Below are 136894 nucleotides of genomic sequence, written 5' to 3'. Positions count from 1 at the left end.
ATATACTCTACTCTGCAGCCGGGAACCATGGCCTGTCCTGGAGCCTTTGGCAGAAGGTGCCTGGGGAGACTCGGGGTCGACCACTGGGATTCTGGAGCCAGAGCTATAAAGGCTCTGAAGGAAATTACACTCCCACAGAAATGGAAATCTTGGCTGCCTATGAAGGAGTTCAAGCTGCTTCAGAAGTAATTGGCACTGAAACGCAGTTGCTTCTGGCACCCCGGCTACCAGTACTGGGGTGGATGTTTAAAGGAAAGATTCCATCTACACATCATGCCACCGATACCACATGGAGTAAATGGACTGCCCTCATCACCCAGCGCACCCGTATTGGAAATCCAAATCGCCCTGGGATTCTGGAAACTATAACAAACTGGCCTGAAGGGGAGACTTTTGGATTATCTTCTGAAGAAGAGGAGCAAGTGGCACGTGCCGAGGAAGCCCCACCATATAATGAGCTACTGGAGGCTGAAAGACAATATGCCCTTTTCACTGATGGTTCCTGCTGAATTGTAGGCACTAACCGGAAATGGAAAGCGGCAGTGTAGAGCCCCACATGACGAGTTGCACAAGCTACCGAGGGACAAGGTGGATCAAGTCAGGTTGCAGGGCTTAAAGCCATCCAGCTGGCTTTGGATATTGCCAAACAAGAGAAGTGGCCGAGGCTCTATCTCTACACCGACTCATGGATGGTAGCTAATGCTCTGTGGGGATGGCTGGATCGCTAGAAAAAGGCCAACTGGCAGCACAGAGGGAAACCCATCTGGGCCGCCGAGATTTGGCAGGACATTGCCACCGGAGTAGAGAGGCTGACCATTAAGATTTGATACGTGGATGCGCACATACACAAAAGTCGGGCAAATGAAGAGCATCACAACAACGAACAAGTGGACCGAGCTGCCAAGGTGAAAGTATCACAAGTGGATCTCAACTGGCAGCATAAGGGAGAACTATTCCTAGCTCACTGGGCCCATGATGCCCCTGGTCACCAGGGTAGAGATGCAACATACCGATGGGCCCATGACCAAGGGGTGGACCTTACTATGGACAGCATCTCACAGGTCATCCACAACTGTGAGACCTGCGCTGCAATCAAGCAGGCCAAGCGGGTGAAGCCTCTGTGGTACGGTGGGCGATAGTCGAAGTACAGGTACGGGGAAGCCTGGCAAATTGACTACATCGTGCTTCCCCAAAACCGCCAAGGCGAACACTACGTGCTGACCATGGTGGAAGCAACCACAGGATGGTTAGAAACCTACCCTGTGCCCCATGCTACTGCCCGAAACACTATCTTGGGCCTAGAAAAGCACATCCTGTGGAGACATGACACCCCTGAGAGAATTGAGTCAGACAATGGAACCCATTTCAAGAACAGCCTTATAAATATTTGGGCCAGAGAACATGGCATTGAGTGGATATATCATATCCCCTATCATGCACCAGCTGCCAAGAAAGCTGAACGGTGCAACAGACTACTTAAGTCTACCCTGAAGGCACTTGGCGGGGCAACTTTCAGAAATTGGGAGCTGAACTTGGCAAAAGCCACCTGGATGGTCAACACCAGAGGGTCCATCAATCGAGCTGATCCTGCCCAGCCTGAACCCCTGCACACAGTAGATGGAGACAAAGTTCCTGTAATACACATGAAAGGTATTTTAGGGAAGACTGTCTGGATTAATCCCACCTCAGACAAAGACAAACCCATCCATGGGGTTGTTTTTGCTCAAGGACCTGGTTACACTTAGTAATGCAGAAAGATGGGGAAACCCGTTGTGTACCACAGGGAAACCTAGTCTTAAGTAAGAACTGGGTGTAAGATTTCATTGTGATGCAGATGGAAATAGAATAAGGGGTGGATAATGTCCTGGCTTGTAAGATAAGCATATATTCTATTTGCCATCTGTTGGAGATGGGCAGCTTTCTTATCTCTTCCAAGAACAAGGTCTCCCTCCGGGGACATATCTTTTAATGGGCCATTGAATGACTCACTGCATGACTGATGGGGTTACATCATCCCATTGTGAGATGCTCCACCCAGAGGGAGGAGCCAAGCATCCCTACCTGCATAAAATCAGCATTTTTTGAGACATGATCTCAGCCTCTTCGCTAGATTCCCAAAAGAGCAGCTTCTCCGCTGGATTCCCAGAGGAAGACCAGGCCCAGCTACTCTCTATCACCAGACATTCAGAGAAAACTACACCCTACACGCCGCTTCAGCAGCATTTCATCTGCCACTCTAAGAGTAGCAGCCACCACTTAACTGGACTATCACCAACACTCTGACTCCCAGGGTGTCAGGTTTCTGACTCCCTAAGTAGTTTTGTTTGTACTAATTACATTTTTTTATTATTATTATTATTTAGCTTTTTTCCTAGTAAAGAACTGTTATTCCCATTCCCATATCTTTGCCTGAGAGCCTTTTTATTTTGACATTGTAGTAATTCAGAGGGAGGGGGGTTTACCTTTTCCATTTCATGGGAGACTCTAGCCTTCCTTCACAGACTCCTGTCTTTTCAAACCAAGACAACACACACACACAAAAAAAAAAAAAAATATTCAGAAGTACATATTCATTCTACGGTATTCATAAGCTAATGACCTTTCAAACAGATATGGAATATTAATTAGTTTTGCATTATTGTCCTGCATATTCAGGTCTATGTGACAAGTACTTAGCTACTGAGAGTGTTTATTCAAAGGTACAATATCTATGGAGATGGACATTGCTAACCACTTATTCTCTTTTGCATTTTTACCCAATCTCTTATTTTATGCTTTTTCATGAAAACAGACACTTGAGTGGACATTCATGAAGTGAACTGCTGAGAATTTTATGTAAGTACTGTACAAAAAAATCTTATCAAGGCCTTAAACCATGCTAAATTGTATCACTGGAGGCTTATACAAACCTTTTAAAAGGAAAGAACCAATCCAATACTATAAAAAGTCTAATATCAGCGGTGGTACAACTAAATATTGGTCTCTCAATCCTGCTGTGGGAAAGATGTTTTGAACTAGAGAGGCAGTTTCATAACTGTCAACTTTTTTTGCTCACTGAAGTCAGACACACTCTAGTTACAAATCTCTAGAGTTAAGAGCTCTAGGCTTTCAGTATGTATAAATTACAACACCTTCAAAACCTTGCTTAGTTAAATGAACCAGATATAGTGTACCCGGACATATATCCCACATAAACCATAATGCTTACAATGTGCGACTGGCTCACAGTTAATCCATGAGAATAGGCTTTGCGTTTGTTTGATTTTATTACTTAAAAGCTTTACTTACCTTATCATCTATCAAATTTCCACAGTGTTGAAAGTACAAATCTATCAGTCAGAAGAACTAACATACAGACTGATCAGTGCTGTTAATTCAACCATGAACCCTATTGTTTGAAACTTCCAGGTTCTTCTTAACAGATTAAAGGTGATATATAGGGCAAACAACTGTGTAACTGTAACTTTAGTTACCATTATTTCAGTCTTAGCACATCCACTGCTACCTAGGAAAAATACACACTCAAATAGAAAAAGGAAAAACACACAAAATACAATTTTTGGATTCAGTTGGAAATCTCCATACAAAGAGACTTCATGAGGTGTATGAGCAAAGCACTTGGGAAAACACACTGTGCACTTTGGCCCTTCACCAGAAAGTTCATACGTAAGCTGAACTCAGCATCCACTCTTCCACAACAAGCCTATTTGTGTAATTGCATATAGAGACATAAATGAGGCTTACACCTAAATGTGTGCCAGTTAAAAGGGGTTTTGCCCATGTATTTCGCAGTCTGGCACTGGTTTGGTATAATCTGCAAGTCTCCTAGGATAGCTGTAAGGTGGAATATGGAATAAGAAGCAAGAAGCTCTTCTTCTCTTTCTTTTTTAATGTTTTGAATTTGCTGTCCAGTTTGTCAAGCTTCGACTAAAATGTCTCATATTCTCTCACACTGCTAGACGCAATAGCTCTCTCCACTTCAGTATCGAGAGGAAACACAAGAGTGCTAAAAGCACAGGGCTTGACATAGCTATTTCAGCTTGCAGGATTACACTGTTTCCTTTTTCTTCTGACTTAAGGGGAAGACTGCTGAAATGAGTTGCACTGCTGAAAGAACCATCTCAGGTAAACAGATGTGTTTGTATACACATGGAGTGTCTATATGTATGTATGTAATAAGGGATTACAGTCAAGCCTTCATACGCTCCCTTCACAGCTTTAAAATTGTTGCCCCCAAGACAAATATTGCCATTCCTGCTGCCTATTCAACAGCTCTAGAACTAAAATTACAAATAAACTCCTTGACTAGCTAATTTCTGTGGTACATTTGTTAGAAATGTGGACAATCCAGCTTCAAGTCTCTGACTGAACACAAATGAAGAGGGGCTTTGAAAGTATATTCTAATATCCAAGCTAAACATCTTAACCAAGACTATCAGCCTCACTGAGATTGAAGACTTAAATTTCAAATTCCTAAAGTTTTAGTGAAGGATTGACACTTCCTTTGAAACTTCAACATTATTTACTACACTGGCATGGGGTGACCATTCTAACCACTCTAAGAGATAGCTGTGCCAACTATAAATCTTTCTGGTTTTAAGTCCTAAAGAAAAAATAAAAAGGAAGAGATGACACATAAATCTATGAGACATCCAAGTGAAAAAAGTAAAGGAAAAATGTATTAAAAAAAAAAAAAAAAAAGAACAGCCAAATCAATTTTAAAATCTCTGTAACAAAACTGTGAAAGTCGTCCCTTCCCTCCTTCCCTATTCATCTCATGGCTGCTGTTTCCACTTTCTGAGTTCACTTCCATTTGGAAGACATACTGCCATAGGCAAAAGGTCTGACATCTCACATGGAAAACATCACCAAATATTAAAATATCTCACCACATCATTTTTAGGGTGTTTTTTTCTAATACTACATGTAAAAGGAGGTTTACATGGGGAAACTGTGATGTGTATTAAGAGAATTATTTTCCAGATGCAAAACTAGAAATCAGAGACAACAGAAGATTTGATGCCTATCACATTTCATTAGCCCCATGTGTAGTTATTATATTTAAATTCAATATAAGATACTGAACACCATGATAACAGTATACTCAGTATATTATGGCTAACCTGCATAACACACGTATATGCTTATGACTTTATTGACAACATGGAAACATACTGGGACAACTCCTATGAATGGAGTTTTGGAATGGAAGGGTACAGGCTCTTTAGGAAGGACAGGCAGGGATGATGAAGAGCTGTTGTTGTCCCCTCTGTGAATGAGCATGGAGCTCTTCCTCATGATGGATGAGAAGCTGATTTGAAAGTTTACAGGTTAGGATGAAAGGGGAGGAGGGCAGGAACAGATGACATTAATAGTGCAGGCCTGCTACAGGTCACTTGACCAGGAAGGCCAACTTGATGAGGCCTTCTGCAGTAAAACAGAATGGCCTCAAGGGTCACAACCCCTGGTCCTCATGGGGAACTTCAAACAACCCAGTATCTGTTGGAAGGATGACACAGCAGGACACAGGAACACATTGATCCTGTCCTTCACGTGACAGATAAGCCAACAAGAAGAGCTATGCTGGATTTTGTTTTCACCAACAAGGAGGGGGTGGTGGAGAACATGAAGCTCAAAGCAAGCCTGGGCTGCAGTGACCACAAAGCAGTGAAATTCTAGATCCTTGTGAGTGCACATCAAGCTCACTACCCTGGAATTCAGGAGAGCAGACTTGGCCCTCTTCAGGGATCTCCTTGGTAGAACGCCGTAGGCTTAAAGCCTTGGAGGGAAAATGGGCTCAAGAAAGCTGGATGAAATTCAAGGATCATCTCCTGGCTCAAGAGCAATGCATCCCTACCAAGAGGAAATTGGGCATAAATTTCAAGAGGCCTGGATGGATGAACAAGTTGCATCTGGACAAACTCAAAACACAAAAAGGTACGCTCCAAAAGGTGAAACTAGAGACTAAGAAAAACAGAAAAATTGTCTAAGCAGCCAAGGAACTGACACAATTTGGCCAAGGGCATTAAAAGTAGGTTTCCATAGGTATACTGGTGATAAAAGAAAGACTAGAGAAAATATGGGTTTTCTCAGGAAGGATATGGGAGACCTGGTTACCCAGGACATGGAAAAGGCTTAGGTACTCAATGAAGGTAAAGGCAGGGATTGGAAAAATGAAGAATCCTCTGCTGTAGGAGACCACAAGATCCAAGGCCATTTAAGGAACCTCAAGAAGTACAGGTCCATTGGACATGATGAGAAACATCCATGGGTCCTGAGGGAACTGGAAGTGGCTAAGTTACTATTCCATCACAGTTGAGAAGTTGTAGCATTCCACTGAAGCTTCAGCTGACTGGGAGAAAATGAAACATACCCCCATTTTTATAAAGGGAAATAAGGAAGACCCAGGAAACTACAAAACAGTCAGTCTCACCTCAGCGCCTGACAAGATCATGGAGCAGATCCTCCTGGAAACTAAGTAAAGGCACATGGAAAATAAGGTACTGAAAAACATAGCTTCACTAATGGCAAATCTTACCTGACAAATTTGGTGGCCTTCTATGACAGCATTACAAGAACTGTAAGATGAGGGAAGAGCGACTGACATCATCTACCAGGTCCTGTGCATTGCATTTGACATTGTCCCACACAACACCCTTGTCTTTAAGTTGGAGATACATAGATTTCACAGATGGACCATTTGGACAATGAAGAATTGGCTGGATAGTCACAGTGTTGCAGTCAATGGCTTAATGTCCAAGTGGAGACCAGTGGCATTCCTTAGGTAGCTATTGAGATTGGCACTGTAACATCTTTGTCAGAGACATGGAGAGTGGGATCAAGTGCACCCTCAGCAAGTTTGTCAACACCAAGTTGTGTGATGTGATGGGCATGCTGGAGGGAAAAAATGCCATGCACAGGGACCTTGACAGGCTTGAAAGGTGGGCCTGTGTGAACTTCATGAAGTTCAACAAGGGCAAACCCAAAGTCCTGTTGGGACAATCCCAAGCATAAATACAGTCTGGGCCAAGAATGGATCAAGAGCAACCATGGGAAGAAGGACTTGGGGGTGTTGGTGAACAAGAAGTTTGATACGTCTCAACAAAGCATGCTTTCAGTTGAGAAAGTCAACCATATCCTGGCCTGCACCAAAAACAGCGTGGTCAGCAGGTCAAGGCAGATTGCCCCTGTGCCCTGTGAGAACCCTGGAGTGTTGCATCCAGTTCTGGGGGCCCCAGTACAAGAAAGATGTGGACCCGCTGGAGCAGGATCCAGGGGAGGGCTATGAAGATGATCACCTCTCCTACAAAAACAGGGTGAGAGAGATAGGGTTGTTTAGCCTGCAGAAGAAAAGACTCCAGAGAGACATTAAAGCAGCCTTCCAGTACCTAAAGGTGGCCTACAAGGAAAGTGGAGAGGGACTTTTAACAAGTGTAGGCAGTGATAGGACATGGGGGAATGGCTTTAACTGAAGGAGGGTAGTTTCAGGTAAGATATTAGGAAGAAATTCTTTACTGCGAGGGTAGTGAGGCACTGGAACAGGTTGAGAAGCTGTGGATACCCATCCCTGGAAGAGGTCAATGCCAAGCTGGATCAGGCTCTGAGCAATCTGGTCTAATGCAAGGTGTCCGGGCCCGTGGCAAGGGAGTTGAAACTAGACAATCTTTTAAGGTCCCTTCCAACCAAACCATTCTGTGATTCTATGGTTCTACCTCTGCACCTCACAGATCACAGCATTTCAACATAAAACACAACAAAACATCCTTGTCACCCCCCAATACAGACAGTTCAAAGGAAATTAGATTGACACAGTTAGAAATAAAAACCACTTTTATGTGGAATGAGCTAAAATCATTCCAAAACAATCCCACCTCTCTCTCCTACCATTATTGAAGAAAACTATCACAGATTTTTGACAATGACTCACTAAAAACAGCCTCTCTGACGGAAAAATGAAGTCATTATAGCAAAAGATAAAATGACACTACTTATAGTTTCTTCACCTTTGTTTCACTCATCAGTAGGGCTACCTTACCCTGAGCGCTTCTCATTTGGGTCGCAGTTCAAGGACATCCAAAACCCCATTCCACCCTCAAAATCTACCAGGTGGTGTTATGACATTTCTCCAAGAAACTGGCCTGAGGTTTGACTCCAGGATTTAATGACATTAAATGAGAACAATCAAAAGCAAGCTCATATATAACACTTCTGCCACACCATTTTACTTATGATCAGATACTAAATCTTTGCACCAATGTGAAAAATCTAAATTATATGAAACAGGCATGATTTCTGACATGATAGAGAACTAAAATTAAATGGGACGCCAGAGGCTGAAGTTTAGTTAAGCAATAAACAAAGAGAATCCATTATATAGCAGTCAGACCAAACATCAGAATATTACTTAAGTATCACGCTTGCTTCACAGTTCTATCTGAAGTGAAGGATCCACATAGATACATGATTCATTGTGCTTATTACAATGAATTCTGACCATAAAAAAAATTGATTTTTAAATTAACACTAAAAGATTTGTCTTTTTCTTTTGAAAGACAAGTGGCAGTCCTCAATTACATTGCAATAACTAATGCCACAGTCATTTATTATTTCAATATTTGGCTAGCATTCCCTTATAGTGATGGCATTAGTACTGTCCTATCCTTTCACACATTCCAGTGTTGAAAAAGCATTTTCAAACATTAACCAGAGCCATCTTCACAAGGGACATAAGATCTGTCACTCTCAGGATAAGCTATGAAAGAATAGAAAATTATGCAGATAAGCAGAAAAAAATACACCCTGTAATGGGTATTTCCCTTTTCCAATGTCAGCTGTCAAGCAGAACCTAAGCAAGCCAATTTGCTTTTTAGTGAAGTCAAACATAAAAGAAAAATTTCTGTGCCATCTGAAAACTATCAATACTGAGGAATCTGAAACATGGACAATTTTGCTTTAGAAAAAGAAAGCTGGGAAGGCAGAAAAAAACATGCTGTACCTTGAAAGAACATGATGCTTCTGGATTTATCTACTATAGTAATGAGTGTTACACTTCTGTAAAGCAGATGTTTCTGCCTTGAAAAAGTACTACACTCAGTAGAAAGGTTTGAAGTCAATTTGGAGAAAATAAACAAGCAGACAAACTTGGCTCTGGAAACTACCAAACTTTCCCTCTTGCTGATTCCTTGTTTCTGTCAATTGTTCAAAGAAAGCCTACTTTTCATTTCATTTTGGATGAATGCCTGGAACTGAACATACTGTATTATAACAAAACTTCATATTTGAATTCCTATTAAATCATGTAATCTTCTAATATTCCTAGAAACAATGTGAGCCCTCTCTCCTGACAAATGCAATTACTAGCTTTTGAATTGAGTGTGCCTTGCACAACTCAATTCAGGATCACTGCATTTCATTAATTTGAGGGATTGGGGTAGTCAATTCATGTAGTTTTATTCTCTGTGCTCTCTTATGTCTCTAAGTCAGAGATATTTAAGAACAAGGCACTGACTACACTTAAAACAGCATTTTGGAATCTCAACTCTGCATGTCTCTGAAGAGCATGGCCTTACTCTGGTAAGCACTTGAAATCTAAAACTAAAAGACAAAACTCATAGGAATGCATTATAAAGAGGCCCACATCAGCCCACTTATGGAGAACTGAAATCCAAAAACATTTAAAACACAGTCATGTCAAGTATTTCAAATCAGGCATCAGCTCACAGGTTTTGTCAAGAAAGTGTCTCATTAGTCAGTTCTTCTGCACACCTATGACTACAAATCAAGAAATTGAGAAAACTAGGAAAATCTTTTTAAGAAGCTGAAAGAAAAAAAAAGGAAAGGAAGAGAAAAGCACAGGTCAAAATTTAATAAAGAAAAACTGAACAGCAAGACAAGAGAGCTTTAAGAAAAAGTTTCAAAAAGTTTCAAGGCACCTTTGCTTCCTTGTGAGTTCAGGAAAGCTGTATGAACCATTAGTAAATAAATCCCTCATTAAACATTTCTCCAAAGCCCACAGTTTTCATGAAGACATGAGCACTATGGTTCTGGATGGTGACAGAGCAGGAACTGAACAGACAAATACAAACCTCCACTGGATATTCCCACCCTTTGCAAACAAACCAGAGAACAGAACAAGGCTGTTGTGTTTGCCCTCCCATGATGTGCAGGCACATGCATGAGACAGGCAGCTACAGCCTGCACCACTCCCTTAAGAACTGCTCTGGTGACAGTCTTGGAAGGAGCCAGGAAAGTTCAAATCAATGGAAAAGTCTGATAGATTTAGCACGTCCTTCACCTTCACCAAATCATGCCTGCATATGCATATAATTCTTGTTTTACATGCATCTCACAGGTCCTGTGAGCTAAAGTTTGAATGTAGCATATAGGGAAAAAAAGGAAGTTTCCCTAAATAAAGCTGGGCATGTTCCTAGTTTTCCATAAGCTTTCCACACTATTTTTTGGAAGAAGAAAGGCAGGAAAACATAAGAACTAATTAGCCATTAGTCACAGACACTTATTACAAACCAAACCCACTTGATAAATTTCTCACAAAAGCTTTTATTGATGTAAGCCAGAAACCAAATTCAGAGCTGGCAGAGCAAAATCACTGTATATGTCAGTTTCTAGCTCAGTTTAGTTATGTCATCATACTCCACTGTGTTTGGAGGTAATGCCTGCCTAACCCAAATCAATATATTACATCTTCTAGTAATGAGACCCCACTTAAAATGAAATTGGAGAATGCAATCCTTCATCTACATGCAAAGACCTTCCCAATACTACAATTATTCAACTTCCCAATTCTTAAAAAATCTCTTGTATGCCCACATTAAAAACAGACTGACTGTGTTCCATGGGAACAGTAAATTGTTTCACATTGTTTTTCTCCAAACATGTGTTTAAAAATGGATGCAGTAGGGATAAAAATTCATTTTTTCATATTCACTGATCTTTCTTATACAAAGCTTTTGGAGAGGATTGCATTCAACAGCATGAAAAAAAAGAAGGAGACGGTTCTTTTGCAACAGGGGACAAGCATTCTTTCAAACACTGTTAAGAGTACTGAATTTTCTTAGAGTTTCCTGTTCTCTTCCTCACTGTACCCATACATAGCTGGGAGTTTGGTTTAACTTTTATGTATCAACATGGATTTTCAGATGTTTTAAATTTTTTGAGAAAATACTGACACTAGGTTTAATGTATGTAGGTGTATATATAAACTACCATGGATCTAAAGTAAAAAATTAGATAGGCAATTAAAATGAAGCCTTTGTGACTTCACACTCACTTTTTCAGAATTTTTTTCAAGTTATGCACCTGCTTCTTTTAAAAAAACAAATGAAAAATACACACACCCAAAAAAACTCAAAGCAAAACAATCTCTATTTCTCCCACAATTACTTTTATTCTGTTCTCCTCCTATTTTGAAACAGTACAGAGCACAGTCTGACTCACTGTTCAAAATCAGGTTTTAGTTTATTAGGAGGGGCCTGAATGAAGTCTTTGATTTTTCTTTCTACAGGCAGAAAAGAGGCTTGTATAATTTAGGACAAGGGGGTGGGAATCAGAACCACTGATGCTCTTCTCCAATTTCTATCAAAATTATCAAACTTCCACTCAAGACTTAGCAAAACAACTAAACAAACTTCAGCTTGAAGTGACTGTTATGGTAAAATATACTTTACAGGTATGTGCCCATTTAATCTGTCACATTATAACAGCTAGTTATGAAAAGTGATATTTAGGTGGCAGACTAGATGTATGCAGAATTCTTTAGTAACCATTTGGAAAAAAACATAAGAAAAAAAGTAGGAGGGAGGAAATTCAATCAGAAGTTTCTGTGCTGAGGATCACTTTTTAAACATGTCTTAAAACTGACAAGTCATGCAGTCATAAGGACCGTTCACCAATGAAGTAATTTTAAGATAAGAATTCATGAATGTAAGAGGTTTGGGACTTCACACATTTCTTTACTTCAAGAAATTTGGCAGCATAGGTGATGGCACTCTGAGGAATTAATATTTAGTTTGCTTTTCAAAGATACACTATCATGAAAGACAAAAAAAATTCAGTGAAGAAGACTAGCTTACTATCCTTCTGAAGCATCTTAAAATATCCTAGACTATTTCCTGGAATCTAAAAATTATATCTAAAATAATATCCTTTCATTGGCCTTCCTTTTAATTTTTATATTTTTTAAGTAATAGATAAAACAAGAAGTATTCAGACCTCTACAGTTAGGGCCTAAACCTTTTCTTATTTTGATAGCACTAGAGAAAAAGACTTGAAGTTGTCAGCATTTTTTAAAATTAAAAACATTAATTTAAGAAATACTATCAGCTGAATAACTAACAATTTTCCAAAATAAGATCCAAGAATTCAAGTAAAGGCCATTTAAACATACCTACCATCTTTGATATTTATATAATTTTAGAAGTACTATATAAGCTCACGCATCTCTAAAGTAAAAACAAACACAGTGACCTAGCCACCTTTTCCCCCTGCTTTTTTTTTTCAGTTTTTGGGTTAAGCTATAAATCTCTGTAATGAAAGATCATTCCCACAAATAGTCCATTGTTTCTTCATGAAACAAAGTAAGTGCAACAGAATATGTCATCTTTGCTAAACATTTGAATTGAATGAACAGAGCTAGACTAACATCATCCCACATTCTGAGGAAGGTGTATGACACCATAGTATTGGTGTAGTATTAGTAAGTAGTATTAGAACACAGGAACTGCTTTATATTTTAGCATCTCAAAGTCCAAACATCTGCATTGAGTTGATATATGAGGCTTCTGATGTCACTACAAAGTTTCATGACATATGGTTCACGAGAAATGGGAAGGGTCTATTTGGTAACGGACGAAAGAAAATACTTAATAAAATACGTATTTTGAAGAAAAAGAACATCTGTAAATTTCATCAGGCTTCAAGAGTCTTCCAAGAAATATGCCACTATAAGTCTAACTACTATCTTGCTATAAGCCAGTTTAAGGAGCAAAATATAGGCAACTTTTACATTGACTAAATGGATGCAACACTGATTTAAAGAAGGCATATGTATTGTTTATTCATGTGAAGACTAAAAGGTTGGAATTCCTTGGCTGGAGTGAATGGGGATAAATCCATGATTCAGCACCAAATTATGATGCCACAAAGTTTTGTTTAATTTGAATACATGTTGCCCTCCCTATTATCTAAACCTCTCAACTACCTTATTCTTGATCTTGTCAAAACTTTACACTCAAAACAGTTGTAAAAGAAACTGCTTGCAGCTATTCCTCCTTCAGAACAACAGAACTCTCCACTAAACAGACAAAATTTACTTGTATTGTACAAAGACTACTAATATAAAAATGTCACCACATTTCTCACCAAAAGCAAACCACACTATTCAATCTCACTCTCAGCAATATAACATATTGTATACTATGTAGTGAAAATATTTCACCTACAGATATCCCTGCAAGAAATTTAAATAGAATTCAACCCTTTCCGCCCAAACTAGTAAATGTTTATTTGGCGACTGAATATACCTCTGTCTACATTCCTGCTAGTAAACTAAAACAGGTTAGGCCACTTATTCCAACTACACTCTTTACGTGCCAGCAGGTCACAGAGTCCGTTAGGACTACACTACCAGAATTGCCCCACGTACACATAAACCAAGTTCATATAAACCAAGTTCAATCAGAATTATTCATAGCTAGTAACATATCCCAGGTTGCTATATATTTAAAATTTCTTCTGAACCACAGTAACTGTTTTTCTGTTGCATCCTGGGTTTGGTTTCAAATTATGGGTTTTTTCATTGTTAGTTTTCCAGTTCTCTGTACCCTCGCGCATCGCCTGGGTTTTCCCCTACTCCTGTGGTTTCCACGTCCGTCTCCCCATTCTCGTGGTCCCACTCACCCCAAAGCCCCGTGTCCGCCCCTGCCGTGTTCCCATTGGTTGCTGTAGTACACGTCATCACCACGATGTCTGTACCCATTGGGCGGGAGGGCTCCCCATCCGCCCTGTCCCACCCCTATATCATCCCACTCCTCGGCATGCTCAAGGCCATTTGCGTCCGTGCGAAGCTGGGAGCGGGCTGCAGCTTTTCCACCGCAGCTCTCACAGCCAATAAAGCATCCAGCCACCACGTGGACGGATTTGGACGAATTCCCTGTCTCTTTGTTTCTTCCCTCATGCCGACGGCAAAGCGCGGCCAACAGCCCATCCCGGAGCGCAGCAGCAAAAGCGCCCGGGAACTGCGGCGAGCCCCGGCCCCGACGAAAAGCTGAGACGCCCAAGCCGGGCGTTCGAGAACTGACCGGGGCCGAGAAAAGTAACGCGAAGCCGCAGGTAGCGCCCAACATCAGGGCCACGGCCAGAGCAAGGCTGCGGAGCAGGCAGAGAGTCACCACAGAGCACCTGGGAGCCGCGCAGAGAGAGCGCCGCCGCCGCGAAGCCGCGCTGCTGACCAGCGAGCGCCACTGCCGAGACAAGCGAGCGTGATCCGCGCAGAAAACTGCCGCCACTGCAGGGTCGCGGTCCACGATGGAAAAGTGCTCCGTGCCGGACTGAAAACGGGAGCAAGAGTCCCTCTGAAGTAAGTCAGTGACGTCTCCGCCACCCACAGGAAAACACACTGTGTTTTCCCGCGTGGGACTGGAAGCGCAACCATTCACGGCTATGGAAAGACGAAGAACGGACGCTTCCTGGGAAAGAAGACCCTGGTAGCAGCTTTTATTTGTTAAGATTCCGGTTTGGTGAGTGATTAGCCGCAGGGGGTATCCGGCTAATACTTCACGTGGGTGGGCTCTGCCGCATTTCCGGGGGTACGGAGCACGCAGCGCGCAGCGTGTGCAGTGGGCCGCTGGGGTCTTTCGTGTTTTTTGCTTCTTTCCTTTCGCTTTTTCTGCACCAGGGGTGAGGCTGTGGGTAGAAATAGCATGGGGACCACGCTATCTACCCAACAAAGGGAATTCTATACCCAAATTAAGGGGATTTTATTGGTAAAACATCCCTACCACAAAAATTCAGTCAAGCAGTTTGTGCGATGGCTCTGCTTTTCCTTTCCACGTGTAACTGTGGAGGATGCTCACAGAACAGAGTTCTGGGAGCAAATAGGAGCCAGGTTAGCAGAGGGAATCAACAGGGATCCATCTGTGAAAGACTGCTTCCCAAAGCTCCATTTGCTGATCTCGGAGGTTGCAGAAGTGGGGTCCATGCAAGAAGCGGGCAGGGAAAGGAAAGAGCCATCGGGCAAAACTGTTGTTTCCCCTGAACCCATTTCCCCATCCTCTCCTAACCCTTCTTCCCCTAACCTGGGTAGGCAGAGGGGAGTACTCTGCCACTCTGAGGCGCAGGCCAGCTCCACAGACGCAGACCATGCTCCTGGCTCCCCCGAGCCATCCCGGCACCCCCGCCTTAGCGAAATTAACTGCTTCACTGAGGAACCAACCCCAAACCCCTTTTGCAATCCCTTTTTCCCAGTCAGAAATCCTAATTCAGGCTCTACCCTGCGCTGCTCTGCTCCCCTGAATCCCTTCCTTTGTTCCCCTGAGGAAGCCGCAGCCACATGGCGAGGGCCTCTGTATCCCCAAGATGGAGGGCGGCCATCGTGAAGGGGTTTCTTCACCCCACAATCCCTTTGTTCCCTGTATCCCCACCTTTGACCCCACCCCTTCCTGCTTCCCTGTGGATGTGGGCACTGCCCACTCCAGGCATCAGGTTGACACCCCTCCCCCTGTTCCCCATCGGGTGGGCGTTCCCTTCTTCCATGTCCTGCCTGCCACAACATCAGCTCCACCCTCCCCTGACAGGGCTCTGTCACCTCTGCCCCGCTGTCCCAGGGTGAAGATTCTCCTTGCCCTGTGCGCCCTGTCCCTTGTACCCCGCCCCCCATGTCCTCCCGCTCCTCAGATACCCAGGGTGGGGGGGGGGGGGGGGATGGGAGGGGGGAGGGGACGGGGCCCAATCTATGAAGTCGACCAGTCACTCTGCACTCCAGCCTCCTACACAAGGGGAGGGGAAAACCCTACGCGGACACCCCTTCCCTATGAATCCATAAAAGAAGTTGCAAAACATCATGTGATTTGAGACAAAAAAGCCCCCTTTTTAAAGGGCATTTTAAAAGCGACTTTAACGTCTAGAACCGTAGTGCCAGCAGACCTTAAGCGTTTGTTTAGCTGCCTGCTTCTCCCATCAGAATACAGCCTGTGGGAGAGGAGGTGGAAGAAACTGGCAGCAGACCTGCTTCCCGAAATCCGAGAAGGGCCATACAGCCTGGATTTCGCAGAAGAACCAATCACTTTGGACCATCTCGTAGGTGAAGGAGAATGGAGTGAGGGGCAACTTCAGGCTTGGGGAATTCCAATGGCCGTGCTGGACATGTCCAGGGGTGCAGCAGAGCGTGCGTTCCTGGGCATGCCCACCAAGGACCCGATGGTACCCTATACAGCAATTAAACAAGGTGTTGCATAGCCTTTTGTAGATTTTGTAGACTGGGTCTGGGCAGCAGTCAAGAGACGGGTGGAGAGGCCTGAACACCGAGATGGACTAGTCCTAGAAGTGGTGCACATGAATGCCAACACCATGTGCAAAAGGATCATCCTGTCACTGCCGGCCTCACTAGCGCCGACCCTTGACCAGATCATCGAGGAGTGCACCCTGAATTCGCACCTGATGGAGGAGGAGGCCCCAAGGAGACCTAAAGACAAGCTGGTCGCATCTGCTTCTGCTCCTCCAAGGAACTCAACTCCGAAGCGACTTCCATCCACACGCCGGTGCTTCCACTGCCATCAGGAGGGACATTTTCAGGATCGCTGCCCACTTTTAAAGACTACACTGCCCGGGGCTGCAGGAGGAGGGATGAGGAATGGAAACCCCACAATTCAAAAAAACTAGGAAAAAAATGCGCACTTGCCTCGCGTGCTGATAAAAATGAGGCAAGTCGTGGTGCTGCGAGAGGAGCCGCGATACACCATCTAGTCCCATCTGTAAGCGGCTGCCTCTCAACTACTGACATCAGGGAGCCTTATCGGCTCCAGTTCCCCTATCCCCAAACACCCAGGGAAAAAACAGTTCCAGCATCATCTCCAGGCCCTCTCCATCAACAAAGCAGTCACAGCAGTCACAGCAGCAGAAGAAGCTAGGAGAAGAGGCCACTGCGCGAGAATCCAAATCAAAGCAACTGTCTTTTTTATATTTTTTAAAGAGGGGAGATGTTGCATCCTTGGTTTGTGTAGAGGAATTTCTGAGAGAAATGGGTCATGATCTAGATGTCCATGATTTATATGTTTAGAGTGAAGGTTGAGCTAACCCAGCCTAGGCCTCAGATATGGGCCCTGGTGAGGCCTTGAAGCCTGTGGCGCAGTTAAGAATAAGTTTGTGGCGCAGTCAGAATTTATGTTAAGGTATAACATAAAGTACTGAGCTATCTAGGTGTGAATTAGTATAGGTCTGCAGGTGAAACTTTAGCCACCTTAAGACAGGAACAAACAATGTTTGCTTGCCAATGAGAGTGTGCTTACGATTGTAAACTATCTGGAAGTGTATGAAAACTACTGTCTGTAAACAATAAAGGGAGAACGTCATATTAACCACATTGGTTTGGATCTGCATTTGTTCCTGTCCAGCCACCCTTTTTATTTTTAGTCCCTGTTTCACTCGGCGCCCGAACAGGGACTGGAAGACTCCGATGAGTTCCAAAAAGTCGTTCAATTAATACCGACTGTCGCTTCTGTGATAGCGACGGGGAACAGAGCCCAAAATGCTTGCAGGAGGGAGCGCCGGGGGTGTCTCAGATCCCAAATCGCTTTTAAAAGTGACAGGGGGTTGCCATGCCGGAGCAGTGAACATTCCTGTGAAAGGTCTCCAGGTTGTTTTTGCTTTTTATTTGCAACTGAAGGCTGCTGATAGCCTCTGGAGTTTACACAGTGCCTGCACGGCAGAGGTGCTATACCCTCCGTGGCGGACGTAGACGAACCAGAGCAAGGTGGCTGGAGTGGTGTCGCGGCTGTGTCGTTTGAAGGATACGGAGCGCCCCGCAGTGGTTGGAAGGTAAGCTGTGAGCCGAGATAGAGAAAGGCAGTCAGAATGGATAAAGACTGACATGCGGCTTTGCGACTCCTGATTTATATCCTCTCAAAGAGAGGTGAAAAACTAGAGGACACTGACTTAGAGAAATTAGCCCTATGGGCGAGAGATAAGGGCAAATTACAGAAGCTCTCACTCCTCTTTAGCAAGACAGAATGGCAGGAAATAGGGCAACTATTGTGGAATTCGGTTGTAGAGGGCAGAAAGGACAGAAAATCCGTTCTGGAGTTTGGAGCTGTTATAAAGAAAGTTTTATGAACCTTGCAAAGTATGTCTGCCGGGCGGAGGGCAGCCGAGGCAGCAATTCGGGCGTTTGAGGGACCCGGGGTTGAAAAAACAGAAATTATGAAGCCATCTCGGGTCGAGAAATTTTTTGGTGTTCATAACATGCGGCCAATGCGCGGACAGAAAGCCCCGGTCAGCACCTCCGTGCAGGAAGTTGTAGCTCGCCTGGGGACGCGACTGCAGGCAGCAGAAGTGACTCAGTCAGCTGCCAGGCAGAATGAGGGGCATCAGGAAGTGAGCCAGCCACCCCACTCCTGGGGCGGGGAGAAACCCGAGGAGACAGGTGGAGTTGATGATGGAACCGGGCTGGCTCAGGTGATGGAACACGGGGGCGGCGACCAGGGTGGAGACCAGGGCGACCAGGGCGGCGACAGGAGCGAGGTGGCGCTGCCCCTCCACCCCCTAGGAGGCACGGCCACTGCCGTTGGCGCGCACAGGGGGGACGCCCCGCCGCCAGTGCTGCTGGCAGAGACGCGTGCGGGGGGAACGGCTTTGAATCTAGCCGCAATGGCGGGACAGCAGAAGCCACAATGCAGACAATAGAGATACAGCCCGCAGCAGCCCGGTCACGTCACACAGAGGTGGCTCAATGCTCTCCGCTTCCCTCGAATTCTGACACACATTAATCAGATTCAGACCGTCCCAATTTTAATAAGCGAAACAGGAGGCGATCACAACATAAAGCATCGAAAACAAAGACTTTACAGCAAAAAATAGCCCAGCTTGCCAGTCTCTCAGTTTGACTAACTGCCACAGACTCCGCAGGAAACACAATTGCCACCCTTGTGTTTCCATGTCACACATGGCAACCGCCCGGAGAAAATCTGCCATGGTGACACTCTCCTTTCCATGTCACAGTGCTCTCACCACCGTGCATGGACAGACTGCTCATAGGGCTCCTTTAAGGATGCCTTGCCATGGACCAAAAGAGAAAACAGTTCAGTTTCTCACCTTGGGACTACAGTCCCCCCCATTTTCCCTTGGGGCTGAGGGTCTAAGAACAGAGGTCTTCTTCTTCCTTGAAGATAGAGGGCTTCTCCACACCTTCTCCAACTCTCCTCTGTTCTCTCTACTCCTCTGCTGGTAATCACTGAAACCGGTCTCTTGGCTCACCAACGCAGCCCCCTAAGTGTAGCTTCTGTCAGGAGAATTTGGTTCAGTCTATGGCTAACAAGAAAAGTCCAGCCACAAGCCACTCCATCATCTCCTTCCAACTCAAGAATTTCTTCTTCCATCATCTCGCATCCCAGACTGTCTCTCTTCTACTTCAAATCAAGGAGGAGTAATATTTTACAAAGCCTTCATTTCTCAGGAAAGGGTTAAAAGCTCAGACTCCCTGGACAGCTGATATCTCTGCCCAACAGCCGATTCCCAAGGCCAAGGCTGGGCGCCTTCCCCCCCGCTCCTTCTCCTCCGCGCCGGCAAAGTTACAGGTGCCGTCCGGAGTCTCTGTCTCTTCCCTCTGTAGGGGGGGATGACAAAGGCATCTCTGCTTCTCCCCACCCTTCTGTCCACAGGAGCTGGCTCGGTTCCAGTCCTTCTACCCATCAGCTCACCTCGACCAGGCCATATGTCTTCCCCTCCCCCACCCAGCCCCATGGCTGGGCAGGGGAGGTCTGCACAGCACCCTGACCGGAACCAAAGAGAGCGAGCTCTTGGGAGTTCTTGCTTTTAACCCCCTGTGTTCTCAGAGGCGTATCCCTATCTTCAGTGGTCACTTCAGGTGCCAATATCTAAACTTGACCACTGATTGGTTTGACCCATTTCCTGAAAAAATCACTTCCATGTCAAACCACGACAGGTGTGGAGGCAAGTGTTCCCAGAAATAGAAGTACAGGTAATGAGAGGCAGGAGGCTCAGAGAAAAAAATCCAGGGTCCTAGGGAACCCTGGTTCTCATCTCTTCTTGTCTTCAAACATAAGACTTTCAATATTTAGGTAAGGTATCACTATTCCTCTTTGACCCTTAGCATTTTGGGGGAGATTCTCTTTTTATCTGAGCTAAGTTTAAACTCAGCAGAACTGGCAAATGGTACCTAAGAAAATCACGAAGTAAATTACTCATAATTTCTCACTGGAGACACTGTCTTATCAACATGGTTATATGTTTGGGTAAAAGGAAAAAAAACTAATTTTTAACAGAACTGGACAGGTGAAGTTCTGGAGCTCAGATTAGCACTTAAGTGAACACTCTAGACTTTCAATGAAATGTTCAGTATATCTTATTATATATTCCTAAAAGAGACAAGAAATTAACTTTGAATGAGTAAATCCTTTGAAATTCTGGCCCCTGGCTGCACTTAACTGTTGGCTCCTATCTGACCTATGTAAAATACTATAGTAATTTTCCTTTTGGTAACCAAAAAAAAAAAAGACCAACAAAATCAAAGACAATCAAAATTCCAAATCCCCAAATCACAAATCCAAAGAAAATACACTCCAAACCAATCTTAGTTTATCAAGCACAAACTTGAAAACATCTGTGTGAAATTATATTTGCTCCCTAACATATAGAGGTAACAAAAAGTTCAAGCCACAGCACTGTTAAAATTAATGCTGTATTAATGAAGAAGGCAAAAGAGAATTGCCTATTGCTGCACATAAGAAATGAAACCTTGTAATCCTATGTTTGCATTCAATGTTTCTAACATACTAAAGAAACCATCTTATAATAATTTTTCTCTAACTCTTTGTCAGCTTCATTATTAAGTGGATGAACTAATTTAAATTAGATCTGTTAAAGAAAAGAACATACAAAACTTAAAGAAATAGCAGAATTAAGTTTTCTCCAAGAAAAATCAATTGAAAGCAGACACTCCATAATGTTTCAGACACTGTTTCAAGCTGGCAGCATTTTATAGTGTAAATTTGTCTATCTTCTACAGGCTTCTCTATTTTTACTGTCAAATAGAGGGGAATTGTTAGAGGACACATTTTTATCCCTACCTTCTACCAAATTTCTCTTTGTCTCAGAAAATACTGCATCCAACTGGTGACTAAAACCTGAAATTAACATTTATTCACTAGGAATTTGTTCTTCAGCTTCACTCACCAGAAATGGCATCAAAACTGCCATTTTCTTTGGTAGTCATCTGCATTCCTGTTAAGGTACCAAAACCAAGCAGTTTTGCCTTAACTTTTGAGTTTTGCAATATTGAATGGGGCCTCTGGGAAAAACAAGTGTTTTAACAACATAAGAGGGCACCTCCCTACTCAATAGCTATTTACTTTGGGTTGAAGAGGAGAAAAAAAACTCAGTAAAAGTCAAACATCCTGTCTCATCACATGACATGGGTGCATACCAGAATGTTGGTTATTTATTGCCTCCATGGAAACATTTATTGCATACATGGAGACACTTCTCAAATATTTTCCTTTATGAGAAGAAAAAAGCTGGAGCAAACCAGTTTATAAATGTTTGGCAAATTTTGACTGATTGTTGTTGATTACAGTTACAAAAGACTAGAACATTTAGAAAGCAACACTCCTGAAATATAGGAATTTGGATTCACTCAGCTCTACCCTATTTGGATTAAAAAGATCATTTTTATGCCAAAGCTGTTTCTGTTCTGTCAAGCACCACTGAGCAAGCAGAGGTACTTTGCTGGGAAACAAATAGCAAGGCTTTGTTAAGAAAGAAATTTAAGTATCTGCTTTGTAAAGACTAAATCAAAGTCTTTCATTTGTCATTTTAAGCAATTCTGACATGCACGTGTGCTTCTTTTTCCACAGACTGTAGAGTTGGAAGACAAAACAGTGCAGAGGTATTTAGCAGATGTTGAAGTAAGTGAAATATCTTAAAATGGAACACTGAACAAGAACCATGTGCATTTCTGTTGCCAATCCACTGAATTCAGTTGAACCAAAACAAATACTATTTTGGCCAACAATGAGCTTTGGGATTACCAGTCTTCTTTATTAAAAAAAAAAAAATTAAAATCCTGTATCTCAGGCAACTGAATGCCATACACACAAATGGCATTTTCTCTCTAGAATAATTTTAGCATGCTATCAGGATACTTAGAACAGACTTGAGATAAAGCAGTCACAAAGTGCCGGGGAAGAGTAGCATTCATCTGTTCTTCCAATAATTCAACTTTTCTATTAAAATGTGTTTATGTTCTTTAGCAATATATATTACTTTAATACATTTTTATTTTAATATCTTTTTAAAATCTGATTTCATTTTCAGAACACTTCAGAGCTCAGGCTTTTACCAGGATCCACTGGCAGGTTTCATATAAACTGATGGTTCCTATTCAAAAAAGACCTGTATTTTCAGCAAGAGGGAAGTGTTTAAGAACAGTATCTCTTATGCACTACGCCAAGTAATAATCCTGGAAATTATCACTGAGAACTAAAAATAAACTCGTCAACAAAAGACAAATCAAATCTTTACCATTTACCTCCATCCCTCTGTTTTGGGGAGAGGGTTGGGGGGAGATTTTTTCAATATTATTTGTCATTGCATATTTGAGAGAGATTTCAGAAGATACTACACGTGTGGCCACAGGAATCTTACAATTTTGCAGCAAATGAAAAACCTTTTGTAAATCCATACACATTTATTGTATGGTAAGTGACACTTTAAAGAAAAAATAAGAGTGCTCAGAAAGATCAAAAGACATTTCTGTTCCTTTCTATTACAAAAGTCCTTCCTGACTTCAAAACCACAAGAAAAGCAATGGCAACTATGTCAGACTTCTGCATGGCAGTGGGAAGATATGATTCTTCTGGTTCCAAATACTACACTTAATTGCATACTTTTAAATCAGTGTTACAGAAGTCTCTGTGCTAATGTACGGCTCAAGGAGGAGGAAATTTGATATAAATTGAAAATTACGAACTTAATATAATTTTTCATCTATGTCGTGGTTTGACATGGAAGTGAATTCATTCAGGAAGTTGAGTCAAACCAATCAGTGGTCAAGTTTAGATATTGGCACCTGAAGTGACCACTGAAGATAGGGATACGCCTCTGAGAACACAGGGGGTTAAAAGCAAGAACTCCCAAGAGCTCGCTCTCTTTGGTTCCGGTCAGGGTGCTGTGCAGACCTCCCCTGCCCAGCCATGGGGCTGGGTGGGGGAGGGGAAGACATATGGCCTGGTCGAGGTGAGCTGAGGGGTAGAAGGACTGGAACCGAGCCAGCTCCTGTGGACAGAAGGGTGGGGAGAAGCAGAGATGCCTTTGTCATCCCCCCCTACAGAGGGAAGAGACAGAGACTCCGGACGGCACCTGTAACTTTGCCGGCGCGGAGGAGAAGGAGCGGGGGGGAAGGCGCCCAGCCTTGGCCTTGGGAATCGGCTGTTGGGCAGAGATATCAGCTGTCCAGGGAGTCTGAGCTTTTAACCCTTTCCTGAGAAATGAAGGCTTTGTAAAATATTACTCCTCCTTGATTTGAAGTAGAAGAGAGACAGTCTGGGATGCGAGATGATGGAAGAAGAAATTCTTGAGTTGGAAGGAGATGATGGAGTGGCTTGTGGCTGGACTTTTCTTGTTAGCCATAGACTGAACCAAATTCTCCTGACAGAAGCTACACTTAGGGGGCTGCGTTGGTGAGCCAAGAGACCTGTTTCAGTGATTACCAGCAGAGGAGTGGAGAGAACAGAGGAGAGTTGAAGAAAGTGGGGAGAAGCCCTCTGTCTTCGAGGAAGAAGAAGAGGAGAAGAAGACCTCTGTTCTTAGACCCTCAGCCCCAGGGGAAAATGGGGGGGACTGTAGTCCCAAAATGAGAAACTGAACTGTTGTCTCTTTTAGTCCATGGCAAAGCATCCTTAAAGGAGCCCTATGAGCAGTCTGTTCATGCACGGTGGTGAGAGCACTGTGACATGGAAAGGAGTGTCACCATGGCAGATTTTCTCCGGGCGGTTGCCATGTGTGACATGGAAACACAAGGGTGGCAATTGTGTTTCCTGGGGAGTCTGTGGCACAGGAGAGACTCCTGTCTCCCTTGAAAGATTGAGTATTTGAATTATCTGAAGGGTGGCAACTTGATCAGGATCCCGGGTAGTGTCTCACTGTTGAGTTTGTTTGGAAATTAAGTGGGAAGTAGAGGAGTGTTTTGGAAAGTCTTCATCCAGGATTTAGTGTCTGTAGTTTTTATAGTAGTAGTAGTTTAATAAAGTTCTTTTCTTTGTTATTAAGCTTGGGCCTGCTCTGCTCTGTTCCTGATCACATCTCATGGCAATTATTTAGAAAAGTACATTTTCATGGGGGCGCTGGCATCGCGCCAGTGTCAAACCGTGACAATCTACTATGGAGGACCACTTCCCAAGGGGTCTGAAAAGAAACAGTATTTATAAGAAGAAATGCAAATAATTTATTGTTTTCCAATTGTCAAAATTCCTTAAGAATATTAAGAATAAAGGATAAGGAACTAAATTCAGATAACAAACTGAACATAGCCTGGTACATTCAACACCTACATACACAATCTTATTAACAAGGGATTCAAGATTATTTAAAAGGCAATTGCTTATGTCCATAATACTGCATCATGCCAGTAAATCAAGAGCTTTTGTGTATATTTTTCTTTTATAATGTCTTCCCATCTTTTCTTCTTTTGGTAATAAAGTCAAATAGTTGTACCATTTCAAAAGAGATACTTTTCACTTATTCACTTCTAATTTCTATTTTAACACAGCAATTTGGAAATATACATTCCATGCACATACACCTACAACCTACAAAACAATTCATGTTCATAAGGCTCTGCTGTAGCCTTCCTGACCACCTTAGTAAGGAATTTCATGGGCCCATATTTTTTGAAATTAACAAAAAGGTGTATAACTGTAAGATAAGAATCATCTTTCACACTTACATCTCATACTATTCCTACTGAAATCCCTGTGGGAAAACAGGTACAAGTAAAAACATGAAGACAGCTCCTACGTAAGGCTAGGGATTTAACTTAATGTGAAGTAGAACTGAAAAAGACACTCTATATAGACATCCCTGAACCTTGAATATTTCACCACCGTTATGCACTTTCAAACGTACCATATATTGCACCTTTATATTTTCAGAATTGCAGAAGGGATTCTCTCTCAGACTTCAGGATTACAGCTAAAGGTCTCATATTCTAAGGTTGACTTTGATCACATTCTGGATCAGCATCTTCTCTTAGTGGTCTCTCACCTTAGTGAAAACTAGGATGCAATACATGTTTTTAACACACAAGCATGATACTAAACATCTGCACAAACCCTAAAGAGAAGCTTGTCTTGGTGTTTATAAATCTTACACAGAAGATGACCTAACTGCACTATATTTACCTTAAACAGCAGACTAAGCTCAAACTTGTGTTAAGTAAAGACCCCATCCTTAAGAGAAAAATATAGCTGTCGCCTGTGTATGTGCTCCTTGTGATCTTTTGCCCAGCCTATGCAGACACATTGCTCTGCCTGCAATTCCCTTATTGAATATCATGAGGTAACAGTCTGCCTCATAAATATTTACTTGAGAAAGGAATAACTACATACATCTAATTTTGTGGTATATTTTCTAGCTTAAACGCAAGTGGTTTTTTTTGCAGATGTACAATGAAAGTCTCAATATCTATGCTATCACATCATATTTCTGTTTTAACTCAGGTGTAAGAGGCCGTCTGAAGCCCCCACATTTGCCTACCGATTGCCATGAGGAGAAACTCCTTCCCCCACTACAATTCCAGCTTGCAGAGAGCAGCAGTGCAGGTGCAGTTGCTGTACCATCACATTAGCTGCTCCAAACAAGGCCTGGCAAGAACTTGGCAAGGAGTTGGCAAGGAATTGGCAAGGACCTGGCATAGACCCAGCAAGTAACGGCCTACTGCATATTTGCCCACTCTCCTCCTGAAGCCGAATGCACTTTTGGGGTGACCATCTCTCACTGAAGACCTCTCATCTGCCTTGTTACCTCTGTGACAGACAGATGGAGGTTGAGAACCCTCCTCCCAAGGACTGAGACTGAGATCCTTACCACAGGGAGTAAGGAAACCACTAATGACATGACCTGTTCTTCTTCAGTAATTCCAACGGACTTATTCTTCATTGTGTTCACCTTGCTTTGGTGGTTTCAGTGGACTCACCTGTTCCCCCGCAGCAATTACAATAGACTCTCATTGTCCTGCCTGTTCCCCCCCTTTCCTCTGTGGACTATAACTGGACCCCTGAGTTGACCGGAACTTTGAAGACTTCCCCAACACGACAAGACGGATCCCCATCATCCAGACCACTGAGGATCTCGCCTGTGTTGGTAGCTATTCCCATCCCCCTCTTCTCTCTCTCTTTCTATCCTTTTATCTCCTTTCTGACCCCCACTATCACCTTTACTGTTTTGGCTCTTAATAAAGGTGCATTTGTTGTGATTAACTGATAGTCCCTTGTTGTTTACCTTTTTGCACTTTTGGGATCGGTGAAAAGAACCATCACGATACCCCGCACAAGTGGATCGTGACATTAAATTGGCATCACGGACAGTTATGTCTCTTGGAACCCTTCTAAAACACGGGTGCCAAGAGACATAACTGGTGTCAAGGGAACAGGATTGGGAATTCTAAATACTATTGATTCAGAAGTATTAATGAATAAATTGGCTTCTACTACTACAGATTTAACCAAATTACAACAACCACTGTAATCGTCCTTATCCGCCTTGGGACCACATCAGTGGTTGCTATCAAACATATTATCTAATTGGGAAAAGACAAATGTGAATGACAGCAAATTGATAATTTGATGAACTTAACACTACACAAAGGAATTTTTCCTTAGCCCGTAGCTGTATCCAGGCTCAATTATGGATGCAGTCAGTTGCTGCCTCAATTATAAGGGAAGGTGAAGAAGGCCCTTTCCCTACTGAAATTTGGAAAATGGTTTGGGACAGTGCCACTGATTTTGAAAGAGATTTCCAATCCTGGTGGAATTTAGTGAATTTTACCTATGACCCCATTACAAACATAGCCACAGGTTTTGTGTTGACCATATGTAATGCCTCAGTGCATTTGATATTCGTCATCATTGCACTAGGATTGAATCATGATGGAGCCACTTTCTATCCTTCTGAACATAGAGAATAGGCCTATCAAACTGATGACAAATGGCAAACTGTTAATTTAGAGTCTTGTACTATCCGAGAACAACTAAGGTTCATCTATGAAGGTAATGCAATTGTAGCTCAGGATATTTGTCTAGATACAGAACAAAATATCTGTCACTTTGATATACATCCTAATGAGACTTCTGAAACAGTCCTTGTATATACAGGCAATGGGTGTGCATGCTTTAGAACTGCTTGTGATACTGTGTTTGTAGGAAGTACAGTAGTAGATACTAAAAGTCATTCAAATTTTTGTGCTTGCAACTTTACTAAAATTGCAGGATGTGATTTTTCTTTTATAGCTCCAATTACTTCACATGAACTTTTAGAATCCAATTTCACGTTGATTCATAAGCTATTGCCTACTCCCATTGGGATGAACCTTACTCTGGTATGGCAATTGTTGCTTCACCAGGATTTGATTAAAATCTTAGGAAAAATCAAGGAGAACGGACAGAAAACTCTGGTAAGTGTTCATTATAATGTGCAAGAAATACATCGTGTTGTAGAAAGGGTGAAAAGTGATGCTGAACACAGGTGGTGGGATACCCTTTTGGGTGGTCACCTACTGCTACCGGTGTCCTGAATAAATTGTGTCATCCCATTGTTGTCCTTTTGATTCTAGTTATGATTGGCTTTGTTTTATCAGTAATCTTACTTATTGTGAATTGGAGAATGATTAAACGGTTAACAAAATTGACATCTATAATTAATGCACACAACCTGGCCGACGTCCTTTACACTAGAGACATCCCCAGGACTGTGAACACAAGGCGGTTATAAGATTAGAAGATATATTTTCACATAATTTTCTTTTCTTTCTTATGATTTGTTCTAACCCCTTGAAAAACTGTTTTGAACTATTGTTGTTTATTAATTAGAAAATTTGTTTTGAACTACTATTGTTTATTGATTAGAAAATTGTACTGAGTAATATTGATTATACTAAGTTTATTATTTTATTGTTGGTATTAATTATACTGGTTTATTATTTGATCAATTTATTGTTTAATTAATTAATATTGATTATTATTTAAACAATTTATTGTTTTAACTAATTAATATATTGATTATTGGTTTAACCAATACTGATTGTATTTTAATTATTGTTTAATTATAATTTGCTTACTAATTTGTTGTAATCGTTTTAGTTTTCCCTGTTTTCCCTTTCCCTTCCTTTTTCTCTTCTCATTTCTCTGGGATGTGCTGCCAACACTTGACGAGTCCTGAAGACTTCACGACACCATGAAACCCTGCTGATGAAGACCTCCTGAGAGCAATTGTCAGTCACGGGGTGGTGTAAGAGGCTGTCAGAAGCCCCCACTTTTGCCTACCGATTGCCACAAGGAGAAACCCCTTCCTCCCACTACAGTTCCGGCTTAGAACAGGACACAGTGCAGGTGGATCCACTGAAGCGTCACGCTAGCTGTTCTGAACAAGGCCTGGCAAGAACTTGGCAAGGAGTTGGCAAGGAATCGGCAGGGACCTGGCATGGACCCAGCACGGGACAGCCTGATGCGCGGCCTGCTACAAATCTCCGTTCATAAGCTGAATGAACTTTTGGGGTGACCGAAGTGGTCTCTCACTGAAGACCTCTCATCTGCCTCATTACCACCATGACAGACAAAGATTGAGAACCCTCCTCCCAAGGACTGAGACTGAGATCCTCACCACAGGGAGGGGGGGAAAATGGTGGTCTCACCACTAATGATATGACCTGTTTCCCTTCAGTAATTTCAATGGATTTATTCTTCATTGTGTTCACCTTGCTTTGGTGGTTTCAGTGGACTCACCTGTTCCCCCGCAGCAATTACAATAGACTCTCATTGTCCTGCCTGTTCCCCCCCTTTCCTCTGTGGACTATAACTGGACCCCTGAGTTGACCGGAACTTTGAAGACTTCCCCAACACGACAAGACGGATCCCCATCATCCAGACCACTGAGGATCTCGCCTGTGTTGGTAGCTATTCCCATCCCCCTCTTCTCTCTCTCTTTCTATCCTTTTATCTCCTTTCTGATCCCCACTATCTCATTTACTGTTTTGGCTCTTAATAAAGGTGCTTTTGTTGTGATTAACTGATAGTCCCTTGTTGTTTACCTTTTTGAACTTTTGGGATCGGTGAAAAGAACCATCACGATACCCCGCACAAACAGATCGTGACACTCAGGTAATTAAAAAGTACCCTGCACAAAAATTAGATATAAAAATCTATTAAATAGCACATATGACTTCTGAACAGCAGGCAAACATGCTAGTTGTACTTGCAAATGGTCTCTGACCAACTCTTATTGAGGACACGAGCAGCATACAGTTCTGTATCTTCCAACAGAGTGGTGCCTGCATGTTTATCTCTGCTTTCAGCTTCCTGTACTGTTGTAGTTACCTACAATGCAATGCATGAGGATGGGAAGGTCAAATCCACCTAGTCAATCAATCTCAGCAATTAAAAAATATTTGACATCAATGCATTGCTTGTTGAGGGGTAGGTATATGCAAAGGAAGGGGGAAAGGATGGCAGAGAGAGGAAGGGAAAGGAATCATAAATTATATTGAAACATATATTGAAACATCATGGGTAGGAATTGACATCACCTCCAGTCAAGATTCAGTCTCTCTGACATTAGTCCTAAAATACACTGCACAGTCTCATCCAACTGATGACTCCATATGGAGTGGTCTACCTGCCACATGCAATGACTGTTCTCTTTTCACCCTCTCTATTCCCCCAGTTTTCTGCACATGAGAGTCTACTGTGCATTAGAAAATACTCTTATTACAAGAGTGAGGCAGTGGAAGAAGGTCAAGCTCCCAGTAAGCTTCTGCCCTCATTGATGTGGTCATTAGATGATCAATGCTAAATCCAGGCTATAAAAATCAATTGAAACTGAACCTAGAGAGCAGCTACCTAAGTATCCTAGCTTCACGTGTCTTTCATTTGATAACAGGCAAGTTGTAAAAACAAGAACTTTGGCATCTATTCAATACCTTATCTCATGTTTTTACTTGTAAGAAGTCAGGCTTGCATGTGCACTGACATGTGCAGCCACAGGTGTAACATTCTGAGTCCTTACATGAAAGCTACATCCATTAAAAGCACAGCATTCACTCAAGCCAACCATCAGGAGAGCATTCACACTGGAGTCAGAATCTGAAGGCAGCTACTGGAGGTTTTCATCTTTTGTACATGCCATCTGATTACAGAAAAAAAAATCTAAAAAACCTGAAAACAAGTATATTTACAAAGGAAGATAGGAAAATAGGCATATCCTTTACTGTTTGTTTATTAACAGCCTAGTGCATGTTCTGAAATACTCCAGATAACATAGTAACCAAAAGCTACAAACTCACCATATAATTTTGTTCTTAAAATTCTATATTAGAATCCCAACTAGAAGCTTTTGAACAAAGAGAAGAAGTCTCTAGGCAAATTTACAAGTAATAAAGTAACTTCTATCAATCAGTTGTGTCTCAGTTCATTCTGTGTATTGACAGGGACCTCACTTAACTACTTCAGCTTTCTTTCCTAAATTAGAACCACTAATGCCAAATAGGGAAGGGTAGACAGCTACTTCACACATCAGTAAAGTAGCATTCGCTTCAAGTAAATGAGGTCTCCTTTCTTCTTTTGAATACTCTGGAACTGTTGCAAAAGATTTTGCCCTGGTCTAATGTGACAAAATTACTCACCTTCTCCATCGGGGTTCATATTTTCATAGGAATCCCAGCGTATTAGTGGGTCTGATGTATTGTAATCAACTTTTACTCTATGATCATTCTGAAGGTGTTCACATCCTGAAATGAGACATGTTTGAAAACAAAAATTATCAGTCATATATGTAATTATATACACACACAGATGTATGAATGTAGCCATCTGACAGATGTTTGCTCCCTGAATGGCAATACCCTATTCTGAAATGCAAGAAGCACAAAAAGGGGAAGAAAGGTTAAATAAAACAGTTAAAAAAAAGAAAAAAAAGCTTAATTTATCATTCAGAGAATTTTATCTTGAGCTTTTTGATTATGATGTAGCCTGAATACTTGGATCAGTCCCTAAACACAACTAACAAAGATGATCCACCCAGCCCTAGAGGGTCAGACATGAAAAAGAGCTTCTGAGAATGAATGGTTCTAAAGGAATGATAAAATTAGGCTTTGTTACAAATTTCATTCTGATTCATATAGATTATCATTCTGATACCAGAGCAATTATGAACTAAGGATGAACAGGAAGAGCTGAAAACTGTGATTTCATGTCCCTTCCAGTTCCCCCAAGATGGCAGCACTGCAGAATCTGAGACTAGACACTAGACAGCTTGCTTTCAATGTGTTTTGCTGCATTTAAGTATGTTCTGTTGAACATACCTGGAATTTTCAGCAGTAACCCATGTTTTTGTGCCCTTAACAAGCCACGAAATAATGTTGAGGTTTTAAATAGATACAGTGAGGAATTCAGACATAGTCCAGTGATTCAAAAGCAAAGCACAGGCATCAAGAATTCATGACCTTGAACTTGGCGTTGATACTGTTACAAATCAAACAGACTATCTTTTCTCTTCTGTCTAGTTTAGGGAACAAAGAAATCCTCAGTTGTCAAACCTTTGGCTGCGTCTACAAAGCAAATCCTACTGTAAATTTTTCTAAAGCAACAGTATTATGCACATACTGTGACATTTAAAAAATAGTTACAATTAGGACAAGAATGTCCTGTACCTTTATGTGCAGCCTGGAAAAAAACATCTACAGAGTTTCTGTGATGACATTTGTCACAAAGCAGATTTATAAACTTTATTATTAAATATTCAGGGATCTTATATTCTTGGCAACTGCATTCTTTCTTAAAAATATCACAGTCAGTTATGTTCTAGAACATTGTGTCCAGCTTCAAGCTACAGAATACAAGAATTACATTAATAAATTGAAGCAAATTCAGGGGAGCATGACCAGGGTGCTCAGGACTGAAAGACTTTCCCTGTGAGGAAAGGTTGAGGGGTCAGGGCTTCTTCAACCTGGAGATGAGATGTTCTTGACAAGGAGCTGATAGCAGCCTCCTGAAGGCCATAGAGGAGACACAGTTTGGAAAAAGGCAGAAGGAAAAGAAACAGGCAAAATTTGAATCTAGATAAATTTAGACATAAGAAAAAAGTAATTCCATATGAGGACAGTCAGATGTTTAAATAGTCCACCCACTGAGGCTGTGATGTCTCAGTCCTGGATGTTTTTCATTATTTGACTGGACAAAGCTCTCAAAGACCTCAAAGACTAGGGAAACTGGTCTGATCTCACAAACGAGCCTTGTTTCAGCAGGAGGATGGACTAGAGATACTAGATTCTATAATTCTATAGTATTTTCAGATATGAAAACTCATTTTATAGAAATTTTAAGTAAGTATTTCAAGGTGTCACTGAAAACCAGGAAATAAACTCTCCAACCAAATCATAGGTTAGAAAGCCAACATTACTAGCAGCACTGGCTGCATGGGGATTTCTCCTCAAAGCAGGTACTCCCAGTAACCTAACAGACTGGGTTATATTCCTGAAACAAATACATACTAATCACATTTCCTGAATACATGCATATATGCTAATTATTTCTGCAGACTTATTTGGATATGGTTCCAGATTTTCTGATTAATCTTTTCTCTTTGAGAGTATTTCAAACACGTGGTGATGTCATAATGTACTTCTCTTTTCATTCTTTGTTCTGATAGATGATCCTTGATCTCAAAACTAAGATCTGTACTAGTACATATTAATCGCTAATATAAGTAAATAAGGAAGCATTAGCTGGCACAAAACTTGTTAGCCACAGATGCAGAGAATTAACACAAGGTCACATTTATCTCTGGTATTTGTATTAAGCACTGTATGATGCAAAACTAAGCATTAACCATTATATCAGGATCATATACTATTGTGCTAAAGTTAAAGAATTTTTCAACATCTTCCCAGACCGCTGCATAGACGACTTCTTAAAAAAAATAACTTGTTGAGTAACAAAGTTGAGCTGCTCCTCCTTGCCAGTTAATTCCTCAGACAGCAACTGAATACAAATATCCAATTACTTAGAAACTTACTTTTCAACAGCTTGAAGCCTACTAAAAAATCCATACCTCTCATTTGTCATCTAAGGAAAGGAAACTTGAAAAAAATTTTGGTCCTTTTTTAGATATGTTAACTGGCCTGTCTTCAAGCATTTACTATCCAGAAACATTTAGAACAAGCTAGACAAATTCATTTATAAAACTGGTTTTCTTTTATGGCTTTCAAACAGGCTAAGTGAGATTTTTGTGCTCAGTTGGACAGAATCCAACTTCTTAGTGGTTATGGCCATAATTTTCTAGATTATCAAACTCATGTGGAAAAAAAAAAAGAGGAAAACATGCAATTCATAAGACAGCAAGGACACTGGGAATATGTATAAGACAGTTAAGGGTATTTGGTTTTCAGTCAGTCTTAGGCAGAATCCATACGTTTTGAGACACCATAAAATTATTAAGAACACATTCATTAACAGAATTAAGCTGCAATGATCTGCATAATCTTAAATTCGTACTGCAAGTAAGAATTATCACATATTAAAAAAGAATTTTGAAGGCATGAAGAATATCCTACAAGCCAACTTCAAAGCAGAAGCATTTCCAAGAAAACTACAGCGGTATCTCTTTATGCTAAACTGCAGACAGTCTAAACTTCAATACTACAAACATAATCAATTATGACAACATCCAAAAGAGGTTATGGGATAGGCCACTGCTGTCACTTATGCCAAGCCAAACTACCTACTATCTACTACCTATGTTCTACACAGATACACAAATGTTTTCTACTAGTTGTATCAAGTGTTCTGGTATAACTTTAAAACAAAATCTGGTGACTTCTATGCTGATATAAATGCAGAGTCTTTATTAACTTTTCCAAATTTAAACCAGTAACTAATATATTTCAATGAAAAAGTAAAATTTCAGACTTTTTACAAGAGAAGTGGAAGAAAAGAGGGAAAAAGATTTTTTTAAAAAAATGTTTATTTCAATATGATTTATATTCAAATTAAGCATATTTTTGTTTCTCTATGCTCACCTTGAATTTTCTCTGCAGTTCCTGAAAACACTAATTCCACCTTACTGTAGTCAGGGAAACGGTCATCTGAGAACAAAGGACAGGAATTCAGCAAGATTTTTCCCAGGAGAGCAGTTTCAGAGCACTCAGAAATCAGGATTCTCTACGGCTATCTATATATGTACCCTCATCACTCTTCCCTTCCCACTTGCAGCTTACTGATCTGCTTTTAAAAGCCACATTCTTTGTGCCACACATTCTCCAGAAAAGTCCACATAAATGCCAGCTGGAGTTTTGCTTGCTTTCTAGAACAGTCAAAAGCAGAAGAGATGGACAGTTCCTAACCCCCCTCTCCAGACAGTAGACAGACGCGGCCTATAAAGAAAACACACCCAGAAAAATTAAAATTGTTCCTCATATTGCCTAAAGGACAATACTTGACCACAAAACTTTTGGTATCCTTATGTTGCATGCAGCAGGAAAATACGCTTGATTTTAGTTTGCTAGTAACATAGGCTGAGGAAGTTCCAATCCTGCACATAAACACAATAAAACTGACAATATGATTTGGAAAATATGAGGACTAGCGTGACACATTTTCAAGTGTGTCTGAAAACTTTGTCCATTCTTTGATATTCTAAAGCATATTAAAAGACTCAGACTATGTCATAAACACATTATCAGACTTTTATGACTATTTCACTAGCCAGAAAAGGGAATTATTTAGCTCATCTTATTTCCTTCAATGATGACAAAGAGAGTCACCATTTAAATCAGGGAGAAGGTGATAAGGACTGTGTAGGAGTATCTGAATTATTCTGACAAGTTAACTCGCTTGAAGAGCTTTGAGAGTCATTAGGGTTTTACTGGTATTACACACTACAATTTAACTAACTCAAAGCAGTCTCCTTTCCCCCAAAAGTAAGTAAGGGAAAAAAAAAAGAATCCTTTTGAAAACAGGTGCTGAAGAAGATCATCACATACATATGCTTGCACGCCCGCACATATACACATCCAACCAACCATAGAAGACATATACCTTTGTTGGCATTATCCAAATCTTCTTTGCCAAACACCAAGCCATGTCCTTGAATAGCTCCAGTGTGAAACTGAAGGCGAAAAATCACATCACGAGTAGCTGACCTGTATTTTTTGTGATAACACTTCATCTAGAAAGACAGAGCAATGTTTTATGTCAGAAAGTATTTTCTTACAATTCTGAATAAATGTGTATATATTAGTTGCTAATTAAAGCAGCCAGAACACAATTTATTGTAGGCACAACTGATGTTGGAACAAGCAGGGTATGTGTTATTCAATCCTTTAAGATTACACAGGCCCAAGGCAGGATACTTCTATATCTGTAAAAAATAAGAATCACTATTTTCACCATTATCAGCCACCTATCAGTATGTTATGAGCCAGAATCATAATATCTGGCAGTACAATATTGTAATGCTGACCTGTATACAGACTTCTTCCCTACCAAATTAATGAATTTCAGCACACTCTTTTCAAAATAACTGAAGAATATGAGGACTTTTTCAAAGCAAGCCCACAGGCTGATTATATCTCTTTTAGGACTCGTAAAAAAAATCTGCTCTAATGATAGGATCTTATTTTAAGTTGATAAGGAAGTTGATATTAGTTTTCACACGTTGGCTAGAACACAGAACTTTACAAAAACGTCTAGTATGAATTTCAGTAGCTAAAAGTGAATTCTATACCCATTCTCTAACACCAGCTTCCCTTAGACAAAACCTATGGATATTTTACCTACTAATTCTCTGAGTCTACTGTCATACAAAGGCACTCAGCATTCTTACAGGAATATGTAAAAATTTTAGCAACCTTAGTCACAGGACTGAAAATTTTGCTATACTATCCTGATTATATCAGGATTTTATGATAAAGCAGATATTACTGAAATGCATTAAAAAGAAAACAAATATCACTTTTATTAAAGTCAGAATAAGGAAAGTATCAGATAGAAAATGCCAAACAATTGAAGAGCATGAAGTTATTCAAATGAAATAATGCAAAAAAGATGTAAGTGTTTACGAAGGATGCTTCTGAAAGTTGGGGTTAAAACACAGTTATGAAATTCTTCTCACTACAAAATTTGAAAAATTCTATCTAGCCTTCATTATAATAACCTCATGATATCCTGCATTCCAGAAGTCAATCAGCACTCAATATATACCTGGCACACAGGACAACTTCTGAAATATTGAAATATTCAGCCCATATACCAGAAATGTTTTCTTGTCAAGTATTCTGTATGCAAATCACATATTCCTAAACCATTAAAAGGGCTGGGAGATTCTCTATGCATGTAATCTCTATTTCATCTGAAAGCAAGGAGGTTGTTTCTTTGTTTTAAGAGAATCCTCTACAGCATATTGGCAATACCAATAAAAGAGTAAAATAGTATTTGCTTCTTTTTTGGACAGTTCTTTGCATGCAATAATTGTATACACACCCCTGTTAAAGGGATCTACTTCCTTTTAGTCCAACACAACTACCAGCATGATTTTACTAATTTAATTACCAAAAGGTAAGGTATGAATAACAGTTTGACTGCTTGAGTCAATAAACAAATGCTCAATCTCCAGCAAGCCAAGCAACTCAGTAAAGACAAAACACCATCATAAAGGGTGAAAAAGGCAAGTTTGCCCAGAAATTAAAAATTGACAGAAACAGAATTAAGAGAGCCCTGATGAGAGATATTAGAACTAACCTGCTGGAAATTTTTTTTTTTAATCTAGAGATGGGGCAATTGAGAGGCATTTTAAAGACTTTTATTTTATTTTCAGTCTCCTGAGAAGGTTGAGACAATACAGGTGTTATAATTCACACCATCACAATCAGAAGCCTACTATTTCTTAATTACAATACACTATAAGTGTTTCTTGGCCTATCAGCTTTTTGCCACACTATGATGTGTAGATGCTTTAAAGCTAATCATCTAAAACTACCCCTCATGGGTCTCTACAAATCTATTTCCCATATTAACCTGCTCCAAAATGTAGAATTGGTATGAAAGTAACTGTGATAATTCCATGTAATTGTATTATGTGAGCAAAAATATTTGGAAAGAGCATCTTTAAGTTTCTATACATTCATCCATTTTGGCTTTGCACAGTTGTTGGATTTACTCAAAATGTACTGTCTTTTACATAATTGCATTTGTAAAAATGCTGAATGAGAGGAGTTCTTCCTTCTTTCTACTTTCTAATTCAAAGTACCAGCCTTGGATTTAACCTAGATTAGCTTAAAATTAAATAATTTAAAGTTTTAATTCACTTAAGCTAAAATTAACTTAATTTTTGCTCTAAAGAACATACCTACAGAGAACTGCAATTTTTAATGAAAATCAATTCTCTTACAATCAGTAATATTTTACCTCTATATCCATAGACTAAAAATATCTTTTAGTGCTCAGTATACATAATAAACTTTCAATGAAGTCTAAGCGTAACTTTGAATTCTGACTTCACTACCTTTTGATGCCATAATCAAGAATTAATGCAAGCCACTGTAATGTGCTGGAAAATTCCTATATGCATTTGCAGATATCAGTGCAGCTTTTAAACAGCTGCATCTGTTCTGTATCACCACATGCTATTCACATGATGTTAAAAAATTCCCTAAATCTAAGGCAAGAAAGGATATGTACCTTTTAAAAAACAAACAAGCATGTATTTCAAGTAGTTAAACCTTTTGGAAATGGAGGTGAAGCATCTTAAAGATCATTATTTTTGTCTGATACCACTGAAAATTTTGTTTAGACATAATAAAAAAATTCAAAACTGAAGCCTTTGTTTAGGAAATACTGAAGTGCTGAAAAAGACACTGGTTTGCTCAAAAAAAAATTGCTCAGAATAATATGCTCAAATAATAGCATGAGATTAAGGAAGATTATCTCTTTTAAAATGATGCATTACTGAAAAGCTACGTGCTCTTTTTTCATTCTAAAATCTCATTTGAGAGATAACGAGTTTGTCTCAGACTGATTTCTATTGTGATGTATTCCATTTCCTTAGACACCAACAGTCCTTCAAAAAGTAATAAAATGTCCTTAATTTGAAACTGTCTCAAACTTTCAGAGTATGCCAATTTATAATAGTATGTTTTTAAATTGTTTCTTCTTTTTTCAGTGAAAGAACAAAAAAACATATACAGAACTGAAGGGGGAGGGAAAATAAAAAAATAATCCGATACCAAGAACACTGTTGTGGTTTAGGAATGCTATTCCCCAATTCAGTGCTCCCACTGAAACACTTCAAACCACACACCACTCGACCACACCCTCTCCCCTTCTCCCCAGCAGCACGCTGAAAAGAATTGGAGGAACAAAAGGTAATGATGAGACTGAGATAATATCAATTTACAGTGAAATAAGACAATGAACAGTAACAGCAACAATACAGAGTGTACAAGATAATAACAGAGTGTACAAGGGGAAAAAAAAAAATGAGTCATATACAATTGCTCAAACCTCCCCACCACAGAATCCCCAACAGTGCCCAACTGCTCCTTCCACCATGCAATACGAACCAGAAGGAATCCCTTCCCCATCCCCAATAAATGAAACGAGGTGGTATAAAATAACCTCTGCGTCCTAGTGATGCCCCTTCTGGCTACTGCAAAATTATACCTGTCCTGACCAGGACCAGGATATTATCCACTCCTTATTCTATGCCATCTACATCATGCCCAAAACCCACACCTTCATCTATACACACACACACACACACACACACACACACACACACATACATATATATATGTACACACACACACATACAAGAACAGGTATAATTTCCATAGCCACTGGCCTAATCCCTCCAAGTTGTCTGCTGAGTTCATTCAGTTTATGACTGTCACTTCCATCTGTCCTAGGCGTCTTCTAAGGCAAAAGGGCTGTTGTGCGGTTGGGTGGTTGCAAGCTGCATCAGAAGCTCATGACTGGTGTATCTGGAGCAGCCCATTCTCACTGTTCATGGCAGTTATGACATACACTGGCGGTGTCATTCAGCAACCAACATTATACAATTTAGTATTACTGTTCTTACCCAAAAATCAAGCCCCTTTCAAGTACACCACATTTCCCCTGTACCTCTGCATTACACACCAAGTGCATTCAGGTCCCTGAGTAAAAACAATCCCATTTGCCTTTGCTTGAAGCAGAACTAATTCAAACTGTCTTGCCTAACATACTCCTCATGCACTACAGGGTCTTTATTCCCTTCGACAGTACGTAGAGGTTTTGACTGGGCAGGGCCAGCTCAATTGGTAGAGTTCTAGTGTTAACTAACCATGTGGCCTCTGCTACATCCCAATGTTTGAAGGTCCCACCATCCATTATTTTCAATATGGTTTTAACTGTCCATTGTAACATTCAGTTTTCCCAAAGGCTGGTGCATGATAAGGAGTATGATACACCCACTCCATACCATGCTGTCTGGTCCAGGTGTCTATGAGGCAATTTTTGAAATCAGTCCCCTTGTCCAACTCACTTCTTTCTGGGGTGGCATGTCTCCACAGGACTTGCTTTTCAAAGCCCAGGATGGTGCTCCTGGCAGTGGCATGAGGCACTGTCGTGGTTTGACATGGAAGTGATTTTTTTTTTTTTTCAGGAAGTTGGGTCAAACCAATCAGTGGTCAAGTTTGGATATTGGCACCTGAAGTGACCACTGAAGATAGGGATACGCCTCTGAGAACACAGGGGGTTAAAAGCAAGAACTCCCAAGAGCTCGCTCTCTCGTTGGTTCCGGTCAAGGTGCTGTGTAGACCTCCCCTGCCCAGCCATGGGGCTGGGTGGGGGAGGGGGAGCCATGAGGCCTGGTCGAGGTGAGCCGAGGGGTAGAAGGACTGGAACCGAGCCAGCTCCTGTGGACGGAAGGGTGGAGAGAAGCGGAGATGTCTTTGTCATTCCCCCCCCTCCCCCCCGCAGAGGGAAGAGATAGAGAGTCCGGACAGCACCTGTAACTTTGCCGGCGCGGAGGAGAAGGAGGGGGGGGGGGGAGGCGCAGAACCTTGGCCTTGGGAATCGGCTGCTGGGCAGAGATATCAGCCCATCCAGGGAGTCTGAGCTTTTAACCCTTTCCTGAGAAACGAAGGCTTTGTAAAATATTACTCCTCCTTGATTTGAAGTAGAAGAGAGACAGTCTGGGATGCGAGATGATGGAAGAAGAAATTCTCAAGTTGGAAGGAGATAATGGAGTGGCTTGTGGCTGGACTTTTCTTGTTAGCCATAGACTGAACCAAATTCTCCTAACAGAAGCTGCACTTAGGGTGGTGCGTTGGTGTGCCAGGAGACCTGTTTCAGTGATTACCAGCAGAGGAGTAGAGAGAAGGTGTGGAAAAGCCCTCTATCTTCAAGAAAGAAGAAGAGGAGAAGAAGACCTCTGTTCTTGGACCCTCAGCCCCAGGGGAAAATGGGGGGGACTGTAGTCCCAAAATGAGAAACTGAACTGTTGTCTCTTTTGGTTCATGGCAAAGCATCCTTAAAGGAGCCCTATGAGCAGTCTGTTCATGCACGGTGGTGAGAGCACTGTGACATGGAAAGGAGTGTCACCATGGCAGATTTTCTCCGGGCGGTTGCCATGTGTGACATGGAAACACAAGGGTGGCAATTGTGTTTCCTGGGGAGTCTGTGGCACAGGAGAGACTCCTGTCTCCCTTGAAAGATTGAGTATTTGAATATCTGAAGGGTAGCAACTTGATCAGAATCCTGGGTGGTGTCTCACTGTTGAGTTTGTTTAGAAATTAGGTGGGAGGAGGAGGGGTGTTTTAGAAAGTCTTCATCCAGGATTTAGTGTTCGTAGTTTTTACAGTAGTAGTAGTTTAATAAAATTCTTTTCTTTGTTACTAAGATGGGCCTGCTCTGCTCTGTTCCTGATCACGTCTCACAGCAATTATTTAAAAAAGTATATTTTCATGGGGGTGCTGGCATCGCGCCAGTGTCAAACCATGACAGGCACATAGCACATCTCCAGTGGTTGCTTCCACCATTGTAAGAAGGTAACACTTCCCTTGGTGGGTTTGCCCGAGTGCGATGTAATCAACCTGCCAGACCTCCTCATATTTGTATTTTGACCATTGTCCTCCATACCACAGGGGCTTTACCTGCTTGTCCTGCTTGATTGCAGCACATTTCTCAGTTATGGATAACCTGAGAGATAGAGCCCATGGTTAAATCCACCCCTCAATCACGAGCCCATCCATATGTTGCATCTCTTCCCTCATAATCTGAGGTGTCATGGGCCCACCAAGCCAGAAATAATTCACCCTTATGTTGCCAGTCTAGATCCACCTGAGACCCTTTATTTTTGGCAGCTTGATCCACCTGTTGTTGCAACGTTCTTCAGTAGCTTGACTCTTCAGCCTGTGTGCATCTACATGAGGTACTTTTGCAACCAACTTCTCTATCCAGGTAGCAATGTCTTCATGTAATTCAACAGCCCAGATAGGTTTACCTCTGTGCTACCAATTAATCTTTTTCCACCGGTACAGACACCCCCACAGAGCACTTGCCACCATGCTAGTCAATGTACAGGTAAGAGTACTGGCCATTTCTCTCATTCAGCAATACCTAAAGCCAACTGGATGCCCTTCAGCTCTGTGATCCACTTTGTCCCTCAATAGCTTCTGCAACTTGTCACATAGGACTCCATACAGCAACTTTCTGTTTTCAATGTATCCCTACAATACAGCAGGAACTGTTGGTAAAGAGAGCATATTGTTTTTCATTTTCTGCTGCTGATTATATAGTGAGGCGTCCTCAGCACGTCTCCTTCTCCTCCTGCTTCTCTGATGTTAGTACAAAATTTTTGCCTTCAGGCCAGTTTGTGTTGACTTCCAAGATCCTTTAGCAGTTGGGGTTTCCTATTCAAGATAGCCGTGTGATCAGCATGACTCACTCCATGAAGTGTCAGTGGCATGTGTGAAATATCCTTTGAACATCCAACCCAACACTGGCAGTTGAGGTATCAGGAGGAGCTGTGCTTTGATGTCAATCACTTCTGAAGGAGCTCAAACCTTCATAAGCTGCCAGGATAATATATATATTATACTATACCTTCATAAGCTGTCAGGATCTCTTTTTCCTAAGGGGTATAGCAGGCCTTGGATTCCTGACTCTGGATCCCTAGGGCTTGTCCTCAGGTCTCCCTGGGTACCTTTTGCCAGACACTCCGGGAAAGACCATTCTCCCCAGCTGCAGTACAGAGCACACTTTTCACATCTTATCCTGTCCTGACTGGCCCAAGAGCTATTGCATGTGCAATCTTTTGTTTGATTTGTTCAAAAGCTTGTTGTTGTTCAGGACCACATTTAAAATCATTCTTCTTCTAGGTCACTTGATAGAGAGGTCTTACAATCTAACTGAAATCTGAAAAATACATCCTCCAAAAACCTGTAACACTAGGAAAGCCTGTGTTTCTTTCTTGCTGGTGGGGATATAGCTGCTATTTTTTTTTTGCCTACATCCATTGGAACCTGACAACACTCATCTTGCCATTTTACTCCTAAAATCTGAATTTCCTGGGCAGGTCCATTGACCTTACTCTGCTCTATGGCACATGTGGCCTTCAGGAGGACCTGGATTATCTTCTTGCCTTTGTCAAAAACTTCCTCTGCTGTGTAATCCCACAGAATGATGTCATCAATGTGTTGCAAGTACTCTGGAGCCTTGACCTTTTTCAGTTCAGTCTGGATCAGTACACCCAAAGAGTGGAGCTATTTCAAGCCTCGGAGCAGTCCATTTCAGGTGTACTGGACACTCCTCCAGGTAACATCAAACTGTCGCCTGCACTTTTCTGCTAAAGAAATGGAGAAAAATGCATTAGCAATATGAAAAGTGACACCACTTTGCTGCCTTGAACTCCAGTTCATAGTGAAGTTCCAGCATGCCCAGCACAGCAGCACTCAGAAGTGGTCTCCACTCTCCAGTGGACTTATGCACTGGCCATACAGGACTAATAAAGGATGAGTGAGTCTTGCTGACCACTCCCTGGCTCTCTGGAGGATGAATCATTTCATGCATGGAGAATCATGGTGTCACAATTTGTTGCGCTACTGTCAAGGGTACATTGTTGTGGTAGTGATTGGTACCTATTGTTTTTCAACTCTCAGAAGTCCCACAGCAGACGGGTCCTCTGAGAGACCAGCCAAGGTATTCAGCTGTCCAATTTCCTCTGTTTCCATAGCATCTATGCCAAAAGCCCAGTGAAGCCCTTTTGGATCCTTAAAACACCCTGTACTAAGGTAATCTATGCCAGTGATGCACAGGGTCTCTGAACCAGTCACAGCTGGGTGTTTTTGCCATTCATTCCCAGTCAGGCTCACTACAACTTCCATTACAGTCAGCTGTTACCCTGGAAACAGCAAAACATTCTGCCCCTACATACCTTGACGACATCAGAGTACATTAAATGCTGGTGTCAGCTAAAACCTTACACTCATGTAGGTCTGTCCCTTTCCCACACTGGGCTGAAGGTAGGGCCCCTCTTGATAACAGTACTTGTTGCTCATTTCTTGTAAGTATGGAGGTCCTTTCAAGAGCACTGGAAGTAGCATCAGTCCTCCTATTCTCTCTGAAGACTTACTCACTGGAAACTGGAGCAGGATATATCCTTGAAGAATTTCCTGCAGTAGTTGTGTTTCCTCTCAACTCACACACCAGTGCTGCTTGAACAGAGGTGGGTTTTCCATCCCACCTCCATATATCCTCCCTATGGTTATGCAGGTAAAACCACAGGTTACTTTGTGGTGTGTACCCTCTCTCTTGAGCAGGAGAACGCTTGTTGCTAGTAGCAGAGACTGGTCTGTACTGGCAGGGCATGGGACACTTCTTTAAATTGCTGGTAGTCCTCTTTAAATTGCAGGAGGTCCTGGGACAGCCTTTCCATCAACAAGATGCAAGCCCACAGGGAGGAAGAGATACTTTCTTCATATAGCTAGAGTTTGGCAACCAAATTATCCACTCTTTGTTCACCTTCTTTCCATGACATCACTGTCAATGAGTTCATACACAGCAATGGTGCACTTCCTAGGAACTTCACCACATACAGTGTTTGTGTGCACCAGACTTCATCTGGATTTATAGGGAATTGCCCATTATTTGAGTCCATTATAAAGTACCTCCAGCACAGCTAATTCTCTCAAGTACTGGATACCTTTGTCCATGGTGCTCCACTTGTCTCAGTGCACTAATATATCACCCTTGTTAAGATACAAGACACTCGTTATACTTGACAGGAGTCACCTCCTGAGGCTGAGACGCTGTCCTCTTCCCAATCCCAATGTACACATTCCAGGACAGGGGTCCCAGTTGCTTGGCTTCACTACCATCTGGTTTTATATAGTGGGCCATAATATCCCAGTATTGGACAAGCCATGTCACCAGGGACTACCCAGCTGATGGCTGCAATCTTTACTCATACCTCATAGCTCACCCAGAGACAGAGATCAGGTGATTATCTCTAGCCCTGCTTCTTCCTCTTGTGGAGTGCACTACTGCCTCTTCATCCCTCATTATGCCTATTGATTCAGTCTTGGATTTCTTCCTCTGTATAGGGGCAACTGCTACCAGCATATGTTGTTCCCCTGGTTCAGCTGCATGCAGTTTGAGTGGCGACAGTGCCTGCTGATCTCCTTTCCTCCCTTCCCCCTGAGGGTGCTGTCTGGTAATGAGCAATGTCCAATAAACAGCAGCCAGAGCCCAGCACATTGCAAAACTTCATTCCTCTCTAAACTGTCACAGCATTTCTTCTTTTGCATATTTTATCACTTCAACAGAGTCTTGTAGTTGTTCAGAGGTGAACTTGAAAACCATTGGAGCAGAACAGTCCTTCAGAAGCTGGCCCATTTTCTCCTACCTTCCATGCCACTTATGACAACCCACCCTCAGGGCAGATCTCTGAAAGACCCTCCTAAAAATCTCCTGTAACTCTAATATGTGGACCAGACTGAGGAGAGCTGGCAGACCTAGCCACAAGAACAAGCTTTACTAAATATCTAAGGGGTATTCAAAATTCTCAAAAACTGCTACAAGAGGTCTGAAAGATAAAAAGGCGGCAAAAAGCGGGGGGAAATCATTCTCCCTTGTTCCCACCACAAACTGGGTATGATTATTAATGGACTCCCAAAGGTAGTGCTGGAGGTACAGGCAGGAGAGCAGCACTCAATACACATCCCAAATGACCCCCACTGTCCTTGATGTTACCACATCATAAGCTTGTATCACATAGTACATCAACAAAACAATCCTGATCCCTCTCCCTGATCTGAAAAATATCATGACGTATGGAAATATACACAGGTACCACACCACATGGACAAATCAAGCAACATTGTGACCAGTGGCTCTGGACCTAATGCAACAAAATGCTTAGATGAAATTTGTTTCAAACCCACTCTGGGCAGACCTGTTGCTATCCTAACCCTTCGTTCCTCAAATTGGGTGCCAAATAAGACTATTGTGGTTCAGGAATGGTGTTTTCCAATTCAGCGTTCCCACTGAAACACTCCAAACCACACACAGTACTCAAGCACTACCCCTCCTCCTCTCCCCCACAGCAGGTTGGAGAGGAGAATTGGATGCACAAACAGTAACAGCAACAATACAAATGACAGAGAATACAAATAAAGAAAACTTAGACAATTCACAGATGATTGCTCACAGACATCTCCCATTCTTCCTTACCCCTACCTCCCAGAAATCCCAGCAATACCCGAGCACTCCCTCCATCATGCTACCTGACCAGGAAGGAAACCCTTCCACTGAAAAATAGCATGAGGTCATACAAAATAGCCTTTGGGTCCAAACCATGCCCTGTCTGGCTACTGCAAAATTTCACCCTATGCTGGCCAGACCTCGGACATTATCTATGCCTTATTTGGTATCACACTTTTTTGAGTGCCACAACAATTTAGAATTACCTAGGTATTTTCTTTATAGCAGACAGTTTTACAGTTGTGCACACTGCCTGCCAAATTATAGGGCAAGATATTTTAATGCCAAATTACAAATATTCCCCACAGTAATCTTTAAAAAGAGAAGAGCAATACAGGCCTTACTGGACTTGGTGATGCTATAAAATGAGAATGCTGACAGCAATTGTTCTGAAAACAATTTGCTCCTAAAAACCCTCTTACTGAGTTTTACAAGAGTTTTTATTCCCATGAAAGCCAAAGATGATGACTAAATTAACCTAAATTATTCAGTAGTAACTCCAGGCATTTCATCAAATAATTTTTTTTACAAAACAAAATAGGTCAGAAACTGTAAACTAAATGTCATGTCAATAGATTTTCATTCCATACAATTAACTCACCATAATATCTCCTTTCAAAAGCTGGGCAGGGTCTATAGAAATGCAGATTCGACTTTGATTTTCTGACCCTATGCTACTTGACAGAAGAAAAAAAAAAAAAAAACATGATTTAAAGACACAAAAACACAAAACAAACAAGAAACCCACAAGCAAAACTAAAAAAGGCTATGTAATTCTGCAATCATGGAAGTTAAAACCTAAATTCAAATATAGTGGAAAATGCTTACAACTTACTATATTCCAGATGTATAAACTGGTTGCATAGCCTGGTATAACTTCAGAAAAGGCCAACAAGCTGAAAAGAAGCCAACAAAAAATGTTTTGTAACATTCAGATATAGGAAGAAACTACAACTAGGAAGCTTCATGCACATCTGGACTGAGCAAAATGGCACATAAGTGGCAATGCTGGACTCTCAAAATACCCTTCAAAGCAAAATTGGCTAAAAGGTATTTTATTTTATTTTATTTTATTTTATTTTATTTTATTTTATTTTATTTTATTTTATTTTATTTTATTTTATTTCAGACTAGTTCTGAATTCAATAGGGAGGGACTTTAAAGGATCCCAGTATGGAAGGAAATAAATTCTGCAAGAAAACAGAATTAATAAAGGAAGAATGATAATGGCCAAAAGAAAGCAAACCCCCAATATAAAATAAAAATATTTTCCAAAAAAAACAAATTATTTGATCTTCAGATTTGTTTCAAAATCAATATTTAAGGCCCTTAAATTTCTACCTAGAACAAGAAATACCCTAACTTTATTGAAGCAGTTATTTTAGAAATAAAATCAGACTAAACAATAATGACAATATAATAATTGCAAATTCAAGCTGATTATATTACAAAAGACCAGTGCTATTTTACCTTCAGATGAACAAAAATCATAAATCATTAAGACCTCTAAGTTCATCAAGTGCAACCATTAAAGCTGTATTCCTTCACTGTGCTCTAGCACATTATCTCATTCTGTCATTTTACTTTTAAATCCACTTAGGATAGCAAGCCACGTTAGTAGCAGTGGTGAGGCCACACCTCAACTACTGTGTTGAGTTCTAGGCCACTCACTTCAAGAAAGACACTGAAGTGCAGTAGTGTGCTCAGAAAAGGTCAAGGGAGCTTGTGAAGAGTCTCCACACATGTCCTATGAGGAGAGGCTGAGAGACCTGGGTTGTTTAACACAAAGAAAAGGAGGCTCAGGGAGACCTTATCACTCCATATAACTGCCTGAAGGTTGTAGCAAGGTGGGAGTCAGGACTTTCTCCTGGGCAACTAACTATACGGTAAGAGGACATAACCTCAAGCTGCACAGAGAAGGTTCCTTTTGGACAGCAGGAAGAATTTTCTCATTGAAGGGGTTGTTAAACTTTGTAACGGAATGCTCAGGGAGGTGGTGGAGACACCAGCCCTGTACGCGTTCAAGAAACAACTGGACACAGCACTTAGTGCCATGATCTAGTTGACAAAGCAATCATGGGTCAAAGGCTGGATCCGGTGATCTTGGAAGTTCTTTTCCAAACTAAATGATTCTGTGTAATTCTGTAAGTACACCCTATCCAAACAGCTTATCCACACAAAATCCAATCTCAAAACAGAAAAGAGATTATATATATAATCATTTCCCAAAACAAAGAGGAAATTACTGTGAAAGCTGACCAGCTTCCCATATCCCTTGCAGTAACAGGGATCACAACTGTTCAGAGATAGACAGACATGAATATCATCAACTATTCATTTAACAAAGAACAAGAAATTGATTTTACCTGCTCCAATTTTTACTCTTGGAATGCTTCTCTTCTTTATAGGGAATATTTGGATGGATATCAAGAAGATATTAATTCTAATTTGAGATTCATGCAGGCTTTCTAGAAAGTTCCAAAATGAAACAAGACTTTGATCCTACACCTGAATAGGAAAAATAAGGTACTTTACCTCCCCCAGCATCTAATTTGGGGATGCCATGAAGGATAACATAGTGCAGGAAAAGAGGGGCTGCATTCATTTTCACAGATCCAGATAGAAGGCCGCTTAAGAACTGCACATATCTGAAAACAAAAAGTTTACCTGAATTATATAAAACCACTAATACTAGGGAAATGCATTATTTACACAATGGCATTTTCTTGTGACAATGCACATAACTCCAAAATAATAATCTTCAAAAAACAGCATGAAAAGACTCTTTGATTTACCACTGTATTAAATCCATGGCTGTTACATTGCTACTGTTGATATCTTTATTTTGGTTATTTACATTACTACTCTAAGTACGAAATGAAGTAGAAGAGACAGTAAAGTCAATTGTTTTGGTACACATTCCTAGTTACAACTGTAGTCTTAAATGTCTTTCACAGCAGCATGATATAGTTTCCATCCAATTTACAATGAAGTCATCTTCATTAAAACAAGAGCAAGAAACGCCCTTGTCAAAAATCTTAACATTAAGGGCCATGTGGTCAAATAACACCTTCATAATGAGAAGTGATCTCATTCAGCACAAAACAAGAAGAAAACCAACACAGCAATTATTCTGTTTCTGTGATTTTATACATGGTTTGGTCACAAGCTCATGAGCAAAACATGCAAGTAAACATCACTGCAGTGTCTTTAATTTTTCCACTGGCTTTGAGTCCTTTATTTTTTCCATGTTTATGAAAAGATCTTCATTTATCTTCCTTCATATTCTCAGGAATGTATAGAGCAAAATCACCTTTTTTTCACCTTTATGCACAGATCTCATTAACTGAACTCCTGGTAACACCACAACTAAGGATATCCTGCTGAGTAACAACAGCTTTACTACCCCAGAATGGGGGTTGTGGGTAATTTAAAATAGGTTTCATTTTACAGACAGCTTGCAAAGCTCAATTTATTTTAAATGCTAAGAAAAGGCAACTTTTTTTTGTTTTTTCCTTCAGTCTTTCTGAAAGGATTTGGTACATCAAAAGCACAAATTTTACAAATTGACACGCCTAACATGACAAAAAAAAATGTGTTAAAATGTTTTGTCAGTGACCTCTCATGACTTCAATAAACTAGTTTATTATTATCAACATGAACATTTTCTCTTTACCAGCTTTTAATTATTACAAAAATTAGACTGAATTTTTGAAAACCTTTCTCAAGGCAGTGCATTTAAGGGGCCTAGGGACAGTTGGCTTATTTTTGAAAAGAGTGTTAAAAGATTTATCCTGAAGGTTTATGAGAAATTTTTTCATATGAAGGGTCTCTATCTGCATTTCTCATTCAGAGAAATCTTCAACTGCTTATATGAGAATGGATTCAAAATAGATCTGGTCTACAGTTACTTTTCTTACCACTGTTACAGTACCCAACTAGCAGTAGGGAAAAGCTAAATGACTTAATAAACACAATTTATTTTTATCTGGACATGATTTAGTGGAGAAAAGGTTTCAAAATGTGAAAAATGGGTGTATTCTCATATTTTACAATTTTGAGATCCGCTTAAATTGTATCCATTTATAAATCAACTGGGTTTTAACAAGGATATTACTAATTAATTACCCAGCAATGGTTTCAGAGAAAGAGCATATTAAAAGGCCACTGACTGATCAGAATGGGAACAAAGAAGTATAAAATTATCCACAAATATTAAGAGAGTTGGTTTTCCTTTCTCTGTAATAAGATTAGTGGCCACTGCCAGGCCAGGCAAAGAAGGAGAGGTGAGATTTGGGATAACAGCTCTGACAAACAGTTTGGAAAACTACCTCTGTTCTCATGAGAAATTACACTCCAAAGTATGTGTATATGTCTGGAAGATGGCATGGGCAGCTCAAGTTCAGTACTGGTGAGCAAAGATGTTAACCCCATCAGTCAAGAAGCAAACTGAGTATCTCTGAGGCCATCTTCCCCGGGAGCTACCCCCAGAAGAATTAAGCAAGTGTCCTTGAAGGGGGTGTGGGAAAGATAGATGCAACCACTTATACGTAGCATCTAGCTTTAGGGCTCACATACAGTTCACTTAACTTAGTAGCTACTGAAGCTTCCTGTCAACATGGTTGGAAAACTGCCCTGATGCACAATTCACAGGCTGTCGTGGAGGTTCCTGGCTCTCACCGAAATATGCCTTCTGTCTAGAGCTTCTGTATGGGAAGAATAACAGTATCTCTCTCCTTTTGTTGCTATGGTTCATACTTCTCTCTCTGGTAGGCAGCATTCTCAAATCCTTATTACTGAAATGCGATACACATATATGCAAGCACAAAATTTAAACAAAAAAAGGCCAGTCAACTTCTACTAATGAAAAGTTCATTTCAAGTCGAACTGAATGTTGTGTTACTATTTTTCAAGTTAAAAGGAGCTGTGCATGTCATCTAATGGGTTAAAAAAGTAACTAGTAAGTTTTTATTTAGAGATTAACAGAACCAAACACCTTATGCTAGTTGTTACTACTGATTTATTCTGTTTTAATTACTAGCAAATTCCTATACTTTAAAAAACTTCTAAACAACCTAATGCATACACATGGTTTAAGACCAAAAAAAAAAAAAACCCAATAGTAATTATCAAATCAAACCTAAATGATATTTTGTATTTCTAAAAGAGATTCACCTATGCCACAATTACTTGTCTGATGGATATCAGTCTCTTTTGGTACTGAATCCTTCAATTACCTGTCATAAAAACAAGGTACCTAGTGAATCCCAGAACTATTCACTTTAAAAAGTGCTTATTACTTCGAATTCTAATTCAACCTTTGTCATAAAGACAAAGGTAACACATCCAGATAAACATAATGAATATTGCATGTTTTGACAAACATTTACTAGCATGGACATGGGGCAAGTGCATAACCTGCAGATCCTCTAAACAAGTAGTAAAAAGATCTTTATTGCACACTAATCAGCACACTTCCCACACTCATCATTATACCACAGAAAAATTAATTTATTGTTATCTTGGAACAATCAAGATTGTGACATCTCTTTGTTAATAAACAATGCAGTGAGAACCCATTTAGATAACAGCATGGTACAAAAGGTCTTGTCTGTCTGGGACCACATGCAGGAACTGAAGGAGAGATCTCATCAATCAAGGAATAATAATATAAGATAAAGTGCTGAGAATTCAGGAAGCACTGGAGGATCTTGTGGAAAAAGCCTTCACATAGCTGGGGAGGGATTAAGGGATGGGAGCAGAAGATAATTTGACATTTCCTATTGATATAAATTAGAAACAAATTGAATACCTTCTTTGGGATGGCTGCATTAAAGTTGAAACTTTATCATCAAAGAATTTCTTCATAGCAAATCTGTCTAGAGCCTGATCAGCACTGTCAAGAAAGAGAGGGAAGAAAAATAAAAAAACAAGCACCAAACTAGCAACTCTAGTAATTTGGACATTGTGGACAATGATGTCTATTCCACTGACACCTTCTCATTCAACACATCAAGATAGTTTCCTTCCTGAGCAAAGCACCTACTTCCTTATTCAATAAACTGAACTGCCTACTTCCAACATGAATACATTGAAATCAGAATGCAAAAAACTTTGGCAGAACCAAATAGCTTAGGCTCCCAAAGAAGGATACTTGCCATTATTTCTTGCATGTGCCACTGGGAACTCTCTCTATAAAAGAGAAATTTATTTTCTTTTTCAGAAAGAACTGTAGTACCAGGATAGAGGTTAATTTAAGCAGTCAATAATTCATTCAGCCTTTGTTTCCTGTACCCTGAGCCATCAAGGAAGAGAATGTCTTTGAAAAGGAACTATTTTACAGCAGAAAACCATAAACTCGTCAAACACACAATCAAGGAGCAACATATTCCAAAAAATACATTTTCTTCTATTCTTTATCCAGAATGGCTCTTATGTGGGTCTTTTTTAGTTGAAGGAAGGCAAGAGGTTACAGAAAAAAAGAAAAAGAAGTGCCAAAAATCAGTAAGAATGCTGTTCATCACGTACGCCAAGTAATGCGCTATGGTGATTCTTTTATATCTTTTCCAGATAAAAACAATGTGTTTCATAACAGATATAGTCCACATTTTTAATTTGCATCAGAACATAAAAGATCTGGAAGTTCCAAAATATAAGAACACACCAAAATCTCAACTTTTAATTTCCACAACTAGTTTGACCTAAATGAGTTCAGAGGAAAAAAAAACCTGTGCAAAGTACATATATGCACATCAGGATAAAAATGAAATTTATGCCTGTTCCAAAAATTAATCAGAAGATGGCAATTGTCTTGACAGGGTGCTGGATCAGGCTGGAAAGTCAAGCCTTTTCTTCATGGGTGTTAAAAATGGTGTGTACTTAAAATATTCTTGACCCAAAACCTCTTTCTCACCCAATCCATCATGTATCTTCACTCATCTTCATCCACACTGCCATCCAGAATTTAGGCAGCCCATTCCTAAATAATAGCCAAAAACTGCTAGCACTTCACTTGTTAAAATAGAGTTTACCAACAATTGCAAAGAGGTCTGTTTGACCTCATTAAATTTGATGACACATTATTCCTTCCTAAATGAGAAAATTTGACATTACAATATATAACTAAAGGGAGGCTGCATCAATAAGGATTTTTCATAGAATCATGGAATAGTTTAGCTTGGAAACAACCTTAAAGATAATCTTGTTCCAGCTCTGTTGCCATGGGCAGAACACTTTTCACCAGACCAGGTTACTCAAAGCCCCATCCAACCTAGCCTTGAGCACTTCCAAAAATGTGGCATCCACAACTTCTCTGGACAACCTGTTCCAGTGTCTCTCACCACACTAACAGTAGATAATTTATTCTTTATATTTAATATCTAATCTAAATCTACCCTCCTTCAGTCTATAGCCATTCCCCCCATGTCCTATCACTGCCTTACTTTGAAAAAGTCCCACTCCACCCATCTTGTAGGCTTCCTTTAGGTCCTGGAGGACCACCAGAAAGTCTCCTTGGAGCCTACACTTCTTTCAGACTGAACAACCCCAACAGTAATCCTTAGCCTCTCTTTACAGCAGAGGTGCTAAGCATAAACTCACAGGATTTCACTAAGCCTAGATTTTTTGGCATGTTGTTCAGGAAGGGAAATCCCTAATTTAGTACCCCTACTGATGCTCTCCAAATCACACTGCTGCTTGTTCCCTCCCTCCTCTCCCCTTCCCTGCAGTGGGATGGAGAGGAGAATTGGAAGCACAATGGCAAAGATCACAGGTTTTGATCTTTAAATAAGAACAATTTACTGGACACAGGAATAAGATATGAAAATGAATAGTAACAACAACAATACTAATGACAGAGGGTAGAAGAAAGGAAACATTATTGCTCACTGTGGAAACCCCCAACAATAGACAATGCTGGATGGCTCCGTCTGCCACACTTTCTCAACCCGAAGGGACCCCTTCTCCCTTAAAGGATCCCCTTTCTCCCACACCTAGCAATGACATGACGTGGTATAGAATAACCTCTTCACACTGGCCATGCTCCCTCAAGCATACTCAAAAAATTAACCCTGTCCTGGCCAGAACCATGACACCTATGCATGCTGACAAGTATGAACTTTCTTTAGTGCCAACATCTTCAAGGTCTTCTTGTAGGAATGTGTCCTCTGTTGACAGAGTGAACAAATTACTCTTTGTCTCCTTAAAAAGGAAAAAAGCCTAGAAATTTCTTTCCTCAATTTGGTTAAAAGACACTTCATAGGACCTTGGGGACTTCACCTCAAACTTAAAGACAGTTAATTGGACAGAAGCTAAAAAGTCCCACCTAAGCAATTCACTAGAAAAAGAAGAGAAAAAAAGAAGGAATCACTTCTGTGAAGTGTTTTATCAGGAGCAAGAATCTTTTGCCCTGGCTCAGTTTTTCTCTGTCAAGAGCTTTGTTATTTTGCCTTTTATTAAAACTTTTCTGTTTCCAACACTGTCACAGAAGCAATCCTGCTACTTTTATGCCATCTGAGGTAGCTGAGCTATCTCGTGTGGTACTTTTCTCTGAGAGCTTATAAGACCTGGCTCAAAAAGACAAGTATCATCTTCTAAGTACCAATTCAGACACAGTAGATGGCACCCGTAACAACAGCACCTGCAGTAATTTCTGCTTCTGCAAGGTTGCTGTATACCATTTTCAAGAGTCTTGATAATGCTAGGGATATACAAATCCTAGCTGGGAAACCCCCAACCTCATCCTTACACAGAAAAATTAGGCTTTGGATAGCGGCTGCCAGATATCCAGAAAGTTACAGAGGGCTTCCAACCTCACTCCTCTCCTGCAACTTCACTGGAGGAATCCCGAAATTGTTTGGGGTAAAAGGTGGTACCTTTCATTGCTGGGCTTAACAAATCACCACCTCAATGTGACTGTAATGATGTTATTGTAATACATTTATAGCCAGGTACCACCTTTAAGGATGACATAATACTGCAACACTGAAATCACACCACAACAACTGTACTACCCTCACTTGACAGTTTTTGTCATTCACAATACATCTCAACAAAATATGAAATTGTGGCAATCACTGAAGCAAGTGTTTTTTTCAGCACATATTAGTGTACAAAATGCACTTAGTTTCTTGGTCCATAATTACGTATAAATTTGGCTTACCCCAATGAACACAGATTATTTTCCAGGATTCTAGTTTGCCGGACATCCATGAGTAATTCGCCATCAACCTCTAGCGATTCAAGACTCTGTCAACTACAGTTGTGGATCAAATCTATTACTGACATGCTGTTGTGAATTCAGGACCAAATTTGATTTAAGCATGACATTTAGAGTGTATTCTTATTTTAATACATTTATGTATGTATATAAAATGTAAATACATACATTTATGTATGTGTATAAATTAAAAAGCCCCAAAGGAAAACAATATGATTAGAATCCCAACAAAAATCTCCAAAATTAATTTCATCATTTTTGAGACCATTTCTCAAATTGTATCTTTTTGATATAAATTATCAATTGTCATTTCATAATTTGAGCACTCCAAAAGAAACAATTAAAACTAAGTAATCAGACATCTAGTGTTTGAACTGACTGCTAATTAAAGTCTAGATTATTCCTTACACTTCGTTCTGCACTTGGATCAATGTCTAGGAATTCCCTATTCAAACACTCTTTCCAGATTTTAATAACAGTTTTTCTTAAGTACCTAAGGAATAATTTCTCACCAGTTCAAGAGGCCACTTGATGAAAAGTGGCAAACAGAGAGGTTTAACAGAATAAAGATAGTACCATGACATAAAAATGGTTTCTTGTACATTCTATCATTCATCTGAAAATATCCTTCAGAAAAGTTTTCTGCAAACCAATAAAATCTCAGTTTCAAAGTGACCTTAGGCTGTCACCTAATGCAGTCTCCTAGTGCAAGCAGGATAACACGAAAACTATCATGAAAACAGACTCTGTTAAGAAAGACATGCTCCAAAACTCTTTGAGAAGAAAACCTGACAAACAGCAAGCTGACAGACAGTAATCAACTAAAAGGCATTTTCCCCAATGTTTATTGTAAAAAAATGCACAACATGTATTATTCACACTTACCTTGCAGAAACATTGGTAAAGTGCATATATGATGATATGACTACACCTATCCTTCCTTTTCCTCCCTGTATTAGGAAAAAGGGAATCATAACTTAGATTATGTATTACATTATTGGGCATTATTATATTTAAGACTCATACTAAATACTATTTCATGGCAAGAGATTCAGAGTCCTTTTGCTCATGCACCCTGGGTTGATGGAATGGTGGAGATAATGGGCAGCAGCTTATCTGTCAATGTAAGCTGGCTGATAAATGACATAAAAAACCACTAAGTAGGATTTCTACATGCATGCCTGTCAAATCTTACCAATAAAGAGGAATCAACTGGGAAAAAAGAAAAAAAAATGTATGAACTACTCTAATTTTGTGTTATTTTTTCCAGAGATCATTCACAACAAGTCTAAACAATGCTGTAATTCTCAGGATGAAATGCTATAAAATACCTATTTTAGAAAGAATAGGCCTTTCTGGCATGTTTTCACATTTTTACCTCCCCAGCACCTCAGATTTATAGTAACTGATTTTCTATGGATAATTTTTTAAATGTTCTGAAGTATTTTTAAATAATTTACATGACAAATGCAGTAAAATTTAACAAGCAGTAACTCTCACAGATTTCAAAATATTTTCAGTCTCTCAGCTGATAGCAGTTGGCTGTATCTATCTCTGTGGCTGGAAACCTGTATTAGCAAAAGGCATTAATCAAAACCATGAATTATCAATTTGTATATGATTGTGTACCTAGAAATACTTTGTTCCGTTTTGTCCCACGTATGGGCCATTTCCCTGGCTGCATTCCTGCAACTAGTAATATTTCAAGTGTTTCATACCATGACATTCTGCCTGCAAGAAATTTGGGACTGGAGACTACACAACCTGATTTGAAGTTTCCAACCCATTATCACCATCATTTTGTTGAGAGTAACATCTGCCAGTGATACAGAGATATCAAGATTGCATCAAGTGTCACGAGCACAGCTACCAAACCAGTTCTGAATTAATTTAATCCAAATTTAACTAAGGTTTTTCTTTATTTCTGTTTATTGTGAGCAAGCAGGAGGAAGCAACACAGCACACTGGTAGCTTTGCTCTAACACACTGCAATGATGCTGTCAATTAAAACCTTTCAAAAGTATCCAGAAGGTCCTTAATGACCTCATTTCCTACAACCATACACAGTCTAAAGAGATGATTTGTGATGCAGTGCCTATCTTTTTCCAGCAACAAAATTCATGAGTGTCACAGAACATGGAGAGTTTTCCATCAAGCTGAAAAAACCTAGAGCTTCTAAATACATTTACAGAAGTAACACTGACCTTTGAAGGATGAAGTAAGATCGGTTCATACTATACCTGCAGCAAGGGCTAGGACTTAAGTCATAAAAAAGAAATATTTAACAAGAATGAAAGGTCAGTGGATTTAAGCTTATTTACATCAACAGAACATCTGGCACACTGTTGGCAACACTGAAAACAGATCTAACTTTTTTTTTTAATAAGAAGATTAAAGGACAAGGTTTTTGAAAATGAGTACAAAGTCATCTACAGCACTTACTCTGCAATGGATCACCACCACGTGTTGAGGATTATTGTCCAACCAGGACTCCATAGCCTTGCAGATGGTGCATACCTTATCAAGAAGTGGAGCATGGAGATCAGGCCACCCCACATCCATAATCTGCAATTAAACCAGTAACATTCACGAGAAACACCTTGACCCTAGTATCACATACTAAATTCTGGATTCAAATAAATGTCATGGTTGAAAGTTTTCACAACTTTTCCCATTTCAGGTAATCATGCAGTTCAATTGTCATGATGCTTACAGGTGTCTACAGGAGAAGAGGGAATTTGTGGGTACTAGTACTTTTGTAAAAGTTAAACAAAAAACTTCCTCCTCTTCCTCCTCGCCCATCCCAATTTCACCAACCACTTAGAAGTGACAATATTTCTGAAAGTCTTGATTTCTTACATGATTTTTCATTTAGAATTTCTGGTATTTTATATCAGTAAATTAAATTAGAATTAGAGCAAATAATTATTTTTGATGGCCTTCATTTTACTTTCAATTTATTTCCTTCATGTGCAACATGATTACAGCATGTAAAAATTTTGTTCAGATTTTCTATTCACTACATAATACACTTTACTAAGCCTATTTTTATTATATACATATTTACTAACAAAACATATGCAATACATACATATTATGCATTCAATATATGCCTAATATTAAAAAATACATCCTTCATGATCAATAAAGCATGCAAAAAGTTAAAATTAAAGAGGGGTTTTAGTACTTTCCTCAGGCAGCTTTTCTCTGTAAATCTACTGCTGTAAATACACATCTGTGCCACTCTCTCTGGCCTTAGATGCTGAAGTGTACCTGCACGCTATTTCTTACAACAAACAAACACATCAACTGGTGAGATGGAACAAGAGTCAGACATCAATCATTCTGAAATTTCTTATGTCTCTATTGTGCAGAAAAGGAACTACTCAAAGATAGTACAAAAGGGAAGTCCTTATCTGAATCAAGTTCACTAGCTTCAACTGACTGTATATTACGGTATACAACTCCAGTATCCTGTGACTGCACAAAATAGTATACTTGAAGTAAAATTTGTATCACCCAACAAATGTTTTTCAGAAGTCACAACAGGCCTGTGTATAAAATCTAAGAAAACAACAGGAATAGCTGTGTAAAACACAGATCTAACAGAACTTGAGAAAAATAAAAAAGGATGCATGTGGGGTGTTTTAGTATCTTCCAAAACTTCTCTTACTCTGTATATCAACACTTGCATAGCTCCAGGGCTTATCAGGCCATTTAAGTTGTATTTAACACTAGAAAGCTATGTTATGGAAGACAGTTGATACCTTTGGGTTAAGCTTGGCAAGGTCGTAACTCTTTTCAGAGAGGTTTAATACCTGTTCAGAAAGAAAGAAAATAATATTAGCCATCAAGACTCTATAATTTATGTAGTAAATGGATGTATTTGAAACATAAAAATTACCAGAAACTACAATGATACGGCTTCAGGTTTGCCCTCTGTTCTACTGAACTAAATTAACATTTGACATTTGGTAGCACAAGCGAATGTATTTCAGATATTCAGTTATTTTACAATAAAACTAAAGCTACACTTAAATGCACATTTTGAAAAAGGACAATTTGAATTCTACTACACCTTATTTATTTCAAATGGCTTTGAGTCAGAGGTTATACTGAGAGACCTGGCTACCATGAAATATAATGCAGACCATAAGAATTAACAATGAGAAGTCTGGGAGTGATACACTGTTAAATATTTGAATTTGTGTGCCTGACAAGAAAGTATTGGTCTGTCAAAACTTTGCAGGAAGGTATGACATACCTATTTATAACTTAGCCTATGAGATCTTCCAACTCTTCTGTTAACTCACTCACTCCTTTCACTGTAGTGAAAGGAAAACAACTAGAAAAATGACAAATGCTAATCTGTAGTATATGTTCTGTTATCTGAAACCCTGAGCCAATAGAAGAGTAGAATTGTTCCCATCAACTTCAGCAGGACTGCTGACTTGCATGCTGTTTTGTGGAGGTTTTGGCGTTGTTTTTCTTTGCTGAGTCACATACACCTCTTGAGCAGGCTGAAGAGGTATTCAAGTTACCCTCCATTTTGTCCTTAATAAGGAATAAATTAAAAGATAGACTGAAAAATGAACAAAAGAAAGCAGTGTATACAAGAATAATTGACTCTTTCATTAGAAAGTGCCTTAAATTAGTTTCAATCAATAACAAAAAGCTGAAATACCTTTACTCAAGAACTGAAATGCTAATGAGGCAGATTCTCCTTCACAGTGTGGCTATTCTACATGCCAAGTTATATACAGATGGCTTAATCACTGGAAAAGTCTCATTAATTACACTGAGAGAATGGAATAAACAGGTCATAAACATGAGAAAGAGTAAATATGAGGCAAGTCCATTATACAGTTTAGTACTACCCAAGGACAATTTAAGAACCCTTTTCTAAAGTGTAACACTCTTCTAAAGTATTAGCCTTTTGCATTAGCCAGCACTCTCATCAGCTGTCTAAGCAAAGAAGTCAAAAACTGAACAGGTTAAAGCAACTACATCACTGTACTTATCCTTCCTGAAATACCAATAATAAAACAGGAATTAAACTAACATTATCTTCTATAAATGACACAAATTTTTTTGTAATTTTCCATTAGATTTCATAATTGGAAAACAAAGTAAGAGAGGCACAGTTCTCAATACTGAATTCTTAAAATGAGTACTAAAGCTATGTTAAGAAATTGATTATCTAAAATTTTCCACAGGAAAAGAAGGGGAATTTGACAAAAACTTTTTAATTCATCTTTCTTATTGTATTTATATTTGAAAACAATTAAAAATTCCTGTGTCAGGATACAGTCCTGTTCATGATAGGTATTTGTAACTGCTGGGTCAGACACCAAACTCAAAGATGCTGTTGTACCCAAGTCCCTGTCAAGCTACAGTGATCACACTGAGATACTACAGGAATCCCAACAGCATAGAATAGAGAAAACAAGGTACAGGAACCAACATTTTGCATACAACAAAGCAAGACATCACAGAAGTCTTTGAAGAGAAGTATATGGTATAAATAGATGCCATTGTGTGTTGTTTTTGGCTGAGGTAGAGTCAATTTTCTTCACAGTAGCTCATATGGGGCTGTGTTTTGGATTTTTGTTGATAATGGTGTTGATAAAACAGGGATGTTTTCATTACTGTTGAGCAGTGCTTACACAGTGTCAAAGAGCTTTTCTTTTTCAAGAAATTTTTTTCATTTCAAGAGCCTTCACACCACCCCACCAGTGAGTGGGCTGGGGATGGGAAAGGACACAGACAAGACAGGAGACCTCAGCAGACCAAAGGGATTTTCTACACCATATAACATGCTCATCATATAAGCCTAAGGAAGGAGGGAGTGGTGACATTCAGAGTGGTGGTGTTTGGCTTCCCAGAGATCATTTTGGCTTACGAAGCCTGGCTGTCATGAGGATGGTTGAACATCTGCCTGCCCATAGAAAGCAATTAATAATTCCTTGTTTTGCTTTGCTCATGTGTAAAGCTTTTGTTTAACCTGTTAAGCTCATCCTATGTATTTTCTCACTTTTACTCTTTCGATTCTCTCCCCCATTCCACTGGTGAGGAAGCAAGTGAGCAGCTGTGTGGGGCTAAGTAACTGGTTAGGATTAAACCATGACACAGTAGAAGATTAAGTGCATCCCTTTTGGTACCTCTTTGGCATATCCTAGGTCTACTTATATTTTGGTACAAGAAAGAGGAGCATTAACTTTAGTTTCTAATTTTCATCTGTTGGAAAAGTCATGTTTCTTCGGGGAGCCAAAGCCTACAGAGAATATAGTTTTTTAGGATGTCAAAGCAGAGAAAAATTCACTGTAAGCTATCAACAGACCTTCATCTCTCCCTAAAGGACTCTGGTCTCAGACTGTCAAAGTATAATCCTCTACTGTTAAAGAAAATTAGATACTTAGGGTTTTTTTTCATACTCTTCATAACAAACTCAGACCCAAACAGGAAGCAATGTGCTCACTCCTTTCACTGTAGTGAAAGGAAAACAACTAGAAAAAATGACAAATGCTAATCTGTAGTATATGTTCTGTTATCTGAGACCCTGAGCCAATAGAAGAGTAGAATTGTTCCCATCAACTTCAGCAGGACTGTTGACTTGCATGCTGTTTTGTGGAGGTTTTGGATTTTCTTTTTCTTTGCAGATTCACATGCGCCTCTTGAGCAGGCTGAAAAGGTATTCAAAACATGAGAAACAAAAGGTAGTTCAAAAACAAGCTCTCTGAATCTACAACCTGGCTGTGCTTTGTCAGGTTATTTTGCAGATTTGCAGAGACACATTTGGAGCAGATGGCATCATGCTTTCTTTTTATCAAGACAGCTAATTTCCAAAGTACCCATTAGAAAATAAATTAATAAATAGAACAGAACTAAAACAAAAACCAAAAAAAAATCTCAACTTTGCAAGAGAAACTGACTACAATACCTCTCAGAGGCAGAGACTACAATCCTTCTGAGACACTAAACCAGACTTACCATATATAAGATTTTTGTAATACAATCAAGTATTAAGTGAGATTAAGAGTAGTGGAGAGACTACAAGCTTACACTGTTATTGCATGGAAATGGCCAGAGAAAAGGTGAATTTGAACCTATAAAGCTTTACACACAGGTCACCTTCAAACTATCACTATTGTGTGCCTTATAAACTACCAATGCCTGATGGAAGGGAAGCCAAGGGCAGCAAGGCAGCATGCTGAGGACATCAGTCCACATCACTATTTCAGTCTGGTTTATAACGCACCTATGACATCTCAGTTTGTGAGAAGAACATAATGTGTTTAAATCATTAGTGGAATCTCTCCTGTAACTGATTTCTACTGTGAGTAAAGTTCATGTTCCTGAAGTCTTGGATTTAATTCTAACAGTTTACACACAATACCTAAAAAGACAGTACAAGAAAAAAAGTAAATTAAATACTAGCCTTGTTTTAAATTCACCATCATAGAACAAGCTGAGACAATACATGCCATGGCAGTAGCCAGTAAACAGCACAGGAGATTAACAGCTTTTTGTCAACATTGAAAAAAAATCTGCACATGGAGCTCACTATATGTTTGTTTGATTTCCTATAGAAAATTAAATGGCATGAAACATGTGCCTAAAACAAGTTAATGAGGAAGAGTTGGACAGAACACATAACCAGCAACCCTACTTTTCAATGTTGCCTTCACAAGTGAAAATATGACAGTGAGAGACTATCAGATACCCACCTGAGAACCCAGATGTAGCTCACTGCTACAAATTAAGAACACACTCCTCATTGCAGGGTATATATCTTTTAAGAGCATGCTCTGGACAATAAAAATGGTCAGTGCAATTATTCTTCAGCATGTGACTACGCGTTACCACCACATCACCACAGAGACTGTACTGCCCCAGCAAAAAAAGTGTTTTCAATATCTAGCAGCTTAAAACACTACTGAAAATCCTGAACTTTCTTACAAGGCTGTAAAGATGGCTCAAAGAGTGACTTTTAGTTTATAAAGGTTTATGTGGACATAAAGTAGTCTTCCTGCATGACAAAGGAAGATGTGTCACAAACGGCTAATCTTATACGTACCAAGTAATTATCACCATGTTTGGATTTGAGCATTTGTGTTACTTCCTGTAGATTGTGGAAGTAAGTTTCCTCAGAACAGCCAGAAGGGAAGGACACAGCAATAATCCGCTCTGTGATGTAAGTGAGGTCAAGTTCAGAGCCTTCCTCCATAATGTGATCAAAGTCTGCACTTCTGGGAAGAAATTAGATGTGGCAGTTTAGAGCAATGCAGCCAAGAAGAAACATGGCATATTAATGAGAATAAATTGCAACTTAGACTCCTACAGCCAAGCATCAGATGTTTCCAATAATTTCATTAGAATTACAACTCATTAAATGCCTACAGAGCTCGAAGTACTCAGTTCAGAACACAAATGTAGTTCTTCACCAGAATTCTTCACATCAAAACTGTAGGGAAAAAATCTTTGCAAACAATAATGTGGGAAATTAATACAAGCAATTTACAAATACTAGCACAACAAATTTGTGAGTCAAATAGAAATGTATAGGTACTTCTGTCTGTACACATCTCTCTGTAGAATTCTGCAAATGCTTTACAAATTGGAAGCTTGACCAGCAATCTGTAAAACACTGCAGATCTTGAAGCCTGCTCTGAGTAAAACTGAAGTGAATCTAAAACCAGTCCCCATAGTACAACAGACATGAATGTAATTAAATTAATTTCACTGGTTAGTCTACAAATACTTGTCTTTCTTTTCCAGGTGATGGAACTTTTCCACAACTTTGTCCTTCTTAATAAAATATCAGAAGATCAGCTCAGTAAATATGTTTAGTCATTTTCTCACAAAGGCATTGTAAAAATGGAACTTGCATAGCAGATCATATCTTGCAGAATACTGAACTCACAGAAATCACAACCACAAATAACAAAGCCTAAGCCCACCGCCACACCACATGACGCTGCTACATAAATTTGAAAGAAATACTTGCCGTGATACTTTGTCACAACTGAAAGATGAGCTCTTCAAAACACTGCTGGAATTCTGGAACAAAGAAAGCAGAAAAATCAATCCAGAACCTTAACTTGCTGTCACTGATGTCAATGTTTCTGCCTTTTTTCCTCATTTATGATTTGAAAGACTGTAATAACGAGAGGATACAAGAGGACCATTGCCCTATGTTTTGAATGCAAACACTCTGGTTGTGCCCAAGTTTTGTCTTTAAGAGCCTCTTCCAACTCACTACTGGCAGAAAAGTCTTTTGTGACATTTTTAGTGCTCTTCTTGGCATTAAGATTAGAGAAAACATAGTGGGCTTTGAGAAAATGTAACTTGAATTTTTGTATAAACCTGCAAAAGAAGTTCCTCTCCATTGATATTCTTATGACGATATTGAAATATGTATACTTCTGTATCAGACTCCTGAGAATTTATTCCTGAGAATGTGTAGTATACTTTTGTAGTTCCATTTGTTCAGTAATAGTAACTATGAATGAAAAAGTGTAAAAATATACTCCCATATGAACCATAGTAACAGAATTTGTCTCACCTAATTGTAGTTGTCTAAGATTTAAGCTCTAGTGTGATTGTCACCCAATCTGTTACACATGTAACAGAGAGAAAGAGACATCTGGAGGGGGCAGTATCCCTTCCTTCCAGGACAGGTTTAAAAAGAAAAAAAACCCTACAAAAAGACAGCTACTACTATACAAACATTAAATAAAAATAAATAATATTATTCAATTTACATTTAGCTATGTCTATATATACTTTTAGCTAGTGTATATTTTAATTTATGTATTTTTAATTCGTGTGTTTTGTATATTTTTTAATTTAGCACTTAGATATAGATATATTTTGATACAGAAAATCAGAAGTTCAATTTAGTATCATGCATCAGTTAATCAATAAGAGAAAGAGTACTCCCTCCTCTCCCAGCCCTGAATTCATGCTTAATATACAGACACATGTACATAAAAGCTTATTTATTAAGAGTTAGAGCTAAAAAATTGAAAAACCCTATCTATTTGGGTTACACACAAGTATTCCCAAACCAAATAAACTGAGTTTGAATGGAAGATGCCTTAGAATTTTCCATAAAATGATACTGTGTATCAAAATATGGGAATAGCTAGGACACATATAAGCATGAAAGTGGCACATTTTCTTTCAGAATTTCTGAAAATGAACTGTTCTGGCAAATTTTAAAGCACAACTGATGGCATAAGGTGCACCTCATGTAAGTGTTTGGTCCCAGTTTCACTAGTTTCTGTCTTTACTTAGGCAGCAGGAGGAAACTTGATGGTATTTTCAGCCTCTTTTTACCCAATCCCTTCTTAGAATTTTAAAGGCTTTAGATTATATACCATGGGTGCCAAAACAAGTAAATAACTCTAACTGAAATTCAAGACATAGCTTTTGGTGTATTTTGTTTTGGTTTTGTAAATAGAAAGCAATTAGAAGCAGGATTCTACATTTCCTTGGTTTCTGTTGGTGACAGATGTATCCACTGCTTAAGAAGTACTTCTGTGATTTACTAAAATTTGATGACTAAACTGTCATGTATCCTGAGTAATCAGACACTTAAAACAGCTTCCTCTGGTAAGAAACTTAGTGATAAAATCATTCTCTATTTCACACTGTTGTGTCAGATAAACTAGAATAAATCCTAGTAGCAGGCAGTTGATAAGCATATTAACAATAACATAATGCAAACCACTAGCAAAAAAAAAAAAAAAAAAAAAAAAAACAAAAACCAAAAAACATTAGTGAGATATATATTTACTGTATGCATCCTGTGTCACCAAACTATCAGAATACAAGAAGATTCAGCAGTACAGGGCAGACCATCCATAAAGACAAATCATCTCCATCCAAGTGAAAACAAACAAACACTGCTGCTCCTACACACTGGAGGGATAATGGCAAAAAAATCTGACAAACCTTCCAAGACAGCAAATGCCATCTGGCATATCCCAGAATGGACAATTAGACAGAAAATCTCACAAAACTAGGAATGATTTTCATTTCCTGACGACTAACAACAGTAGAGAAGTTGCAGGGCAATGAAAAACGGTGGTTCCATATGGAGTGTTTTAACCATATCTGGCTAAAAATTTTGAGTTGTAATTACAATAGATTCAGTGAAACTAGTGCTTGATATGTTGTGAGTAGGACAGACAACCCTGGCAGTATTCTTCTGTTAATTTCTCCCCATGGTTCTTGTTCCCCTGCTTTCCTGGGAATGCCTGGCAATGCTGCCATAACCTGTACACCTGACAGTATAACCAGTCATATAAGAAACAATTTTCAATAAAGTAAACAACTTCTATTCACCTATTTATTCATTTTTAAACAATTTTGATATTACAAACAATACCACATAGAAGTTATCTCTACATAAGCAAGTGGAAGGAACCATTTGGTCAAATTTACCTGCATTTGTATGAAAGCCAGCAGGTAGAGGCAATAGCTTCTCAACAAACAACCATCTTCTCTCCAGTCACAGATTTGAATTAATAAGCAAATTCATTGCACCCAAGGTACTGTGTCATTGCCCTTTTCCAGTAAAAACCTCAAGCCATACAATTCTCTCCTTTGACACACACTGTATTCCTTCTTTTACCACCATTGGCTCCTGCATCTAGTACTGGACTCATCACAGAGCTTGTGATGCCAACTTTCTCAAAAATTAAGTCCTTAGACAAAACCATCTGTATTGGTTTTGCACAGCCTGGTTTTTGGTAGCAGGGGGGCCAGAACGATGGCTCCTGTGGGAAGCTGCTGGAAAAGACACAGGTTTTGCTCCTAGTCAGAGAAGAGAAGGAAGTGAGAACATGTGAAGGAAAACAACATGGCAACACCAAGGTCAGTGGAGAAGGAGGGGGAAGATGTGCTCCAGGCACTGGAGCCAAGATTCCTCTGCAGGCCATGGTGAAGACCATGGTGAAGCAGGTTGTTCCACTGCAGTCTATGGGGGATGTAGAGATCCACTCGTAGCCCATGGGGGGAGGTGTCCACATTGGAGCAGGTGGATGCCTGGAGGAGGCTGTGATCCAGTGGAAGACCCAGTGGAGAGAGAGGGTACCTGCTTCCAGGCTGGAGCAGCCTGTTCCTGGAGGACTGTACCCCGTGGAAAGAGAGACCCATACCACAGCAGTTTTGGAAGGACTGTCTGCTGATTGGAGGGAGTCACGTTGCAGCAGGTGTGGAAGGCTGCTGCTTGTGAGAGTGGACCCACACCAGAGAAGTTCATGGAGAACTGTCTCCCATGGGAGGAACCCCACAGTCTCATGGGGGAAGGACTCCTCTCCCGGAGCAGCAGGAGAAAAATCTTGGTCATGAACTGACCAAAATCTCCATGCCCTGTCTCCCTGCACTGTCGGTGGGAAGGAGGGTGAGGCTGGGGGGAAACAGTGTTTAAGGGCTTATTTTACTTCTCATTATCTTCCTCTGATTCTGTTAGTAATATATTTCACTTTACAACCTTAAGTTGAGCCTGTTTTGCCCTTGAAGTGTTTTCTCCCAGTCCTTATCTAAACTCATGAAGCCTTCATTAACTTTTTTCCCTTCTCTGCCGACCTGCGGCAGGGGAGGGCAAGCGACTCTCATGGTGCCTGGCATTGGGCCAGAGTCAAACCATTACACCATCCCAGAGTCTTCTACAGCCAAGACATGACACAGAAGCTAAGAAACAGTCCCATATTTACTTGTGAATCATTTTCACCAGCTCAAAACAGTCACTAGACGTAGGTTTCCCAGTACAGCCTGCTGCCAATGCAAGTGTAGAAAGTGAGCCAAGCAGTCCAATTAAACTAAAGCACAGATTGAACAAAGCGGACTTTTGAGATCAGCCCTGTTCATTCACCTTCTTCTGACACCAAAGAGGGTGAATTTCTTCACAGATTTCCTGGCTTGCCTCAAATAGCAAGCTTGTGCTTGTCCCACACAGCAAATAGCATCTCATACCTTTATAATCTTACTTTGACCCTCTTCACAGCTTCAGAGCAAAAACATGACAAAGGTCATATACAGGACATCTCACGCCATGTGGCACAGAGATGGCATTGAGATAATTTTTCCACAAATCCAGAAACAGAAGGAATAAGAAATAACCTTTCTGCTAAATCTGCATCCCCTGTCCTATGCTGAAAGGCTGTCTCTCAAAGAAATTGAGACAATCAAGTAAAAAATAATGCCTGCAAAAAAAAAAAAGTAACTGTAAAATAAGTCATTATCTCAGCTAGATGATCATTCTCAACTTTTCCAAGAACAGAATAAGGATACTTGGGTTACAGCCAGTAGGCTTACATACCTCATTGGCTAAAGTCCTCTGTTAATAGAGCTTCTGACACCCAGAAAGATTATGAAAAGGACAAAGGATGAAGGTGTGGGAAATAGTAAAGGTAAGAAGATTTCTAGAAAGCTGTAAAAGTAGGCCTTAGAAACAGAAAGAACACACAAAAAGAACACTTGTTTTTAACACAGTCATTTAGTCTTCAGGTAACTTTAAGAAGTAACAAAAGCAGAATTTGTGAGTTGAAATAGATGGGAAAATGTTTTGCCAAAAAACAATTCACAAAAAGTATAGAGCAAAATTGAGTGTAATACTGGTGCTGGCTAGCTTTACCTGCGTGTTGCAGTACAGATTTGCCTGTAGAACAACCAAAACCAAATGTCTGGGTGACCTTAGCCAAGGCAGCAGGCTCAGACACCATATGCCTGTCCAATTCGAACCCGGAAAAGCCTTTTTCAATCTGTCTAGTCGGTGTGCCAGTAAAAGATTAACCAATACCTAGATATTATGATCTCTTGACCAAAAAACAATAGTAAGACGGTGAAGTTGTGAATGGGAGCAATCCTATAGTTAATTGGGACATTTAGACTAAAGAACTTCCTAAAGCACCTTCTAAACCCCAGGAATTGGAGATTCTTAGTTCCTTAACGATAGATTTCTGTCTTACGTTTTTAGATAGCAATTGGCGAGACAATGATCCTCCAAAATACAATGTCACCACTCCCAATTACCCGGCTTAGAGAAACTCGAGGTTTTGGTGCAATTACCCAGATAGTTGGGGTGGACTTTCCAGGGCTGAAAATATCCACAACAATTACCAAAAGGATGTTAGTTCATTTGTGGAAATAGGGCTTAGCAAAGCATTCCATCACACCTTGAAGGTAGTCCATGCAGTATGAGACAACTTACTGTGCTAGCACCTAGTACTAAAACCTGGTACTAGTCATTAAGAAAAAACATAGAGGAAAAAGATTCACCCATCAATATGAAGAAAATTGTAACAGTGATTTTAGACCCTAGAAAGCTGTGAAAAGAGTTTCAGCAGGTTTGCTTCTATCCCAACTTACTTCTGCCATGGCATTGAAACAGTTACATCGAGTTAGATGTTGCTTGAGTAAACAAACCAATGCCACATCCATTGCAATTAATGATATGCTAACAGACGTCAGCAGTGTTAGACATACTACCCTTCAAAATAAAGCAGCAATTGATTTTCTTTTACTGGCACATAGACATAGTTGTGAGAAATTTGAAGGACTGTGTTATATGAATCTGTCTGACCATTTTGAACCCATTCACAAAAGTATACAAAAGCTGAAAGATCTAACAGCTCGAATCAAAGAAGACAGTAGATCATAGACGATTTGTTCAAAAGCTAGAGCTTTGCACCTTAGTTAAAGAAACTTTGTAAAATATGTTTATATGCGTTAGTAGTTTTAGTGGTGATACTAGTAGTAGTATCTTGCATACTTCAGTGTGTGCAACAAATGACAGACAAAACTGTCGCCCTGATTTCTTAGGATTTTATAAAGCCTTCTGAGTCTACATTCTTGTAGAGAACTTTCTCACGCAACTTTCTGTAAACAACCTATTGTTTTGCATTCTTTCATAGAGGTGGAGAAATTTGATAGACTGGTAGCTTGTCCAGTGTCATTGGAGAGGTGGTACGTTCACCCTCCAATCCATTGGCACCTTTTGAGAACTATAAATGATTGGGTCATTCGGTCTTGAAGGAGGTCAGTAATCCTGCCTTGTTTCATTTACTGAAGACCTTGTGGTGTGCCATTCAGGCCAGGTTCATCCATTTTATGTTCTGCACGTGAGGAGTCACACCAATTAGCCAGGGTTTGTGGCAGAAGATAACGTGAGGGCTGACAAGTTGGCTAACCCAGCGTGGGTAGCACCTCAGCCTGATACACTCGTGCAGGCCAAGGCATCACATGGGTTTTTCCATCAGAATGCACATACCTTGCAGAAGCAGTTTCAGCTGACGCGAACGGAGGCTCAGGACACTGTCGAGTCCTGTGACAACTGCCATGCGCTTGCTCTGCCTTTACCAGCAGGGGTAAACCCCACAGGCCTTAGGACCTTGGAGCTTTGGCAGACCGATGTCACCCAGATTGCCGAGTTTGGCTGGCTTAAGTATGTGCATGTCACGGTAGACACGTTCTTCTCTGCGATGTGAGCTTCTGCTCACACTGGAGAAAAGGCCTGTGATGTCATTGCCCACTGGCAGCAGGCTTTTGCCGTTCTGGCCATACCTTCTGCTGTGAAAACAGACAATGGTCCTGCTTATGCATCGCAAAAGGTGCGGCAGTTCCTGCAGTTGTGGGGTGTGTCACACAAGTTTGGTATCCCTCATTCTCCGACTGGTCAAGCTATTGTAGAATGCGCTCATGGTACTCTGAAGCGGGTTCTTCAAAAACAGAAACGGGGAATGCAGGGTGAAACCCCACACAGTCGTATGGAAAAAGCCTTGTACACCATCAATCATCTTACAGTGCAACAGAACTCAAATAACCCTGTCATTTTGAACCATAATTTCTCATTGCAGGCTGCGGACAAGGCACATCAGCCTCAAGCAAAGGTTCGAGTGCAGAATTTAGTCACCAAACAGTGGGAAGGTCCTTATGACCTTATCGCTTCGGGGCGCGGGTATGCTTGTGTGTCCACAAATACTGGGGCACGCTGGGTACCTTCGAAGTGTGTTCGCCCTGACCTGCAACCGCAGAGACAGAATCCGGCTGACGGGCAACATGGAAACTGTGACCAACCTGAAAGGCATCAAGTGGGTGAATCGCTGAGTGATGACTCGGATGCAGACGACGTGAGTGATCACTCTGATGATTCCTCCATGAATGGACACTGAATATTGTTCATTTTTCTTTTCCTTTTTCTTTTTTTTTAAACTGAGAAGGGTGAGATGTCGCCCTGATTTCTTAGGATTTTCTAAAGCCTTCTGAGTTTACATTCTTGTAGAGAACTTTCTCACGCAACTTTCTGTAAACAACCTATTGTTTTGTATTCTTTCATAGAGGCGGAGAAATTTGATGGATTGGTAGTTTGTCCAGTGTCATTGGAGAGGTGGCACACTCACCCTCCAATCCATTGGCACCTTTTGAGAACTATAAATGATTGGAGTCAGAAGAAATAAATTAGTCTCTTCACTGCGACCAGAGCTGTGGTGCGTCGTTTTTCCTTGTGTCCTCTGGTGACACAAAACATCAAAGAAGTTTTTATCATACAAGAGAAAGATGTAAGAAATAGAATCACAGAAAATTCTCAAGATCGTACAGAGATAGTAGATGCGAGTATAGACATAAATGAAGGCTTTAAGACCTTGGAACGAACGAGACTTATTAGAACAGTAAATAGTAACTACTACCAGATTTGACTCATATTCTTTGAATATTTTTACAGCAGACTTTTTACAGCATTAAAATTACTGTAGTGTAAAATAGCAATGCTTAAAACAAGGAAGAGAAGTACCTCAAACAAGCAAAAAGAAATAAGTATTATAATAGAGCTAACACAAGGCAGTTAATAAACTACAAAGTTAAGAAAGTTTCTTTGTAGTTGTGCCGAGAGAGGGAAATGTGTGAAATAGTAAAGGTAAGAAGATTTCCAGAAAGCTGTAAAAGCAGGCCTTAGAAACAGAAAGAACAGAAAACTTAGAACTAGCTGCAGCTGCAAAGTCTGAAAGTAGAAAAAGCTACAATAGTACAGCAAGCAAGGACATTAAACAATAGCTTGAGGTTTAGGCTTGGCTAAGATAGACCTCAAGACTGCAAGAAAATGTGCTTAGCAAGATAATAGAAGGTTTTAAGCTTAATAATGGTGTATTGTGTATTGTTAATAGAAGGCATACATGCAAGCATTGTGTGAAGCAAGTGTACATGTGCTTTTAGTGATTGGCTAGAACAATTGTCTGGAAGCTTTAGCAATATGCTATTGGCTAGAAAGTTTTTTAATTGCTCTGTAACAAAGAAATCTTTGGCTGCTGCTGGTTGTACGTGAGCTGTTGACATCTTTCTACTGTCTTAACCATGTAATGAGGCTGATGCTGCAATAAAAGCTCAAGGAACGTATCCCAGCAGTCCCGTCCTGTTTGTGAAAAACCCCAACACAGAAAGGAGTTCAGTTTTGCCTCAGACAAATTCATTTGCATTTTTGCAGTATACTTAGTTACTACACAGTAAGTAAAGTAAGTAAATCAAAAACTTAATATGTGACCTACTAGTTTCCAATACCAAAGTAAAACTAGACATGTGGGCCACACACAGGCTTAGGAAATCCTACGTGGGATTATGACTTGCCCCTTTTGAGACTGGAATCAAAGACAGGCTAAGGAAGCCAAATGAATTATCAAGCAGTTGCCTTTCCTAAGACCCTGTTGCTGGCACTGAACTACAATACAATAGTATTAGTAGAATGATATAGTATCTGCTTAAAAATTATCTCAGCAGAATATAAGAAAATCTGTGTTGTTCTAAACAGCTGAGTCAGCTGTACATCAACCATATATATGTTCCTTTGAGGAACTACACTGCTGCAAACTCAGAGCTACAAGATCCAGCATGCATTAGTGCACCTCATCTGTTTCTCTCCTGGGCTTGCTCTTGAATGAAAGCATTAACAGGCATAAGGATTGATGAGTATAAATTACAACTATCTGAAATGTCAATCAATGACAAATCTGTGACTTAAAGGTATCAGGACATTTTGAAAGAATGACATATACCTACTTCAGATGTATTTTATTTGTGCTTATTTTTAATGGTGCTATAAGCAACAGAGGATTTGATTAACTAATCTGCATAAAATTACATGGGTTTTACACAGATTTTAATCATCTTATGAAACTTCTTCTGTGTGGTTGTTCACCATTCAAATAGCATGAATAAAAATACGAATAGAGAGACTCATCAGCAGGATACCTGAATGCATTTGAACAAGATCTGTGATGTATTTTTATTCCTCAAGCCATGGACAGCAATCAGAAGAAATTCTCCAACCTATTCCAAGGCACAGTGTAACAATTCTATACACTCCAGCATACTGCAGGAAAAGAGAGTGCAATGAATTACACTGATCGTTGGACTGCTCACCATAATAATTCCTACTAGATACGGTGAAATATGTTTGGATGTTTTGGATGAAAAGAATTTGCATAATCTTTTGGCTTCTGGCTTTAGAATGATTCCAAATGGAGAAAGTATGCACGCTTTGTAAATAAAAATGTCTCTATGCTATTGTGTATCAATTCCTGTAGTAAATATTAAATATTAATTTAAAATATTGTTTTAGTTGACTCCACAGAAGAGAGTTATTTCTACTGCAAGCAGCTATTTGTTTCAGAGCAAATTTAGTTTTGTGTACTGGGGTCCATAAAAATTCTGATCTATTCCCCTGCACAGTGGGGAATCCAGACAGATGTGACCCTTTGTCCCAGGTTGAAATGCAAGATGTTATTCATTTCCCATCTGTGAGCAGTTTCTTCTTATCTTTTCTACCTCCTCCTTATCTCTTATCTTCTTATCTTTTCCCCCCTCGGAAGATATCTGTTATTAATGGCCAATTCAATGTCACTGCATGACTGTTGAAATTACATCATCCCATTGTGGGATGCTCCACCCAGAGGGAGGAGACAAGCATTTCCTGACTGAATATAATCTGGGCAGCTTCCCACTGGGAACAGCTGGGGTTTCTCCACTGCACCATCAGAGGAATATTACACCCTTCTACAAGATCTGACAGAACCACATCTGCCACTTTGGGAAGACTGAAGCCATTCCAGTCTGGACTCCCACCACCACCAGAGTGTCAGGTTGTATTCTGACTCTGTCAGTGGTTGTTTTCTTTCCTTTTCTATTATTGCGTGTATTTAGTTTTTTTTTTTCTTTTCCTAATAAATTTAATTTCTGACTTTAAGTCTCTCACTGGTTTTGCTTTTTCAAACCAGAACATAATTTTGGCGCCCAATGTGGGGCTCGAGGTACTGAGAAAAGTCAGAATCACAATTTTGAATTGTGGAAGGTACCTATTCATTATGATGCTTAACATGCTTATATGGGTCTTATATCTAGCTATCTATATTTTTCCACACACAGGGCATTATCTGCCGATTATAATGCTCCTGTGTAAACCAAGGTATGGTATGAAAATTGCTTTATTGATCTATTATATCTATAGCATGATAACCTCCGAGATGATGAACATAATTTGGAACATGTACTCAATTTGTTTCCTTGTCCCAATCTAGGCTGCTACACCTGGGGCTTCAACAATCGCACCCAGCCCCTGGGGGGAGGGGTAAGGAATTACTTTTTCCAGCCTTTCAGGGTTGACCCAGCAGTTTTTGAAAAAGTTGAGTTCCCGCTGGATGCCGAGGATAGCATAGTGTTGTTGTTGGTTCTGTTTTGTCTTCTCTGCACAGCCTGCAACATGCTTAGGAACAAAGCACTACATGGTATGATGCAGTGTTTTCTTGAGGAAGAGGAAAAGAAAAACAAAGCAACAGCGTCCGTGTCCGCACAGAACACCACAGAGGAGGAAAAAACCAAACGCCAGAACCCAACATCCATGTCTACACAGACTGCCACAGAGGAGGAAAGAACCAAATGCCAGACAAAAACATCCATGTCTACACAGACTGACACAGAAAAGGAAGGATCCGAAAGCAAAACAACAGTGTCTATATCTACACAGACTGTCACAGAAGAAGAAGAAATCAAACGCGCCATCAGCATCTCCACAAAAACCATCATCGAATGAGAACAGCCTGAACCAATAGCAGTTGCCCCTGTTCAGAAAAAGAAATCAAAGAGCAAATCAGTCCGCATAGTGACTGATGAAGCTGCGGCAGGACCCTCGCACCCCGCGGAAGAGACAGAACCAGAAATCATCACTCGCTCTCTATCTCTAGGTGAGCTGCATGACCTGTGGAGGGAATTCACCTGCCAGACAAACGAGTCCATCCTGACCTGGCTGCTTCGCATCTGGGATGGTGCAGCCAATGACACTATTCTGGATGGAAGTGAGGCCAGGCAACTGGGAGCACTGTCCCGAGATGTAGTCACAGACCAGGGGATCGGGAGAACCCAAGAAACTCTCAGTGTCTGGCAGCGACTGCTGATGAGTGTGAGAGACAGATACCTTTGTAAAGAAGACCTCCAGGTGCACCAAGGAAAGTGTAGCACAATGGAACAAGGTATCCGATGCCTGAGGGAATTGGCTGTGCTGGAGATAATCTTCTCAGAGGACGAGAGATTTCCTAAAAGCCCAGACTGTGTCCAGTGCACATCACAAATGTGGTTGAGATTTGCACTGCTTGGACCAGAGATATATTCCCGTTACCTGGCAACACTGCACTGGAAAGAAGGTGAAGACAGAGTAGGCGTCTTGGCCAATAAACTAAGAATTTACGAGGACACTGTCACTGCCCCATATCGTACCCATGTCACGTCTGTAGAAACAAAACTGGCTGAGCAAGTCCGGAGCTTGATTGAAGAGAGCCATCAGAAACTAAAAAAGGAACTCAAGGAAGAAGTCTACCACATCTCACCAGAAGCAACAAGAGTCTCTGCCATTAAGAGCCAGCATCCCCCAGACAAGGAGAGAGGATACACTCCACAAGGTAACCTCTGGTTTTTCCTTCAGGAGCATGGAGAAGATATGAGGAAGTGGGATGGAAAACCCACTTCCTCCTTAGCAGCCCGGGTACATGAACTGAAAAAAAGAACACCTAACACAGGAAGCTTACCTAGAGTCAATGCTGCTCCAGTCTCTCATACACAGAATTCCAGACAATATAGGAATGATGATATGACTGATCCTCTTGAAGGAACCTCAGGAATCTATTTATGGGAAGAGAGCAACTTGGAATAGACAACCGGGAATAGAGGGGCCCCGACTCTAGCCAGGCAGAGGATAGGGACAATCGGATCTATTGGACTGTGTAGATCCGATGGCCTGGCACATCTGACCCACAAAAATACATGGCTTTTGTTGACACCGGTGCCCAATGTACCCTGATGCCATCAAGATACGTAGGAGCAGAATCCATTTCTATTTCTGGGGTAACAGGAGGATCCCAGCAGCTGACTGTATTGGAGGCCGAAGTGAGTTTAACTGGGAATGGGTGGTAGAAACACCCCATTGTGACTGGCCAAGAGGCCCCATGCATCCTTGGCAGAGATTATCTCAGAAATGGATATTTCAAAAATCCAAAGGGACATTGCTGGGCTTTTGGGATAGCTGCGGTAGAGACAGAAGGCAACAGAAAATGGAATACTTTGCCTGGTCTCTCAGATGACCCCTCTGCAGTGGGACTACTGAAAGCTGAAGAACAAGAAGTACCAATCGCCACAGCACAGTACACCGCCGGCAATATCGTACCAATAGAGACTCTGTGATTCCCATCCATTAAATGATCTGTAAACTAGAAAGCCGAGGGGTGGTCAGCAAGGCTCGTTCACCTTTCAACAGCCCTATATGGCCAGTGCATAAGTCCAGTGGGGAATGGAGACTGACAGTAGATTATCGTAGCCTGAATGAGGTTACACCACCACTGAGCGCTGCCGTGCCAGACATGTTAGAGCTCCAGTACGAGCTGGAGTCCAAGACAGCAAAGTGGTACGCCACCATTGATATTGCCAACGCCTTCTTCTCCATTCCTTTAGCAGCAGAATGCAGGCCTCAGTTTGCCTTCACCTGGAGGGGAGTGCAGTACACCTGGAACTGGCTGCCCCAGGGGTGGAAGCACAGTCCCACCATTTGCCATTAACTAATCCAGACCACACTGGAAAAGAATGAGGCTCCTGAACATCTACAGTATATCAATGACATCATTGTATGGGGGAGCACAGCAGGGGAAGTTTTCGAAAAAGGAGAAAAGATTATCCAGATTCTGCTGAAAGCTGGTTTTGCCATTAAGCGAAGCAAGGATAAGGAACCAGCTCAAGAAATTCAGTTTCTAGGAGTCAAATGGCAAGATGGACGTCGTCACATCCCGACAGAAGTAATCAACAAGATCACTGCTATGTCTCCACCTACCAACAAGAAGGAAACACAAGCTTTCCTAGGTGCCATAGGCTTCTGGAGAATGCACATTCCTGAGTACAGCCAGATTGTGAGCCCTTCATACCTGGTCACCCGCAAGAGGAACGATTTCCAACAGCAACAAGCCTTCACCCAGATCAAGCAGGAAATTGCTCACGCGGTAGCCCTTGGCCCAGTCAGGACAGGACCGGAGGTGAAGAATATACTCTACTCTGCAGCCGGGAACCATGGCCTGTCCTGGAGCCTTTGGCAGAAGGTGCCTGGGGAGACTCGGGGTCGACCACTGGGATTCTGGAGCCAGAGCTATAAAGGCTCTGAAGGAAATTACACTCCCACAGAAATGGAAATCTTGGCTGCCTATGAAGGAGTTCAAGCTGCTTCAGAAGTAATTGGCACTGAAACGCAGTTGCTTCTGGCACCCCGGCTACCAGTACTGGGGTGGATGTTTAAAGGAAAGATTCCATCTACACATCATGCCACCGATACCACATGGAGTAAATGGACTGCCCTCATCACCCAGCGCACCCGTATTGGAAATCCAAATCGCCCTGGGATTCTGGAAACTATAACAAACTGGCCTGAAGGGGAGACTTTTGGATTATCTTCTGAAGAAGAGGAGCAAGTGGCACGTGCCGAGGAAGCCCCACCATATAATGAGCTACTGGAGGCTGAAAGACAATATGCCCTTTTCACTGATGGTTCCTGCTGAATTGTAGGCACTAACCGGAAATGGAAAGCGGCAGTGTAGAGCCCCACATGACGAGTTGCACAAGCTACCGAGGGACAAGGTGGATCAAGTCAGGTTGCAGGGCTTAAAGCCATCCAGCTGGCTTTGGATATTGCCAAACAAGAGAAGTGGCCGAGGCTCTATCTCTACACCGACTCATGGATGGTAGCTAATGCTCTGTGGGGATGGCTGGATCGCTAGAAAAAGGCCAACTGGCAGCACAGAGGGAAACCCATCTGGGCCGCCGAGATTTGGCAGGACATTGCCACCGGAGTAGAGAGGCTGACCATTAAGATTTGATACGTGGATGCGCACATACACAAAAGTCGGGCAAATGAAGAGCATCACAACAACGAACAAGTGGACCGAGCTGCCAAGGTGAAAGTATCACAAGTGGATCTCAACTGGCAGCATAAGGGAGAACTATTCCTAGCTCACTGGGCCCATGATGCCCCTGGTCACCAGGGTAGAGATGCAACATACCGATGGGCCCATGACCAAGGGGTGGACCTTACTATGGACAGCATCTCACAGGTCATCCACAACTGTGAGACCTGCGCTGCAATCAAGCAGGCCAAGCGGGTGAAGCCTCTGTGGTACGGTGGGCGATAGTCGAAGTACAGGTACGGGGAAGCCTGGCAAATTGACTACATCGCGCTTCCCCAAAACCGCCAAGGCGAACACTACGTGCTGACCATGGTGGAAGCAACCACAGGATGGTTAGAAACCTACCCTGTGCCCCATGCTACTGCCCGAAACACTATCTTGGGCCTAGAAAAGCACATCCTGTGGAGACATGACACCCCTGAGAGAATTGAGTCAGACAATGGAACCCATTTCAAGAACAGCCTTATAAATATTTGGGCCAGAGAACATGGCATTGAGTGGATATATCATATCCCCTATCATGCACCAGCTGCCAAGAAAGCTGAACGGTGCAACAGACTACTTAAGTCTACCCTGAAGGCACTTGGCGGGGCAACTTTCAGAAATTGGGAGCTGAACTTGGCAAAAGCCACCTGGATGGTCAACACCAGAGGGTCCATCAATCGAGCTGATCCTGCCCAGCCTGAACCCCTGCACACAGTAGATGGAGACAAAGTTCCTGTAATACACATGAAAGGTATTTTAGGGAAGACTGTCTGGATTAATCCCACCTCAGACAAAGACAAACCCATCCATGGGGTTGTTTTTGCTCAAGGACCTGGTTACACTTAGTAATGCAGAAAGATGGGGAAACCCGTTGTGTACCACAGGGAAACCTAGTCTTAAGTGAGAACTGGGTGTAAGATTTCATTGTGATGCAGATGGAAATAGAATAAGGGGTGGATAATGTCCTGGCTTGTAAGATAAGCATATATTCTATTTGCCATCTGTTGGAGATGGGCAGCTTTCTTATCTCTTCCAAGAACAAGGTCTCCCTCCGGGGACATATCTTCTTTTAATGGGCCATTGAATGACTCACTGCATGACTGATGGGGTTACATCATCCCATTGTGAGATGCTCCACCCAGAGGGAGGAGCCAAGCATCCCTACCTGCATAAAATCAGCATTTTTTGAGACATGATCTCAGCCTCTTCGCTAGATTCCCAAAAGAGCAGCTTCTCCGCTGGATTCCCAGAGGAAGACCAGGCCCAGCTACTCTCTATCACCAGACATTCAGAGAAAACTACACCCTACACGCCGCTTCAGCAGCATTTCATCTGCCACTCTAAGAGTAGCAGCCACCACTTAACTGGACTATCACCAACACTCTGACTCCCAGGGTGTCAGGTTTCTGACTCCCTAAGTAGTTTTGTTTGTACTAATTACATTTTTTTATTATTATTATTATTTAGCTTTTTTCCTAGTAAAGAACTGTTATTCCCATTCCCATATCTTTGCCTGAGAGCCTTTTTATTTTGACATTGTAGTAATTCAGAGGGAGGGGGGTTTACCTTTTCCATTTCATGGGAGACTCTAGCCTTCCTTCACAGACTCCTGTCTTTTCAAACCAAGACAACACACACACACACAAAAAAAAAAAATATTCAGAAGTACACATTCATTCTACGGTATTCATAAGCTAATGACCTTTCAAACAGATATGGAATATTAATTAGTTTTGCATTATTGTCCTGCATATTCAGGTCTATGTGACAAGTACTTAGCTACTGAGAGTGTTTATTCAAAGGTACAATATCTATGGAGATGGACATTGCTAACCACTTATTCTCTTTTGCATTTTTACCCAATCTCTTATTTTATGCTTTTTCATGAAAACAGACACTTGAGTGGACATTCATGAAGTGAACTGCTGAGAATTTTATGTAAGTACTGTACAAAAAAATCTTATCAAGGCCTTAAACCATGCTAAATTGTATCACTGGAGGCTTATACAAACCTTTTAAAAGGAAAGAACCAATCCAATACTATAAAAAGTCTAATATCAGCGGTGGTACAACTAAATATTGGTCTCTCAATCCTGCTGTGGGAAAGATGTTTTGAACTAGAGAGGCAGTTTCATAACTGTCAACTTTTTTTGCTCACTGAAGTCAGACACACTCTAGTTACAAATCTCTAGAGTTAAGAGCTCTAGGCTTTCAGTATGTATAAATTACAACACCTTCAAAACCTTGCTTAGTTAAATGAACCAGATATAGTGTACCCGGACATATATCCCACATAAACCATAATGCTTACAATGTGCGACTGGCTCACAGTTAATCCATGAGAATAGGCTTTGCGTTTGTTTGATTTTATTACTTAAAAGCTTTACTTACCTTATCATCTATCAAATTTCCACAGTGTTGAAAGTACAAATCTATCAGTCAGAAGAACTAACATACAGACTGATCAGTGCTGTTAATTCAACCATGAACCCTATTGTTTGAAACTTCCAGGTTCTTCTTAACAGATTAAAGGTGATATATAGGGCAAACAACTGTGTAACTGTAACTTTAGTTACCATTATTTCAGTCTTAGCACATCCACTGCTACCTAGGAAAAATACACACTCAAATAGAAAAAGGAAAAACACACAAAATACAATTTTTGGATTCAGTTGGAAATCTCCATACAAAGAGACTTCATGAGGTGTATGAGCAAAGCACTTGGGAAAACACACTGTGCACTTTGGCCCTTCACCAGAAAGTTCATACGTAAGCTGAACTCAGCATCCACTCTTCCACAACAAGCCTATTTGTGTAATTGCATATAGAGACATAAATGAGGCTTACACCTAAATGTGTGCCAGTTAAAAGGGGTTTTGCCCATGTATTTCGCAGTCTGGCACTGGTTTGGTATAATCTGCAAGTCTCCTAGGATAGCTGTAAGGTGGAATATGGAATAAGAAGCAAGAAGCTCTTCTTCTCTTTCTTTTTTAATGTTTTGAATTTGCTGTCCAGTTTGTCAAGCTTCGACTAAAATGTCTCATATTCTCTCACACTGCTAGACGCAATAGCTCTCTCCACTTCAGTATCGAGAGGAAACACAAGAGTGCTAAAAGCACAGGGCTTGACATAGCTATTTCAGCTTGCAGGATTACACTGTTTCCTTTTTCTTCTGACTTAAGGGGAAGACTGCTGAAATGAGTTGCACTGCTGAAAGAACCATCTCAGGTAAACAGATGTGTTTGTATACACATGGAGTGTCTATATGTATGTATGTAATAAGGGATTACAGTCAAGCCTTCATACGCTCCCTTCACAGCTTTAAAATTGTTGCCCCCAAGACAAATATTGCCATTCCTGCTGCCTATTCAACAGCTCTAGAACTAAAATTACAAATAAACTCCTTGACTAGCTAATTTCTGTGGTACATTTGTTAGAAATGTGGACAATCCAGCTTCAAGTCTCTGACTGAACACAAATGAAGAGGGGCTTTGAAAGTATATTCTAATATCCAAGCTAAACATCTTAACCAAGACTATCAGCCTCACTGAGATTGAAGACTTAAATTTCAAATTCCTAAAGTTTTAGTGAAGGATTGACACTTCCTTTGAAACTTCAACATTATTTACTACACTGGCATGGGGTGACCATTCTAACCACTCTAAGAGATAGCTGTGCCAACTATAAATCTTTCTGGTTTTAAGTCCTAAAGAAAAAATAAAAAGGAAGAGATGACACATAAATCTATGAGACATCCAAGTGAAAAAAGTAAAGGAAAAATGTATTAAAAAAAAAAAAAAAAAAAAACAGCCAAATCAATTTTAAAATCTCTGTAACAAAACTGTGAAAGTCGTCCCTTCCCTCCTTCCCTATTCATCTCATGGCTGCTGTTTCCACTTTCTGAGTTCACTTCCATTTGGAAGACATACTGCCATAGGCAAAAGGTCTGACATCTCACATGGAAAACATCACCAAATATTAAAATATCTCACCACATCATTTTTAGGGTGTTTTTTTCTAATACTACATGTAAAAGGAGGTTTACATGGGGAAACTGTGATGTGTATTAAGAGAATTATTTTCCAGATGCAAAACTAGAAATCAGAGACAACAGAAGATTTGATGCCTATCACATTTCATTAGCCCCATGTGTAGTTATTATATTTAAATTCAATATAAGATACTGAACACCATGATAACAGTATACTCAGTATATTATGGCTAACCTGCATAACACACGTATATGCTTATGACTTTATTGACAACATGGAAACATACTGGGACAACTCCTATGAATGGAGTTTTGGAATGGAAGGGTACAGGCTCTTTAGGAAGGACAGGCAGGGATGATGAAGAGCTGTTGTTGTCCCCTCTGTGAATGAGCATGGAGCTCTTCCTCATGATGGATGAGAAGCTGATTTGAAAGTTTACAGGTTAGGATGAAAGGGGAGGAGGGCAGGAACAGATGACATTAATAGTGCAGGCCTGCTACAGGTCACTTGACCAGGAAGGCCAACTTGATGAGGCCTTCTGCAGTAAAACAGAATGGCCTCAAGGGTCACAACCCCTGGTCCTCATGGGGAACTTCAAACAACCCAGTATCTGTTGGAAGGATGACACAGCAGGACACAGGAACACATTGATCCTGTCCTTCACGTGACAGATAAGCCAACAAGAAGAGCTATGCTGGATTTTGTTTTCACCAACAAGGAGGGGGTGGTGGAGAACATGAAGCTCAAAGCAAGCCTGGGCTGCAGTGACCACAAAGCAGTGAAATTCTAGATCCTTGTGAGTGCACATCAAGCTCACTACCCTGGAATTCAGGAGAGCAGACTTGGCCCTCTTCAGGGATCTCCTTGGTAGAACGCCGTAGGCTTAAAGCCTTGGAGGGAAAATGGGCTCAAGAAAGCTGGATGAAATTCAAGGATCATCTCCTGGCTCAAGAGCAATGCATCCCTACCAAGAGGAAATTGGGCATAAATTTCAAGAGGCCTGGATGGATGAACAAGTTGCATCTGGACAAACTCAAAACACAAAAAGGTACGCTCCAAAAGGTGAAACTAGAGACTAAGAAAAACAGAAAAATTGTCTAAGCAGCCAAGGAACTGACACAATTTGGCCAAGGGCATTAAAAGTAGGTTTCCATAGGTATACTGGTGATAAAAGAAAGACTAGAGAAAATATGGGTTTTCTCAGGAAGGATATGGGAGACCTGGTTACCCAGGACATGGAAAAGGCTTAGGTACTCAATGAAGGTAAAGGCAGGGATTGGAAAAATGAAGAATCCTCTGCTGTAGGAGACCACAAGATCCAAGGCCATTTAAGGAACCTCAAGAAGTACAGGTCCATTGGACATGATGAGAAACATCCATGGGTCCTGAGGGAACTGGAAGTGGCTAAGTTACTATTCCATCACAGTTGAGAAGTTGTAGCATTCCACTGAAGCTTCAGCTGACTGGGAGAAAATGAAACATACCCCCATTTTTATAAAGGGAAATAAGGAAGACCCAGGAAACTACAAAACAGTCAGTCTCACCTCAGCGCCTGACAAGATCATGGAGCAGATCCTCCTGGAAACTAAGTAAAGGCACATGGAAAATAAGGTACTGAAAAACATAGCTTCACTAATGGCAAATCTTACCTGACAAATTTGGTGGCCTTCTATGACAGCATTACAAGAACTGTAAGATGAGGGAAGAGCGACTGACATCATCTACCAGGTCCTGTGCATTGCATTTGACATTGTCCCACACAACACCCTTGTCTTTAAGTTGGAGATACATAGATTTCACAGATGGACCATTTGGACAATGAAGAATTGGCTGGATAGTCACAGTGTTGCAGTCAATGGCTTAATGTCCAAGTGGAGACCAGTGGCATTCCTTAGGTAGCTATTGAGATTGGCACTGTAACATCTTTGTCAGAGACATGGAGAGTGGGATCAAGTGCACCCTCAGCAAGTTTGTCAACACCAAGTTGTGTGATGTGATGGGCATGCTGGAGGGAAAAAATGCCATGCACAGGGACCTTGACAGGCTTGAAAGGTGGGCCTGTGTGAACTTCATGAAGTTCAACAAGGGCAAACCCAAAGTCCTGTTGGGACAATCCCAAGCATAAATACAGTCTGGGCCAAGAATGGATCAAGAGCAACCATGGGAAGAAGGACTTGGGGGTGTTGGTGAACAAGAAGTTTGATACGTCTCAACAAAGCATGCTTTCAGTTGAGAAAGTCAACCATATCCTGGCCTGCACCAAAAACAGCGTGGTCAGCAGGTCAAGGCAGATTGCCCCTGTGCCCTGTGAGAACCCTGGAGTGTTGCATCCAGTTCTGGGGGCCCCAGTACAAGAAAGATGTGGACCCGCTGAAGCAGGATCCAGGGGAGGGCTATGAAGATGATCACCTCTCCTACAAAAACAGGGTGAGAGAGATAGGGTTGTTTAGCCTGCAGAAGAAAAGACTCCAGAGAGACATTAAAGCAGCCTTCCAGTACCTAAAGGTGGCCTACAAGGAAAGTGGAGAGGGACTTTTAACAAGTGTAGGCAGTGATAGGACATGGGGGAATGGCTTTAACTGAAGGAGGGTAGTTTCAGGTAAGATATTAGGAAGAAATTCTTTACTGCGAGGGTAGTGAGGCACTGGAACAGGTTGAGAAGCTGTGGATACCCATCCCTGGAAGAGGTCAATGCCAAGCTGGATCAGGCTCTGAGCAATCTGGTCTAATGCAAGGTGTCCGGGCCCGTGGCAAGGGAGTTGAAACTAGACAATCTTTTAAGGTCCCTTCCAACCAAACCATTCTGTGATTCTATGGTTCTACCTCTGCACCTCACAGATCACAGCATTTCAACATAAAACACAACAAAACATCCTTGTCACCCCCCAATACAGACAGTTCAAAGGAAATTAGATTGACACAGTTAGAAATAAAAACCACTTTTATGTGGAATGAGCTAAAATCATTCCAAAACAATCCCACCTCTCTCTCCTACCATTATTGAAGAAAACTATCACATATTTTTGACAATGACTCACTAAAAACAGCCTCTCTGACGGAAAAATGAAGTCATTATAGCAAAAGATAAAATGACACTACTTATAGTTTCTTCACCTTTGTTTCACTCATCAGTAGGGCTACCTTACCCTGAGCGCTTCTCATTTGGGTCGCAGTTCAAGGACATCCAAAACCCCATTCCACCCTCAAAATCTACCAGGTGGTGTTATGACATTTCTCCAAGAAACTGGCCTGAGGTTTGACTCCAGGATTTAATGACATTAAATGAGAACAATCAAAAGCAAGCTCATATATAACACTTCTGCCACACCATTTTACTTATGATCAGATACTAAATCTTTGCACCAATGTGAAAAATCTAAATTATATGAAACAGGCATGATTTCTGACATGATAGAGAACTAAAATTAAATGGGACGCCAGAGGCTGAAGTTTAGTTAAGCAATAAACAAAGAGAATCCATTATATAGCAGTCAGACCAAACATCAGAATATTACTTAAGTATCACGCTTGCTTCACAGTTCTATCTGAAGTGAAGGATCCACATAGATACATGATTCATTGTGCTTATTACAATGAATTCTGACCATAAAAAAAATTGATTTTTAAATTAACACTAAAAGATTTGTCTTTTTCTTTTGAAAGACAAGTGGCAGTCCTCAATTACATTGCAATAACTAATGCCACAGTCATTTATTATTTCAATATTTGGCTAGCATTCCCTTATAGTGATGGCATTAGTACTGTCCTATCCTTTCACACATTCCAGTGTTGAAAAAGCATTTTCAAACATTAACCAGAGCCATCTTCACAAGGGACATAAGATCTGTCACTCTCAGGATAAGCTATGAAAGAATAGAAAATTATGCAGATAAGCAGAAAAAAATACACCCTGTAATGGGTATTTCCCTTTTCCAATGTCAGCTGTCAAGCAGAACCTAAGCAAGCCAATTTGCTTTTTAGTGAAGTCAAACATAAAAGAAAAATTTCTGTGCCATCTGAAAACTATCAATACTGAGGAATCTGAAACATGGACAATTTTGCTTTAGAAAAAGAAAGCTGGGAAGGCAGAAAAAAACATGCTGTACCTTGAAAGAACATGATGCTTCTGGATTTATCTACTATAGTAATGAGTGTTACACTTCTGTAAAGCAGATGTTTCTGCCTTGAAAAAGTACTACACTCAGTAGAAAGGTTTGAAGTCAATTTGGAGAAAATAAACAAGCAGACAAACTTGGCTCTGGAAACTACCAAACTTTCCCTCTTGCTGATTCCTTGTTTCTGTCAATTGTTCAAAGAAAGCCTACTTTTCATTTCATTTTGGATGAATGCCTGGAACTGAACATACTGTATTATAACAAAACTTCATATTTGAATTCCTATTAAATCATGTAATCTTCTAATATTCCTAGAAACAATGTGAGCCCTCTCTCCTGACAAATGCAATTACTAGCTTTTGAATTGAGTGTGCCTTGCACAACTCAATTCAGGATCACTGCATTTCATTAATTTGAGGGATTGGGGTAGTCAATTCATGTAGTTTTATTCTCTGTGCTCTCTTATGTCTCTAAGTCAGAGATATTTAAGAACAAGGCACTGACTACACTTAAAACAGCATTTTGGAATCTCAACTCTGCATGTCTCTGAAGAGCATGGCCTTACTCTGGTAAGCACTTGAAATCTAAAACTAAAAGACAAAACTCATAGGAATGCATTATAAAGAGGCCCACATCAGCCCACTTATGGAGAACTGAAATCCAAAAACATTTAAAACACAGTCATGTCAAGTATTTCAAATCAGGCATCAGCTCACAGGTTTTGTCAAGAAAGTGTCTCATTAGTCAGTTCTTCTGCACACCTATGACTACAAATCAAGAAATTGAGAAAACTAGGAAAATCTTTTTAAGAAGCTGAAAGAAAAAAAAAGGAAAGGAAGAGAAAAGCACAGGTCAAAATTTAATAAAGAAAAACTGAACAGCAAGACAAGAGAGCTTTAAGAAAAAGTTTCAAAAAGTTTCAAGGCACCTTTGCTTCCTTGTGAGTTCAGGAAAGCTGTATGAACCATTAGTAAATAAATCCCTCATTAAACATTTCTCCAAAGCCCACAGTTTTCATGAAGACATGAGCACTATGGTTCTGGATGGTGACAGAGCAGGAACTGAACAGACAAATACAAACCTCCACTGGATATTCCCACCCTTTGCAAACAAACCAGAGAACAGAACAAGGCTGTTGTGTTTGCCCTCCCATGATGTGCAGGCACATGCATGAGACAGGCAGCTACAGCCTGCACCACTCCCTTAAGAACTGCTCTGGTGACAGTCTTGGAAGGAGCCAGGAAAGTTCAAATCATTGGAAAAGTCTGATAGATTTAGCACGTCCTTCACCTTCACCAAATCATGCCTGCATATGCATATAATTCTTGTTTTACATGCATCTCACAGGTCCTGTGAGCTAAAGTTTGAATGTAGCATATAGGGAAAAAAAGGAAGTTTCCCTAAATAAAGCTGGGCATGTTCCTAGTTTTCCATAAGCTTTCCACACTATTTTTTGGAAGAAGAAAGGCAGGAAAACATAAGAACTAATTAGCCATTAGTCACAGACACTTATTACAAACCAAACCCACTTGATAAATTTCTCACAAAAGCTTTTATTGATGTAAGCCAGAAACCAAATTCAGAGCTGGCAGAGCAAAATCACTGTATATGTCAGTTTCTAGCTCAGTTTAGTTATGTCATCATACTCCACTGTGTTTGGAGGTAATGCCTGCCTAACCCAAATCAATATATTACATCTTCTAGTAATGAGACCCCACTTAAAATGAAATTGGAGAATGCAATCCTTCATCTACATGCAAAGACCTTCCCAATACTACAATTATTCAACTTCCCAATTCTTAAAAAATCTCTTGTATGCCCACATTAAAAACAGACTGACTGTGTTCCATGGGAACAGTAAATTGTTTCACATTGTTTTTCTCCAAACATGTGTTTAAAAATGGATGCAGTAGGGATAAAAATTCATTTTTTCATATTCACTGATCTTTCTTATACAAAGCTTTTGGAGAGGATTGCATTCAACAGCATGAAAAAAAAGAAGGAGACGGTTCTTTTGCAACAGGGGACAAGCATTCTTTCAAACACTGTTAAGAGTACTGAATTTTCTTAGAGTTTCCTGTTCTCTTCCTCACTGTACCCATACATAGCTGGGAGTTTGGTTTAACTTTTATGTATCAACATGGATTTTCAGATGTTTTAAATTTTTTGAGAAAATACTGACACTAGGTTTAATGTATGTAGGTGTATATATAAACTACCATGGATCTAAAGTAAAAAATTAGATAGGCAATTAAAATGAAGCCTTTGTGACTTCACACTCACTTTTTCAGAATTTTTTTCAAGTTATGCACCTGCTTCTTTTAAAAAAACAAATGAAAAATACACACACCCAAAAAAACTCAAAGCAAAACAATCTCTATTTCTCCCACAATTACTTTTATTCTGTTCTCCTCCTATTTTGAAACAGTACAGAGCACAGTCTGACTCACTGTTCAAAATCAGGTTTTAGTTTATTAGGAGGGGCCTGAATGAAGTCTTTGATTTTTCTTTCTACAGGCAGAAAAGAGGCTTGTATAATTTAGGACAAGGGGGTGGGAATCAGAACCACTGATGCTCTTCTCCAATTTCTATCAAAATTATCAAACTTCCACTCAAGACTTAGCAAAACAACTAAACAAACTTCAGCTTGAAGTGACTGTTATGGTAAAATATACTTTACAGGTATGTGCCCATTTAATCTGTCACATTATAACAGCTAGTTATGAAAAGTGATATTTAGGTGGCAGACTAGATGTATGCAGAATTCTTTAGTAACCATTTGGAAAAAAACATAAGAAAAAAAGTAGGAGGGAGGAAATTCAATCAGAAGTTTCTGTGCTGAGGATCACTTTTTAAACATGTCTTAAAACTGACAAGTCATGCAGTCATAAGGACCGTTCACCAATGAAGTAATTTTAAGATAAGAATTCATGAATGTAAGAGGTTTGGGACTTCACACATTTCTTTACTTCAAGAAATTTGGCAGCATAGGTGATGGCACTCTGAGGAATTAATATTTAGTTTGCTTTTCAAAGATACACTATCATGAAAGACAAAAAAAATTCAGTGAAGAAGACTAGCTTACTATCCTTCTGAAGCATCTTAAAATATCCTAGACTATTTCCTGGAATCTAAAAATTATATCTAAAATAATATCCTTTCATTGGCCTTCCTTTTAATTTTTATATTTTTTAAGTAATAGATAAAACAAGAAGTATTCAGACCGCTACAGTTAGGGCCTAAACCTTTTCTTATTTTGATAGCACTAGAGAAAAAGACTTGAAGTTGTCAGCATTTTTTAAAATTAAAAACATTAATTTAAGAAATACTATCAGCTGAATAACTAACAATTTTCCAAAATAAGATCCAAGAATTCAAGTAAAGGCCATTTAAACATACCTACCATCTTTGATATTTATATAATTTTAGAAGTACTATATAAGCTCACGCATCTCTAAAGTAAAAACAAACACAGTGACCTAGCCACCTTTTCCCCCTGCTTTTTTTTTTTTTTTTCAGTTTTTGGGTTAAGCTATAAATCTCTGTAATGAAAGATCATTCCCACAAATAGTCCATTGTTTCTTCATGAAACAAAGTAAGTGCAACAGAATATGTCATCTTTGCTAAACATTTGAATTGAATGAACAGAGCTAGACTAACATCATCCCACATTCTGAGGAAGGTGTATGACACCATAGTATTGGTGTAGTATTAGTAAGTAGTATTAGAACACAGGAACTGCTTTATATTTTAGCATCTCAAAGTCCAAACATCTGCATTGAGTTGATATATGAGGCTTCTGATGTCACTACAAAGTTTCATGACATATGGTTCACGAGAAATGGGAAGGGTCTATTTGGTAACGGACGAAAGAAAATACTTAATAAAATACATATTTTGAAGAAAAAGAACATCTGTAAATTTCATCAGGCTTCAAGAGTCTTCCAAGAAATATGCCACTATAAGTCTAACTACTATCTTGCTATAAGCCAGTTTAAGGAGCAAAATATAGGCAACTTTTACATTGACTAAATGGATGCAACACTGATTTAAAGAAGGCATATGTATTGTTTATTCATGTGAAGACTAAAAGGTTGGAATTCCTTGGCTGGAGTGAATGGGGATAAATCCATGATTCAGCACCAAATTATGATGCCACAAAGTTTTGTTTAATTTGAATACATGTTGCCCTCCCTATTATCTAAACCTCTCAACTACCTTATTCTTGATCTTGTCAAAACTTTACACTCAAAACAGTTGTAAAAGAAACTGCTTGCAGCTATTCCTCCTTCAGAACAACAGAACTCTCCACTAAACAGACAAAATTTACTTGTATTGTACAAAGACTACTAATATAAAAATGTCACCACATTTCTCACCAAAAGCAAACCACACTATTCAATCTCACTCTCAGCAATATAACATATTGTATACTATGTAGTGAAAATATTTCACCTACAGATATCCCTGCAAGAAATTTAAATAGAATTCAACCCTTTCCGCCCAAACTAGTAAATGTTTATTTGGCGACTGAATATACCTCTGTCTACATTCCTGCTAGTAAACTAAAACAGGTTAGGCCACTTATTCCAACTACACTCTTTACGTGCCAGCAGGTCACAGAGTCCGTTAGGACTACACTACCAGAATTGCCCCACGTACACATAAACCAAGTTCATATAAACCAAGTTCAATCAGAATTATTCATAGCTAGTAACATATCCCAGGTTGCTATATATTTAAAATTTCTTCTGAACCACAGTAACTGTTTTTCTGTTGCATCCTGGGTTTGGTTTCAAATTATGGGTTTTTTCATTGTTAGTTTTCCAGTTCTCTGTACCCTCGCGCATCGCCTGGGTTTTCCCCTACTCCTGTGGTTTCCACGTCCGTCTCCCCATTCTCGTGGGCCCACTCACCCCAAAGCCCCGTGTCCGCCCCTGCCGTGTTCCCATTGGTTGCTGTAGTACACGTCATCACCACGATGTCTGTACCCATTGGGCGGGAGGGCTCCCCATCCGCCCTGTCCCACCCCTATATCATCCCACTCCTCGGCATGCTCAAGGCCATTTGCGTCCGTGCGAAGCTGGGAGCGGGCTGCAGCTTTTCCACCGCAGCTCTCACAGCCAATAAAGCATCCAGCCACCACGTGGACGGATTTGGACGAATTCCCTGTCTCTTTGTTTCTTCCCTCATGCCGACGGCAAAGCGCGGCCAACAGCCCATCCCGGAGCGCAGCAGCAAAAGCGCCCGGGAACTGCGGCGAGCCCCGGCCCCGACGAAAAGCTGAGACGCCCAAGCCGGGCGTTCGAGAACTGACCGGGGCCGAGAAAAGTAACGCGAAGCCGCAGGTAGCGCCCAACATCAGGGCCACGGCCAGAGCAAGGCTGCGGAGCAGGCAGAGAGTCACCACAGAGCACCTGGGAGCCGCGCAGAGAGAGCGCCGCCGCCGCGAAGCCGCGCTGCTGACCAGCGAGCGCCACTGCCGAGACAAGCGAGCGTGATCCGCGCAGAAAACTGCCGCCACTGCAGGGTCGCGGTCCACGATGGAAAAGTGCTCCGTGCCGGACTGAAAACGGGAGCAAGAGTCCCTCTGAAGTAAGTCAGTGACGTCTCCGCCACCCACAGGAAAACACACTGTGTTTTCCCGCGTGGGACTGGAAGCGCAACCATTCACGGCTATGGAAAGACGAAGAACGGACGCTTCCTGGGAAAGAAGACCCTGGTAGCAGCTTTTATTTGTTAAGATTCCGGTTTGGTGAGTGATTAGCCGCAGGGGGTATCCGGCTAATACTTCACGTGGGTGGGCTCTGCCGCATTTCCGGGGGTACGGAGCACGCAGCGCGCAGCGTGTGCAGTGGGCCGCTGGGGTCTTTCGTGTTTTTTGCTTCTTTCCTTTCGCTTTTTCTGCACCAGGGGTGAGGCTGTGGGTAGAAATAGCATGGGGACCACGCTATCTACCCAACAAAGGGAATTCTATACCCAAATTAAGGGGATTTTATTGGTAAAACATCCCTACCACAAAAATTCAGTCAAGCAGTTTGTGCGATGGCTCTGCTTTTCCTTTCCACGTGTAACTGTGGAGGATGCTCACAGAACAGAGTTCTGGGAGCAAATAGGAGCCAGGTTAGCAGAGGGAATCAACAGGGATCCATCTGTGAAAGACTGCTTCCCAAAGCTCCATTTGCTGATCTCGGAGGTTGCAGAAGTGGGGTCCATGCAAGAAGCGGGCAGGGAAAGGAAAGAGCCATCGGGCAAAACTGTTGTTTCCCCTGAACCCATTTCCCCATCCTCTCCTAACCCTTCTTCCCCTAACCTGGGTAGGCAGAGGGGAGTACTCTGCCACTCTGAGGCGCAGGCCAGCTCCACAGACGCAGACCATGCTCCTGGCTCCCCCGAGCCATCCCGGCACCCCCGCCTTAGCGAAATTAACTGCTTCACTGAGGAACCAACCCCAAACCCCTTTTGCAATCCCTTTTTCCCAGTCAGAAATCCTAATTCAGGCTCTACCCTGCGCTGCTCTGCTCCCCTGAATCCCTTCCTTTGTTCCCCTGAGGAAGCCGCAGCCACATGGCGAGGGCCTCTGTATCCCCAAGATGGAGGGCGGCCATCGTGAAGGGGTTTCTTCACCCCACAATCCCTTTGTTCCCTGTATCCCCACCTTTGACCCCACCCCTTCCTGCTTCCCTGTGGATGTGGGCACTGCCCACTCCAGGCATCAGGTTGACACCCCTCCCCCTGTTCCCCATCGGGTGGGCGTTCCCTTCTTCCATGTCCTGCCTGCCACAACATCAGCTCCACCCTCCCCTGACAGGGCTCTGTCACCTCTGCCCCGCTGTCCCAGGGTGAAGATTCTCCTTGCCCTGTGCGCCCTGTCCCTTGTACCCCGCCCCCCATGTCCTCCCGCTCCTCAGATACCCAGGGTGGGGGGGGGGGGGGGGGATGGGAGGGGGGAGGGGACGGGGCCCAATCTATGAAGTCGACCAGTCACTCTGCACTCCAGCCTCCTACACAAGGGGAGGGGAAAACCCTACGCGGACACCCCTTCCCTATGAATCCATAAAAGAGGTCTGCAAAACATCACGTGATTTTGGACAAAAAAGCCCCTTTTTTAAAGGCATTTTAAAAGCAACTTCAACGTCTAGAACCGTAGTGCCAGCAGACCTTAAGCGTTTGTTTAGCTGCCTGCTTCTCCCATCAGAATACAGCCTGTGGGAGAGGAGGTGGAAGAAACTGGCAGCAGACCTGCTTCCCGAAATCCGAGAAGGGCCATACAGCCTGGATTTCGCAGAAGAACCAATCACTTTGGACCATCTCGTAGGTGAAGGAGAATGGAGTGAGGGGCAACTTCAGGCTTGGGGAATTCCAATGGCCGTGCTGGACATGTCCAGGGGTGCAGCAGAGCGTGCGTTCCTGGGCATGCCCACCAAGGACCCGATGGTACCCTATACAGCAATTAAACAAGGTGTTGCATAGCCTTTTGTAGATTTTGTAGACTGGGTCTGGGCAGCAGTCAAGAGACGGGTGGAGAGGCCTGAACACCGAGATGGACTAGTCCTAGAAGTGGTGCACATGAACGCCAACACCATGTGCAAAAGAATCATCCTGTTGCTGCCAGCCTCACCAGCGCCGACCCTCGACCAGATCATCGAGGAGTGCACCCTGAAATCGCACCTGATGGAGGAGGAGGCCCCAAAGAGACCTAAAGACAAGCTGGTCACATCTGCTGCTGCTCCTCCAAGGAACTCAACTCCGAAGCGACTTCCATCCACACGCCGGTGCTTCCACTGCCATCAGGAGGGACATTTTCAGGATCGCTGCCCACTTTTAAAGACTACACTGCCCGGGGCTGCAGGAGGAGGGATGAGGAATGGAAACCCCACAATTCAAAAAAACTAGGAAAAAAATGCGCACTTGCCTCGCGTGCTGATAAAAATGAGGCAAGTCGTGGTGCCGCGAGAGGAGCCGCGATACACCATCTAGTCCCATCTGTAAGCGGCTGCCTCTCAACTACTGACATCAGGGAGCCTTATCGGCTCCGACTCACCAATTGTGTCCACTTTTGTTCCCAGGACTGGCATTTCTTCATAGCAGATGCAGAGCTTCTATCACACATCTGTCGCTGTGAAACCAGGAGGAAGGAAGACCTTCTGAACTGCAGGTACCTCGTGGTCGAAGACACAAAAAGCACCCCACTGGAGATAGAGGTTCCTCTGGTAATTTCCACCCTTAATCTGAGGCTCTTCTATCTCGTTTCACACTGTGTCCATCCCCCCCTCTTCCTGCCTAAGGGCCAGGTTATTGCACAGGCAATTCCTATTCCTCGTGCTCTGTGTAATGACCTGGAACTCTCAGTCTTTTATGCTGGGAAGTTGGAAGAGGAAAAACCCCTCGTATGGTGTAAACTCAAGTGCGAGGGGCATTCTGCATACCTTCAGGGGATGTTGGACACAGGGGCAGACATGATGGCCATCCCACCACACAAGTGGCCGTCACACTGTGAGCTGCAAAGCGTGGCCATGCCAGTCTTAGGACTAGGCGGGCCCCAGCCAGCAAAGCAATCAAAAAATATTATCCAAATTAAGGGTCCGAACGGACTGCTAGCCTCGGTACGTCCGTTCTTGATCGATTGTAAATTTACACTATGGGGGAGAGACGCCATGTCCCAGTGGGGAGCCAAATTGGAATTTCCACCCCCCCCAACATTTTTAGGTGCGGCCACTGAGGAGCGCCCCACACAGAAATTAACATGGCTCACAGATAAGCCTGTCTGGGTGGAGCAGTGGCCGCTAAGTAAACAAAAACTGCAGGCGCTCACAAAACTAGTGGAGGAGGAATTGGCAAAGGGACATATAGTCGAAACTAACAGCCCCTGGAACTCGCCAGTGTTTGTAATTAAAAAACCAGGGAAGAACAGGTGGTGACTCCTCCATGATCCAAGGAATATTAATGAAGCCTTAGAAAATCTGGGCTCTCTCCAACCGGGTATGCCATCTCCATCTATGCTACCCCAAAATTATAATTTGGCTGTAATTGACATTAAGGAGTGCTTCTTTCAAATCCCGCTCCATCCGGATGATGCTCCCAGTTTTGCCTTCTCTGTACCCTCCATCAGCAGGGAAGCCCCTATGAAGTGCTACCACTGGACAGTACTACCTCAGGGGCTTAAATGTTCCCCCACTATATGCCAGTGGTATGTCGCCAGGGTTCTATCCCCAGTGCGTGCCAAGTGGACATGACGTGCTGATTTGTGCCCCTGACAGCGAGGTCCTACAAGCAGCTCTGGAGGACACTGTTAGGGCCTTGTCGGTGGCTAGATTCGAACTACAAAAGGAGAAGGTACAGTTACTGCCATCCTGGAAATACCTGGGCCTAGAAATTAATAACCGAACAATTAGGCCTCAACAAATTCAGATAAGTAACAACCCCAAGACGCTGAATGACATCCAGCACTTGTGCGGATCGCTAAATTGCATCAGGCCATGGCTGGGACTCACCATGAGGGAACTATCCCCTCTGTTTGACTTGTTAGCAGAAAGGGAGGGGGATGAGGGTTTCAGTTCCCCAAGAGTCCTGACCCGGGAGGCCAGAGCCGCACTCGAGAAGGTCCAAACCACCATCACGAGCAGGCAAGCCCATCGCTGTCAACCAGGGCTGCCTTTCCGCTTCATCATCTTAGGTGAGTTACCCCATTTATACGGTGTGATATTCCAGTAAGACAAAGGCCAACAGGACCCCCATCTCGATAACAGAGTGGGTGTTCCTTGGCCACAGACAGTCCAAAAGTATCACCAAGCCACAAGAGCTGATGGCGTAGCTCATAATGCGGGCCAGGGCTCGTCTGCAAGTACTAGCGGGTTGTGACTTCACATGTATCCACCTCCCCATCAAAACATCCACGGGGAAAATGACCAAGGAGACCTTGGAACACCTTCTCAGACAAAATGAAAATTTGCAGTTTGCTCTAGACAGCTTCTCAGGCCAAATTCAAATTGGGCATCCTGGCCATCATCTGTTCAATACAGAATTCAAATTGTTGCCAAAAGAATTGCAAAGTAAAAAGCCACTCAGAGCACTGACAGTATTCACAGATGGGTCAGGGAAGTCCCACAAGTCAGTAGTGACTTGGAAAGACTCAGAGACTCAGTTGTGGGAATCAGATGTTAAGGTGGTGGAAGGTTCCCCACAAGTGGCTGAGTTGTATGCTGTTGTGAGGGCTTTTAAAAAATTCGATCAACCTTTTAATCTAGTCACGGATTCGGCATATGTGGCAGGAGCAGTGTCTAGAGCTAAACATGCAATTGTAAAAGAGGTCCCAAATCAAGTCATCTTCAGGCTGCTCACAGAATTAGTACACCTGGTTTCTAACCGTGAGCATCCCCATCCCTTTTATGTGGCACATGTGAGATCACACAGGGATCTCCCAGGCTTTATTGCTGAAGGGAACCGCATAGCAGACACCTTGGCAGCCCCAGTACAGCTGGGAGGCCAGCCAAACATAGTCAAGCAGGCCAGGCTCAGCCATCAGCAGTTCCATCAAAATACCCCAGGTCTGGTACGCCAGTTCCATCTGTGGCGTGACCAAGTCAGGGAAATTGTGGCCTCATGCCCCAACTGTCAGGAGGCAGCTTTACAAACACTGAGAGCAGGTGTGAATCCCAGAGGTCTCTGCAGTTGTGAGGTATGGCAGATGGATGTCACCAAAGTCCCCGAATTTGGGAAACTCAAGAATGTCCATGTAACCGTGGACACCTTCTCGGGAGCAGTTTTTGCCTCAGCCCACATAGGAGAAAGAGCCACAGACGTGAGAAAACACCTCATACACGGCTTTGCCATCTTGGGGGTCCCAGCCACAATAAAAACTGATAATGGTCCAGCATATGCTTCCAGGGTACTCAGTAACTTCCTGCAGGAATGGGAGGTCCAACATAAAACTGGGATTCCTCACTCCGCCACCAGCCAGGCCATAAAAGAGAGGACCCACCAGACGCTGAAACAGGTCCTCCGGAAGCAGCGGGGAGATGTGCGAGTGCTGTCACCGCACGAGAGGCTCTGCAAGGCCTTGTTTACCATCAATTTCCTAAACTGCTCTTTTGACATGCAAGAACCGCCAGCCCTGAGACATTTCAAACAACATCAGGAGCTCCAGCCAGAGGAGAGGCCTCCAGTATTAGTGAAAGATACGGACTCTAAAGAAATCCAGGGTCCATTCCCACTTTTGTCTTGGGGATGGGGACATGCCTGCATATCCACGCCCTCAGGAGTCAAGTGGATCCCCAGGAGGCATGTCAAACCTTACACACCAGGACAGTCAGTGAGTCGGAGTCATACAGTGCCAGTGGATGCAACCAATGATCCCACCAACCAAGTGGTTACATCCAATCGCAGGCGCCGCTGAAAAGAAAAGAGACTCAGCATCTCCCTAAAAAGCACTTTTCCCACATCTACCTCAGCCCGTGTATGTCCCCAGCCCATGTTCGTAAAAAGTTGTTGCCCCAGTTCCCCTATCCCCAAACACCCAGGGAAAAAACAGCTCCAGCATCATCTCCAGGCCCTCTCCATCTACAAAGCAGTCACAGCAGTCACAGCAGCAGAAGAAGCTAGGAGAAGAGGCCACCGCGCGAGAATCCAAACTGTCTTTTTTATATTTTTTAAAGCGGGGAGATGTTGCATCCTGGGTTTGGGTTCAAATTATGGGTTTTTTCTTTGTTAGTTTGCCGGTTCTGTGTACCCTCATGCACCTCCCGGGTTTTTCCCCCCCCGTCGTGGTTAACTCCAGGCTGCCTGCCATTGGAGTTTCCCCCGTCACTCTTGTAACCACTCTCTGCCTACTCCTGAGGTTTCCGTGCCCGTCTCCCCATTCTCGTGGGCCCACTCACCCCAAAGCCCCGTGTCTGCCCCTGCCGTGTTCCCATTGGTCGCTGTAGTACACGCCATCACCACGACGTCTGTATTCATTGGGCAGGAGGACTCCCCATCCGCCCTGTCCCACCCCTGTTTCATACCACTCTGGTCCACGCTCGGGGCCATTTTCGTCTGTGCGACGTTGGGAGCGGGCTGCAGCTTTTCCACCGCAGCTCTCACAGCCAATAAAGCATCCAGCCGCCATGCGGATGGATTTGGACGAATTCCCTGTCTCTTTGCTTCTTCCCTCATGCCAACGGCGAAGCGTGGCCAGCAGCCCATCCCGGAGCGCAGCAGCAGAAGCGCCCAGGAATTTTGGCGAGCCCCAGCCCCGACGAGAAGCTGAGACGCCCAAGCCGGGCGCTCGAGAGCTGACCGGGGCCGAGAAAAGTAACGCACCGCCACCATAATTAGCAGTTAATTACTTAGGAAAATAGTATGGTTTTCTGGTTTGTTTTCTGCTGCTTCTTGGTGAGTCTAAACCACACATACAAAAGATTCAAAGCCATCTTAAAACTGTCCCACAGAAGACAATCTGATTTGCTGGATCAGTCCTCAAGACAACATGTACATGTATAAACACCACACAGAGAGCAAATAATGACATGATGGAAATCTCCTTCAATTTGATGACAATCTTTTCCTACTCTCAAAGACTTCCCATGCTATAACACTGACATGAGTAGATGGGTATGCCTGTTGCCATATTTAATGATCTTATGGTTAATCAACCAGTGTCTATTGCCTTAATTAACTAGAAGACGGTTTAGTTATGTTGAACTTGAAGTGTGTATATATATATATTAGATAGCTAGACAGATAGATAGATACATAGATATGTCTCATAATACACCTATGTAAGCACCTTACAGGATCTTAATTCACAAGTATCACTCAATGGAAATCAGACTGACACAAACACTCCTATCTCACTGCACTCTTTGCCATTTAGAGCCAACTGCGATGCCACTGGCCCAAGCAGGATACAAATTCTAGCTTTCTAGTTTGTCAATTCAAATTCAATTTCAAGCTTTCTAGTTTGTCTGCCAGGACTGTAACAAGAGACATGCTTTGCACATTATGAAGATGCTCATAAATTATTACTGGTCTTAGCACGTACTGAAAAACAGAGTACATAAAACCACCTGCAACATAAAAATACAAAATTAAATATGCATATATTTACACACACAGTATGCCCAAACAATTTGTCATGTCCCTATGAGTCTTAATATAAAAATGTATTTTGACTTGCCGTAAGCAATGAATTTGATTAAATACAGAGGGGTTTTTCAATTGAGTAACTCCAACTAACCCGAAAGTGAGATATTAAGTGGATCACTAGCCAACCACAAGCACAGTCAGAAGCAAGCAGGTGAATTTCAAAGGAAAATAGCAAACCTCTTAAGGAAGAAAAATTGCTCCAATTGTCTTCAAATCTTGATCTATGGTCTGTAAGCATGTGAAAGCACGTGATTAAACACAGATAATGCAATTTGATGAGAACATAGTTTCTATCATTGACCTGCTCAATGAAATGGTCCAGGACTTATTTACTGTAAGCCAATTAACAACTGAATGAAACACGTGTTAACACAATTTACATTTAAAGATGTATAATATCTTACAAATAAGATTAATTGTATTCTTTATTACACTCAGCTTGCACAAAATACCATGGTAAGCATTTCTCTGCTCATAATAGTTAACAGCACATACCAATATAATTTGGCACCTCTGGCCAACACTTATACATGGCTTAAAATAAGAAAGTATCAAAGGAAGAAAGCAAAACTCAAATGTAGTCAAAAGCATCAAGGAAAAAGGGTTTCAGAATAAAAAAACCTAAGACAGAGGAACTAAAATTCTACAAGAACTCCTATTTGGATCACTCCAAAATATATATTTCCAAAACAAACACATTCATAGCTACATTAGACTAACAAAAAGATACTCAATTCATTCAAACAACCATTAATTGCTTTAAGTTCAAAAATTAGTTTATGGAATGCTTTGTATTGCATGTAAAGCCTCACTAGCAGCTAAACCTAAACTGGCTAACTTAATTGTCAAGTGGAGATGAGGGGAGTTTCATCAAAAGACATCTATACAGTGCTTAAACTTTTCACATATATTTCACCCATCACATCAATGTTCTAAGAGCTGTGAAATTATACTTTCTTATTTAAAATTACTCAAATCTCCCAAATCTGGTCTTCAGCTTTTTTAATTGCCAGGAAGTCTAGAGATTAAGGAGATTCAGAGCTCTCTGTTCTACACTAAAAATATTTAATCACAATACAACAAAGATAAATAATAATTTTTAAAAGGAAAGGAAAATAAAAGAAATTTGTAACATCTATTTTATATATATAAAATATAAAGTAAAAATAATAAAATAGAAATTCACTTGTAAAGACAGAAATTACATCCTTATGATAGCTTGTTTACTGTTGGAACCCAGGGCACAGGGAATATTTCTCTGCCTGTCCTTAGAAGTCCTGATCCCCAGGAGAATACTGCTTTTAACCTTCATCCATGGAGAAAGTTTCTAAGACTTTGGGATGAATTGGAATCTACAAGTGTGTGAAATAGATAGTAGTACAGTTTATCACAGGGTGAAAAACTTAGAGTTTTGGTTTTTTAGTATGGAGGTAGACAGACGAGAAGATGGAGGATTTTGGGTGTTGTCTGATCTCTTTGTTCTTCATCTTCTCCATTTTCTGCAGTGTTGGTACCACAGAGTGATTGGTTAGAAAGAACTGCAAAGCAGATGTTGTGTGAACAGACAAATAATTAGTTATTGGTAGAAAGGTAGAAATAAAGTACATTCTAAGAGTTAATTGGACAAAATAGCTTTAAAATACCTTGAACCTCTGTGTCTTGTGACTTTTGGTGCCTTTTCCTTGTACACTGAGATGTAGACAGCATGCTGAACTTTTGATAAGAAAAAACTAAACAGCAACCTGAAGACCAAAAAAACTAAAAGTCCCTTTCATTTCTCAATATTGGCACAGAACCTTTTGGGGATCTCCCCATCAGGGGGATCCTCAGGGCGGAGGAGTTTTCTACATTTACAAATAAGGCAAAATAGTGAACATTCAACATTTAGGGTAAGCAGCTTAAAACAAAAATCAAAAGGCTCTTGTAACTCTAGTGGCCTTTTGCTAACCATGTAAACATGCAATATTATTATGCATTATTTGTTTAGCTGTGAATTAAATTATACTGTATTTCAGGGAAAATCAAATCAGAACATTCAAGTTTGAGGTAGTGCTGAAGCGACATGGGGAGCTGTGCAGGCCTGGGCTTACTGCAAGATATGCTGGTACTGTTGAAATCAATCCACAGCTTTTTGTCCTTACTTCATAATGAGAATCTGTATCGAAGACAAACATGCTTACCATTCAGAAGAAGAGCCAGGAGCTTCCCCTCATTCAACTCTCTTTCCTTTTTGCCACTGCTTTTATAGAAAAACTGTAACTGAGAATGCTTTACCGGGACGGAATGAAGTATGAAAGGATAAAGGGACACCATTCAAAGGTACCTTTCATTCAAACGTTAATTGTTCACAATAAGTTTTTACGCACCACATTTGCAAGACAGGGCTAAAAAACACATCTCCAAAATGACTACCACATACTACTAAAAACCTACACAACACCCACTCACAGCTTTTTTTATCCCAAACTGGCTTAGATATAGACACAGAAGTATCATAGACATGAATGTATTTGAATGGAGAGTGTGTTGGAAGGAAGTGGCATTTAAGAGACACATAGATGTGGCCCTTTAGGACATTGTTTAGTGTTATACTTGGAAGTGATGGGTTAGCACTTGGACTCCATGTCAGAGGTCTTTACCAGTCTAAATAATTCTATGAATCAAAGTTCTGATTCTCTTCTGATACAGTACTTTTTACACTGAAGCTAATCAAGATGGTCTTTAGGCAGTTCCTTCAGTAAACACTCTTCCTTCCAAAAGATTTCTGCTAAACTGAAAACAACTAAATCCTAAGAACTTTGGAACCAACCTCCAGAAGGACAGACAGAAGAAATTTTTAAAGAAATGCATACATAATTACCACTCCTATGATGATAGCTATAATGCTGAATATATAGCTGTTCTATGGTGCAGTCTGTACTGAAGCTCAAAAAAATAGCCACATTCCTTCCACATCCTTTCACACTTCCCTCTCAAACCCTCAGAGGGATCCTAAGGTGTCTGAAGAATATGGAAGGGTGGAGATGGGAGAAGGAGATCCAACTAGAACCTGAAGTTGGTACAAAAACCTCTAAGTGAAAACAGCAACTACTTTTTGGATGAACAGACAATAACATTCTCATTCTGGGAAGTAAACCACGCATACAGCAAGTAAAGAAACTATTTGATTAACACAGAATAACAGGAGTCAACCATTAACCAGACGGAAACAGGAGATCAAAGCCCTATCCCTGGATAACCTGCAGAAAAGACCTATGAAGCTTTCCCAATATGTAATTTTATCAGGTATATTTTAATTTACAGGTATCCCCATGGAGAAGATGAAAGGATGCGCAATTCTAAGGATGTGCAGCAAGGGAGAAGAGTGAGGGAAAACAGTAGTAAGGTGCAGGCAGGAATGCCGCAGGCAGAAAGTCTCTAGTCTGTGTTACCCAGGAGATCTTTATTCTTTGTGAGTGATTAGACTAAAGGACTAAGGATTAGACAGAGCATAATGCAAATGGAAAAATTAAAGGAAATAGACAACTGCTCTTGTGATTTTTTTTTTTTTTGCAAATTAACATAGATAAATCCTTCATGCCTCAGGAAGCAAGGGTCACACACTTCCTCTTTGTAGACTGAATTCCAGAGCCAAGTGTCATCCACCATGCAGATGTCACACTCATACGCCCTTCACAGATTCTCGACAGGCACTGCCTTATTCTGTCTGAATAGCATAGTAGTAAAAGCAGATGATTATACAAGTCCAATTACCTACTACAGAACCCTATTCCCTATTCCAATAGTAAAAGCAGATGATTATACAAGTCCCAATTACCTACTACAGAACCCTATTCCCTGACAGTAGCAGGGAACCTTACTGTACAAAGGAAGGAAATAAACTGAAGGTAACTTAGTCCAAAGGAAATTACAAGAAAGATGTATTCCTAGAAACCTTAACATTACTATAAAACTAATTTTCTTAACAAAGCAAGAAAGTAAAAACCACATCATGTATTACTCACCTCTGCAGGAAATTTCTCGGCTATCAATGACTTGTTTGCAGAATCCACAGATACTGGATTTCTTAAAAGACTTATATTTGAAGGTGTGAGACCTTGAAGCTGTTTCTGGAGGCTGGAAGCAAGGAGAATAACATCAGACTATCACTCAGCTTTTGAGTCATAATTTTAAGGGAAACATAAATAATTAAAAAAAAATAACCAGTGGTGTCATATATAGTAGTGTGTATATATATAAAATAATTTAACTGTACACTTTTGTATGTAATACAATTTAACAATAATGTTATATTTAGCAGTATAATAGTAGTAATATGAAAGTGCTCTCGCTCGCTCTCTCATCCTTGCTCTTGTTCCCTAACATAAGCTTTCCACTCTCGAGTGTGGGAGACAACAATGTGAGGAACCTCTTCCATATCAGGACATGGCCACTGCAATTAATTTTTTATCATAATTTCCCAATTCACTCTATAACTTATATTTAAGAGGAAATACAGAATAATGTCTATGATATGACCCAACAGTCTTCTGACCTAAGGTCTTATCTACATAAGAACTAGCATTGGTTCAAAATATCGTAAGTACAGCCCTATTTCAGTAGCCAATTTAACCAAAGCATTAAAATCCCTTTGTTTCTTTCCTGCATAAGAAACTTGCACTAGTTTAAAGTAGCATTATTTCCACAGTAGCTGAAATATCATATTGAAATACAATGCAATTATTAAATTTCTAACTGGGGACAAAATTCAAAAAGTCAATACCATATTTGGAATGTGTATTTTATGGCTTCTATAATTTAGGAAGCATTTAGGTAGAAAAACAGAGAAGGCTACCGAAAGCCTTTGACAGCTGTTATCTTTTCTAGAAGGTGCAGAACAACATTCATGTTCATTGGCAGACTTTTTGGAAATATCAGTTACCTATTCAGAAATAAAAATACATTTCACTAGACCATGAAAATCTCCAAACGTTCTTCATATTTCTTCATTTTCATTTCACATTTGCACCTTACTGTCCTTAAAATACTGCAAACAAGCCTGCATTCAACACTAACACCTGTGCTGAGCTTTAGCAGCACAAGTGTCTAGAAGCAGAAAGCTGTCCCATGGCTGGTCCATTGCAGCACCAGACTTCCAGCCGTATGTCAGTTGAGAAAGTTTCCCAGCTTGGTGCAATGCATAAGCTAACATGGTAAAGAGGTATCACAAGATTTCTTTGTGGCTTTAAGCAACTTACCATGGCTCTAGGTGAAAGGTTTATTGACTCCAAAAATAACTACAACACAACAACATGACAGGCACAAGAACAGTAATAAAAATCAGTGACACTTTTCACATACAGCCTTCACATGGGCCTATTCAAAACTCCACAGAAGCTCCAAGGAGCACAGATTGCAACAACTGACCACACTGAGCAGTGTGGGGATTCAGAGGCTATCCCCACTAGGGGTTCAAATCAGCTTGATTTTAAGAATAGCTTCAGGAAATACTGTTGGTCTTATCTACAGTGTAAAGCCAAGATAATTCACTTACATCCATAAACAATAAAATAGAAACTACAGGAATAAACTTTGAGGAAAATCTTTCCCATTATAAGGTATGTTAATAAGAAGAAATTAGTGAGAGAAATAATCTACTAGTCCATATCCTTGGAATTCTAAAAGAGAGGATGAAACATTTGAGAAATAAAACTGAATTGTATACAGTGGTTAATAGTGTATTGGGTTTGCATGGCCAGGTTTTGGTGGGCAGGGTGACTACAGCAGTGGCTTCAATGAGAAACTGATAGAAGTTTCCTCCATTTCCAGCACAGTCAATGCCAGCTGGCTCCAAGACGGCCACTGCTGGTCAAGACTGGGCCAATCAGAAATGGCAGTAATACCTTTATGATAACATTTTTAAGAAGAAAAAAGTAATTGTGCGTATATAATTTTGGCCAGAGAAAAGCAGGGTGAGAATACATAAGAGGAACCACTCAGCAAACACCAAGGTCAGTTGAGACAGAGGCAGTGAAGGTGCTCTGAGCATGGGAGCTGAGATTCCTCTGCAGTCTGCGGTGAAGATCATGGAGAAGCAGCTGACCCTCTGCAGCCCCTGAAGGACCACAGGGATGCAGAAATCCACCTGCTGCTCATGGAGAAGACCCACACTGGAGCAGGTAGATGCCTGAGAGGAAGCTGTGAACCTATGGGAGGCCTGTGCTAGAACAGGCTCTGGCAGAGACCTGCAGACTCCTGCAGAGGAGGGAGCAGGTTTCCTATTAAGACTTGTGACCCCATGGAGGACCCACACTGGAGCAGGTTGTTCTCAAAGGACACATGGAACAGTGACCCACATTGCAGCAGTTTATGCAGAACTGTAGCCTGTGGGATGGATTTGCATTGGTGGAGTTTGTGAAGCATTGCCTTCCATGGGAGGGACCTCATGCTGAGGTAGGGGAAAGACTCCTTTCCCTAAGCAGCACCAGAAAAAACTTGTCATCAATCGATGTTCATCCCCATTCCCTATCTCCCTGCATTGCTGGGGGGGAGGAGGTAGAGCTGGAAAAAACATAGGGGTGGGGAAAGGTATTCTTAAGGTCAAACTTCATTTTTCATTAGCCTGCTCTCATTTTGTTAACAACAAATTCAATTAATATCTCTAATTTGAGCCTAGTTTGCCCATGATGGCATTTGGTGAGTCACTTCGCTCTGTCCTTAACTCATGAGCCCTTCCCTGTCCAGTTGCAGAGAAAAGTTATAGAGAAGCTTTGGTGGGTGCCTGTCATCCAGTCAAGGTCAACCCACTACAGTCTTTTTGGTGCCAAAACCCAGGAAGGGGTCTGCTGTGGTTTAAGCCCAGATGGAAATTAAGTACCAGACAGCTGCTCAGTCAGCTCCCCTCTTTCTTCCCCCTCCACCTCACATGTAATGGGGAGAAGAATTGATGCGAAACTTGTATGTTGAGATAAGAACAATTTATTAATAATTATTCTTGTATTGCGCTTAATTTTCAAAGGTAAATAATAATGATAATAAAAAGGAAACGGTAAGCGATGCACAATGCAATTGCTACCCACTGACTGATGCCAGACTACCTCTCCTGAATGCAGATCAGCCACCCTTTCAGTAATTCGTCCCAGTTTAGACATATAGGGCATGTTGTTTTATGGTGTGGCATATCGCTTTGGTCACTTCAGGTCACCTGTCCCAGCTACACTCCCTCCCAGATTGTTTTGCTCACCTCCTCACTGGCAGAGCATGAGACAAAGGGAGAGAAAAAAGTTCTTGACTTAGTATAAACACAACTTACAAAACACAAAAAAATCAGTTTGTTATCAGCACTATACCAAATCCAACACACAGCACTATAACAGCTACTGAGAAGAAATTAACCCTACCCTAGCTAAAACCAGGGTAATTAGACACTTTGATCACTCCTTGTAGAAACCGAAGGCACAAATTCCCCTGTATGACATTTGCAGCATGTTACTTCAGGTTAAATTTGAAGATGTTGTCAGAAGTATGATTTATATCAAAAATAAAGAATAAAGAATAAAGAAAAAGAATAGCTGAACTCCAGAATTACATAGGAACATAGCTGATGGCAAACAGATCAAAGGTTTTAGTTTTGAATAATCTCCATCATGATTGTTTTTTTTGCCTTTGAAACTACAGGAGATGCTTTTAAGGAGACAGGGGTCTAGGTCTAGGATGAAGAAAAAGTGTCATTACATGCAGGTCACTTCTCTAATCCAAGATGAGCTGGGAGTCCCTCATTTCCATAGCCTCTTCTATATATATACAAAAAAAAAAAGGAAAAAAACAAAAGCAATCTCCACTGGTTGCTGCAGTTTCTCTTTGTAAACTTCTAAACAAAAAACCACAATTCTCATTTTAGATTTATCCTCCCTTCTTCCCTGCAGAGTTCTACTTTTGGGATATGTTTGTGTCTCTCTCTGAAAATGAGTTTAGCAGAGCTTGCACTTTTGAAGAAATTAATGGATAAACTTCACTGTAAATTTATTCTGTTGCTAGGCCTGCTTCTCCTTATTTCCTACCTAACAAACACTTCTTTGCAAACCTTGGCACCTGCACTATTACAAAGAAAGACAATTGCCATAACTCACAGTTTATATCTTGGAGTTTAGTGTAAGTAGGTCTTGACATTAGTTGACCAACTAGTCAACCTGTCCATTTAATTTATAACATAAACATCAAATGCAATTTTTCTTTGTAGCATTTAGGAAATATTCTGCATTGCAGTCTTGGCATCTGTATTTAAAAATGTGCATGTTTGTTCCCTGTTGTCCATTTTAGACCACTACGGGCTTTCCAAGCAATTCAGTTAAACAGTTCATTTAGGAAATTCAGTACCCACAACTTATAGTCTCATTATACAAGAACTCAGCATAACCTACTGTGAAATCTACAGAAGCCTAGACAAAGGTTTCTTTGCTGTCACCTAGTACAGCTTTAGTGGAGAACCACAAAGAAAGACACCAAGGAAAAAGAAAGACAAATATATAAGAAGAAGGGGGAGGTGGGGGTAAGGGAAGACAAAGCAAATACACCAGACAACAAGCAATGCTACTTTCATGAGGCTCAAGATTGGAATCCAAAGTGCACAGAATTTTTAGGAGCAAAACCTGGAAGAAAACAATGCAGAACCATAGGCTCCAGACTCCGGTTTTACCCAAAGAAAAGGCTGTAATTACATGTGGTCTCAATTGATAGCATTATAAAAATTACGCTGGAAATATTTTGCCATGCTGTGCTCTCTTTGGCATGCAGAGATCTAATGAAGCTGGAACTCTGTCCCAGACTTACATCAATTTAACTCTGCAGACTGTGTAAAAACTTACAGATGCATCCTCATCTGTCCTCATCAGATGATGAATTTCAAATTCTACTCATGACAGAGCATTTTCATTAGGTAGCTACAGGCTAAACATCATCAGGTGCAAAATTCACAGCAACTCTGTCAAAGGCAGTTTACACAAAAAACTCTCCAGACTGAAATTAAGCCAATGTAGATTAAAACAATCAAGATCCACAACTTTGTTTTTGGCAATACCAGTACAGCAATTCCTTCTTGACAGAGACTTAACACTGGTTCATTATACCTATGGAAGAGGTATTCCTAATATTATTCCCAAATATCATATCACAACATAACAGGTAATGTTTCAATGAATAATAGACCTAAGCAACATTAGTTTACTTCAACTTCCTGTTTCCAACATGCAAACTGCACTTATAATAACAGTTTAGTCTTTAAAGAGGCAGTCAGAGGGTTTAGATATTTTATTAAATAATCAAGGAAATATTTTAAAATGAAACCTTTTCAAGTAATCTTCCAAAAAACTATATAATTATATTCACACACATACATGCTCCATTAAAAACAAACCAAAAAAAAAAGGCACTTAGCTGAACAGAATTGGCATCCTACAAAGTCATCCAGGAAGTGATTAATTTATATTTATGAGAAAATTTTCAAAAATCTTGTCAAAAATTATTACACTTTTGAAATGAAATAATTTATTTCAGATGTTATTCTGTATTGATGAGGTAGCCAAAATCTCTTTGCACATTATTTCTCCATCTCCAAAACTTGTAAAAATCCATGTCACATTCCAGCTACAAGAAAATTATAAATATACAAAGCCCTATTAACTTTCCCTATGGCAGACTCTAGACCTGCTGAATTCTACACGGCCTCTTAGCATAACAGCAGAATCATATAAAGCAAAAATATGTTTTGTTCACTTCCCACCTGTGGCCATACAAATTCCTTTTCCTTATCCTCTAACCTATACTGCAATTTCCTAGGACTCTCCTTGTGCATTCTTCTACTCTCCAAGGTAGCTTTAAATCCACTGGATTATATAATGCTTACAACTATTATTTTAAATACATGGAGGGAGGGGACAGCAATGTATCAGCAGAATAGGTATTTCACCACCTTTTATAGGCTAAAGAAAGGTGTTTCCAAAAGAAGGGTTCAGACAAGAGATGACTGAAAGAAGTCTTCATGAAAAGTCTCAGCTCCAGTTCAAAAAAGGAAACCTTTGCAGAACTAAGCCATATAAATAAACCATATCACTAACAAAAAAAAAAACCCAGCACACCAAACAGAGGAATGTCATCTCTCAGCCCTTTCTGTTAAGTTTGCTCATTGTTACTTCTCCACTTCCTCTCTTCCTTCTTACTTGAAATATATCACAGAAGTTGCATGATTTCTGCCCAGTCACTTAAAGATCCCTGGAAAAAAATCAAAGAATAAAATCTCTTCAGGTTACCCATACTTTCCCATAATCAGCATTCCTCAAGCAAATAATGATGAGATAGTGCTTCCCAGAATACAACAGTTGGTATTATACTGATGAAACAAAATAGTTTTGAGTTTCTCTACTCTCCACACAGTAAAAGCATTTTTTAACTTTCCTCCTCCTGAACCAGTACTCCACATTTGCTGCAGATCTCATTTCCAGAAAAATAGTTAAGAATGCCTACTGTGCATACAGACCAAGTAATATATTGTCCATCTCTCCTCTAAATCTGGCTTTTAGAACAGGGCTGACCACATCTTCTTGGTGACTAAAAAAAGTGATTATGTCAAAAGTCTCACACAAGGATAATATGAAAATACAAGGAAGAATTTCCCAGAAATAGCAAAGAGCATAGCATATGAGATTCCCTGCAGCTCTAATATGAGAATCTCTTGGAAAACATATTATTGCTTCAAAAGTAGCACTATATTTTAAACAAATGACTAATCAACTAAACCTATCATGCATATTTAAGTACTTCCACAAATACCACCAGTGAATATATAAATGCTGTAGAACCTATGCTACATGACTAGAATATGGGATGGTGATTAAAGAATTAGAACACCAAAGTATTTTTACGCTGGCTGAAATAAGGCATTTCTGGCTGTATATACATGTATGTATGTATAAAATATGGTTTTATTTTTACACACACACCCTAAATGTACACACACCTAAATGTACACACACCCTAGTTATACTACTATTACTAAATAACTTAAGAGGAATTTCAAAGACAATGGAGTCTTTGTTATAGATACCCCATTTTCTCCTCATTCATTCAAGGTGTTTCACAGAAAGATAAACTAGTAGACCAAGCTAGAGAAGAGAGCTATGACTTACAACCTAAATCAGCCATACGTCTCCAAGTGCTCCAAGTGGAGTCTGCTCCCGACTTGTGATTCAAGAAAAAAATAATGTAATTTGGTAGTACAAAACTGCCTTACTGTACAAGCATAAGGGGCCAAAAAAGTAGCATAAAATGACAGAAAGTTCTTTTTTTCCCAGCTTGTTGAAAATATTTGGTGTTACAATTTCAAGCAATAGAGGCCTTTGTAGTTTCTCAGACTAAAGAAATCCGGGTCTTCATTATTTTAATAAGAAATTCTGCCCAGGTACCAGGGTTTCAAACCTATACACTTTTCAAAAAACAAACAAATAGACAAACCCAACCAGAAAAAGCCCCTGAAAAGCAAGTTTCTGTCCAAATGACTATACAAGCCATACAGAAAAAGGTCAGAAGTGAAAAGCACCAACACTCAATGTTTATTCAGTGTAACAACAGCCAACCACAAAAAACATGGCTCAAAACGTAAACTTTGCCTTACTGGCTTAGCACAACATCCACCTCCTTCACACAAGTACTTAATTGTTGTTTCAGAGAGACACTATTCAAGCAGAGCAAGCCAGCCCTGTCTCTTCTGTGTCCCATTCCCTTCATGCTCCTGCATGTACATGCATGCTAGAAGGTCCATCACAGACCCATCCTCCCCGTTTGTGCTAATGGACCCATTTCCCACTAGTTCTGTCAAATTCTTGCTTTGAACATGCTGGTACTGTCAGCCCCACAATATTCTGCAGCAGAATGCTCTAAAAAGTCATACTCTCCTTGTTTAAAGTATCTTTATTTGTACACTTTAAAGTAAACTACCACTGTCTGACACTTAGTAGTTTCTGCACTGTGGGACTGCATAACTCGCCCTCTATGTTAACGTACCCAACAGCTTTACGTTTTCGGAAAACCAAAGCGAAGAGTCCTCATCTTTTCAGTCCCTTCCCAAAAAGCAACTGTTCCATCCCCTTCACCATTTCCATAACCCCACCACATGTTTTTTATATAGGCTGGGATCTCACACATGCTTCAAGGTTTCAAGTTAACAATTCAAAAGGATAAATTTGTTCCACAGCCTAATCATACAGGCTAGTACTCTAGATCTAGATTTCCAGACATAGCTGTTTCTAATTCCTGCTGTCAGAATAAAAAAAACATCTTGGTAGCTGAAAGGAAAATTGCACTGGCCCTCACACACAAAGCTTTTCACCTTAGCTCTCTCACTTACAACTCTGAACTAACAAGTTAAAAGCCAGACAGACACAAGGCAGCGCAAGATGCAACACAGAAGCATAACAAACCTGGTCTCACACTGGGTTCTGGAATACAGGTCTGGAGCCCTAGCTACCCTACCAAGTGACCTGTCCAGAGAGAGCCATGACTAAATGTAACAGCAACTGCACTGCTCACTAATAAGAGAGTGGATCTATGTCTCATGTACTATTCTTTCACGCACATTTGTCCTTTGTAGACAGTTCACCTCAGAGGAGGTCCTTTATCTAGACCATCTAGGTTCTTCGTCAATTGTAGGTGCTCTTCTCAGAATTTTAAATTCTTGAGACAAAGCACTATCAGCTTTCTTTGAAAAATTATTTCTACAGGATGCAAACGTAACATAAGAGAATAAAGTGTTTGAAAAAGACTGGTAATTAGATAAATTTCTTTTCCCTTTTTAAAGTTAACCATCTCCAACTTTAAACAACAAATAGAAACTTCATCATGTTTGCAAATTTCCAAAAAGTTCTTCCCCTTATGATCTTGGCTGAGATTTCAGCCCAGAAAATATAGGTCCAGATCTGCACAGAGGTGGGTAACACTTGCTGAAGAAAAACAGCACCCAGGATTGTCTGAATGCATGCCCATTAGTAGTCTAACATTCCTTCCAGCAGAATGGAGGCAGAGCCACACGCCTGCTGGAGAGACACGACCTCCTTGCCTTTCTCCAGCCAAATCCTCACTGCTCTCTTTTATCCTAATATCCCTAGGAATCAATCACCTGTATAGAGCAGTGGTTCATTCCCACTCCTCCCAACAGGAACAAACAGGGGAGCCTGAGGTTCACTCCTTGGATAAAACAGCAGTAGATCTCACATCTTTTAATTTCATCACTTCTTTGCATTTTTGTTTCAACACCTCCATTTCTCCACTGCTCATGCATCTGTATAAGCAGAATAGCAATTAGGAGACAGATGGGCAGTCCATTAAGACAATCATTACTCCAGACACTGAAAAACTTGTCTATTTTATCCTCATCTCATTGGCAAGCCAACATTTGTTCTGTATCGGAAAATACCACAGAAAGGAAATGTCTGAAAGCAGCAAAGGACTATTCTTCACTTTTCATGAAATTTCAGTATTTGTCAATGGCTACTTTTCTTTGTTAACTGAACTGACCTTGTCTTCTCTGAGACTATAATACCTCTTTTACTACGTAATGAGGGGAACTCCCACATAGTCAGAACTAGGCAGCTGAAGACTGGAATTCACATATTCAAATAGCAGGGGGGAAAAGGCCATAACTGAACATACTTGGTTTATTTTCTACACATAGACTCTCCAATCAAATCTTTTCCCACTGCAGATGAATTCTTGCACATACACAAACACATTGAGTTTGCATGCATGTTTCCTCTCTCTATCTTGATAGTCCCTAATGAGTCTGTTTCTAGAAGCAACAAAGGACTGCAGCAATGTTCAACCTAAGCTTCTTGTGGCATAATGCAGATAACAAAGCCAAATACCAAAGAGCTACCAAGAGTTCTCTTGTAGCGATTTCTGATGTGGTAAGTACCAGATATTAAAAACAATAAAAACAAAGAAAACAATAATTTAGGATAAAAATCAGGAAGAAAAAAAAAAAAAAAAGAACAACCCAACCAGGAAATCTACCAAGGAAACAACTAGGAAAAATCTAACAAGAAAAAACCAGGAAATTTATCAAATTCTGCAGAGAAAGGAGAGAAAGCAAACGAAGTCAGACCTGCACTAGAGAAAAGACAGACAGAAGCAGCTATGTGTCAGAACACTGGTCAGAAGAAAAGCAGCTGAGAGGACTGAAGATGTATGTCACTAAATCAGTCACTAAGTTGTCGAAATATTACTGATACTAATGCAGTGAATATTTTTACCCATTTAATTTAGAATCACAGCTTGAGTTTTCTCTCCTACCCTAACAATCCTGCTTGAGGCAAGTGTGCTACACAAATACATATTCAATGTAGCACTTTCAAGCAGGTAATGTGTACATCACAGAAGTGATAGCTTACAGGTTTATCTTTTGTACCCACTACCCTCCAGAAAAAAAATCAGCAACCCGGATAGAAGTACACAGAGGTAAGGAAGTTGACAGCTGCACACTGCATATATATGTGCATTCAGCAGCTGCTGTACTAAGGAAGCATAAACACTGAAAGTGCATTTATCAAGGAGGTCATCAGTCAGACCATTAACTCTTTAAAAGCAGAAGATAACAAGCTTTCCAAGTCTGCAGGAAGATCTCATTAAAGGTATTCAGCAGGATGAAGAAATGGCAATCTCAGTTCAGTTCCCTCCTCTCCCCACACATATCCTTATTTACCGACTTCATTTTAACCAACTCTATCAGCATGGCTCATAAGACCTACTGACAAAGACAGTATTAGTGACTGCATGAAGTCTACCTGGCTGTTACACTTTGAAAGGCTGGAGTTACACTAAGCAAAGAACAGAGTGCACACCAGCATCTGTGGCCAAAACATCTTCACTCTCCACACCAAAGCAGGTACTTCAATTTATTCCTATAGGTCAGAAGCAATGGTATTCCAAACACTCCTGTTTCAGTGTGTAAGCAGCTCTAGTTAAGCAATCCCATACAGATTACCATCGGCACTAATGATAGTAACTCATACTGAAAACAACACTCCATGTGTATGCCTAGAATTATTTCCTTATCTATTTCCTCTTTTTATTTTTATTTTTGACCATTCCAAACAGTAATCTAAATGAACATATTTTATATAACAACTTAAAATAGAAACATTTTTTGCATTTCATTAAACCCAAGGACTCCAAATTTTTGCTTACAAATTTTTTTATTCAGTAATTTAGGAGGCAGGAGAGAATCTCATGTGGAAAATTAAAATCTCCATTGTGCACTTCTGGGTAAAGCTTAATTTCCTTCATAACATCTAGTTTCACTTCTTCCTGCTCTTTTACTGAAGCTTTGACAATTTTTTCCATCAAGTTATAATCATCCATTTTCAGGAAACAGAATCTAACTAGTATTACACAGACGTCTACAAAAATTTTGTAGGATAAGTGTCACTCCGAAAATCAGAAATGTTTACTCAGTAATCCTGCTCTGGGACGCAAATTCTTTACTTTCATTGGAGAGCAGACACCTTGTGGTTAGTCATTTATTTTGTATTTTTCCTGGTGTTCCTGTATGGTCTTTGAAAACACAAGCTGATGAAAAACACTCTACTTGGAACTGTGGATTCTGCATACATTCTGGGCTTTTTTTATTTTTGATAATACAAGATTGGTGGCACTGACCACTGAATACGAGTGTTTCTTGTTAAAGCAGTATTCTGGATTAAAGCCTTGATCATATTCCCTAATGACTACTAACCACAGACAATATACAGAACCCGCACTCACCACCTAAACAAATCAAAGGAAACTTTGAGAGAGTGCAGGCACTAGGTAGGTTTGTATTTTTACTGAAGAACATGAATGACACACAAAAAAAAAAACCCAAGCAAACAAAAAACAGCAAGCACTAGTGTCAAAACTTACTAGTTAAAACTATCATTTGTATTACAACATTCTCAGGATGCACAATGATTTTTAAAAATGCTAAGGAGGAATCAGTGTTCGCCTGATGGTAACAGACACATTGTCACATACTGTGACAAACAGCAAAATAAGGCTCCTCTTCCAATCTGCACACTGCTTCCAGCTCTAAACAGCCTTTACACTCTGGTACCTCAATCAGTACAATGGAAAGCAGGTTGTTCAGGCTTTGGCAGACATGCTGAGCACAAGATGCTCATACTTTGCCATACAAAAAGGGAAAGCACTTGCCATGTCAGTTTCAACCTTACCTCTATTTGAGAGAGCAAATGTTAAATATTTAGCAGCAAAGTGTACAATGTTATGGTAAAATAATGCATTAATAGAAAGCTAATAACCATAATTATATTTACTTCTGCTGAACCTCAGATTTTTATACATAAAAGAATTTTAATTAAGTTAACCTTAATCCCACCTTATTAATAATCGCTTTCACAGTCACCAGTCACAGGCTGGAGATGGGATAACACCCTTGCCTGCCTGTCCAAATGGTCTCTACCTTTTCAGTTAGCTATTCCTGTTCAAATGTTTACCTCTAGCAAGAGTACAAGAAAATAGCCGCCTTGACAAATTTTATCAATTCAGGTCACTGAAGAATGCAGGCTGCAGCCAACTGGGACCACTCTATGTTCTCATCCAACCAAGAAAAGATTTGTTGCTACTGGCCTGAGGCTTGGAACTTTAATTCCTCTCCTCTACCATATGAATGAACCAGAATAATGTAAAATGGCATAAGTACAAGGATCACATTCAGCTACAAGACCTAAAGCTCTTATGGAAATGGAAATCAAACACAAGAGACATTTATGGAGTTATTATACAGCACCTGCTCTGTAGCTGATTAACTTGGACACTCACCCAAGGACAAATAGTTAAACTATTACGTCAAGAAAATTACAAAAAATGCAACTGTTGCTTAACTCAACTAACCTGTTCTTTTCTTTTGGCTGAAAAAACTACACTTTAAATTTCTAAATAGCTATCCTAGTTATTTCTCTGGCACTAAAATCAGGATGTCTTATTACAGCAAGTAAAGAAAAACTCACCAAGACACATGCTTAACTTGATTTTCATGATCCTTTTCTAAGGCCCAAAGAATCCACTTGAAACACCAACTCCTTCCTTCTACCAACAACAAAGCTCCACAAACCCTTATTCTTATCAAATACTCTCCAATCTCATCAGTATCACTTCATCAGGGATCTTCAGTTTCCATTCACATCTGTAGCACCAAGGGTACTTTCATATTGGCACACTGGAAAAGTATTCTGCTTTTTTACTCTTTTCTCAGAAAACAAGTTTCCTTTAAAGCCTTCATAATTTCTAATTTATCATAGGTTAAATTTTTTTTGTACTTTTAGAGGGTTTCATTCATTATCAGAGCAGTTACTACTCCTTCTGTCCCACAGGAAAAAAAAATGGAAAAGAACTTCTGTAATAGAGTCTACAAATAAAGTCATTTTCTAAATCACAGCGATTTACAAGAGTAATAGTCCCATGATACACTTGCCCAAATCTGAAATTTCGTGGAAATTAACAACAAAAAGCATGTGAGACCATAGAATGCTTATTTAAAAGGCTTAGTTAGTTTTGACATCCAATTATTTTGGTAACATTTTCATTATTACAGAGTATATCATGTAGTGTATCAATATTGCTGTTAAAATCAACTAAAACTTCTGAAGCATCTTTATTGCCTGGACATGTTTGTTTGCAGGTCTGTTGACAAAGCAGGTCTGCAGGCTGGTATTTTTATAAATGTTGTGAAGGGAAAACACAAATACTGTTTTCTCAAAACCGGAGTTGTGTCTGCAATCTTCTATTAATGAAGAGGTAATATTTCAAAAAAAAAGCTACCAAGTCTCAGTCCAGCCAAAAGTATTAGCAGGTCTTCATCACTCCACAGATTTCACCCAAAAAGCCAGAGGTTTTTGGGTGGTTAGAGGTTTTACTATTTCAAAATATTTTTATCTGGCAAAGTAGACTTCTTAACAAGCAGCAAGCCATTTGACAAAACTAAGCAACTCAGGACAAGAAGGGATTCTGCAGTATTGGGAAAACACCATCTGCAAGTGTACAGTTAGCTATTCAAGATTTGTATGTTGACCTTTTAGAATTACGTGACTTTCTTCATATAATGCAGTTTAGAGCAGGAAAATTTGTAAAATTTTTCAACTGTCAGTATATATCAACATAGGCCCTGTCCTTTCCCTTACAGCAATAGCAGAATTTCCAAACAATAACTCACTTTCCTATAAACACATATAAGGATATTGAGCAAACTACAGTCAGAATACACACTGTTCTCCCAAGCAAGAGTGTACAGAAGAGAAAGGGGAAAAGAGAGACCTGCCTCTTCATAATGTTCTTTCAGCAAATATTTATAATGCCTTAATGTTGCCAAACAAACCTGATACTAGCAGCCAAAGAGAGCCTAGTGACTACATGCTTGTTTTGTTTGTTAATTTTCACTACACACAAGATTGTAAGGCAGTAAAAGTTTTTACAAGCTGCAACCCTCAGCAGTAGAGAAACCACAAGGAATGCACAGGTGTGACTATATTCTTCCAAGTTAAAAGCATTACTTCAGAAACATCAGCATATAAAATATATGTTGAATCACTGATGAAGGAACATACTTCAGTTTGCCCACGAGCCAATTCTCCACATGAATTGTTGTGAGCCTGTTTTAAATAAAGGGTTGCTTCAATTAGTGAAATATTACTAACTGACAGGGCAAATTCCAAAAAGTACTTCACTAGAATTAGAAACGTTTTTCCCCTCACTAAAACAATTTTTAAATAGCACTTAACACCTACAGAGCCACATAGTTATGGTCTAAGTATATCCATTTCTCCTCTGTACATCAAAAAAACAGTTAAGTGAGAAATAAAAATATTTACCAAACTATCTGAAAAAGCTGCCCAATATTATTAGCAGAGATGAAGGCAACATTTTATTTCAGACTGTATCAGATCCCACTAGGTCTGAATTTTTTTACAGGGGGCAGAAGGAAGGGGGGCAGCACAGGGGGAAATGTGTAAAAGAAAGCAACATGCCAGACAGCTGTTCAAACCAATGTTCAGTTCAGTTTAAGTTCAATTCACAGCCTGTTATTACACTGACTGCAACTGTCACCTTCCCCTACCTGCAACTGATTGTCCACCTTTTTGCTTTCCAGTTATTCTTTCACCACCTCGAACAACCTAACACATGACAATCACCATGCAAACCCAAGACTCCAACGTTTCTCCATGTCCTCCATACTGTATTTATATATGATAGCAGCTTGAACTCTGGAAATCAAAATTTACTGCTGATAGAACAGGTAGTAACACATCAATACCAGTGGAGAAATTTTTAACAAAGAAATAACATTTTCAAGCAAATAAAGGATGAAGTATTTTTCTTAGAATAATTGATAAAATTCTTTTAAAGTTAAGCCAAAACAAATTCTGCAATTTTGTAACCTGAACTGCTGTATTCTATTCACTCAACCATGATAAATTAATCTTTTCCATGCAAAACATGCACATATACACAATCTGTTAATTGTCTAATTCCTGTACTGCAAAATATAGATGCCCTTTTTGCTCTTATTGTTTGCAGGTACTGTGAGTACAGATAGATGTCTTCAGACTAAATAATATGTCTTGTCATAGTAACACTTTGCAGAAAATTTATTATCTTTCTATTACTGTGCCTCTTGAAGGATGCCTGTGTTTAACTCTCTCTCTGTGACTGAATGTGCTTTGTGAAAAGGAGAGAACCCCTTATAGACTTCTTGGTTTATGTGAAGCATCCTCCAAACATCAGGCTGCCTGAACTGAGATTCAATGTTCCAGTAAGCTCAGTCTCAGAAAAGCAAGGTAATCCTACAAGGTCATCTAAGTGAAAATTTCTAGCAGAATCAGATGACCTCGAATTTAGACTCATAGTTGTCCAACTCATGCAATCATTTCCAAGCATTCCAGTCAGCATAAACTTGTATAGCTTATAATCTACTGCAATGCTTACTCGCATCATGACCTATGCTAAGATCTCCTCTTCATCACTGACTGACCTATCTAAATCTAGAAGCAAATACTTCCACAGAGACAGCAACAAAAAATTATCCTCCAAGGTCCCCCAAAGGTCCTCCTATAATAAGTGCCAATATCTAACACAGTCCTCAAAAAAAAAAAAAAATCATTTTTACAGGTATTGCACAGTTTATGTTCTTTGACTCACTCAACTTGCTTTAGTCATCAGCTTCTTTTTTTAAAGAGACATTTGTTAAGAAAGCAATTCAATTACTACAAACCACTTACTGCTCCTGAAAAATGGTAGCAGATGGCAGAATTGTCAATTCTTTATTTTTTTTTTTAACACTACTTTATCACCCAAGGTCTCTCAAACACACAAAAAACCCCCATGCTTTATTCAGTTTACTCAAATTTAACCCCAAATACACAATCTCCTGTTAGCTGAGGCCCAGCTACCAGCAGGTGACAGTCACTGTGAGTTCAGGAGGTTTCAACTGCCCCTGGTTTCTTTTTAAAAGAACTTTGTGAGGTGGGTGAGAAGAGTGCTTAATATTCTTTCCTTAGGACTCCAATGCACCTAGAATGAGCCACAAACTACAAAAGCATCAAGGTAAATCATCTAATCAAAGCTGGACAGACTACATTTATTAATCCTAGAACATGGCCTTGGTCAAACACATTTCTGAACAAAATTCTGTGAGATCTTAAAATAATCAAAGCATGATCCCAATCCAAAGCAAACTCCTAAAATTTTTAAATGTAGAAGCAACACTGGGGGAAATTCCACTAAAAAAATCTGTAAGCTTATGCCAGGACTCTGACTCATGTGCTGCTAGTTTTTATCTTAATAAGAAATAAATACCCTCAGAGAGACCAAACATTCCAAATTACACATGCGCACATAAAAATCTTTGGAAAATGTCTTCTGGGGTGGGGAAGAGGTAAGGGATTAAATCTCTCTGTAACCTGATGAGTGCTATATTATTTGCAGGATAAGCACCCAAGCAGAATTCTGAGAAAATACAATGCAAAGAAAATCCTCACTCATTCTTTTGGAAAATCTTGACTTGTAAAAGAACAACTTGAGAGGAGGCAGGCCAATACAAGTTCAACAGAGAACAAGCTTAACCATCTTTATGATATTTGGTTGAGAAGCAGAGCATAAATTTTGCTATCACCAGCCCCTTGTCTATGTATATGATCCCTTCTACCCACAATTTTCAATATAATTGTCATATATAATATATATAATATATAATGTATATTATATATAAAATATATAATATATAATATATAATACATTATATACATATATATATAATTGTCATATAATTGTCAATAAATATAATTTTCCTAAACTCACTAAAGTTTCTACACAGTAACCAAATACTACAGAGGTGGCTCGGAGTGCTACTGAGCAACTTCCCTCATCCTACAGAATGCATGATGTTGCTCTGGACAGTTAGCGTCAATTTCTTCAAGAGTTGTAGTTTAGGAGTTGTGCAGCCCTGCTTCCCATCTACATTCTTCTTGCATTCCCTCTATCTAGTCTGGAACTCCGTGTCAGCAGACAGAGAAATGTCTTCCAGCAGGCAAGAATGAACAATCTCTTCCCAATTACAGAGTCATGAGTGGGCTATAATCAATTTTCCAAACATAAAAGGAAGGCGGGAATTTGCTATCCCTATATTGGCAAGCTAAAACAAGCCAACTTGCAGATGGAAAAGATCAAAGCGTCTAAGTCCCCTCAAAATTAATCTCCTTCAGGAATGTTCACCATCTCCCATCCACACATACTATATCCCTCTAGTCCCTCCTAGAGCAAAAAGTTAAAGTCTTTGAAATTAGAATGATTACCCAGAATGCTGTCATGGTTTGACATTGGCCAAAAGCCAGGCACCCATGAAAGTCACTCACTCACCCTCTGGGTTCATGAGCTAAGGACCGCAAGAAGACACTCCAAGGGCAAAACAGGCTCAACTTAGAGGTGCAAAGTAAATTTATTATTAACAAAATCAGAGGAGGATAATGAAAAGTAAAATAAGCCCTTAAAACCACTTTTTTTCCCCAGTGCCTCCCTCCTTCCCACCCACAGTGCACGGAGACAGGGGGCAGAGGTTTTGGTCAGTTCGCCACCCCAGATCTTCTTCCACTGCTCAGGGAGAGAAGTCCTACCCCTGTGAGACTGTGGAGTTCCTTCCCATGGGACACAGCTCTGCATTAACTTCTCCAGTGTGATTCCAATCTCATGAGCAGCCGTATTCCCAAAACCACTGCAACATGAGTCCCTCTCACAGACAAACATTCCTCCCAAAACTGCTGCAGCATGGGTCAGTCTTCCACAGGGTGCAGTCCTCCAAGGACAGGCTGCTCCAGCCTGGAAGCAGGGACCCCCTCTCTCCATCGGGTCTCCCACTGGATTGCAGCTTCCTCCAAACATCCACCCGCTCCAGCATGAGCGCCTCCCCCACGGGCTAGGGATCTCTGCATCCCCCTTGGATCCCCATGGACTGCAGGGGCACAGCTGCTTCACTATGGTCATCAATCACCATGGCCTGCAGACGCATCTTGGCTCCAGTGCCTGGAGCACCTCCTTCCCCTCCTTCATCACTGACCTTGGCATCACCATGTTCTTTCCCTCACATGTTCTTACCTCCTCCTCTTCTCTGGATAGAAAAACACTGTGCCCCCACTTTGTTTTGATTTTCTTCTTGAATATGTTATCACAGAGGCATTACCATAATTTCTAATTGGCCCAGCTTTGGCCAGCAATATGTCCATCTTCAGACCCATCAGAGATTGTCTCTGCTGGACATGGTGGTAACTTCTAGCAGCTTCTCACAGAAGCCACCTCTGTGACCGCCCACTACCAAAAATCAGGCCACGCAAACCAATATGGCTTTACTCACATTTCAGTCCAGCTCAGCCTAACCTCATTTTCTGCATTAAGCAGAACAACTGTGTTTTCACAAAATCTTACACCTGCAGGGGACATAGTATCACTTAAAAGCACACAGCCAAAGGCACTAACCAGGACAACTGGATCTTTTATATGAAGTGTTAATTCAACTAGGGGCTGCCTTCTTCACAAATGAGCACCAGCCATTAGAAAACAATTCTCAAAGATTTTTCTGATTATTTATTAGTTCCTTCTAGCAACACATGATCTTGCACCACATGATCATTGACCATTTTGAATCTATAGTCTTAAACTAGACTGAGAATCAATGTTTCAGTCCTGGTTTTCCGCAGAAGTACTGTTCTATACTTGCAGATTCAAGATGTCACAGCTGAACACAGCCACTCTTTCCCAATTAGCCCCCATATCCTCTTTCTTGGTAAAGTGGTATATCATCTCCTGCCATAATGAAAGCAGGAGTGCCTCATTCAGTAGTCTCCAGCTTTCAGTAATACAGCTTGTTAATACACTTTATTATCCTAACATACAAAGACAACATTCTCTTTTCAGGGCAGAATGAGCATCTGCATTTCAAAATAAAATAGAGTAACAGCATGTATACACACAGGGAACAGTCAAAGTGTCTCAATGACATAGAATTAAAAAGTTAAAATTGCAATTTTTTAAAATTTGTTTTCTTCAAATTATCTTTACACAACAGACAGAGCAGGTATTAAACAAAAGAATACTCCCCACAAAAGCTGAAAGATTTTGACATGCTACTCTTGCACTTCCTGGGGAATGGAGTTTTAAGTAGCTTCTGGCGTAACTCCTCTACAGGTTCATTTCCTAGATGGAGCTATATATCTCATTATGCACTTTATCAATGCTAACAATAAAACTATTGTGCTTCAGCAAAGCTACTCCTTGGAGAAAAGTCCAGGGCTTATCAAGGCTGGGGGTGGGGGGAGGGGGAAGAAAATATCACAAATTAAGCACATTCCAGACAGCAGTACAGAAGTCAAAGCAAAATTTTAGACTGGAAAGGCAGAATTTTTAAGCTGCAAAAGGCAAGAACTCTATGGAAGTGTCAAGCCAGAAGTAAAACTATTTCCTCCTCTGCCCTATCATTAAATGTCTTGAAACACATACATAATTTAATATAGACAGACAAATCTTAACATAACGTTCAAGCTTACACATTTAAATATACTTTTGGAAGGTAAGCAGGCAAAGGAGCAGCAGGGCAGCACCAAAATATTTTATGTAACCACAGTATATAAGAGAGAAAGAAATTAGACAAAAAGAATATTAGCATCCATAAAATATTGCATAACAAAAAAAGCCCTCAAAATAACACAGAACAGCTGGAATCAAGGCCACTGCTGAATACTTGCTGAAAGAGAATACCTGCAAAGTTACAAAAAGCACAGAATTTTCAGTCATTTGTTTCCACAGTCATAAAGAAAGTATGTAAGACTTGCCCATATTTATGTGCTACATTTTACTTATGGATTGAAGATGAACTTCTAAAATATGCATACTGCTGATATTTGAAAGCCAGTTTTATTTCAACAAACCATACTCAAACAGCAAGAGCAGCTATAGCAGGGCTTTTTTTAGATGCTTATAACCTTACAGATCCAAAAAAAAAAAAAAAATCCAATACTGAGGCTAGACCAGAGCCCCAATAGAGAACAGACAGAAAAATTTCAGGAAATAGGCCAATAACAATCTCAGTGGTTCAACTGAAATCTACTAATCAAAACATTCATTACTTAAAATCCAGTCTACTACTAAAACATCCCCTACATTTCCCCCCCAGAGTTTGATCTTTAACACTCTAACCTATTGAATTTGCCACTGGAAATGCCAGATTTCCCAGAACCTGCAGTAATAGGTTGTAATTGACTTTTCATCTTCCAAATCAAATCCATCTCAACTGAAGATAAAAACAGTCCTAAAGACTGAGTGTGGCTGATAACTGCAAGAATAATTGAATGACTGAAAAAAAAAGATAGCATGCCTCAGGAATTACTTATTTCTAACTTAGTGAAATATTTTGTGTTCTTAAATGAAGTGTTTTCAGATGTTTTTCAAGCACAAATTAAATTGATTACATACTAAAATCAACAGCAATTAATTAAATCATAGACCTAGGTTCTCATTTCTTGACCACTACAACAGTGTATGTGTTTATTAACTATAATCAGGTAACCACACATTCATCAAAGCCAGAGGGAACAGTTTGTTACCAAAATCCAGGCAGCTAAAGTTTCTTCATGTATATATAATAAATTTAAAAAGAGCAAATCACCTGTAACCTGGCAGACATACAATATCAACAATTTGTTAAAAACTACATTTCAATTGCAAACATGACAGGAAAGTGCACCAGGTAAACTAAACCTAGCACATATTTTCAGAAATTAAGATGTTCCCAGAAGTACACAATACCCACAAAGATATCCTTTATAGCTGCTATTTCCAGGACACTGCTAGAAAGTATCCTGTTACAAGTCACTACCATCCATTCATCAGAAGCTTGCATGCACAAAAGCTGTATTTCCATTACTAACTCATTTACAATTATGGTAAAAGTCACACCAGACTGTGGAACACACATCATGTCTCCCTTTCTACTAGATCCATGAGAGGCAGAAAACAAGGATGCTCACAATGTGGTACAGAACCTAACACGGCTAAAGCTAGGCATTACAAACCATCCAGCTCTGGAAGAAATCTCTAATGGAGTAATCCACTAATTTGTGGTTGGTATAAAACAGTCAGGAATGCCTGACCTGAGCACATCTCAGTCTCTCCTGTTACAGGAATTGCTCTTCATACTAAAGCACTGAAGCAGGAAGGAGATAAATCTGCATGTACAGCATACTAAGAGGCATACTGGAAGACCTCTAAGCCAGTGCACTGTCCTCTGATGTGGAAGGCTTACCTTCAAGCTCCTTCTCACCTTTTCTTCCAGATTACAGATGAGCACCCCAAACACAGTGCTGTGGTATCTGTCTTTTATTGGCTCTCTGAATAGTGGATTATTTACCACAATGGTCTAGTCTCAGATTCCAACACCAATTTTACTCCCCTTCTTCACAGTGGGCTGCCCTCAATTCCCCCTATGTTGCTAAACTACCAACGTATCTGTCTAAAAGCAGCAAGCTATCTCTGCTAACCACAACAAACACAGCCACAGCCCTGAAACCCAAAAAAACCTCAGTATATCAGAGGATTGAGCTACTAACACTACTGCTGCCAGAGGACTGGAGAAGGAGGATGTAGCCACTAATGCAAGGACAAGAAGCAACAGCAGCATCCTGGCACTGACCAGCAGCATTAAAGATGGTGCAGAATGCAGAACACAGCTCTCTGGGCCCTCCTCATCCTCTCCAGAGAACAGGTGGCAAGCCAGATCAAAGTGTTCTCTGGGTCACTTTCAACTGCAGCAACTTGCTGAATCACTAAACCAAGTGATATGGAAACCTGAGTGCACAAAAAAAGACCCCATAATGCACTAACTGAGATTAATAAAGATGATTAGGACATAAAAATTCCTATTTTGGCTACCAAGAAGACTTGCAAAAATCTGATGTTTTTGTCTGCCAAAAGATAAAAGGTGCAACATGCTTTATATGGCACAAAGAAACACTGACAGAGAAAATATTTCAGCAGAGACTCTGGTATCCAAAAAGGCAATATTACACAAATATAAATATCCCTCGTTAAATTAGATACTAGTGATTTCTTTTTACCTTATCTCCTCAAAAGAATTTTAGTAGTACTAGCTGCAGAAAAAGAACAAGTACAGAAAGACCTATGGAAAAAGGAAGGCCACCCATTTTACTTCAACTAAAAGACAGCTGTAAATACAGTTCTTCTACTGATCAATGATAATGTGCTTACAAAGCATATAAACTGAGAAACTGAGAAATAACTACAAACTTACTGTATGCAAAGTACACAAGGTAGTACAGTACATTGAAAATTTTGTATATGGTCTACATTCTTCCTTGTACTGAAAAGAGCTCAAACTCACATCACAGGATTCCATCGTTTCCCCAACGAAAATTATCCTTCAAGAAAAACCATAATACATAAAGCATTTTAATTGAAAGTAAAATCAGATGTCGACAATCACCTTTTCAGTCCGTCTGCAAGCATATAGTTTTGACCAAATGGAGAGGAAAAAAGATGCCCTCTACTCTGCTTTTGTTTATTTTGTGGTTAAGGCTTAAAAGATACCATTACCTAAGTTTTGTTTTTTTCAGTAAATTAATGCAAGACCGAAAGTTAAAAAGCTAAGCTCTAGAGGTTTCTCCTGAACATATAAAACCTAATAGACTGCTCTCCAAACACCACCATTCTTTTTCTTATTCCCCAAATCACAAATAAATATATTCTTAAATGGATTCACATCCTCTTTCTGCCATCCCCAAAGCTAAGAGAGTGTCTGCGCAGCTCACGGAACTACAAAGGTATAACATCATCTTCCCTTCCTCTGTCTCCGAGGCTGCTTAATTTCCTCAGATCCTTTTCAGTGGATGTACACTGAAAGCAGGCTGCATCAACACATCTGTCCATTAGATTGTTGCACATCAATCTGCCACCTTATTCCTCAAGCAATTAATTATCTCAATTCTGTTATCACACAGATCTGTACCTGCAGGATAATTAGATAGTAGCAGAAGTTAACAAATCCTGAGTATGCAAATCCAGTTATATTTTTAAGTTGTGAAAAAAATAGCAACTTCAAAAGCAGTTACATTGTGAAATACATCAGTACAGAAGATGACCAAATCAAGTGGGAAAAAGGGTGAGGGTAATACACTCACATGGATTAAGTGTATTACTATTATCACTGCAGACTCCCTCACACTACCATAAATATAAGAAAACTTCAGACCTACCTCAGGATGATAGTGATTTGTTACAGGATACTTTTCTAAAGTCAGTGTCCTGAAAGAGTAGCCATAAAGAATATCTTTGTGGGAATTGTGTACTGTGGCAAGCACATTTCTCTCTCTCTCAGGATTTTTCATAAAGGTGCACAGAGAGAAGTGAAAGAGAAAACAATTTCTATTTCTGCTCCTTGTTTTTCTCTTGTGGAATGTGTTTGGAGATTGTTTACCTAGAGCGAATGCCTGGTTGGATCACAGTGGATTGTTTGGGCCTGATGGCCAATCGGATCCACCTGTGTCTGGACTCTGGAGAACAGGGTCACGAGTTGGGAGTTAGAAAGGATAGTTAGAGAGAGTAGCATGTAGTTTTTAGTATCCTCTTTTATATAGTATATTAATGTATCATAACATAATTATAATAAAGAAATCATTCAGCCTTCTGAAATAAGTCAGACATCATCATTCTTCCCATTGGGTTCGCCGACATCTACAACAGTGTACTTCTGGGAACATCTGATTTTCTGAAAATATGTGCTAGGTTTTGTTTACCTGGTGGACCTTCCTGCCATGTTTGCAATTGAAATGTAATTTTTAACAAATTGTTGATATTGTACATCTTTTATCAGAAACAGCAGCCTGCTCTATCCCTAGGTGTAAAATAATATATTGCAGGCTGTTTCTCTGAAATTCAGTTTTTATTCATCATCAAATGGCAGGCTTTGGGGATGCTGGCCTGCCAAAACCTTTTATAGCTTTGACATCTCCCAGATGCTTGCTTTCCCTACCCCTCGCTAAAATAATTTGCTGCCAAACACCTGCAAATACTTATATACGAATCCCTGTTACAGGCCTGCTGTGTAAGAAATAACCAAGCAGGAACCAAACTTAACTTTCAGAGGGGCTATCCAGTCAAGTGGTTTGCTTCTCACCTTCCACCCACAAAGGTACTAAGACCAGGAGAAACAACAGAACAAAATATCTAAAACCCAGCCCAACCAAAAGAAAACTCAAAGAAGATAGAAAAAAAAAAAAAAGCTGAATCGTTCACTCCCTGTCTCCCACCTCTCCTATCACACATCTTCCTTCACAGATGGAGAGTCTCCATCAAGAGATATTTTCCAAGAGACTCTTCAGCAGTAGGTCAAGTGTGTAGCCAATACATAGACTCTCATTATGACATGGTAACTTCTGATTATTTTCAGTCCTGTATTTGAGCCAAGATACTTCCAAAATGCAAATTAGTTGATAATCCCATTCTTCAACTGGCAGCCAGAAAAACACAAGTAGAAATTCTCACCAGGAATAATATGGAACTGCAAGCCCTAAAATTAAATGCTAGCCAATTATTAGGTTTCTATTGCATTTTTACTGACTTCTAAAATAATTTCCTTATATTGGTTCTCCTTCATTATACCTGTTCTGCAATTTCAGAACTACTCTATTTTAGTTACCATCTCTCTTTTTGTTAAAGAGTATATTTAGGAGACACATAGGTAGTAATACTAAAAAGGTTTTATCCAAATAAGTGCCACCCATTTCTCAAGAATACCAACTCATTCTCTGTCATTATGGTCACTTCCAGAGAAGGGAAGTCAGACAAAAGAGATTAAGAGACTCCCCATGAGCTTTTTCTAATGCAAAAGAAATTGCTGCATTTTTCCAATATTATGCATTATTACATCTCTATCTCAGTGCTATCTTCCGATCTGCTAGCTATAGAGGTTATAGTCAGAGGCAGATAACCTTGAGGAATGAATGGACTCACATGCCTCCCTCCAAGCAGCCCAGAGAGAAAAAGACAAAGACCCCTGTTTTGAGTTCTGTGTTTGAGATATAAATATTTTCTGAATGACAAGAAAACAAGAGCAGGCTAAAGAAGGTAATGCCAATGGTGATGATATCTGAAAATATCACAGCTGTTTTAGTAAAACAAAGTGCAACCTGCAGAAAGGTTCTTTGGATTAAATCAGAGATTGCAGAACACGGATTAAACTACTTGTGGCCACTGCCTTCTCTAAATAATCATTCCCAGGGGCACATGCACAGTCTAAACTGAAATAGAATGTTTTAACTTAAATCACAGAAAACTCTTGGTAATGCAGCACTGATTCATGAGCACATGTACTTCCAAAAAATTACATGACTAATTAAACCTTCCAATAAACATGAGTTATTAGAAGCAATTGATTTAGTTACACAAAAAAAAAAGCCAATTCTGCCTATGTAGGAAGAAAAACCCACTACTTTCAAAAACTCAGAGGTTCTCTTTCACAGCTTCAACCTCATCAAAAATCTCATTTGTTTAAGCAAAAGTCCTGCTTAGCCTAGACTAACTGTAGTTGTTTCTTTAAAAAATTAGCCAGCTTAAGACATCTGTAATCGAAGTTGAGCAGCATACAGAAATTTCCTATCAAATATCATACAAAATGGTCCCAAAGCCCTTATTCTTTTGCTACTGTTTTATTTAATACCTCGTAGAAAGTACACACTGCAATTACAAATGTAATGACTACCACCAGGTGAGGAGAAACGAGGAGAGGAGAGAGGCCCATGCTGTTAAACATATAAGTAGAATCCCAAAATAAAAAATTCAAGTTACAGAAAATACTGTAGTTCTGATTATGGGAAATGGGACTCTCGCTTAAGGTGCAACTCCTTAACATTCAGGAGACCACCCAACACGGAGGATCACAGCTGTGGAGCCTGAGCCATCTAGCCTGCACTATTGGCCAGCACCAATGCCAAAAGCTGTTTAAGACCTGGACGTTTGTCAGAAGACATGCAAAGATCCTAAATCTCGATCCTCAGTAAGGATTATTTATCTAAAAAAGAGACCAGAAAGCTTCAAGCAGCTGGAAGTTTTAGCCAGTGATGGCAAGACACTGCCGACAGTTCAGAAAAGCTGGACATCGGGAGAGATCTGGATGGGTACCAAAGACAACACCATTTATAACACATAACAGCAGATGTGCTGAGGGAGGGCCAAGGCAGCCTCAGCAAGGGCCGTCTGTGGAGGACGAGCTAAGCGGGGGAGGGGGGCCTCCCCGCTGGCGGATGCACCCCAGACCAGGGGGTCTCTCTGCCTGACAAACCCACAGGTTGAAGTAACTTTCTAAAACAGAAGCGAGTGCCTGGGCACTAAGTTGCCCAGCATGGAGAGAGCTAGCGTGACTACAAAGATACGGGAGCGCCCTTCCCGCCCCCTCGCCCGGAGCCTGCCTGCGGACGGCACGGCCCTCAGCCCAGGCGCCATTCTGCCTTCCCTGCGGCGGCGCTCCACCCCCTATACCCTCCCGGTAATACCAACTACCGAACACTGTCCCAGTGGACGGTGCTCTCAATCCCTCAGACTGCCCGAACCCCCGCCCGGCCCCACCATCGGGAACTGCGCTCTTCCCGCCCTAAGACGCTCCGGGACGAGCGCGCGGAGCCCGGGCGCCCGGTAGCGGCGACTGTGGGGGCCCCGCATCTCCTCAATCCCCACAGCGGCGGCCCCGCGGCCCGCCGAGGGGCCTCCCTCCCCTCTCCGCCGCCGAATCTCCTCCGCCCGACCTGGAACAAAGCCCCGCGCCGCTGGGCGCGATCACGACGGCCGACAAAGTTTACCTCGTTTTCCCAGCTCCGCGACCGGACAAGGCGGCTCGGCCGGGGAGCCGGAGCAAGGATCCCCCTCCCCCAGCGCCGCACACACTTGTTTTTATTTCCTGCGCTCCCTCCCGCCGTGAGAAGCCTCTAGCGTCTCGATCAAGGCTGTAGAGGAGGCGGGGAAGAGGCGCGTGGCACTGCTCCCGGCTTGGGGCGGGGGGACGTACGGGGCAGCCTAGCCGTGCCTTGCTGCCCCTCATCCTGAGGCGGCGACACCAGCTCCTCCTCTGACCTGCTACCTGGCGCCATCTCACCGCGGCACCCTGACTGCCTCGTTGGGAAGGCTGGTCTGCTTAGGAGCGGGATGGGGGATCTTCAGGCCAGGAGAGCGCCGCCATCCCTAGAGCCCTGCATGGCTTGGCTTTCCTCCCTGTACCTCGGCGGCTTTGAGCTTAAGTTACAAGGCTAGAAGTTGCAGCTCCTGGAACAAGAATATTTTACCTCTCTCCGGGACGGCTTGGCTTGGCTTGGCGTGGCTGTCGGCAGAGGAGTGAGGCTAACACCCATGAGCAGCCACGTGCAAAGCGGCCACATTAAGGAAGCCAAAATCAATTGGGTGCCGAGAGGTCTGCAGCTGTTAGTTTCTCAGCACAGCATCAGAGATGCAAAGATGATCCCTAAAATCACTGCTTAGATGCTGCCTAAGTCTGTAGATTCCCTGTGTACCTATGTTCATGCAAGTACAGTTCTTTACTACACTGATATTTATGCTATTTACACGTCAAGAATTACCTCTCCCTTGAAGTAACTCAAGAAAGGGCAGCTCCACACCTGGACTTCCTGCAGGACATATACACTCGGCACTGTTCTCTGTACCTGCTGGTTCGCAGCTACTTCCACTTGCATAAGGAGTAACTTCTGTGACATAACACAGCCAAAGAGCAGAGCAGGGAAGAAACAAGTACTACTGTCCTTTTGCTCCACATTTCAGAAAGCAGAGGTTTTACTCCAGGTGCAAAAAAATTAGAGTTCATATCTTTCCTTTTGTTATATGTAACAGGTATAATTCGCGCCTTTTTTTTTTTGCATGATATATATATAATATTAAATAGTTGTTAGAATGTACCCTTTGCCATTAGAAGCCCCCCTTCTCAGGCAAAACTAAGTGTGTGTTGAAACCTGATTTATAAGCAAGGGGATGTGGCTCGCCAGGAGATGGGCCTTATCTGAGGCGATATGGAGACACCCAGGCGCTGATCATCGCGTGAACGACCCGAGATGGACATCAGGAACATCCCCCCGGGCCGATACATGTGAATACTCTGTTCCCGTAAATTTCATCAAGAGTTTCAACGACACCGGACTTCAAATTGTTCTGCCTTGCCACCTAGAAGGAAATCTCATCAATTTATGGGACTTTGAATGAAACAAAAGACTGAATGCCGAAATCCTGGCTTCAGGCAAAATTTTCCCTATAAAAATCGCTTGTACCAGGATGGTGGTGTGGGAGCATAGAGTGAAACCTCTGCTGAGGCTGATCTCTGTGTCTTGCACCCAGCGCCGATCCCGGGCTCGGCACTGTCCTTTTCCTCGTGGCTGGCTAAGTTAGATCTCTATTGCTAAAATAAATTATTTTTATTTTTTTAATTTGGCTGGATCATTTTTCATTCATAACACTTTGGTGTAGAATTTCACCCCCAAAGGTACCCTGAAATTTAGCTAAAATAGGTGTAACTTGAGGCCATTCCTTGCATATATATATATATGTGTATATAGTTAATCAAATATTAACTGAAGCAAAATGGAACTTAATAGGATGGGATTTGCTAACACACCCCACACTATCAGATGGTAACTGAAGCCTCACTTGAGGTGAATGCATATTACTAGTGACAAAGGAAAGGATTTAAGCATGTCTTTTATGACTAGGACCCCATGTAAACATGATGAGACCTTGTTGTAGCTTGTTCCAGAAACAAGCTCATAAAAGTGATAATCAATAACAAACACTTTATTACTCTTAGAGGCTAGATTTGCAGTCATCCTCTTCTAGCACTAGGCACTTCCTCTGGCTGATTTAGGCAATACAGTGGCTAATATTTACAATTCCGTTGCATTGAGAACATAGGACCGCCAAGAAACAGAGATCTCCAGAGATCCCAGAGATGGGTTTCAAAGTTCAGTGCTAAGTCTGTTCTTTGCAATGCTTCATATTATGGGAATAGGCAAAGTGCCTGCAACACCAACAAAACAAAAGCAGAATTACAATCACCTTCTAGCTTTCAAGCAAAAGTTTCAAAACTTGACCTCCAAGAAAAGAAGGCAGAAATTAGTATATTTTTTAAAATTTAAACTATCATGATTTAGCACTCTGACACATGGTTTTTAAATTCTTGCACTTAGGCAATATTTCACATATATGCAGATACCAGCTTACAGATGCGTGTATTTTACATATGACACTAGCCAAAGAAAAAAAGTATTTTTCACAGTATCTGCAATGTGAAGGCTCAGTGCCAGGAAGTTCAGAGTGTAGGGGTAATACCACATTGTTAGCCTAGCATAAATGTTCTTTACATTTTACTGTATGTCTGTGGTAAATAATACCTTCTTATGTGTTTGCAGCTGTAATTAATACTTCTATATTGTGAATTCCTCCCTTGACTGCTTTTTCCTAGGAATGGGGAAGGACAGAAAAGGAGAAAATATACATTTATTTTATTTAATTTTATAACAATACAGTACCATTCTGCACCTATTTATTCAGTGATTATTACTCTGGTTGCTCAAAGCAACCAGAGTAATAATCACTGAATAAATAAATAAATCACTGTATTGATTGATTGTCTTCTGCTCAGCTTTCTAAATAGCCATGTTATGTGTATCTTGGATAATTAGTTTGTATAAAAATAAATATATATATATAATATGTTATGCTGGTGAGAAATATTCTTATAAAGATTTTAAGCACACAAGCCAGAGTCGGGAGATGGCTTCACAGTGTGTGGAAGCCATTGCTGACAAGAGGGAGGAGGACCTCATTTGCAAATGAGTGAATAGCCTGGAGATGGGTTGTTCCCCAAGATGATCCGCCGAACTCCCAAGCGATGAATACTTGATAAATATCTATGACTGAGATAGCTGGTGCCATCGTAGAGACACATATCAATGCCGGATTCCAGTAACTCAATCATGGACATATATCGCTCCCCAGGACATGGTTTTGTTCAGCTCGTGGAGAAACGATACTACATGAATATGTTGGACCCTGAAAGGAAGAAAATGAACTCTGCCTCAGGCAGAATAAACTGTATAAAAACTGCTCGGACAGTCGGTGTGAACATAGGAGACCCTATGCTGTAGAGGTCAGACCTGTGTCTCACCCAGCACCAGCAACCAGGCTCGGCACTGACCTTTTGATTTGATTGTGGCTATCTCGGACTGAATCTCGGTCACAAAATAAAAATCTATTTTTTATTATTAAATTTGGCTCGATTAAGTTTTACCCATAACAGCCATATCCAGTTGAAAACTCAGTTAGAAAAAAGATCTCCTCTTGTCTTCATTGAATCTGGTGGTAAACCCAAGGGAGATTTTCAGAAAAAAATGGTAGGAAAGAGACTTCTGGGAGTTTTGGATGAGAAAATTTTCTTCAAAACTTGGTATTTCCTCTGAAGAAGAGACATTATTGTTGGAAAAATGCCAGTGTAAACTTTTAACTAGTTGTAGTCCTTAATTTGCCAAGCTCAGTTGTTCCTCTTCAACAGCACTTATGCTGTAGTTGGAGAAGATAACTACAAGCTTCAATATGAGTTATAGCTTCTGCCTCACAAGAAGCATCAGCTCATTTGTTTGTCAATTTCTTTTGCCTTGTACTCTCAGGCCACATTTTCAGCAATTAAATGGTTTGTGTAGCAGATGTCTTCACACAGTAGTACACCTTGTACTAGAAGATCCTCAGAATTGCCCTAATGACCCTTAGTGTGATACTCAGATACTTCTTATTCAGAGGGTATGTAATACAACATTTTTTTAATTGAGCATAACTTGTCACCTGTATTTTTTTGAATGAGCTCACTGAACAGGAAGATCAAATTCAAATTGAAGATTTGATATGCTGCTGCTACAACTACCCTGTAAATTTACTCTTAGTTGGATACTTATCAGTACAACTACAGCCTTGCTTTTTAAAGGCTGGTTTTAAGGATGATTTTTTTGCTGCAAATCTTTAGAAGATTTTTGATATAACAGAAAGTCTGTGCAGTTATAGAAGTAGTTATAGAAGTTGTGAGTTTTTTTACTTAGAGTTGAATGTTTGGTAAAAGAGGCTTTTAATTGTTTTGTCTGGAATCAGTGCTCATTATATATTATCTTAACACTTTCAGCCATGTCTCGGGGCTTTGAAGTAATCCAGTATAAACCCTCCTTTATCTCAGCTTTCTTCTTCATATTTGACTTATGTCTGCAATCTCCACTGTCTCCCTGTGGAGAGCTTAAATCCCTGTGCTGAATTTAACTTTAACATGATTGATTTATTTGGGAAAAGGGGTCATAAAAATTAGATTAAACATATTTGTGGTCTACAGATTTTTATCTGGGCTTATGAATAACACAATTGTCTTTATGCCCTAATAATTTAATCCTGGGAATGAACTTTCAGGAGACTAGTAACAGAAGTTTTAATGCCTAAATTAGTTTTTGTTAAAATTATATGAGGCAGCAAGTCCCAAGTTACTTTTTTTTTTCAGATGTTTACTGAGAAATCAAAACCCTAGATTTGCTGTAGGACCAAGAGAGGCAGCATTATTCCTATCATGCTTAAGTACAAGGGTATCAATTCTGAAGTGTATCAAGCATGTGTAATTTGGCATTTTCTCCACTAAAACAATTACAAATATCTGATTCTGGTTAGTGATCAGGGAGTCAAAAGGAAGAAAACTTTATGCAGCATCTGTATACTGTGTATTTGTATGCAGCTGCATGTTTTCTTCCATTTTAGTTAAACTGCCAAATGCTTGACATCTGCTTTTGGGAGCATTTTAATGTTGTTCTTGCAAGGCAACATCTTAAGTCCTTTAAATTTGCAAATAGCTAGAAAATGTATGTCAAACTAGAATTAAGCAAGAAAAAGATATATGTTCAAGATATGGTGTAAATCCTCTGGCAGAGCCATCAAGCTGTAATAATACGTCTCAAAATTTTAACAGTTGTGTTACTGGTAGGCAAAATAGTAAAAATATTTCCTCCTGACCCAAACTAAAGCTTTGTTACAAACTCTTTCTCAGGTTTGTTTCCATCCATCACTTCTTTTGGCAACTGAAATT

At 40.6% G+C, this 136894-nt stretch overlaps 1 protein-coding gene across 1 annotated transcript; it reads right to left on the bottom strand.

The window, feature by feature from the left end:
• Positions 1-20509: 20509 nt before the first annotated feature.
• LOC137479720 (tensin-3-like) lies at positions 20510-131903 on the bottom strand. Its single transcript, XM_068200222.1, has 15 exons — positions 131592-131903; positions 104175-104286; positions 64475-64527; positions 63545-63716; positions 59235-59285; positions 57910-58032; positions 56353-56417; positions 52063-52146; positions 48786-48898; positions 47086-47146; positions 46852-46924; positions 35547-35676; positions 34529-34594; positions 31136-31240; positions 20510-20603 (listed from the first exon to the last, which is right to left on the bottom strand). Exons 1-15 carry the CDS (start codon positions 131828-131830, stop codon positions 20581-20583), a joined length of 1470 nt encoding a protein of 489 aa, XP_068056323.1. The 5' UTR covers positions 131831-131903; the 3' UTR covers positions 20510-20580.
• Positions 131904-136894: the final 4991 nt, after the last annotated feature.

Source organism: Anomalospiza imberbis, chromosome 1 (assembly GCF_031753505.1).
Source record: "Anomalospiza imberbis isolate Cuckoo-Finch-1a 21T00152 chromosome 1, ASM3175350v1, whole genome shotgun sequence".
Classification (NCBI taxonomy): Eukaryota; Metazoa; Chordata; class Aves; order Passeriformes; family Viduidae; genus Anomalospiza; species Anomalospiza imberbis.
Note: the sequence above shows the minus strand (reverse complement) of the source record. Positions and strands in the feature narration are given on the sequence as shown.

What these genes read in the sequence shown, in the direction of transcription:
- LOC137479720 (XM_068200222.1), bottom strand. Translation starts at nt 131,830, where the DNA reads ATGAGGGGCAGCAAGGCACGGCTAGGCTGCCCCGTACGTCCCCCCGCC. An exon ending in CCGAGAAATTTCCTGCAGAG is followed by an intron (nt 64,528 to 104,174) that starts GTGAGTAATACA and finishes TCTTTGTTCCAG; the next exon opens with AATTCCAGCAGTGTTTTGAA. An exon ending in AACTGCAGAGAAAATTCAAG is followed by an intron (nt 31,241 to 34,528) that starts GTGAGCATAGAG and finishes GTCTCATTTCAG; the next exon opens with GATGTGAACACCTTCAGAAT.